This window comes from Anser cygnoides, chromosome 10 (assembly GCF_040182565.1).
Source record: "Anser cygnoides isolate HZ-2024a breed goose chromosome 10, Taihu_goose_T2T_genome, whole genome shotgun sequence".
Taxonomy (NCBI): domain Eukaryota; kingdom Metazoa; phylum Chordata; class Aves; order Anseriformes; family Anatidae; genus Anser; species Anser cygnoides.
The window spans coordinates 5,271,372-5,413,211 of record NC_089882.1 but is presented as its reverse complement, the minus strand read 5'-3'; the positions used below and the strand labels follow the sequence as shown (position 1 = coordinate 5,413,211).

At 39.0% G+C, this 141,840-nt stretch overlaps 1 long non-coding RNA gene across 2 annotated transcripts; it reads right to left on the bottom strand.

The window, feature by feature from the left end:
* Window positions 1-43,436: 43,436 nt before the first annotated feature.
* LOC106036675 (uncharacterized) lies at window positions 43,437-138,154 on the bottom strand. Of its 2 annotated transcripts, XR_010833963.1 has the most exons (8): window positions 137,116-138,154; window positions 71,600-71,696; window positions 65,368-65,559; window positions 59,340-59,452; window positions 57,600-57,822; window positions 50,141-50,196; window positions 49,215-49,273; window positions 43,437-48,284 (listed from the first exon to the last, which is right to left on the bottom strand). It is a non-coding gene; the product is annotated as an uncharacterized lncRNA (long non-coding RNA). The 2 variants fall into 2 exon arrangements; XR_001207554.3 differs by lacking the exons at window positions 43,437-48,284; window positions 49,215-49,273; window positions 50,141-50,196 and adding an exon at window positions 55,872-56,948.
* Between the last annotated feature and the right edge of the window lie 3,686 nt (window positions 138,155-141,840).

Here is a 141,840-nt window from a genome sequence, read left to right as displayed (position 1 = left end):
TGGCCACGGCCCCCCCATCCCTCTGTCATACACAGCTGAAAACCTGGTTTTGTTTCTTTCCTTCCACCCGTTCAAAGGCAACCCCTGCTTCTTTGAAGAGATGGTGGTTAAAACCAGAATAATATTTTTTTTTCCAGTTTGCTTGTGTTTTGGAGAGTGGTGCCATTACAGTGCTGTCTCAGCAGGCTTCAGTGATGGTGATGATGGTCTCTGCTGAGGCACTGCAGCCTCTGGTTTCACCTGTGAATGGCTTTAGAAGAGAGGCACTTCCCAGTGCCTCCTCTGGAAGGAGAGGACCTCCACTTCAAGCAGCCTCAGCTAGGGCAGTGAGAGTAGCTGTGTGTGAAGGCCAGAAAATGAGAAAATAGCTCTTTAAAAAAAAAAAAAAAGAAGAAAAAAAAAAGGTCACAGTAAGGGACTGAGGGAGCACTTAAAATGAAGATATCAGCAATGAAGTGGAGATATATCAATTCTAGTGGCCTGTATAAACAGACAAGAGGAATTGTAGCTGGTCACTTACAACCGTGTAAATTTAATTAAATTGGTATAGCTTGCAGGAAATACAGAGTATTGAATATTACCATTAGTGGCTCTTTCTGCTCTTTTGGAAGAAGGAAGCGGGCAGAAGGCACAGGGAAATGGCACTTAGACCAGAGTGCATTACCCTTCTCAGTCACACACAATTAATACAAATGAGCCACCAGAGTTTGAGCTCAGTTTTCTAATAGCTAAAATACGACATAAGGCACTTGGCCATGTCTGCTAGGAAAACAAATCGCCCAGAGTCCTGTTAACTCTGTTTTGCAGTGCGTGCTCGCAGGGTGGGAGGGAGGTGGGCTTATGGAGGAGCAGATCTCTGGCATCGCGGGGTCCTCCCCTCCGAGACACGGAGGTGCGAGGGCTCCAGTGTTGGGATGAGGTTGCTCTGGGTGTTTCTTAAAAACTATGGTTCACATTTCCTTAGCTGTAGGTGCATTGCAACCAAAAGAAGGCAACTCTATGTCAGATCTCGTCTCCATGGCAAGAGGGTAATTGATCACTGAAGGAAAAGGTAGTGGTTGCTTGGTGGAGGCATGATTTGGTTATATCAAGCATGTGCTAATGGGGAAAACAAGTCTCAGTAATTTATTAGTTGTTCTCCAGAAGATCCAATTTCACAGAGATGAAAACAACAAACCTCCCCAAATTTCTCCTTCTGCCCGTGGCAAAATAATCTATACCAAAGGGTGAGTTAGGAACGTACAGCAGAGAATACAAATAGGGAGTTGGACATGGTGAGATTGATCAGCGAAAGGGCATGAGAAAACATACGGCCAGAAAGCTTAAACCTGTTTTATAATGTCCTTTAGGTATGACAGGAGCGAAAAAAAGTTTAACAAATGCACCAGTCATTTGATGTCAGAGCTCCTGTCCTCCCTGGTGCGGGGGAAGCATTGCAGGAGGGAATAATTTACATCCCAGCAGTGATTAGCAGGCAGTAAAACGGCAGCTCCTGCAGTCGGGCTCTGTTAAATTGGTAAGTCTGCGTAACTGGCACCTAAAATTTTTAAGAGCCAGCTGAGCTACTCTTTGGATCATTAATGTTTATTTTTAATAAGTCTTGGATCACTAGGGAAGCTTCAATAGGCTGGAGGAAAGCTCGTGCTCTGCCATTATTTAAAAAGGGTAAATGGGATGACCTGAGTAATTACAGGCCTGTCAGATGAGCATTCAATCAATATGTGTTTCATACCACCAAATGTAAGGTCATATATCCAAGAATAATGAAGGTAGCTGATACTTGCAGGATAGGAGATTTTATCCTGAGCAGCATACAATAGGAGAATGCTGAGTAAGTTTGTGGAGAAACTTGCTTTCTCGCTGCTGCTGGGGAAGGCACGGCAGCAATGCGGCTGTCCTGGTCCGGTGTCCACAATTCGTGAAGCTGCCTGAAAGTTTGGAGGGAGCTCAGGGAAAAATTAGCAGAATACTATTTTTTTTTTTTTTTTTTTACAGGCTAGCCATTAAAAATGGTATTGTTGATGCTGCAGAGGAAAGGCAAAGGACTTCCCCAGTCAGTCTCTGACAATACGTTCTGGGATAACAGTGGCAGAAAATGTAGTGGTTGCAGCTTGGACTTGGGAAGCTCATCTGCATCAGGGTCATTAATTACTGACCAGATAAATTGAGATTGTGGCAAATTTCCACCAGTGGATTTCTCTGCAACAATCTGTTTGTTTCATAAAAATATCTTCCATCGCAGGAACTGGGAGGGACCTTGGGTGGTCCTTGCCTGGCGTGCTGGGGTCCAGCTGGTGGCCACCGCAGGTCAGCAGAGCTTTGCTGTTGGCTTTGGTGGGCCTGGGCATGGGGGTGTCCCCTTGGTGCATCTCACAGTGAGGCCTCTGGAGTCAGAGGAATAAGAAACGTTTGCCATAAAACATTAAACTGAAAATTGACCCTTCGGGTTTCCAAAATGTGTTTGACCACCACGCTCGGAGGTGTTTCCTACATAAGCTCTTCTATTATTTATAGTTGTCTAAACAGCCATGCAAGCTACAAGGCTATTTTTGAAGGCGCAGTGTAAATCTACCTTGAAGCCTATTTTTAGCACCTCCATTGGAAGTCAGAATGCACAGGTGTCTACAGACTCTGCGAAATCTAAAAATATTTTCCAGATATAGCATTCTTTAAATTATTGCTCACAACCTTCCTGAATTTTAAACAATGACTGAAATCCTGCACAGTCCAGATTCTTTTCTAACTTCCTTTCTTCTCTGAATTAATTGATTTCATTAGCAGCATTACCAATGCAATTTGTGCATTTATGCTGCATTGATAAAGTATTTATGTGAAAAAATAATCACAAATGTCTTTAGAAAAAAAAAAAAAAAAGGAAGAAGTCACAAATCTCCTAGAGTTCTGGAGGAACTTGGTTTGGAAGGACTTCTGGAGGCTGCAGAGCAGTCTTGGTTACTACTATCCTGATTTCCACCTGGATTTAAGGAGATGTGGAAATAATGTGGTGGGAACAAAGATATTTTTGACAAATTTCCCAATTAATATAAGCATTTCAGGTATTTATTTATTTATTTATTTATTTTTTTTAAGTGAAGGTTTCATTTGGAGTATTTAAATTATAAACATTTCGATTTGCAATTTAAATCGATATCCTCTATTTTTGAAAGATCAAAACTAAATGAAATCCTTCAAATCCTACACTAGGATAAAACTATAGTTCTCATTTTGTAGAATAATTCCTTTCTCTCTTTTTTTTTTTTTTTTTTTACCATTCTACACTAGGTTAATTCCTGGGCGGGTAAAGTTTAATATTGATATTTCGCACAAAATAGGCCAATATTTGTCTCCTAGACATAGCTACTCATAAAAAAACACTTCAGGAAGTTGAAGTCTGAAGTCCCTCAGTAAAACAGAAAATCATCCTAGTACACGGCTCTTCTGAAGGTATGAATGGCTCCTAACGGCTTTGACAACCCATTCGTCTCACCCCTGCTGTGCTGAGGTTACATCTTGCTGCAGTCTCTAGAATATGCTTGTTTCCAGAAATTCACAGACTTTCCTTTGACTTTCTTTATCCCTTTTTACTAAATTGTTTTTTTCTCCTCTTTCTTCAGGATGGTAGGACTTGTAAACTTTGCTTGTATTTGTAAGATTATTAAAATATTTACTGGATATCTTCATGCACAAAATGTCTGTGAGGATGTCTACTAAAATTAGCATATATTTGGGAGTCTGATTTGGTTCTTCCTCATGACTGGTAAATCAATTTCTGCTCATTTGAAGTTAATGAGCCTGGTTATCAATGTTTCTCTAGCAAATTGATGGAGTTCTGTTGATTTGCGTGGAACCATGTCAGATTTATAGGTTAACTTCTAATCAACAGAATTCAACTCAATGGAATATAACTAGTAGAATAGCACCACTTTCAAGCCCAAACAATTAAAAAATACATTTTTTTTTCCTGAGTATGCATCATTTATACAGATCTTAATTGAATGCCTTTTAAATATGCTGTATATCTCTTTAGTCTTAACCATAAGAAAATCAACATTTTTTTTTTTTATGAGCACTTCTTTGCTTTTGCCACTAAAGAAACTACTGACAAAAGTGGGTGTCTATGCAACTGCAATGTTTTTTTAATGAGATCAACGATGTTCAGAATATTATTAATTGATATCGTTTTCTCAAATGATAGCCAGTTACAGTGGATAAAAATTTTTTTTCTGGTCAGCTGACAGATTGTCCTCAGCTTCCATGTCCTACAAAAATATAAAATATAGTGTTTAATCATTTTAATGCTTAAAAATGTCCTTTCCATAGTTGAGCAAAACCACAATCAATGGGCAGATAACATCCAATTTTTGTGAAACATATGGAAGTTGCTTTTTACAAGACTTCTAATGAAGTCTTCATTATTGTAATATGTACATATCTTGAGTGTTGTCAAGCTGTCTTTCATTGGTGTTAGTGCTAACATATTCTTTGCAAATGGCTATGAATTACATGGAGCTGTAATTTCATTTAGGGGTTCTGGTTCCTGTATGAGTCCCTTGGGAGTGAAGTATCAGAAACTTAATATGAAATTTTGATCACATAAGCAGATTTGTTCCTTTTTTAACATCATGCATACCTATCAGGAACTACAGCCAGGGGAAACAAACAAAACAGAGGTTTCTTAGCAGAATATGATTTTCAGTACATGATTTTCAAAGTAGTGTAAGTCACAGAAGAGTACAGAAAACCACCTGAAGCATCTCTCTGTCATGACCTTTGTATCCCTGATATTTTGGGGCTATAAATGACAGATCAGGGGAACAGGAGTGGAAGAGTGGGGGTGTTTGTGCAGCAAAATAGGATTTTATTTTATTTTTTCCATGACACAAAGGTGTCATTACAAGGCTTAGAAGTCATCTTAATAAGGTTTTAGTATCCACAAATATGCGACAAGGAGCAAATACCAGTTACATGTTTCCAGCCAATTGTTTCCAATATTTAAGCTCAGGTATGCTAACAGAAATGTTATTGATTAGCTTTCAGGGTAAAAAATTAGGTATGTTTGCACAGATATGTTCAGCATCATTGTCTATTGACTAAATGTAGTGATGATAGATAAGATACACGTGTGATAGGCATATCTTCTTGTCTGAAGCAATGGCCTTCATTAACTTTAATAATAAAGTGAGCATACTAACACTCAAGTCCTAGAGCCCTTCTGAATATCATGATTTGAATCTTACAGTCTTATCTAATACAAGTTTTCCAACAATATCATCTTCAGCATAACATGTTTCATGCAGGTCTGAGAGACAGCTCATTCAGGGAAAGCAGAGAGGGAAGGAAACTACCTTCTGGAGCAATTTTGTCTGAGCACAGGAAAAACATTTCCCTTTCATATTAATAATATATTATTAATTTTATTTTCACAATTAGTTGGAAAATGTGAAAGTCACTTCATTTTCCAGATAACCCAGTTTATCTGCTATTTGCTGCATATTGCCTGAAATCCAGGTGAACCCCTTGGCATCAGACCCAGAGGCTCAGCAGCTGGACACGCACCTGGCTGTTTTCTGGTCCTACTTCATAGGAACTGTACATGCTCAGCCCAAACCCTTTAATTTACAGAAAACAGCCCTGCCTTTTCAGTTTGCAACTTTTTTTGCTTATTTTCCTCAGAAATCCCTGTCTCCCTTTTTCTAGGTAGCTCCCCTTTCTGAGATGGCTGTTCTGTGCTTTGGTTGTTATGTGATACCCTCCCACGAGTCTTTCAAATCACTGTTTTCCCGTGCGAGCACGAGTAGCAATCGAGTGTGTGTGTTTGTGGTGGGGTGATTGTTGGCTTCAGTGCATGACATAGCAATAAACATACTCAAATGTATTTGGGCACTTTATTGTAGATTTGAGTCCTATTTCCAAGTCTTATGACAAGCCTTTGTTGAAAGAGGATTCTAACTTATTAGCTACAGGTTTGGGGGTCATTACTTTGAGATTGCTGTTCACACCAACTCTTTACACTTTAAAAATACGTATTTAGGCAGAGGAGGTGTTGTCATTGGAAGAAAAAGGGAATGTGCTCATCTTGTGGTTGTATTTGCTACATTGTATTGAGGTTGCCTAAGCCAGCTCCATTTATTCTAGAATTTGCATGCAGTGGAATTTGGCTAGTTATTGTGATGAATTAATGGGCCAAAAAGATGAAGTGCTTTAATCATAATTGCATGTTCATGAACCAAATTTCAAGTCCGGGATTTAATATCTTTAAGTGCAAGAGATAATAATAATGGCAAAAGTCATATTGCAAGGAGTAATTTCAGTTTCTAAAATCATTCCGAAGAAGCAACCCCACTCAACCAAGTAATTTGTGTAGCTACATAAATATTCCCTGTGTTCCTTAAAGCATTTCTTTTTCTCCTGAAGTCTGCAAATTACACTTTTATGAGATGCTGTACAAACTAACTACTATATCTATTCAAAGTATGATAATATCTTCTTGCCTTTGAATGAAATATTTGGCCCTTGAGAATCTGGCAGTATCTTTCCTCATAAAATACCTGAAAATTGAATAAGATCTTAAGCTTTATTATGTACATATAATACTGGTACCTGTGGGATTATGTGTAGTAACCTTATTTACAGAACCTTAAGATGTATTTGCTGAATATACTTTAGGCTGGGACAACTCTGTAACATGTGTTTATAATCTCTTCTTCTTGTGAGACTTGATCTGCAAAAAATCCCAATGGTCTTATCTCAGAAAAAGTATGCAGGTCTACAGCACAATCTGAGCATAACTTCAAATTGTAGCATTTCGGAGTAGCAGGCATAAAATGTGTACCTGATGCAATATAATAAGTCAGTCTCTTGGGCTATATTGTTTGTAAGTCCTTTTTGTTCAAAATGCAAAGAAATTGTAAGGCAATGTAGCTTTTCTTGTAAAACATACATCATGGATGTTGTATCCACAGTAATTCTGTTGAAACTGGAATAGGGCCATGAATTTTCAGGTACCAGAGAAATACATTTGAGAACTAATACTTATGAAAAGTCTGAACTTTCTTCCAAAAGTGCATTCCTTCTGATCTGAGGGAGAACTTCCTCCAGTAAAGCATTAAAGAAGCTGCTGTCCCCCCTGTGCAGACAAAGCCCCAGGGAGCAGGGATTCCTCGTTGGGGCAGAGTCACATGTGAGATAAGAAGAAATGCCAGAGTTCCCAAGATGAAATCCAGTCTCTTTGGAAGAAAGCTGGGGGAAAAAATCAAACGACATATAAATGATAAGAGGGCCTACATTTAACCCCCAAATTGGGATGCATTTCAAATCCTTACTTTGTGGGAGGCAGCTGGGTAAATTCAAGCATTCACTTATCAGAAGCATGCACCTCTCCTGCTCATTGTGGCTGAGATCCTTCTTGTACAAAATACTGATCCCTGTTAGGGCTTTGCAAAGCAGTATTGTGGCGTTTTCCATAGGGATACTGGTATAGAAAGTTTTGAAGAGTAAAAGCACAAGACAAAGCAGCTTTTATCTTAGCTCAGGAGAGACAGAGGTTTACACATTTTTTATTTATTTATTTATTTATTTATTTATTTATTTTTCACCTGACCCTCTTAGGAGTTCCTTTCTCAGATAAATAATTCTGTTTCATAGTGAAACATTCAAAGATGATCACTTTGGTGGTTTTAGTTATTTTTCTTCATTAGCTGTTCTTTACAGGTCTTTTAAGGAGCTGGAACTGAATCCATGTCCAATCAAACTGATCAGCATTTTGGGGCATGACTTTTCAATCACAGCATGATGTACAGTCATTTAATGTAACTTTATACAACAGAGCTGTTTGGATTATTCCCTGAAGATTATCTGCAGGATCTTAAAGAGCACTTTGGATAGCTCAGAAATCTCAGCACTATATATATTTTTCATTACATTCCTGCTGCTTTTGTAACGTTTTCAAAGTGTCAGTGCTGGATACGGTAATAGAATAGAACTTGCAATTTACTTCACTGAGATAGCAATGCTGTCTAAGGTGAAATTAAAATACACTTCACTTATTTGTGGAATTAATTATTTAAATGCGCTCAACAATCACTTATGTCAAGCTTCCATGTTTACAATTTATTTATTTTTTTTCCCCTGTGAAAATGCCACAAAGACAGTGTTTGGTGGTAGAAAGTAGCTTTGCATTAATGATAGTAGTCCCCTCTTGTGTGTGCTCTATTATTTAAAATGTGGTTTAGTTATTAGTTATTCAATGCAGTGCACTTGTTGGGGACAAAGTAAATGGGGGTGGGTGGGCTGGAAAAGGGAGGTACATGTGTGCACAGGGAAGCTCTTGGTTTGTCCAGCACTTGGTAATTTAGGAAGATCTCCACTGCTTCAGTGGGTAGCACCTCCATAAAGATGGCAAGGGAAATCTTACTGGAGTTTTCAGAGAGGAAGCCTCATTTAAGGATTGCTGAAATGAATAATGTTGCAATGATCCTCAGAAATTGCACTTACATCACTCAGCAGCTTCATTTTAAAGTGTGTATCTGGTTGAGAGGACATTTTAAAACTGAAGAATTTGGGTGTGGATATGAAGCAGGACATTTAGAAGGCTCTCTCTTGTGAAGAAGCAAGTTTAAAGGTCTGAAGTTGTTTTTTTTGTCTTTGTTTTTATATATATTTTTTTTCAACAGAGATGATCTTTGAAATCTTTTCCATCAGTTCTCTCCATATTCCAATTTCAGTTTTATAACACCCCTCACTGTGCAAGTCTTGGCAGGAAACTTGCCCATCTTGCAGAGCCTTGCATGAATAATTCATTTAAGTGTCATGCTGATTCACAAAAGGTTGGAATATTTCTTTGGAGAAAGTGTTTAATAAGGTTCTTCCAAACAACAAAAAATATAGCTTTGTGTGAGTTTTATGGGGTAGTATCTCTTAAAAGGTTTTGCACAATCAAGGATTTAATGAACTGAAAACCGAAACATATGGGAGTCCCTTCTACCGATTTGTTTCCTAGGTTGAAGTATGGAGATGAAACTGCTTAACTGGGGTCAGAAACCTGAATCTGTCAGATCTGAAAGCATAGGCAGAAGTTCAAGAAAATGGATACAGCTCCTATTTGGCTCCTTATATTCATATCTTCATTTGGGTGAATCTATGTGACAAAGATAAAGACAGAGAATGAAGCACTTTACTTTTTTCCAAGTCAACAGAAAATATGACACAGCTTCTGCAAAATACTGTCTCTCTGAAAGACTCCCAGCTGCATGATGTCCCAGACATTTTGTTCCACAAGGCGTAGTTTAGCCCATCAGATAGAGGCACATAGGTGTGTTCACAGCCCTCTGAAGAAAGACTTAGTTCTGTGACAAATTTTGCATGTTTAGAAGTTAATGAAGCTTATTGAGTGGAGGATTTTTTTCTTTTTTTTTCTTTTGAAGACAACTTTTAAACTGGCTTTGGCGATCACCAACTCCCCCTTTCTCACAAAAAGAACTCCATTTAAGAGGACGGTTTGAAGTAGGAAGTCCCTTGGAATTTTTCAGAAGATCCCTTCCAATTTTATGTATTTATAATATTGTGTTATTGCAGTTTTTAATGTGAAATATTTTGCCAGAAAAAAAAAAAAAAAAAGCTAAACCTATGTCCAGAAACAGCCAGTGTAGTTAGAACACAACATCCCATCAATCTTGCCAGTGTTGGCAGGAGCACATTCTAGCGTGTGTTTGGCAGCTGTACAAGTGGGATAAAATACTCTGTGATACTCTGAGGATGAGAGGCCAACGTGTTTCCAATCGGACTATTTGATGAGAAGAAAAATAGCTCGCAAGGTGAGTGTTCTTGGTATATGATTGGTTTCCATTATTAAGTAAATTGACTAGACAATCATTATATTGGCGTCATCTCAAACCATTTCATCAGAAGAATTTGGTCTCAAATCTGAATTAGGGCAAAGGCTCTCACTGGTGTTGAAGTGGTCACACAGTGCCGTGGAGCTGAGTGTAGAGGTTACTGGCCTGACCTTGCTGGCAGTGAGTAAAGATGAGGAGACAGCCAGAGCCCTTTGGGACTTTTGACTGTCTTGCTGTGACTTTGCCTCTATCCTCTTTCAAAGCTGGAATAAGTTACAAGATTTCTTTCAGGTCTCCAGCCTGAGAAGGGATGGGGAGCCCTTTGTCCTAAATTTTCCTCTAGCAGCAGTGGAGCCAGCTGCTCAGGAAGCTACACAATTGCCATCCTTGGAGATTTTAAAAACTTATTTAGAAAAATTCATGTCTGACTTTGAGTGGGGAAATTATGATCCCTTGTGGTTCACTCCGGTGAAAATTCCTATGCACCCATGAAACCTTCAAGGCAAGAGTCACTTAGGGCTTCACCGAGGCTTTGAACAACGCCCAGTTGCATGGGACAGCCCATAGAGCTGGGTCATAAACTATAGCTCCTTGAATTCCAGTGCAAAGATACCAATAAAGCTAACTAAGTAAATGGGCTGCCTGTGTGTCTGGTTCACCCACCTCGGGGATCTAACCTATTTTACGGTCAAACTTGCAGCTTGACAGACTTGAAAGCTTGCACATTCATTATTGCTGAAATGTCTTCCTACAAGGATATTGCTCTTCATAGTGCCTTCCAGGGATCTCATTTAAAGATTATATGGGTGATTGGTGTTTTTTGGTGTTTGTGAAGTAGTTCTCATAACCAGGATCTAAAAGAACCAAACTCCTTAAACTTGCTGATTTTTTTTTCTTTTTCCTAGTTGTCATTTAGTTGAAATTAATATTGTAATTTCTTTCTCTGGAGACTCTATAACTTGATGCACTCTCATTTACAGATAGGAATATGGATGATGGGTGACTAATGCTGCTTAGTTAGGCATTTTTTAAAAATAAATACAGAATCTGTCAATCCATTCTCTGTCAAGAGAGAAAAGCAGCTCCGGTTTTCACACAGTCTCTTCCTTCAGGGGATTCTGTCTTAGGAAGTACTGTAATAGACAGAAGTATGGGTTTTGACTTCTTTGGCAGTTTTCACCCTTTCCTTTGCAAAATACCCTTCCAGTTTTCTGATAACATTTATGGGGGCTGAGAAGTGCATTGCCTACCAAGGAACAAAACTTCTTGGAGTGACATTGACCACTGTATGTCGAGACCATATTCTCTAATTTTGAAACTAAGGACAATAAAAGTTGAACAAGCAATATCTGTAGCCTGAGGACCTCAGCTGTATTGATTAGGATGGTGCTTTATGGATTTGAATTAGCTGGCAGTCTGTCCTTAATTGTTTAAAAATGGCCTGGTATGTTAGGCTGTCCATCTATACCCATTGCAAGCAGCTTGCCAACCAGCCATTTCTTTCCCTATCAGTAGTTTGGTGATTGATTCATTCAGAACAGATTGCTCTGACTGCAAGGTTCAAGAGGACACTTCTTCATTCTACTTTTATGAATGTACAAGGTTTTCTTTCCTTCAGATTAATGCTTCACTCTTCAAACATTACCTACATTTGCTCTTCATGAGAACTGTCTTGTTTCCCACCACTTAAAAAAGAAAAGGAAACAGCCTATTTAGCAAGTCTTCTTAATAGTCAGCCTTCTCTGTTTTAACTTATTTGTGGGCTAGAAGATGCAGAGAAGCAGAGGGTGGAAGATGTCACCACAAGCAATCAGCCTGGATCCAAACAGAAAAATTCATGACCTAAATGAAGTGTCTCCCTCCAGATGTCAGAACAGTGAATAAATGTTTCATAAATTTGCTTTCCAGGTCAGCTCTAAATCACTATTTTTATGTTTGTGGTTTGACCCCTGCTGTTTAACAAAAGCAGCACAGTTATATTGGACGAGGAGCAGCGACGTGCTCCCGGGTGTCCCTGTTGGGAGCAGTCACATCACTAACACTTCTACGACAAAAACGTGCAAGCCTGGTAACCCAGCTTTGAGGATGAGGAATAGTATCACCCGGGTTTCCTTGTACAAAAACCTGCAGGAGCAAAGAGCGTCTCCGAATGCTATGAGAGCACATCCTAACAGGTTGAGCACCTGGGGCGAGGGCGGCCAGCAGTGACTGCTGATGACTGCTGTCCCTAAGGGAGCCACCCCCCACCACGAGGCCCTGCCTGCCCCACGAGGGAGCTGGGATTTTTACAGTGCCATGGAGGAAAATAGATGTTAGATGGCTGCATTCAGGGAGTGAGGGCACAAGGCCAAAGTTATACTCATGGGGTGAAAACCTTTTCAAAGGCTTGACCCTTACAGCTTGTTTGAGCTTTATCTACAGGCAAGGGGAAAAGCCTGTTACTACCACTGCAGCCTGAAAACCAAAAAAGCTTTGATTGTATGTGTTAATCCTCCACTGTTGAGTGAAGATGCCTGGCACCGAGGCTTCACTCTATGCAAGATTCAGCCTCGTACTCCAGATTGGCCCCCGTGATTCTCGTGGTGTGCTATAGCATAGTAGCCTGTGTCTGAAAGCCCAGCCTCAGCTCGCTGTGCCTATTATTAGGAAGCCAAACGGGACTGCACACCACGCATTTTTAAGTGGAGCATGGAGATTGTCAGCAAATTCTGCTAACAAGTGGCAGAATTTATGTGCTCACAGACTAGTCCCTACGTTGGAGATTTATGGTATTCTCCTTTCATGCTGTGCTGTTGCTGCTGCTCTACAATTAGAGGGAAGCTGGCATTAAAAACATCTGCTACCCATGTCGGCCCGTAGTTGCCAAACTTTTCGCTCTTATCCTGCCAAGTAGTACCTTGCCAGCACTACCGTTGTGCTTAAACGTTAGCTCCCAAAAGCAATGCTTGCAGACATTAGTGCCACTGAATCAGCACTAATACTGACATTGCACTTAAGAATGGTGTTCAGGTATCAGGCTGGCTTCGGGCCGTGGCCATACATGCTGATCCCTATGTGATGCTGACAAACCAGGGTACTCAGAGCCCTGGCATGAGGGTCTCACTCATGTCCACAACCACAAAATCTCCTGTTCCCAGCCCTGACCTGGCCATTAAGCTGCCTTTTTTTTTTTTTTTTTTGTGAGCTGTCCCTACTCTGCTCGGGGGGGACTGTGCTGAGTGGAGCACAGTCACACATAAAGACGGGGTCCCTGCCTGCTGCAGGAATTTGATACCTATTTAAAATGATTACCAATAGATAAAGAAGTCATCAGCTCTTCATTTCCACTCCTCAGTCTAACGGTTAGTGATTTTTTTCTGATTGCTTCCTAGCATAAACACCCCATTGTAATATGTGCAACAACACGTTTTCACAGCCCAGAGAGGACAACCACGAGAGAGCCAAGTGTTACAAACCCTGCACAGGAGCAGTGAGTGGGAGCATGGCAAGGCTTGTGAGTTACATGAACGCTGGCCCTCTGTCTTCTAGCTGCATTTTCAGATAAGGTACCTCTGGGGACAGCTAAAGATATTCAGCAGCCCATATGTAACAGACTTTGCTTTGGCCATTGCAATATGTTACAGATACCTGGGGGGAATGCTTCATGCTGCAGGGCTGTGTGACGCTGCAGAAGGCAGGGATGTGGCACGGGGAGATCTGCCAATCCAAAGCACAAAGCCAGAGCCCAAATGTACCAGCTGTTGGAGGAGATCACGCACACGCACGTATAACGAGTACATGGCTGCACAACCACTACTGAAATATTCTTCTATTGTCATTTCTGAGAATAGAAAAATATAGGAATAGTGAACAGTGAGCTGGGTTTATATACCGGTAAAGCAGCTTACAATGCTTCTCTGGGAAATGGGCTCCCAGATGAAAAAGGTTCTGGTGCTTTTTTTCAAAGTTGGCTGAATCTTATTGATTCATATAAGCTGAAAGTTCAAGCTAACAAGAAGTAGGAATTAAATGTAAATAGTATCAATGGACCCCAAGAAGTCTTTTAAAAACTGCTACGTGCATTTCTTTTTATTCTTCATGGAACAATCTCTTCCTTCCTTCAGGCAGCATTTAAACTTGGGCTGCTGTCAAATTTCCCAGCTATTGGATTTTTTCTCTTTTCATAACTGTTCTGTTTTCTTGTAGTTACCTTTCTTTTGCCATTTAAAAAACAAACAAACAAACAAACAAAAAAAAAAAACAAAGAGTCTTCATATTTTTCTGTAGCTTTATGCATTTGCAGCATTCACTTGGTCATGGAGTATGACCCTGGCTGCGTGGGCATCCCCCAGCATTGTGTTATTTTTAGCTGAGGAAAAAATTCCCTTCCACCTGTATCTGCTGGATGAAATGATAGCTGGTAACTATCTCACGTTTATCCCATGCTAACATTTTACTTATTAGCCAAAAAAGGATATCAAGCTGTTAGTATGTGTATAGCAAGTTATAGATATGAAAGATAAAGTTTGGCATTTTATATTGTACTTCATTCAGCATAAGAGCTGCAAGTAAGTTTTTGATACTTTATTTACTTTACTTTTTACTTTTGATACTTTATTATTTACATCCATGGTCTTGGCTGTGCCAGTTTTACTCACCTTATGTATTTCCTTACTCTTTGAGTACCAAGTACCATGGCATGGGCTATTTGCAAAGTGAGGTGGTTTACCTCAATATAGAGCTGCAGTATGAAACTCACAATCACATCTTTTCAAAATGCATTAAAAAAATATCATTTTCTAAGAAAGGAGGAAAAAAAATCTAAAAACAAGACAGCAGGCAGAGGAGTTTTTGTTTCTTTCTGGGCTGAGCTACAGAATTTAAGATGCTTTTATTTTTAGGTGATTTTGTCAGTAGAGGTTGTTGTTGCTACATTCCTCGGTTGTCTGTAGCCTCACTCAGAAATATGGTGTTGAGGGTTAAATACATACATGGTTTCTTCCTTTAAATGTGAAGCTATATATTTTGACTGCAGTGTGGGAGCAGATAGCGTGGAGATTAATTCAAGCAGTGATCAGCAGAGGGCACTGATCCAACAGGAGTCAGAGTAAACTCAATTGTCATTTTACTTCAGTGCGACCTAAAAGGGACCAAGATTAATCTGTTAATATTCTCTCCTTCCTTTTCCCTCCTATATCAGTGTTAATTGCCAAACAAGTGACAACATTTTCCAGTATATTATAATGGTACATTATGCACTGCTGCTGTAGAAATTGTTATTTGCAAATTTGCTACACACTCCTCTACAAACTCAAGAGGTTTTTATGTTGCTTCTGTATGTATCAATACAAATAAATAGAGGCTGCAAATTCTTCTATATCAAATTTAACCTACATGCTTTTTAAAGCAGTCTAAATATTAAAAACAGATTATTGGAATATTCCACAGGAGTAATTTTATTTATATTATTTTACTTTCAGGTAAACCTGTCTACTTCCTTTGGCTTTATTTTCCTCCAAAAGATGCATTTTTCTCAGGATTAGAGATGGTGTTTTGTTTATTTATTTATTTTTAACTATGCATTCACAGCCATATTTAAGAACTGTTTTACACCTCTTGTCAGCTAGACTGATAAATGAAACCAGACCGAGACTTGGCAGAAACAGCAATCATAAACCTGGCTGCATAAAACGCTCCTGTAAACTAAATGAAACGGAAAGCACAAGGCCAGCATGCCTGGGCTGGGGTGCAGGAGGAGCAAAGAGGGGCATATGCTGCTGTGGTGGGGTCAGTGGGAGCGATGAAGGCTGGCATGTTTGGGAATTGCCCTGTCAGCCAGGGCCCTATAAAATTTTAATTTGAGAAATGAATCTGTTCTAAACTTGGGAGTCAAGCCCTGCAGCTTTTACTTGGGGAAGATTTTTTGCTAAGATAAATGAAAACAGACTTAAGGACTCTGACAATAGCCAGTAGGCAAGCCTCTGTCATGTGTCTGGCAAATAACCCTTTGTAGCCCTGACCTGTGTCACAAAATTGGGGTCAATAAATAAATATTGGCTTGGTGGTAGCATGTCTGAGTGTCACAGCATTATTAAAAGCCTTTCAGGGTGAGCAAAGGACAGTTTTGTGCTGGATTCCCACAAACCATTTCTATTGCCTTTTATGTATTAGTATTACTAAGAGCCTTATAAAAAATGTAACTATATCCAACAGCATTTTCTGAGATTTGGTAGTTTTTTTTTTTTAGAGGCATTCTGAATGAAAGAAGCTTATTGTTGATGGCACGTTTTAGATGTTTACTGAACATCGTGCCCCAAACAGGAAAGGAATCTGAGTCTTAGCTATTTGGGATTGCTGACTCCAATGAACGTACTTAAGCAGGACCACTGAGGATAGCCCTTCTTTCTCTTTCCTAATCACTGCATATAACAATTAAACTGGGCAAATGTCTTGAATGGCTGGAAAGGGGTTACCCCAAGCCCTCTCCCAAATATACGCTGTATGCAGCATGCTTAGTCTTTGTTTTGTGAAATTCTTGTCTAAATACAGATTGTATTGTTAGCACACAGCACATAGTTGTCAGTTCTGGACTCATCTCTCTCTCTATTCCTAGTAAGCCTCAGCAGAACAATTCCAAATTAATGCTATCTCACCTGAAGGAAGGCGCACACACAGTCTGAAGATTCAGACTGATCTAAGAGACATTATTTTCAACTACGGACATAGCATTTCCCCATCAACAAGTAATGCATCTTTGTGAGTGCTGAGCACTTTTCTGAACACAGTATTCATGGTGCATGATCACAGATGTTCCAAACATCTATGTAATGCAAAGAGGTCAAAACTAATTATTGAGCCCAATTCTGCTGGCCTTTTCCTCACTGCTTTGTGAGTGTTGCTTTATCCCATTGAGATGAAGAAGGCTGGATTTTGCTCTTAATTATATTTTGCACGTGGCATAGCAGCACTTTCAGATACGTGGCACATATCTGAAAGGAAACCTAAAACAGGAAAAAAGAAAAAAAAAAAGTGTTATATTGCACTAATGACACTCAGCTAGGAAATCAGGGAGCAGTTGTTCAAAGAAGTCTTTGCTCTGAGGTTAGATTGCCATGAGCTCCAGGGGAGGAGTATGGGATCAATCATCCCCAGTGGTGGGTGCAGAAAATCAGCCAAGGTCTTCATACTTACTTCTTAAAAAATAAAAGTTAGCTTTCCTCACAAGTCCTGCTTCCTTATCACAGAAACCAAAGATACAGCTAGGAATAATTGCTTTAGCCTTTAGTTTTGAGTGGAGTTTTTTCTTTTCCTCTGCCAAGCAAATAGAAACAGCACTTGTACTAGTTTAACATACACTACTATCTAAGAAGAAGAAAAATTCAATAGAGTTGAAGATAACTTTATTTCTGTCACCAAAGAAAAATATATATTTGATCTAATCTATGCTAAACTTTTCCTTGCAGTTCTTGAGAAATACAAAAAAATCTATATATCACAGTCTTGGCCAGCAGTTGATGACATTAGCCTTCAGTTTTTCTCTCTGTTGTCTTACTAACAACAACAAAAAAGGTACAGTGTAAGCTTATGTATCAGTAAAGGTAGAGCAGCAGAGTTCCCATGCACCTTATTTTACAATTTGCTTTGACATAAAGTGAGAAATGACTGAGCACAGCCTTTACTGCAATAATTGGATTTTTGCCATCAGGAAAAGCTTGTTACAATTGTGTCCTCTGAGAAATAATACACTTTTTAGGTTCAGTTTTATGGAATCCATTCTCTGTAACCTTAGAGGGCTCAAACTCCAGCGAGACAGATGTGATATGCACAGCCCAGATCCTTCCCCATGTGAGTCAATAGTCTGTCATTGTTCTATCAATAGCATTGGTTGGTTTACACCAACATGGTCTGAAAATCATTTTGTGAGACATATCCTAAAAATACAGACTAATTTAAGACCAGTCTCCTTTGTCTTCCTCTTTTTGTTTTGTTTTTGTTGTTATTGTTGTTGTTGCTTCAGCTGTTTTGCTAGTGATTTTACTGCCTGTATGGAACTTCCTTCGAAGATTGCTTAATTATAAAATCTGCATGGATATAGCACCTGAAAACATCTTATCCTATATGGGTCGAAGCCTAATGATGAGCAGGCTTTGGGAGCTGTCGATAGGAAATTCCTTTAGTGCTCTGAAACCTGCTATGGTGCATCTCTCCACCATACCTGGGCTCCTTCAATCCAAGAATCTGTGGTGTTATACACATCTCATTAAACATGTGTCTTCCTAGATTTCTCTAGTACTATTAAATGGATCTTCAGTATAAATATTGATTATAATCTAAGTGGTTTTTTTTAAAGGACTATTTTTGCCATTCTCAAATCTACAAATGAAGCTGAAATGAAACTAATATATATATATATATATAAAGAATATAAAATTCTGTTGCTTCAGATTTTGTTATTCTATAAATCTATATTCATACTATATTCACCAGAACTTTGAGTACATGGACTGTTGAAATACAAATATATTTAAAATGCTCTGTTAAATATTTTGTTATTACTTATTTTTATATTATGACATTGAGGATATCATTATGGCAAAGTTTGAATTATTATTTTTTAAAAATAAAAAGTAAACTGTTTTACTTGTGTAAGGAGTTACCAGAGCTCCTTAGTGTATGTGAGCTGAGGGATTAAAGTCTAAGTACAAGGTACATATTGTAACAGTGGGTTTATGGAAGCATGAAAAATGAGTGGAAAATGTAAGTGCCTTTTGCTATTACAATGAACTGTCATTACAGTCACTCTGTCCTTGTGGTGCCGTTTCATCCACTGAAGCAATGGCAGAGAATCAGCAGAGACAACTCCAGAACAGCCCTTTCTCAAAGGAGAGTGGTCCCAGCAAAATATATTGGATGTAAAATATTGGGATGACTTGCATAGTCGTACCACCTCCGCCTGCGGGGACACAGCTATAGTGCTTGGGGATTCATCTGCTGGGAAACAATACACTCGAGGCTGTTGTTGGAGTACCAGAGGAAAAGACCTGAGATGGATCCCCAAGAACAGCAGCAACATTGCATGTGACCATCACTGCTGATGAACTTGGTGAGGCCACCTATTCATGGCTCAGTATGTACAAGAGAGTGTCTCTTCCATGTCACCAGGACTAAATACTGCATGAGGAATAGTTACATTTGAGAAAAATATAGCCAGATAATTATAACTGTAAAGATATATTCTCTGGGTTTCCCAAAAGTAAGGTCTCTGCAGACTATCAGCTCTCTGATAGATGGATCAGCCACCTATCGGAGTGAAGCTGAAACATTCACACCACCACATTCACACCTCTTCCCTTTGGAGCCACTAGTGAGTAGTTCCCATTGGTATTAGCAGCAACAGGATTAGGCCGTGAATTATTAATGACACAGGATAACAGGAACCTGTTTTATTTAAATACTACCACAGTGAGTTTGGAAGTGTGAGGTGGTAGTAATGAGCCATTTTGAGTAGAGGGAGATGCATATTAAGTCAAATTGCCTTGTACTCAAAATCAATTTGAATTTACTTCAGACTTTGCATAACCTTCTCTTCAGCGCTATACAAATGTCTTGATAGACTCATTAAAATCTGGAAAATGGGAAAGAAAATCGTAAGATCAGAGACTCATGAAGGAGCTGAAATAAAAATCCATAACTGAAGTGTGAAGTTACAGAGCGGATCAGTGAGAGTTTTAAGTTTCAATTTCTTTCACTTTGTGGGTTTAACATGTACTAACTGTTACTTTACCATTTTTATGTAGTGAAACATACACGTTACAACCCATTTCTTCAGATTTCTTTTTGCAGGGTCTTCCCTCTGCTGTTCTTCTTGTGTGGCTCATGGTGGAGACCCCTATAAAGTCTTTGACAGACCAGAAGAGCAAATATCAGTATATCTGTGAGAAATAACAATTCTTGCACTCTACTCTCAATTTGTTATCTTAGAGACCAAAATAGGAGAATATCCTGAACAGGAGGAATCTTTTATAAGGTAAATATCCCTCTCCCCCTTCTAGAAATAAACTGAAAATATGATTTTCCTCATCAAGGGATGTGCACTAGTTTGCTTTTCAGAGCTCCTCCGATTTGCTGCTAAGCACAATGTCTTGTGAGTGCCTATTTCACTGCCTGTCCTTGTTCACCTCCAACGGACAGTACAAGTGGAAGCATTTTATTGACTGCTACATGACCAAGCCCAAACTGTTTTCTCATCTCTGCACTACCACTGAGGTTAAAACTGGGCTCTTATCATTAAGTTTACCTTGAAATGTGACTTTTATTCTGATGGAAGATTTTCAGCTGAAACTCCTATTTACACCCCAATTTGATAGAAAAGAAAAAAAAAGATGAGCTTTTCCTTATCGTGATTGTACAGTACGAAACAAATTGCTTCAGATTATGATTCCCTCCACTTTAAATTGTCCCATTGTTTAGACTGGAGCTGGCTGACAGTTTCTTCATTCATCTTTCGTGGTCTAACACTGAAGTGGATATATTCAAGGCATTAGGCCGGTGCTGATTTGTCAACCTTGACCTTCTGCCACATTAGCTCATTGCAAACCTGACACTCTTCATTTCTCAGCTGCAGATTCTTTTCTGAGCTCTCTGAATCAAGATTAGCCACCACTGTTTATATGAAAGATACATGGGCACGTATCAAAAGCCTACATAGTGTTTCCTTTTTCACACCGGATCCGTTATTCACCAGATTATATTTTACATCAGCAATACATCTCATCATTCATAGCTCATACAAAAATTTAATTGCTATTTGTTTAATCTCTGATTTATTTTATGAACTTTGTCTGGCTTAATAACAGCTTTTACAGAGCAGACCAGCCTGTACTTGAAATACAGCCCATTGAAATTATAATACTAGGGTGTAAACACTTCTGTGAGTGCTGAAAGTCGATCCCATGTTCAATTTGGCAAAACTAACCATTGCTTCAAAGCCACCTGGAGGGGCAGCCAGCATGGTCTCATCAGCTCCATCTCACCTGGAAGTTGGCCTCACTTCTTTACAGTAATTCCTTGCAACATTCAGTTGTTGGACCTCAACTTTAGAACTAACCAGAATTGATGCCACCAGGAAATTCTCCCTGGAATCGCCCCTTTTAAAGAAGTAAGGTATGACTCCCACTACAAGCTGCTTCTTCAGTTTCCTTGCAGTGAAAACTGATGGAGAAAAAGAGCTATTGCAAAAATAAACAAAAATCCCCAAATAACATTACTCATTGTCAAGTACAGTATTGCAGACACGGTGGTCTACCAGACTAACAGTACAATTAAATACTCATTAAATGAGTTGGGTTGGAAGGAACCATAAAGACCATTTAATTCCACCCCCGCCTGCCATGGGCAGGGGCAACCTCCCACTAGACCAGGTTGCTTAAAGCCCCATCCGGCCTGGCTCTAAACACTTCCATGTTGAAATAACCCCCCAAAACTTTAATACTTTAATACTATTCCTTGAAAAAACATCTTAGGTAGTTTGGGTAAAACAAAAGCAAGTAATGCTCAGTACAAAAATAGGTGAAGTAACGCAGTCTTTAAATAAATAATACTCTAATTGAAGTCAAAGCATATTTAATAGTTAAAAATACCTTTCTTTTTTTTTTTTTTAATTCTTTTAACATCACTTTTGACATGTACATTCTTGCAAATTCCTAGATTTCTGCAAGGAAGTAAGACTATAAGATTTTTTTTTTTAATATTATTTTTTTCTACTTTTAGGGCAGCCTTTTCTAATTGAGGTTTCTATATGTGAACAGGGAGTTTACATGGTTTTGTTTGCTCATGCTATTGCTATTCTTAAGCATTACTAGTTGCCATATAGAAACCCACCAGCATCTTGACATCTTCTTTAAAAAAAGAAGAAAGAGTATCTGTCCATGTAGAAGTGCAAGTAACAAAGAAAGGGTAGGATAATGATCAGGAAAGATAGGAATGAGAATTGGGAAACAGTTGGCAGCCTAAAACCAGCTTGACTTTCAGACAGCGAAAGGACTGAGATGAGTTTCTCATGGCTCTGCACTTACTGTGATGATAACACGTTGATCCTTATCCAGTCCTAGCTATCTAAATAATCTTTCCTGACTGCGAAGCTCTCAGAGCAAATACTAGAGCTGAGGGACAAAAGTAATGTTTTCAGACTTGTTTTGAGAAGGCTCTACCTATCCATCACCGCAGGCTGTGGAGGAGGTCAGATTCACCAACATCGGATCTTCAGTGGAGCCCAGACTTCATCCTGCTGTTGGAGCACAAGAAAATTCTCTTTATATGACAGCCATTTGTTTACATGTAGTGGGAAGTGAGAATGATAATTCCCCTCAAGAACATTTCACATCTTTTCTTTTTTTTTCTAACTCCAAACTACATAACATATTAATTTCTATTGCTATTTTAATCTGTGTAAGACAGAGAGGTGATGAAACATTTTACTCATCTCTCATTCTCCTGTAACTGTAATTTACTTCAAGTTGTAAATTGACAGACAATTGGAAATAGCACAAGGTAAATGCTTCTTAAAATGCCTTAATATGAGAACTAATAGCTATAATGCATGTTTCTTGTAACTTGGTTCAGTCTAAACTGATAGTTAATTGGATTGTAATTCTTATGTGTGTAAGTACTCAAACATGTCTAAACTTCATAAAACCTCCTGTATAGAGAGAAAGACAGTATTAGTGGAAAATCAAAACCAAACTTTTAAGCATGTTTGCGCAGCAAGCTCAATGAGCACTTTTGCTGATCATAAAACCTGTATAATTTAGATGCCATTATTCTTTTTGCCAATGTGTGGGCAATTTCTGGTACTACTGGAAAACCTAAAAATATTAAGTTTACTTAATAAAACCTATTAAAATGGGTGGCATGAAACTGAATTATTTCAACTGGAATATATACACTGGGGAAAAGCAAGATCTTGAATATTCACATTACAGCTCATTGAAAAGGCAATGGGCTATGCAACAAGATTGACAACAAAGGGAAAAATGATGAGGAAAATTGCCTTACTTATCTGCTAGAGTGCTCTTGACTGCCAACTGTAATTTTATGGTTCATTATATAAAAAAATACCATTAATGTTAGTACTTGTGTATCATAATCATACAAAGAAGGGAAAAAGTTCATTGAAATGTGCTCCATTTTTAATCAAGACACTGTAATTGTGTGTTTTTCAGGCATCATCAATTTCCATCAATTTTACTGCTGCAAAAATAATGTGCTGCTATAGTTCTTCCAAAGGTCAATTTCTGCATGAGGTACATTGACTGCCGGGATGTAAACTGTAAATAAACAGCCACATAATTTATCTTCTCTGATATTACTTGATTCATCATCAGCTTTAAGTTGATCAGTGTAGAAAATGGAATCACTGGTTTGAAATTTCGTGGTGCATCAGGTAACTTAGAAATTACAGGAACTTTAGTTATATAAATGTTGTTATATAAAATGTCAGGCAACAGCCAATATTAGCATTGCAGAGCCAGTATTATGCAGCAAATGTATCTGTCAACCTATCTGTGTGCTTTTACTAGTCTTGAAAATCACAGAATGGATAAAGTTGTCTGAAGCAATGGCAGGCTCTGCACTGCAATGTGTTGCATGCTTTATGAGTCAACCATCTGGTATTAGCTCAAAACAACTTTGACCATCAGAGAATTTGGGTTCATTGCACCGAAAGGGGAACAGTGGTGCTATTACCGTAAACATTCAATTGTTTGTTCATTTGTTTGTTTGTTTTATTTTTTAAGTTTTATTTATTTATTTATTTATTCCACGTGACACAGAAACATTTAGTGACACATTGGAGGATGCAGGAAGTTTTACACAGGGCAAGTTTTCTGAATTAATGTTTATATTATTTCACTATGAAGTCAAGGACCAAGCCTATTCGGAGGAGATTCTGTGTCCCAAGGACTCTCTTCTCAAGAAAACAGATGATTTCCAAATGATATTTTCCCTGCTAAGGGATGTTCAGATTTTCTTTATCCATGACTCTGTGATAGAGATTGACCTTGAGAAATATCTGCCTTTTTCCCTTGGGAATGTGCTCTGAGTTTTCAAGCCTGGGCACGTCAATTTTTATTTAGACATTACCACTGGCCAGTGAAGTACAAAGAGTCCATGGCAGATATGGTATTGGAGACTCTAAAGGCTGTTGCTTGTCTACTGGGGCAGAATACTGAAAAGTCACCAGTGTGCTTAATGGGCAAGCTCTGTTGCTGTTGATCCTTTATCTGTTGAACATGACCCCCTCTTGCAGAACTGCTACCAGAATTTTCTTTCATGCCCAGTCTCGTAATCTCAATCTAAAAATTTTGCAGCACAATCTGTGTATAGATGCCTGAGATGGAAGGCTTCTCTCTGCAGAGGCTGCTTGCTGCCTTTCCACCCTTGCACACAGCATCCCAATGCACCCTGGCAAGCTTCCTCAGGACCCTGCAGAGTAGGCTACTGCACTATATCCCTTAATCAAAGCAGGAAGGCAGATTTAATTTTTATTAGCTTCATAATATTTTCCCTCAGACTACTGCAGTCACAGCTTTTGCTGCATCACCTGAAAGGGGCAATGGTAAACACCACAGGCACGAAGAAACACATTTTCTCTCTATTATCCATCGTTAAAAAGGTTTGTAAACCCCTACTCTCACCTCTCTTTAAATAAAGCAGGAAAAGCTCAGTACCTGGGAAAAGGCTTCTGCTGGGTAGCTTATATTAGGTCAAAAGGATCATAAAAACAGCATTACTCGGTTGATACATTTGTGTAATATTTCATCTGTACTAGTGTAATACACTATCAGAATTGTGTTGCTTTGATGATATATTACTTGATAAAATAAGGTCAGCTGTCAAAAACCCATTCCAGTGTCTGAGGCACTCAAAGTTTTGTTGGGGAAAAAGAAAAAAGTTCATTTTATTCCTGAAAAGCACATTTGATACGGTGAAGGATGGTCAGGCTGAAGCTGAGAGGCTGTACTGATGCAGACAAGTCCCCCCTAACACTCCATTGCTTAGCCAAGGTGGTAGGGCCCAGGGCCCTGAGAAAAAACTGCAGCATCTGCTGCCATCTGAAATCCCTCCTGAAGTTCAACATTAGGCCTGAAATGGCTGGAATAATACACCGTCTTATGCTTATTTTTGGACAAATGTCCAAAACGCCTAACACCTTCAGAGCAGGATCATCCAGCAGTGGATGCTGAGCACAGGCAAGGTACAGCGTGGAGCAACAACTCCCTCTTCCTGCCCTGGCAGAAGGGAACATCTGGGATAATGCTCAGCAAATCTCACCATAAAAACATGTCATTATTCATAATGTATGATTAGTCTTTCCTGCTTTCCTTGTTACAAATATGTAACACATGCTATAGTGCAGAATGTGATAATGTATTTTAACATGATCTTTAATGCTGATATTTAAAAACCTGTTCCTGAATACACACAGTTTAAATTTCACATGAATGCACATCTACCATTTTCCTGCTTCAAGCATAAAGTCTTTTAGGCAAAAGGTAGATATTATGTCAATCTGTTTTTACTCCTTTCTTCATATCAGTTATGTACAGTTACATATTTTCTTCATCTTCCACAGGAAAAATGAATTATTCTAAAACAACGTGTGCTGCAGTGTGTGTGTGTTGGTAAGTCAAAATACAAACACTGACAGAAGATATTCTCATTTGTTTTCCATTCCAGTTTTAAGTGATATTTTAGGAAGCAATCATAATAAAGAGGAGCTGAAGGAGCTGAAGAAATTATTTCTCAGTTAGACAGCAGCCTGCTGTTATCTCTAATCTAAGAGGCACTGGATAGAGGTCATCGTTTGATCAATGAGGTGAATTTCATTTTATGATGCTGAAAACAGACAGAGAATGGTACAATCAAGTGCTTTCAGAAAGAAAACAGAAGCAGTCAGAGAGTGATGGAAGAACCATAACAAAAATAAACAGATTTATTGCTATGTATAGTCCATTTCACAAGGACTCTGTAATGCAGAAAGTGGATGTTACCCAACCTTAGCTCCCCAGATATGCAATGTATTGCCAGAATTTATAATCATTTTACCTGCCCAGGACAGTCTTGTGGACAAATGGGGTTAACACAGTGCACCACTACATTCAAAGATTATCTCTCATAAAGGAAAAGAAAGTACTTGGGATGCAATTTGAATTGGTCACTTTTTACTTGCAGTACTGTCTGATATGACTTAGGGTCACTAAATGACGTGGGTTGCAAGGCCTGATTTAAATATTTGTTACTGATGTTTTATAGTTAGTTTGGTATATTGAGCACAGGCATGTTGTCATGGTAATTGAGCAATTATTTGACTTATAACTCCAGATTATATCATAGCCTTAAATCAGCATCTGCTCTTCCATTCAAGAACAATGAAAGAGATAGAGCATTCTTTGTGCTTTTGAGATTTTGGTTACAAATGGCAGTCCAGGAAGAAGTTAAAAATTCTTTTCCACAAAAATACTGAATTTCACAATAAACACAGTTGACTGAGTCTATTTGAAATGATCCATCATGGAGCAGTCCAGATAACTTTCAGCAGAGGAAGCAAGGCAACCAGTATTGATAAAAGCAAGTAGATGAGCAAGAGGAAAAGATTGCTCATATAGAGAAAAGGATAAAGGGATTTGATAAATGTATGTACCAGAAAAATGGACAACCGTGTATCTGTCACAGTGCATCAGCAAATCATAGGTTTCTGAATGTCTGCCTTACTGTTTGTTTGTGGTATGTCAGTCATAAAAGGAAGTAAAACTGGAAGTATTCCTTGGTTAATGTGTTAAGAGGGACATTAAACCTGCATTTGTATCCTTCCCAACTGAGGATGGAAAGCTATAACGCAGCCAAAGCTATGTATGTTCATAAAGCAGGTACAAAAGTAATAAATCTACAGGAAGTGAGACTTGAAAAGATAGCGTTTGGCCCAACAGCTTATTTTTCATCAAAATATAGAGCATGTGTACATATATGTGTATATATATATATATATTCTTTTTTACATTGGAAAACTTTGCAAGCTATCTGCACAATCAATGGAAAGCTAAAGAAAGCCCTTGCCGTCAGCACAGATTAATCTGGAATTCCTTGGCATCTTCAGATCCTTGTGCATCAAAACATTAGTTTGCATCAAAAGTTTGAACAATGACTCAAAGTATTCAGGAGTTCAGAAAACTATAAGAGTGAATAAACTGAAACGCCTCTAATTCCTATGGCTTGCAAACTTCAAAAACTGTAATTGTGCTGGAAGTCTTTGATCTCAACATTAGTCTTCTACTGACTTTGAAGTCAAAAGCATAGGGTTATTGCAGTGGGATCCTAACATGTCAAGTGTTAATTCCCCATAGCCACATTTAAGGTACATTGTATTAGCTATTGACCACTAAGTGCTAAAGGATGTAACCACATGTAGAGTTTTCTTGCTGCAGAGGGTTTCACACATCAGTAATTTCGGTGCAGATTGTTTCTTACTAGCAAAGAGGTCACCGAAGACCTCTGAAGCACAGAACCTCTGAAAGATGTTTTCCAGAACAAATGAGCAATTACACATTTTTAATAATCAACCGTTGCAGCTGAGCAGGAGTTAAAATGATGTCCGAAGTTACACACTAACCTGAATAGCAGCATGTGTTATTTTTGGAACTTAGGAGGGAGCCCGATGAAGGGGGAGGATGGTGAGAGGGCTCGGCTGGAGTGCCGGGAGTGTCTGCCTGACCCCTCAGATGGGAGCTTAACTCCACAAATTGGCACCAGCATCTCCCTTCGTGCAGCAGACGTGAAAAAGAAAAATGGAAAGGGATTCATTTATATAGCTTGTAAAATATTCATTTATGTGCTGTGTTTGAGGAGAATCGATCTCTAGAGAGTGTGAGGTTTCTACATCTCAGTCAAATTAGATTAGAGGTAAGGGCTGAGTGGGATGAAATGTTGTGGGGATGGCAACGAGGTGAAACGGTGCTCAGCGCTGATCCCCTCTGATCATCAGGGAGGGCTGAGACCACAACAGGACTGAGCCACAAGTCCCTGAGCCAGCGACTGTGGGTTTTGACTCCACTAGGTGGCAAATGTTTAAATCTTTTGTAGATTCGGTCTTCGGAGACTTGCTTTAACAATCACATTAAAGCAAGGTTAAATAAAGTCAGCGCAGAGGGTTTATTCTTTTTATTTCCAGCATTATTTTCAGTGCATGCTGAAGGGGAAGGCAGCAATGGGTGCAGCAATAGGCACAAGGAGGTTTTTGTTTTGTTCCTCCACAAATGCCTGCGGTGTTGCTCCTTAATGTTTGTCATGTTGTGACAAAGAAACACAACTCCAGAGTTCTGCAAGGGGCCCTGTGTGGCTGGAGTGATTTTCTTATTTCAGCCTCTTGGGCATTGGTTGTTGAGTGCTTCCTTCTATATTAAAAGCTCATGAAGGACAATGTCTGAAAATACAGATATGTCGTGATAAATCGGAATCAGTACATGTTGTGGCACTAAGCAGTGCTACATGAACACCAGAAAGTCTTCCATGGTGTAACGGGGGTGGTTTGCAGGCAATAGGACTGCTCTGAGTCTGTACGACCCCTGCCCAGGTCTGTGCACAGCACACCAGAAGCAGCGTGAGCACACACAGCTGCTTGCCCATGGCTGTAGTGACCGGTGACACTGACCTGGTTTAATTTTCAGTTAAAAAACTCTTTGAAGGCTTGAAGTGAGACTTTAAGTAAATTCACAAGTTGTTGTTGTTAAGGAAGCTTGAAAAGTCTCTAAAATAGACTTTTACTTTCTAAACTGAGAAATATCTTATATAATGTTTTCAGCTACTTCTGACAAGAATGTCTTTACCTAGGGAGCAAAGTATTTGTGAGGATGTCAATAAAGCGCAGCTCTGACAGCAGTTTTCAGTATCAGCATAGACGCAGAATGCTGAATATTACCTGTTTTATCAATTGGCTAACACTTTCCAAGAGCGAGATATCTCTTTAGAAAGCTGCCACTTTTATGAGCATCATCATTTTCTGTCAGGCTTGACATGGTTAGGTTTGAATGAGTTTGAAGTTTTTACCCTTGTTTAAATTTGTGATAAAAGAAGCAAGCATTTTCTTAGAGATGGGTGTTGAAAAATTTGTTGTGTTCAAACAGAAACAGCTTCATTCTGCTGTTTCTGCTGAAAACTCTGAGATCAGTGGAGGACAAGACTTAAGTAACAGAGTGATTTGCCAAGCTTTTGGTATTAAAGCAGCGCAGCTACAGCTCATGAAGAGGCAGAGACTTATTGCAGTGCTAAATATCTTTCCCTCTAAAAATTCTGGGGTTTAAAAGCTTTTTGCAGAATCTCCACTGGCCTTCGGATGTCTCAAGGGCACAGGCAGAAGAGGAATGAGGGCAGTGAGTGCATGCAGGCAGCTGTGAGCACACTGCATTTATAGGTGTGCAACGCCACACTGGTAGGAAACAGTTTGCAACTATGAGGAATATTTAATTTTCCACATTTTGAACAAAAATTATCTACACTTCTAGGTCCTCCCCATTGTATCTGCACCCCCAAGTGAAACGCAGATGGAGAGGAGCCAGGAGCTGCTTTCATTATGGGAGGCCTCTTTTTGAATATTTACGTCTGACCTATAAATCACATTTAACACATCACTCAGTGTAATAGGTTTCTGTAATTAAATGGGAGCGTTATTGAATAAATTACCGTGGTGGTAATTATGTGTGTAATACTCTTGCTATATCTCCAGCAATCCCTTTGACTTTATTACAGGTAAAACAATGACTTGGTCTATTTTCATAATGGTTGATAATTTAAGAAGTCTGAATAAATGTTAATGGTGAGTTGTCCAAGCAGTCTTTAAAAATGTTGCCGTTGTTAGTTTTAGCTCAATATTGACACAGCATTGCTCCTAATGTTTTCTGCATACCCACAGTACCACTGGCATCCTCTGTTAGCTGTGGAAACTTGTCTGTATGAGGAATGGAGCTTTGTTTGTGAAAGAAACATCTGTAATAACGTGGAGAAATGTTAGTTTATAAGGTCCCCAGACTGAATTTTCTTGATGGAGTGGAAAGTCCAAAATTTTGTGCATCCAATCAGAAAGGGCCTTTATGTAAAACTGTTGCAGAATTAGCATAGCTGAGGATAACTTGATAACATTGGCCTTACATTTTGTACAGTAAGCAATACTTAACTAAGTTCACAATTTTCCCTTTCCTTTCTCTAAGTTATTTATATACGCACCTAAGTACAAACTCACCCACTGGATGCTTAAACTAAATTCCAGTGAGACCTTATTTTTATTTAGCTCTTTCTCCAATACCTATACACCTTCCAAATCTCTACAGAGCTACATCGATTCCTGTAGTATCATCTTCTCCTGGTTTATTGAGCGCATGTGGTGACTGATTGTCCCTTGATACTTCAGGAAGACCTAAAAGATACAAGAATGTAGCTTTAAATAGGCTATAACTTCATTAAGCTACCACCACATCTGGGAAATTATTTGAGACGGCTGGAAATTCTTGACAATTTTTTTTCCCACTGGAAAAAAAAAAAGCTGATTTGCCAAAATAAAAACTGCTTGCTAAACAGAATTTGGTTCAACATACCCAATTAAGAAGAAAAAGAAGCCAGTGTAATAGCAACTTGATACTATTAACTGAAGATTGTGTTTTTTCTTGTAACGACAGTTTTTCAAAATTTTAATGAATTTATATTAAAAAACAGTTGAAACCAATTAATTTGACTGACCTGACAAGAAATGGGGGTGGGGAGGTTTTGGTTGAAAATGTGAGATTTACACCCTGTGTCTAAAATGCAATTTTTCTTCCAACTGTTGAAAACTTATCAGGCAAGGAAACATAATTCATGCTCTGCAGGGAACTTCCTCACTGTGCTGACATGCTGTGGAGACCCTCTCCACCTCTGCTCATAGAAAAATTGGGAAATGGAGAAAAAATGACCTCTTAATTTAGAAGTCATTAACAGTCAGTTTTCCTCCTTCTTTGTGTCTTCTGGTTGATGTTTAGTTGAGCTCCCAGGGCTTAAACAAGCCTAAGTAACCGAAGGGTAACTTCTCCATTCTTCACTTCTGGACTTCTGGTTTGATTCCAGTCACAGGTCTAGATGCCATGACATAATTTAGGAATTCAATTAAATATGCAGTTTCATAATGAAAAATTCTCCTCTATCTCATTCCACTATTATCTGTTTTACACATTTCTTGACTTACCAGCCTCCTTTCCAGAAGCCTGGGGACTCTTTGAATCTAGGTATGAGCTTACACCAGTCTTTCTTAGCCTTGCTGAACATCTCCTCTTTGTCTTAGTCCTACTGAACTTCATATTTTCATGGCAAACTGATATTAATGCATGTCTAGTAAGGGCTTTCCTTGAGATTTACATTGCTGTAATATCAAGTTCCTGTCAAGTTAGTTTGAAAATACAGAGAAAACACTTGAATTTATTTTAAGTAAAACCTGAAACTATCTTCAATTAATAACATAAAAAAAAAATTGTATTTACACTCAATAAGGTGCAGGAAGGATAGCAGAGTTTTTTATTATGCCTTGGAAATCCATAGCAAATAACTTCTTCAGCAAAAGAAAAAAATACACCAATAGCAGCTTTCTATGGAAATTCACAGTATTTTTCTGTTCAATGGTGCATGAAAATACATGTGCTTTGTATGAATATAGAAATGAAGAAATAACTTATCAAGCAAATGTATAGGTACTTCTTCAAGAATTTCTATTGCTTTGGAAACTATTCTTTTTTTAACACTGCTTTACTGATCTGTTGTCTGTCGGGTAGATCTAAGATGGGAGAGGAAATACTTTCCTTCATTTTATGATAAAGAAAAGGGAAGAAAGAAAAACTAAGCATTAAGATGCCAACATGTGTTTTATCTACTTCAGTTCTGCCTGAGAGAACCAGATTCAGCAGAACAGTTTCACCTTTACAGAAGTTATTGCCTCACCTTCTCCGCCTCTTCTTACGTTTTCCTTAGCTCCTTTGTATTTTACCTTTCGCAGGAGAGTAAAGCATCTGCTCTCTAACACGACTATGCATTATACAGAAATCAATGCCATCAAGCACCAGAGAGCCCTAGGTCTACCAGAACAAGGGGAATATTTTAAGGGTGATATTCTGCAAGCGCATTGAGATATTCATGTGCCTTTAAAACTTATGTAGTGCCTAGTGGTATCAAAACACCTTCTGAAAATCTGCAGCCAGATGGTTGTTGATAGACAACCTCAACAGATCTTGTCATAGAAGACTTTGCCCCAGCGAATGTCTCTGTCCTGGTGCCTTCCCACAGGGACTGATCATGGCAAAAACAAATGTAAAATATTCCACGTAGGTGATACAGGTTGTTTTCTTTATTGTCTCGTCTCTTTTTCTTCAGCCTTAATAAGATGTGCATCCAAATTAGACACATTTAGGTAACGGCAAAGTTGCTGCAACAAGAGTATCCTCGCTTTGTGTAGCAGAGATTGCTCAAACATTTCCAGGAGTTACATTTGGCGTGTGCACCTGCTATGACAATGTTATTGTGACATGTGTGTCAGCATCTCATTGTGATACTGCCATTAACTTTCTCAGTAAAGCCACAACGTTAATAATAGATTGAGTAATCTGAGCTATTGTTTTTCCTTTTACATTACTGCTGTACTCCGCAGGAAAATTGCCTGAGACTTTTGTGACTATAATTGTTCTAAAGATTGTGTTTTTAGTAAGGTGATTGCATTTAGGTTAGACTGAGCAACACATAGTATTTGCTGTAGGAAAGAGATGGATGGATAGAAAGAGACTAAACAATATATCCTTGCAGTTTGGGGAAAAGATGTGATTATCCATTTTTCTTTAGCAAAATACAAGAATCATAATAATTCTTCAAGATATTGACTAGGAGCCAGAGGCTAGAGCTGTCATTTGGAGGAAATAAAATGCAGAGTCTGTCAGGAATTATTTTACTTCCAACTCCATGGCCAGCCGATATCCTTGACCCAATAAATGGAAAGGTCATAGTTAAAATACAAAGTGGCTACTACTTTAAACAGCAAATATAAAAGGCATTTAGCTCAGCAGAATATTATTTCTAAGCCATGTACGTTGACAAGAAATACAAGAGTTTCCTGTAACCTCTTTGTAGTCTGATGTAAACTTTTTTCTTCTGATGCAAATAGGGCTATTCTTGCTACCGACGACATGGGATGGTATTTCTGATGCTTACTTTTCTTTTGTAAATATACTTTCTTCAGAAGAAAGTATACTGTCAGAAGGTGTTTGGAATGCTCCAGGCCATAGTCAGCATCATGGCCTCTTGGCTTTCTGGGTCTGGACACAGGACATATTCTGGGATGTGCAATTGCTTCTGCAGCCTGCAGGGCACCTCCCTGATGTCCTGCAGCCCACTGCAGTGTCCTGCCATGCAGCAGGGAGCCCCGCAGCCGGCTGTGTAGTTGGAGGCAATGGGGTAGCTGCTTGGCTCCCCTGTTCAGCTCCAAAACCCAGGTAGCAAGGCCCACGCCAAGCACACGCCTTGTACGCTCACTCAGATGCTGTGCTTGTGGAACAGCTTGTTTCAAAGACTGCTCCTCATGCTTCTGGAGTGGTTGTTAGACTGACAATGTACCAAAACCACCTGACACGAGGCAATAAGGCAACGTGACTGAATGTGACAAGGCTGTGTTGTGGCTGCCTCTAATGAAAACGAGTGCAGTGGCTGTTATTTCAGGTATCGCCTCTCTTGAATGGGTGTGCAAAGAGGGGACACACAGAGCTACACACACTTCTGTGATCCCTGCCCACCGTCTGTCTTCCCTGCATTTAAAGCACAACGGAGCAGATCTTCAGGACTGGAAGGTCATTAATGAAACGAGGAGCCTTATTGTGACCCTAACCATTGGGAACATCTCCCACAAGATTGGAGCTACAGCTCCTAAGAGTAAAGTGGAAAGATGCTTAAAGATGAACTTTGTGCTTTGCAAGTCCCTGGCCTGCCTGGACAGGCAATGAGTTGCTGGGGCCTCTAAGTCCTGCTGGGTTTGGCCCTCCCAGGGGTTTGTGTCTGCGTCAGGGCTCCAGCGGGGTGCACAGAAACGTCCCACCTGGCAGGCTGCTGAGGACAAAGCATATGCTTCGTTGTTGAGATCTAATCTTCAGGCTTTTTAATTTAATTAGTGCACTTAACCGGTCTACTTTGAAGGGAACATTGATCAGTTCTCTGTCCCCAATATTATTCTTATTTCTGTGAGAGATGATATCTGAGAAGGCAGTGGTTTTGTATAAATAGGTTTTATTTATTTGACACCCCTCACCCTCAAAAAAAAAAAAATCACTTAAGTTTGTAGGAAGCTATCAGATGGAGACATATATCAGAGCAGCAAGGGTATTGCTATTTGATTTCCTTGATGTAGTTTCTGCTTGTACATTTCCCAAAGCAAATAAAAACAGATTGGGATTGAATTAGGGGGTTTCACACTGAGTTCTGTATTGGTTAATTTAATAGGTATAAAATTCCCCTAATTAATTAACCCCATACAATTGTATAGCAGTTTGAAACTTCTTTCGCATGTATACAAGCATTGTACCTATGATATGTCAGCAGTGGTTTTCTGAATGTTGTCAAACATGGAGTAAATTTGATTTATTTATTTATTTTTTTTAATCTTTATCCGTAGTTTTTGGGGGGGCTAAGGGAAGAAAACCTTTTGGGTGACTTGATAGGCATGCACCAACTGAGACATCTAAAATGACTTTTAAAGTATTTATTTGTTTTTGTCTAATTTTACAGTTGGGTGTTTTGGAAGAATCTGCAGAAATTATGTTACCGGGTTACTGAACTTCAGTGCAAGGAGGCTCTATAAATCGTACAGGTGTTCATGATTTCCAGTAGTATTAGGAGCATAATTAAATGACATGAATTTGGGGATTATGAAGTAAGCATTGGAAACAATCATTTAATTACTGGATCCTGATATTCTCTCTGTGATCAAGAATACTTTTCTTTATTTTCCATATTTTCTTTTCAGTCTGGGGAAGGGTGGCAGTTACTAAATGTATGCATTCAAAGAAAATCCACAAAACTTGAATACATAGAGAAAACTAAAATGGGATTTTGGCCCAGTGGAGCCTTATAGTTTTCTGTGTGCAGACTGAAAATGATCTCTCTTTCTGTTCCCATTTTTAATCAGGGATTCAACGTAGTAGCTGTGTGGAGTTCCCCTGTCATACATGAACACAGCAGGACTGTACCAGGACTCTCAGAGTCCCCAGCTTCAGAAGAATTTCCCTCCACTGTACTAGAAAGATCCTGTATCTGAGTTACTCCAGATGTCAGTAAAAATGCAAAAACCATTTTGCATTTAAATATTTAAGTTAAGCAATTTGATAACACAGGCAACAAGGACTGTTAAATCTCATCTACTATTATGAATATAACAGTGACAAATACTGGTAATACTTCAAAGGAAGGTCAGAACTCCAAACAAATTACTTCGGAGCCTTCAGCTCAGGCATTTGCTCTCCAAAGCACGAATATATGGTGGGTACAAAATTTAAGGATATTAAGTTATTTAGCCTCGGAGTCTGACTTCATGATAGACAGTGGCACTGAATTCTGCAGTATGAAGCTTGATTGCATACCATAAATAGTGCATGTATGCCATATTGAATACATGACCTAATTTCATTTATATTGCGAATACACCTGGAATAAGAACTAGAAGAAAGTGGGAAGTTCATTTGTCCTTCCTCCCTCCCTCCCTCCCTCCCTCCCTCCCTTCCTTCCAAAAGAAAATACTTTTCTTCACTCAACTTTTCAGATTTCTGCAAGTGAAATTGCATCTCTCATCTCTTCAAAAGTCTTTTGCAAGTCTCCACTTGCCATTGTGGGTAGAATGGTTTTTGCTATTCCCATTTTTTTGATAAAAACTTTTTTGGACCATCATGGAAGTTGGACACTCAGATAATGTGATTCACTGCATTTTTAATTTCCCCACAAAGTTTTTCTCTGTATTTTTCAATATATCAGCAGAACAAATGCCAGCACTGAACCAGCAAGAAAACTGATAGCATTTGGAGATCACCTAATGGAGTATTGGATATTCAGGGCTGTATATTGCCCAGCAATGAAAAGCTGACACAATATCCTATGTTATGAAAATAAAAGCACTAACCCTATAAATTGTCCCACAGAGAACACTCAGTGTATTTTGTTGGGTATTATAGAAATAAGGGCTTGATTTGGCTCCTGCTGCCAGGAACACTTCTTTGCTGGAAGACAGAGCAGTGCCCTCATGCTCACATTATAGTTGACAACCCAAATATATCAGAGCAGCACAGCCAGGATCTGTGGCCCCAGAAAATTCAGTATATGAAATCATGGAAAAGCATACTTTTATTTTATTTTATTTTATTTTATTTTATTTATTTTATTTTATTTTATTTTATTTTATTTTATTTTATTTTATTTTACTTTATTTTGGAAGGCATGGATTAGGAGCAATGTTTAATTAACTTTAGCTTTGGCTGCTCGATTGCGGCTGTTGGGACATGAATACTAGCCTTGATTGAAAGTTTGTGGCTTTGTTATTTGCTCATATTTTTACCTCCCTGATTCAACTTTATTTCTCTGTTGTGCTCCTGAGAACACTTGGGGGCAGTGGATATTCTGTTCCACAATGAAGACTGCATATTTTGGGAAAGAGGGAAATAACAGTGAAGCAACAAAAAATAAATCTGGAGCCAGTTCACTTTAGATAGTTTTAATGTTCTGCTCCTCAAAAATTAAAAAACTTCCAACTGTGTGCTGAGTGAATCAGCTTACCAGCTCCACCCTCTCCCCTGCTACACTGCCAGGGGACTTCTTCTCCCATCATACCTGGTAGAGGAACTTTCTCTGGAGAAAGAGCTGCAGCTGTCCAGTTAAGATAGGTTTGAGATAGGTCTCATTATAAACAGCAGGTGTGATGGGGTCAAAAATTTTGAAATTCTAGCTCTGCCTCTGTGCAAGGAAGAGCAAAATCTGCAGCTGTGTTTGTAAAGTAATGAACATTGCACTGAATATGGAAATCACATCACCTTCTGTTTCTTTCTTTAACATTTTTCTATATATACTGAGAATAGAACATGAATTGCTGGGAAAAGGCCATAAGAGCCTTCTGAGTGTACAGATATTATGGCAGGCTTCAGAAGTCTGACAATTCCCAATGCACTCTTTAATAAAACCTGGCATGGAACCGTAGAGTAATCTACCTGTCTTTGCTCAAGAGCCTAATACCGTGGGTTACATCAATAAGGCCTGAGTCATTCTTGTCACTGTGAAGATTGTCTTTTTGATGCCTGTATGGCTCTGAACACTCATTGGAAATTCATATTGAGTGGCACTGAGTTGTATTGAGTATTTGAATACTCAATAGATTTTCATGATGATCTTAAATAAGTTATGCATTTAAGTATATCATATATCATAAGATATATGTATAGCTTAAGTATATCATAACATATCTACATATCTGGACAATTTCAGCTATTGAATGCCCTGCCGGAGCCCAGCCCTGCCTCACCTCTCAGCTGCTCGGCCTCCAGGGAGCAGGAACCTGCATATCCCAACTCCGTCAGCGAATGCACTCTGCAAATGTGGCCATCCTCCTCCCTTCTGCTTATTAAACATTCATCATGGCACAGCTAATGCAACACAGCTGCATGTGGTAAAGTTGGTATTTGTGCAAGCATACAAAGATATACGCCTCAACTGTTTTTCCAATGACATTATTTTCGGCATTTATCCATTGCTAAAACTTAATATACGAGCAGACATTGTTATTTTTAGAGCCTTTTTAACATGCATTCTGGACACACTGGAAACGATATTTTAAAAATATTTACATATATTACAAGAAATATGCAACAGCGTTTCCTGAACTCAGTAACAGCCACAATCTGGCTTTACCTTTAGGACTGCTTCTTTATTATCTTAATGATGCAGTTTCCATGCAGACAAAAGACAGAATGACTTTGATGTGAGCTTTGTGCATATGAATATTATTGGCAGAAGCCCTTTGTTTCACCCTTAGTAGGAAAGGGAATAAAATACGAAGGAAGTTTCATGGCATTTACAGGTTAGCAGGATTAGGATTTTGCTTTTGTAATTTTTTGTTTGTTCGTTTTTCCCTTCTGCTTGAATCAGAGGCATCTGGGGCTCATGCTATGCTGATTTAGCCTTGCAAAAGTCTATGGAGTGCTTCTGTGTAACTACACAGCCTGCGTTGATGCTGGGAGGTGTACAGAGAGATAGGCAGGGTAGTTCCAATAGGAATTATGTCAGATTTTGTATTCAGACAACCCGTAGTTGCAGTTCTGACATCATTGTTCATAGACACACTCTGGGAGCCAGCTGAAATGTGGTTTCCTGCTCTGCTCTCCTGATGCACTGGGGTCAGCATGGGGCTGGAGAGCAGCATTTTGCAGATCTTCCTTCTGCCTTGGAACCACCCCACAGGACTTGCACTAGGATGCCATTTGCCTTCATGTTATCCACACATTAAACACATTTGAAAGATCCCATGCCAAATGAATATGTTTCTAGACTATTCCAAGCACATTCAATTGCTTAAAAGAGAAAGCATTTTGTCTTGGCATGCTGGCGTTATAGGTTGAAAATAACTGAGCAGGTAGCAGGGACTGTCCTCACGTTGACTCCATCTGCTGTGCTATCATGGCAATTCTGCATTCTTGGGTTATGTGTGTTCGATGGCATTTTACTTGAGAAGCCACCCAAACCATATAAACTGATGTGGTAGATCTGTAAGTGTGCAGCACAGGATGACGGACAGTTTGAGAAGCTGGGCTCTCCCTCTCCGAGCCACAGTATCTTCAGGTCTAAAGGATCAATATTTAATAGAATCTGATGGACTCCAGCTCTGGATGAAGTGCTTATGAAACTACAGAGTAGGACCTAATTTACTAATCAGACACCATGAAGAATATAGTCTCTGGAGAGAGAAGAGGAAATTTAACAATGGAAAAGGATGAAGAACAGAAGAAAAAATGGGAAAAGGTACAGGAGATGTAATTTCATTTCAAATAAATTATACATGTTTATCTTATTGCTGGTACTTCTCTTATATCACATGCTTTGCTGATCTCATGTACTCCTCACCATAAAAAGTTGCTCACAGGTACAGTGATGTTTCTAGAAGGTGAGTATATGTATGTCAGGAGAAAAAATAACACTCGCATTGAAGGATGATTTAAGATTATTCTTCTACACTTCTGTGTAAGACTGGATCTATTGTAACCTTCCTAAACCTTTGTTACCTTTGTAATTTAAACTGACAGGTTAAATGCTAATGCAATTGATAGGGGTGAACAACTGGTCAAGGAACAACCTGATCTGACTGTATAATGCATCAGAGAATTGCAAAAATATGCAGGTCAGATGTAATTTTGACAGAAAATGGCTCGCTGCAAGGGTTTATGTTTCCCTGGATAGTCTTAAAAAGAGTTGGACTATAGTAAGTACCACATTGCTTGAAAAAAATATCAAGTTAAATTTAATGGAAAAAATCCAAGTTCTCAATATCCTCAGATTTCATTATCAGTTTTTATTGGAACTAGGATAATAAGATTATAGAATTAAAAGAAAAGTTATACCCATTTTCTTCAGCCCAGCGGTCCTAATGTGAAAAAAGAAAGCGACACTCATTTCTCACCATAAATACACACTGAAAACTACCTGGAAAAAGAAGTGGCTTTCTGACCACGTGCAGCCTGACTTGGTCCTTATTGAAGTAGAAATTCTGTTACTTCAACAGGCACTGGGTCATGGCAGTTCCTGGTAACAGTAGGCAAAAAGACATTATCTTGTAAATTAATCCTGGAGTTAATGGTTTTCCACTTGGCATAGCATATATGACTGGTGTTCCTGTTTTAATTGAGTGCCCCAGCAGCTGCCCACAGAAGCAGCCTTTCTTTTTCAGGTGTAACATATTTAAACGAGACAGTAACACCTGGGAAGACTGAGGGCAGTTCAGACTAGACTACCTTATTTGTGGTTTAGGGAGCTTACCTGACAACTAAGAGAGAGACATTTCAGTTGCTCTGCTGACTGGTTGAAATGAATTTGTAGCAGAAAGAAAAGGCTATATACCCTGGAATGGAAAGTAGGCATCTTGTCCAACATCTTCTTTATTTCCTTACTTTATCATATGTGCTTAAAAAACAGCAGTGTTTTGGAATACAGATTTGTTTCTGTTTTGAGGGACTGTTTACTCCAGCATTAACCAGAAAGACACTGCTTCTACCAACACACCGGGGAAGTAGCTGTTCTTTGAAAGTCTTCCCATCGAGAAGGGAGTGGGTCTCCCTCCTGATTTGTCTTCAGTGACATTATGCTGATGCATTTTTGGTAATATAATGCCCAGAAGAGGGTCAGTTTGTTTGTTTTTAAACTCTGAAATGCCAGGAATTGCTCAGACTGTGCTACCACCAAGCCCTTGCCAGCTGATGGAGGTGGAGGGAACACACTCCAACAACAAGAAGCAAGCAGGCAGCACAAAGAGAGAGAAAGAATAAACATATAACCTCTTCCTTGAAAAAATAAAAAATAATGTACTTTTAATATTTTACTTTTTTTTTTTTTTTGCTATTTCACTTTTTTTTTTTTTCCTCAGAAAACTTGAGGGATGAATTTCTTCCATTGCCTGTGCAAGTGTTCCCCATATTCTTCATCCATATAAATGTTTAAAAAAGGAAATAGAAATGTAAATTGCCTCAGTGCTTTTAAAAACCTTAAAAATAATAATTCATAGACTACCCTGTGAAATGGAGCTGTCCTCACTGCTTTAACCTGCAGAGTAGGTTAGCATAACATGAAATCAATTATTGCTCTAGACACATAAAAGCCATCAGGTTTAATGCTTTACTGCGTTATCTCCCGTGAATGTTTGATTTCCAATCACTTGTGTGAAGCTCTAGAAATACAGAGATATCAGACAGATTCTGGGCTAAGAAACGTATTTGACTAGCCTGAGTTACAATGTGAAATCTGGAATGAGTAATGCACCCCGTGAACATGACTCCCTTTTTAATCAAACAGTTTCTAGTCCCCTAAAGGAACACAGAACACAAACTACAGAGCAAATATTGAATTTCTATTCTGCATTGTCATAATTGTGACACCATTTCATTTCTTTCTCAGCTTGTCTGGAACCAGCTCTGCTTTAGATGGAACATTATTGTTATCTTTTTCCTTTTTTTTTTTTATTTATTTATTTTTATTTCTGTTCAGAGAGAGAGAATCAGAAACACAAAAGAAATGCCTTGACTTTCACAGCTCTTCTGTCTACTACTAAGCTTTAGTATGTACTTAGATATTATACACAATGAAAACAATAATTATTGCAATCTTTCCTCTGTTCTGTGCTTTATTATGTGACCTTCTTATGGCTAAGATTGCAATCTGACAGTTTGCATTGCATTGGTAGCAGTAATTCACTGACAGCGAGTCCTTGACTTGGGACTCTAAAACTGATGGATTAAACAAGTGTTAAGGATGGTGAAGTACTAACACTGTGGTAATGGGCACTTTAATATCCCCAAATATCTCAAAAGTAAAACCAAAACAATCCATTGGGGCTCTCAAATCATGCGGGGGCAGGTTTGAAGCTCTCGGTCACTTGACAGCTTTGCTGTATTGCTTGTAATGCCAGAAACATCAGCTGCCTGTTGTCCATAATAATTTGGTACAAAGAGTGATAAAAGCATGGAGCAGGAGAGGTATTCGTCTTGGCATATTTCAAGGTAGAAATGACAATCCTGAATTGATTCATCCTCTGAAATAAAAACTCCATGCTTAGCTCCTCTTAAAAATAAATAATAAAAAAATAAATGAAACAAACCAGGATTTATCCTCAAGATCAACACTCCTTTTCTTTTAGAAATTACATTCTAGACAATAAGTAATCACTATGTGCCAACAGATCTGTGAATCTGATTTTAACTTTCAGGTAACATATTAGGGCTATAACCAAATCTGAGGACTATTATCATAGCAAAATGACTGTAATGCTTCAAGGCTATAATAGTCATCACCTTTTTATCATTCATATTACCATCAGGCCAAGAAACAATGAATTTCTTTAATGTTATTCTACCATAACCTTTAACTATATGCATTATTTCAAACATCTGAAATAATACTTTACATGGCACAGCAGAACAATACATCTGCCACTCACTGCGCACTGTAGTTTGCTAAACCCAGATGAGTGCAAATGCTTAAATCTGTTCTGCATATCATGGAAATATATCCATTCTTTCTATCATAGTGTGGAATGATCTTTATGGGATTCATAAGTTGAAGGAACATCAATAGAAAATATAAGGTTTGTACTTAAAGTCAATGAAAGCTCTTTCAGTTATATCACCATTATAAAATTGTCCTTCTTACCTGGTTTTGGGAGGGCTTTACATGGCTAGCTCTCACACACTTTATGTCAAATGTAAAACATAAATATTCCAGGGGTTCACTATATAAATTTGTTTGCGATATACCTTTCCAGTGTCCTTTGTGTTCTTTCATGAAATGTTTATTCCTGTTATATCAAGTAGGTGCTAATGCATAATACCAGCACTACACGTAGACCATCTTGATAAATAATCATGTGTATGCTCCAGTGGTTTTGTGCATAAATGCTCCTATATATAAGTTGCTACAGCCCTGGGCCCTGAATGGATCAAATTTGTAAATACAGCGCTATATTTCTTACCTCAGTTGAAGTGTATTATGATAGCAGTACTGGCATTTATCTAGACTGTTGATATAAAGGTTGCTAGCCACACAAGCAATGTATATTGCATTATGAAATTCTGTAATAAACTGCTTGAATTATTACCAGAGATGGAGGATGTTTCTTGCAAAATATTGCATGAGGGCCAAGCTGAAACGTTTGCTACTGACTACACAGTGCTTTGGATCAGGCCTTTGAGAATACTGCCTATAAAACAACAAGCTTGAACAACTTAATTGTGATTTCTTCGATGTCATTATGTCACCCTGAAAACTAGATGCTTTAGTTCAATGAAAGGTCTCAGCAGTATAGAATAGGTTTTTGGTGAAGTTTAACTACTTCCAAGAATTTGGAAATTTCATTTATGTGGCATGAGGTATAGTTTTCCATTGTACTAAAATGCTTAATGTAATTGTGAGCGTGCAAATAGGATGCAAAGGCTTGGGTTCTTCAGTTTGGTGGGACTGGCTTTATGCTTCTTCTGTTAGGAAACTTGCCCAAGACATCTTTGTTTCCAGGATCTGCTTGGAGTTTCAGCATCCACCACAAGGGAAGGCTCCAGCTTGGAACCTGGGGAGGAGAGCTGTGAGGTTCAGCCTGAATGAAAACTAATAGCGCTCCAAAGCTATCAGTTGTTCCATGTCTCCTCTGCTACAGCACACAGCTGGTGGTGACACGGAAATGTGATCTTAGAAATCTAAATTTATTGGAATATTTCTCAATTGCATTAAGGAAAAGGGATTCAGATATAAAGGGCACAGGCACAGCATAAGGGGCAGCTATTCTTCTCTTACTGGATGAGCAAAAAATTATTGAACTTCAGTCTAATTTTTCTGTGATTTCTTTTGTGACCTTTTACAAGCTACACAGAGTCTGCCCAAGGAAATCACAAAATGATTTCTATTGGCTTCAATGGATGAGAGATTAAGGTTCTAATTTCTCTTTGAATCAGTGTTCTCATTAGTAAATTACCAACCACAAAGCTTAATGTTTTTAATGCTCTTCAATATCCTTGAAGGGAAAGTGATACTGGAATGTTAACTGTCCTTGTTGCCAACAGCTATACAGCATACAAATCTAGATTAATATGAACATTTCACTGGCAGTGACAGCACTGTGAAATCTGTACCTGCATTCCCTCTACCTCAGAAGAAGAACTAAGCAAGAGTCAAAAAGATTAAACATTATAGCTAAAGAGAAAGCTGATTTCTCAGCAGGTACCTCGTATTTCCTGCAGGTTTTACTATATTTTAAGACAGATTTTCCTTTGGTGTCATCAGAACCTCTGCTGAACTACTAATTTCATTCACAGAGTTAATCAGCAAGTTCACTTCACCCGGATTTGAAATTTCTGGATCTGAACGTTCACTTTGTTACAATACTCACGGGCTTACAATGTTCAAACACAATTACAAACTAAAAGCTCAAGGAGAAGTAAAAGTTCTTCGTGCTGGCAGTGGTCATCTTATATACAAACCTTTTAAAGGAAAATGTGAAAATTTCAGAGTAACCTTCAGTGGAGAAGAAATGAACAACTGATGGTGAATTTTGCTGGTGACATAAATATTTCAAAGAAGGACATTTCTGAACATTTCCAAGCAGAAAATTATTAAATCTGAGTGATAAAATGGGTTTACTTTAATTTGCTAGCTTGGATGTTTATTAACAATTAGTGGATTGTGGAAAATATCAGTCCACTGCTTGCAGCATGACTTAGACAATAACTGTATTAACCCACTTAGACTGTCTATCAGCGGTTGCTGTTATATTGGTTTTTATCATATGGTATTTGCATCACAGGAAAGGCAACTTTTATATTGTTTAGTGCTATGGGCTAGACCCACTAGAGTATTTCAATCTCTGTAACAGTGATTTTGGATGTGAATGCTTAAATGAATGCTCTCAAAACCTCTGCCCAGATGTGACCAAGCCCTGGAGTTACTGGCTGTTGCGCTGGCCGAGCAGATGAGCCCAGGTCACAGCTGGCAGAGCTGGCCTTCCCTGAGTTGCCATGCCCAAAGGACCCAAGCCGATAGATGGTGAGGTCTGGACTTCATGCAAAACACAGCCCCTTGTGTCCTTCTCACCTAGAAGGCCATTAATTGGGATGCTGGCCCGCAAAGAGGCAGGCTGAGGTTGAGCTCTGTCACCTGGCTGGCCCCTTGAATGAGGCCACCAGTTATGCAGCAGGGGGGGACTTCTCAGTGTTTCTTTGAAGTTGTTCAGCTTGCATAAATTCAACTGCCATAAAGTCTTTACAAACTCATTGGGGTAGAGCTTGGAAAGCAGCTGGTTTCCTCTTCCATTGTGGGTGCTTTAATCTGTAGTCACCACAGCCACACTCACCACGGAGTGCTAAATCTTGCCTTGCACCTGTACTCATGTAGAAAATTCTAGGTAAATCTAGCTTTGGTATAATCCATTATTTGGAATAAATACCTATCTCCCATCTCCTCACTGCTACATAACAGCTTGATTTTGCCATCACCAATTAAAAAACAATTCTTGCTCCGTCTCACATACGCTCATTCATACCAAGCCTTTCAAAATATCCACACGACTCCAATATACTCTTCTTAGCCCTCTATGCATATGATTAACCCAGCCTCTGACTCAGTAGTTATCCAAAATCCCCCAATGGCATATTCAATTGTATACTGGGTGAATGGGTGTCTGGTGCTATGCATAAATCTTGTATCAAATGACTCCATCCCTTTATTGGTGATAACTAGAATGGTAATTCTTAGACTGTGACAGATGGTACAGTTATTTTAGAAGACTTAGATGTCTAAGAGTCTAGGCAGCAGATGAACAATAGCTTAAAAATATTAGTGATATCTACATAGAAAACTAAATTGTGTGGAAGTCAGAAGAGGCTTCAAAACTTGACCAAGGGCAAAATTAGGGCAGGTGTGGTAGAAACAGATGTACAAGTCTAAAAAGATTGAAAGCCTGTCTGGTATACCATTATATTGTCATTGATGGGTTTATAGGTACCCACCTGTCTATATGACTATTTTATTTTCCCTTGGTCAAAACACACCTTGGGGCACAATCCTGAGCTGAATGGAGCACAGTGCTGTTCTCACAAAGAGGCTTCAGTAGATCTTTCCCCTTTCCACTGGCATCATGACACATGGTATAAATCACAACCCTTCTTTCTTCCTACTATTACTCGGTATCGTCAGTGATTGAATATTATTGTTTTCAAAAATCATTCAGGTACTGCCTGCACAGTCTGAACGTCCCAGCTGGAACTGCATAGGTTAAGGCCCAAATCAATCCTGCCTTTTACCAGCCTGGGGAGCAGGCAAACAGGTTTCTTACAGAAAGAGAACTCTGACCAGCTTAAATGAGAAAAAGGGTACAGACCTGAATTTTCAGACTCATTTATTGCATTGCTTACATTTCTGATTTTATCTATTTTGCATATTAGGCAATCATTTAGCACTAAAGACAATTGTGCACATGTATGTACACTCATATCTTGCACAAAAGTATCGTCATAAATATCTCTGCTATGCAAACACATCAATAGTCCCCTGGGTGAGGGGGTGGAGGTGTGTATCCAGTAGCATTTCTTGGCAATGAGTCCTTATAGCTTCATCCCGGTGAGAATAGAATGTACCTTTTCAGTAAATTAAAAAAGAAACCTCCATCTTCGCTGCAGAGTATCACCTGACATGCTTGTTGATTTACTCAACTTATTTTTCATTCCATAATTCTTCCAGACTGCGTTCAAATGATCTCATCCTGCATTTGTTTGATGAAGGTTACCAATCTGGAAAAGCCATCTACTTCCACCTTCATTATTATGACTGATATTTCTGCTGCTCTGTTTACTTGCCTTTAATCTACTCCAAGGCTAACATTTGTTTTTGGCCTCATCCACAAGGAATTCAGCAATACCCTTCCCCCCATCCCCACCTAAACAGTGGGAACCTCTGCATGACAATGAATCCTTTGCCTTGAAGTACTTTAACATTTTAACTTCTGATCCAGTGGGGCATCAAGAACTGTGGAAATACCATGTGATGTAGTCAGGACAACTCTAACCGCCCCTCAGTGGTCACTGATTGCAGCCACAACCTGAGTAATTGATCGTGAGAATCATTTCAAATGGGTGCAAAGTGAATATGAGCAACTGCTCTGCTTTAGTGTTCATTATCCCAAAAATAGTTATGGATTAGATCCTAGTCCCGGGTGCCAGCAGGCAACATGGGCAGAACAGAATCATTCCTAAGGTATTTGAAAAGCCATCAATTTTCAAAAGTGCGCTATGTTGAATTAAAGCTTGTCCAAACTATTCAACCTGGTCATATTTCTTCACCATCAGTGTTGTATATGTCATCTGTTGTTTCTCCACCTGTTAATCTGTCTGTGCTGTAGCCGTAGATTTGATTTATAAAGATGCCTATATCTTGTTTGCTACATGCGACCAAAGCAGCTTTATTTTTTTTTTCTATCATTGTTTATCTTTTCATGCTACATCCACCTATTAGTCTAAATTTTGAAAGACAGGAAATATAAAAAACTAATTCCCACAACTGTCACTCACGCATTTCTACCTTTTCATCACGACACAACAGGACATTGTTCATGTACATATTTTGATTTACAATTTTTCACCACCCCTATTCATTGCTATCAAAAATGAATTTTTAACCATGAGTGATATATATAAACCTGATGATTTGTATTAATAATCAGCTAAGGTTGTAAGAAATCTCCTGCTGTGGTTAGTCAAGGTAATGCAGACATGAGTAAAATTACTTTACTCATAACCTGCAATAATTTTAATAATGTTATTTCTAGTGCTTTCAAAGTTCTGAAAAATATTAGTCAGATAAATGGTCCCTTCTTCAAATATCAGCTTTGCACTGCATTTATCAACTCCAGTAGGGTTTGTTTTTGTTTTGGTTCTGGTTTTCATATCTTTGTGCCTGGATATGTCTGCTCTTCAGTTGTCTTAGTATGTTCCAATACAGTAGCAATATTTTCCCTTTACTGCCTCATTTAACCTATGCAATAAAGACGCTTGTTGTGTCTTAAGGTAAGTATTTTCCCTAGAAATTTCTATAGAAGTTCTTGTCAAACTGGATGTTTCTATTGATTTTTGAATTGATATTAGCAGGTCTTTTTCTGCCTTATTTTTAACAATTGACTTTTAGACCTTCACATTTCTAGAAAGAAATATTGCTGTAAGTTGCGATGACCCAACATAATCTTGACCTGCTCTTTTTCTTCTTTTATCTCTCAGTGCTCCAGTATCCTAATAGCTTTTCTTATACTCCTTACAATTAGTTCACAGAAAATTAGAAGAGATAATGGTTAATGGACAACTGCCACTCACCATCAGTGAAGTGCTACAAATGATAAGGCTATTTCAGAAGCCAGAGAAATAATATTACAGGGATAATAAGCCATCTAAAGTTGGGGAAAAAATGGGAGGAAACTGAAATTTTCCTCAGTCAAGACTGTTTTCAGAACTTGAGAATAATCATCTCTGTGTTGCACTCACTCAGGTCAAATCTTGAAGAACTTTTCTAAACCTCAATACGTGCAGCGAAATGACACCATGTCAACTTAGGCCCGTGATACTGTTAGAAACTATCTCGTGGTTTTTCACGGGCTTGTCTCGAACTCTTAAAAAGACAGAGAAAAAAAACTGTTAAACCTGTGCAATATTAAAGTATATGACCAATATTTATACCCTAATTAACCAGTGCTTTCATTGATGGCCAGCATGCTGAGAAGCCCAGATTACTCTTACTTTTACCAGCACAGAAATCTAAAGTGTTTACCATGTTAGGAAAGTTTTCCATGTATGACTCTCGCCTTTATTCCTCCAAGATGAAAGGAGATGAAATAAGAAACAATTTTTCAATTATTTCATGAATTACTCAACCACATATATCTTCATCAAGTGATTGCCAGTGATATTTTATAACTGTATTTCTGCAACTGTAATTTAACTGGCTTTCATATGCATCACAGAAAGCTCATCATGGTACTACTACCTGAGCATCTTTGAGAAGTGCATGGTTGCCTAACTAACATGTTTTAGCTGTGATCCTTTTGCTTTTGAGCTTACTTAGATATAATTTATGTTCGAATTACACAAAATTCAGCACTTTGAGCTTTTCATGTGAGTATGGAGATGCATTTTGCCACTGTTAAGCTGAATGCTTTTGGATACTGAGGGCCTCATTTTTAAGGCTCAGTACTGTGCATGAGCTACAGGCATTTGCCTATATAGACACTATCACACGGAGGATTTTTTTCACTTGTAGTTTGGAAAAGCCAAAGCTGAAGGTTTCGTTATAAAAATATGATTGACAGAACATGAAGATCAGTGTAGGACATAGCATTCCAGGAATACTGGAGAATAATCCCAGTTTGGTAGGTGGCTTATACCCTCGTGGTGTACATTGACAATGCAGAACCTTTTATTCTACTTTCGCTTTTGTTCTAGAAGTAGTCATGTCAAATTTAAAGTGGTTACAAGATTTCACATGAGGTAAAACTCTGGTAAAACTCAGGGCAAAAGAAGGCCACGTCTATTATTTACTTACCTAACCAAGCTTAGTCAGAAACGCCTCTGAATGTTGCTCAGAATGCTGTTTGTCTTCATCTGGGAAAAAAAAAAAAAAAAAGATCAATTCTGTTGTGGAAACACAGTGCACAGCATGGGATCACACTAATCAATTCAAGCAGGCCTTGGTAAAACTATCTACTATTCTGCAATCCAGCAGCATCAAAGCTAATTAATACTCTTCTCAGCTTTAATTAATGTATTAGTGGTTAATATTTCTGTATAAGCTACTCATAACTCAATAATCCTATCACATTTGCATTATTAATAGGACAGGTATGTGCCTTTGAGTTGATTGATCATAAAACCTATTAGCCTAGATTGTAATGTGCCTCCAGTTACCTCCAAGAAAGAGCAGTAATCACTAGGAGTACGATAGCAGATAACAGATTCAATTATATGAAGGCCTTTTCAGCTTCCCAATAACTGTGACTGGAGAATTACTATGACATATATATTTTAAACCACATGTGGGTTAGTCTAGAAGATTATAAAGTGTCTAAAACCAAGGACTAAATGCCCTGGATTATGAGAATCCCAAACTCTTTCAGCCCAAACTCAATCTACAAGGGAAAGTTTTATTCTCAGATTAAAACTGAAAAAAAAAAAAAAAAAAAAGTCTAAGCACAGACTAATCCACTCTGCAGAAGAGAGAATTTCCATTACTCTCTTTACCCTACTCCGTGTACATATAAGCCTACTGTGCAGTGCAAGCTTATTTATTTAAATGATTCTGTGGGTTGTTTCAGGTGGGATATGAGTAAATACACCAAGCACTTCTCTAAAGCATGTTAGAGAAGAACAATATTTTGCAATTTCCCTCCTACAGGCTTTGTGTTCTACAAAGAGAAATAAAAAAGTACTTCATCCTTTTCAGCAGCCTTGAAAGCTTTTGCTTATTCATACCTCTTTACAATAGAGGACAGATAATCATCCAGAAAGGGGAAAGCAACATTCAAACTCTATGGAGAGAATACACAGTCAGATGGGTTCCACGTGGACAATAAAAAAAAAAAAAAAAAAAAAGATATAAGGAAAAAGCAGTTTGCTCCTTTGGAGACTCATCTTTTTAATGCACTACTTCCACAGGATCTTCTAATTGCTTCTTGAGGGACTGAAGTGTTTTCTCTTGCAATCTCAGTTTAGAAATTTGTTATATCAGTTGGTAGGCTGTTCTGCTTTTTTATTTTTAGGTTTGAAGAATTGTTTTCCTATTTTTTATTTTTATTTTTTTTACCCTGAGATATTTTCCCCACATCTCACATTTTCTTGTTCATGTTGTTACTATCAATGAAACTTCAGCTTATACGATGCTGTGAAGCTGAATCCTCTTTTATAGCAAGACTTTCTTATATGGTGGGACAGCAGTGAAAGCTGCCAGCTAATCAGTTCTGAAGTCTCACATGCGGGCAGGAAGCTGCGCTATTAATTATACAGTGAGGTGTACCTGCATGCCTCACGTGAATTCATTTTCCACTCTGCACTGTATTTCTTCTCTAGTTGCAATATCTTTGTTACAACTACATATAAAGAAAATTAAAGCGGGAAGAAGAAGGATGTATAAGAAGCCATGCTGTGTGAAACCTGAAGCAAAAGACACAGACATCACAGCTGAAAGAGGAGAGACGTTCAGGTAGCAATGCCACTATTCCTGGCTGTACAGGATCTACCAGTCCCGTATTTTTCACTTTACGTGAGGTGGGCTGCGATCAGTACAGGCAGAGGTATAGCTTTATGCACCCAAACTGCCTATGTGTGTACAGGAGACCTCTTGTCCGCCAGGCTAGCAGACATGGTGCAACCAGGAGCGCAGCCCTGAAAGGAATGTGGACCACAAGCAATGCTTCCCTGTAGGGCTGGAAAGCTCACACAGGTCAGCCTGGTCCAAGGACTCTGAACCTGCGAAGGCATTTCGCAGTGCAGAGCTGAGCCAGTGCCCAAATGCACTTCAGAAGACAAACCTCAGTTTTACAGCTCCTGAAAACTAGAGTATTGCACGTGGTTTTATCATCCACCCACTCAGACACAGCTCCTTATTGACAGCTGCCATGTGAAATTAAGGCCTACGAAGTAATTTAGGCATTCTTCCATAAAGCCAAGAAAATGAGGAAAATAATACACTTTCACCACTTTTCTCAGGGCTTTGATTTAATGGGTTAAAAATGCTCCTTTATTTTGCATAGGGCTGAAAAAGTCACTTATCATAAATAATATAGTAACTTAATTTCAACACTTTTCCTCTGTGAAATGTTTCTGACTAGGTTTAAAAGTATTTCTTTTGAAAAAGTACTGGTGCTTGAGAGCAAATTACCAGATATTGTATCTGCAGATGACAGTTATACACAAACAAGTAATACTGTAAATTGAGAAAGGCTAATATTACCTCTGCATATAGCAATTGGAAAGCATTTAAGAAGTAACTTCAAGGAAAATATTTATAGTTAAAATTAGTGTGTTAGGAATATTTTTTGCAACTGAAGCTCACTTACCAAGTGCTTGAGGAAAGTCATTTTGAAGGACAGAAACTCAAATAAAAATTAATTATTTCTTAACATGCCAGTAAAATTATTACTATTACTTGATTGGCTTTAATTAACAAATTCATCGCTTTTTAGGATAGATGATACCATCTCATGTACACAAAGGCCATACACTTTCATCCTGATATCGAACTGCTCTAAGACAAATTGCCTGTGTTTAACTAAAACATGTCTCAGGATTACATCAAATCTTTTATTTCCCTTGATGCAGTTCTGTTATTTCCCTTGAAGCACTCCATGTAGAAGGTTCAAACTGCGGGAAAAACAACAACTACTGAGGTAAAGTGGGAAGATGCAAAATGAAAACGTGTCCAGATCTCCACTGGAAAAGCAATCACATTTCTGGTAAGCAGCAGAGATCAAATGAGGCAGAAAGAGCCTGACTGCCCACCAGTCTATTAAGGGCAACGAGAGTCAATGGAAGATCAATATGTTTTGGGTACAGCCTTGAAACAGACCTCTAAATGTGCATAATTAGCCATTCTTGGAAGTGTCAAAATAGTTCACGCTAAAACACTCTTGCGTATGTGAGAACATTTCAGAGCACAGCCTGTGCTTACACCCCCGTGAAACGCAGCCTGTCCGGCATGTGTGAGAGGAACGAGAAAAGCCAGAAGAGTGACAACAGCTACAACCTAGAAAGTGCTATACGAGTCATTCATGCCTCGGTTTGGGGAGAGGATGAATTAAAACTTCCACATGCATGCCTGAAGACCAGCTGGTCTGGCCTTCGGTACTGCGAGGGGTTTCGTGGGCGCAGAGCGGCAGCAGAGATCTGTTCCGCTTGCAACAACGCGCACAAGAAGCACATTCATCCTCTGCTACCTCTGGACAACAGAAGCTCAGAGATCGTACACTTAATTAGAGTTTTAGGATAACGTTATACTGTACATAAGGACTAATGTTATGCTGTAAATAAGGACTTGCTACCATCTGGGAGGAAAGCGCAGTTTGTAACCAAGGAAGTGATTGTTACTGTTTTCTTTCCAAAGCCATATCTCAAAAAACTTTTTCTGCTAGGTCGTTTCTGAACTTTTGAGGTGCCCAAGTTTGTACTATGGTGAGTTTGGACCCCTGTTTCAGCACATTGTAACTTCTAGCCTTTGGTGGCGTTCCCTAACAGGATCTCATGTTCTTCTGTTACTGCAGTGCAGAAGAAAAATCCCTATTGCTTTAAGAAGAATTACTAAAACTCCCTGCATGCCAAGCAAAAACCCACTTTAAAAAAAATCGGCGGTCTATTTATTATCGTCTTGGCATCAGTGCATAACTCTCAGGAACTCAAAATGAAGCTGTATGCATGGATTGTTTACAAATGTTTGTATCTCTGGCTGCAGACACTCAAAACACACCAATATAAAAAGCAGCTATTGTTCATACACTGCAAATAGGCTTTTACTTTGCAGTTAATAATCCACAAACAGATTTATTCTCTGAATAGTTAGCAATCCTCAGAGCAGCAATATTTTTTTTTTCAACCAGGCTAGGATTTCTGCTTTAATGACTGAAGAAACTAAAATATATGGTTAGGTTTCTTTTTTCTTTTTTCCTCTTGTGACATTAGATTGGCATTTCAGAATGATCATTAGAAGTCTCTGGTGGTTTTAGAGCAATAAACAGAAAATGCAGCAAACTGAAAGATATAAAATCTATCTTCACCATCCTTAGGATGGGAGCATGCATATATTCTGTTATAATGTATATAACATTTAGTGCATATGGTTTCTACTACAGGCCTATTTATTAAAGATCAATTTTTTTCTTATCATTGATCCACTGCGTGCTGGGACTGCTGTCCCTGCTCAGGAGTAGCTGCACTAGCAGCTGAAGTACAATCCTTTCTTCTCCATTTCTTTGTGGATTAAGCCCTCAGCATACACATAATAAACTCTCTCTGTGAAGACTATATGCCACTGGTAGCAAACAGGGGAAAAAAATGAAAAAAAACCACCACTATAAAAAGGTAATATGTTATTAAAATGTTGAGGAATTACAGAGCAATCATACTCCACTCTGTGCCCAGAAAGATACCAGAATTAATAGTCAGACAATCTATTTAAGCACTCAGAAGATAAAAGATGGTAAGTAAGAAACAGCATGGATGGTTTGAGAAGGAACCATACCAAGCTAACCTCATGCCTTTCAGTGATAAGGTAACAGATTGTGGATAGGGAAGCAGCAGTAGATGCCTGTAGGAGACGAGTTACGGTGGGAGATGCTAGGAACATCATTAACATAGAAAAGCAGACATCAAATAAGGATAAATAAATAGGGATAGTATATTTAAAATTGAAAGTAATTCTTCAAGCCTAGTCATTGGTCAGACCACAGCTGGATTACTCTGGCCTGTCTTAGGCCCAATACTTCTAAAGATACATGGATTAATTAAAGGGAATTCTGAAGACAACGTGCAAAATAGAACTGCAGGAAACCTGAACCATGAGGAAAGACTGAAATTACTGAGCTTGTCTGGAAAAGGATGATGAGGAAGGTGAAATGCCTTCACATGACTGAAAGATTGTTGTAACCTACATGGGGCTAGGTCTAGCTCTTTCCTTTGTGAGGAGGAAGGCTGTGAAGAGTACTCCTTGTCATCATGGAGAAGACAGGATAATTTCCATGATTAAGTTGCAAGGGAAATTTAGATTGAAAATGTCCAGCCTAACACCAGACTTTAAGGAGAAATTTAATAGACATCATAGTTTTTTCTTAGTTGTAAAAATCAAAGCCCCAGAAAAAAAAAAAAAGTTAATAAAAATTAATAATAATTTCAGTTAAAGACATTTATCTTAATTTTCTAATACCACTTCTTATTTTGAGAGCAATGAAGGCACAGGTCTGCTCTTGTACTGTTGATTCTGAGGTCCTATCTCCAAATGTAAACATCTGTAGAAAAAGAGCCAAAGGTTTCTTTAAATTGGATGCTTAGCAGCCAACAGATATTTGTTATCATTGTTCGTGAAGTCCTGTTCTCATGAGATAAATACACAGAGGCAACTCTTATATTTCACTTTGTTGAATTCATTTTATGAGATCCTCAGGTTTAGTGTGCTTCATTGCTTTATCTGGATTTTTTTTTTATTATTATTATTATGTTTTCATCCAATTGTTCTTCTATAGATTTATAGTCAAAACAACTAAGGACACTTTGTACCTAACCCTTTCATAAAAATGATTGAAAAGTTCAGCTGAATATTCTCAGTGCATTTATTTTCTTGCCATCCTTCACAGATTTATTTCTCTCCATTCCATTCTAAAAATATTGTTTTGCTTAAGAAGAAAAAAAACCATCCTTGTGACAATTTGCATAATATGTTAATGCTGATATGCATCTAGACATCTGGATGGCATTTTAATATCTCATTCTCATTCAAACAACTAGAAACCACACAGATGGTAGAGACAATTTTAAGAGCATTGTTGTAAACAAATAAGGCAGCCAGAAAATCAAACACACTCTAAGATAGGCTTTAGAGCCTCTACTGCTTTCTGTGTGAGAATATGCATATGACATGTTTTGACTGCACGAGCGAGCAGCCCTCTTCAGTTGCAGATAAACTAAGAGGCAAGTGCAAAATTTTTAATTGACATTGGTAATCATTTTATGGGAAACTTCTTACCCTGCCCAGCATAACTGGCACCACAGATCATACTCACCACTAGAGAGATATTTGAGGCTCATGATGCTGCTGGGCAGACTATGTGTTTTATTTCTTCTTATTTTCAATTAGCAATAAAAATATGAATAAATCTGATTGCTTCAGGAAGAAGACAGGCCAATTTTGTTTTCGTACTTTACATAATTATGTACCTTCTAATAGTTAGTTGTCCCTGTTGTTAAAAAATCACCTATAAGAAGTTGCATAGGACTCAGTAATTCCTTGCAGGCCTCTTTAGTCTGCTGCTTGTTTGCATCTCCTTATAGGCAGGTAATCTTTCTGAACTAGAGGGACTACTGCAGGTGCCAAAGCTTGGGATCTGTTCAACATGCTTACGTAAGAGCTATAGAGCAGCCTTTTCTGTAGGTGGAGCTGATGTCTCGCCAGCTGCTGTAGGCTGGTGTATCTTTCTGGATTGCATTAAAATTACTCCTATTTTTATGAAGTGACTCCATAAATTGGTTATTTTTTCCTCTTAACTACAGTTGTTCTTGGATCTCTTAGCAGTTACGGTTACAGATCCCACATAATTAATTTCACTGACATATAGAAGTTTTCAGGGATTCAGCTGTACTCAGTGGAGTACATAATACAAGATTCCAGGACCTGCTTCTTTTGCTTCATTCTCCCGTAGTCACAGGCAAAAAGCAACAGTTCATACTCAATTACTTCTCTATGTAATTGTAAGTACATCAGAATATTCCAAAAACTGTTGAATTTTACAATATAAAACCAGGTATCTAAGCCTTTCATGGTAACCCAAGAAACACCTCAAGTAGTGAATGCCACTGAGATATTTGGCAAACGAGTTAAAAATTAGTGCCCAATAGAGCCTAGTTAACTGAAGACCATAGGACTCTCTTGAATTAAAGAGAATAGAATTAGAAACTCATGGAAAGCTGGTGGTAACCTCTTCAGAAAGCAGTTTATCGGGAGACATGGAAAGCAGCAGTTCTTCAAACATTTCTGCTTTTCCTCTCGTATTAAAAATCCCAATTGGCATATGGTGCATGCTAAGAAGGGAATAGAAGACAGCTCACAGATATGAAAGACAATGGCAATGGAAGTTCAAAAAAAAAAGGCCTTAAGTCATCTTTTAAACCTAGGAATAAAAACAACATTTCAGCAGAAATTATCCCAACAGAAGCCTTTCTGACTGAACACTGAATAAACCCATTTCCCTTTATGACTGCAGCCTGCTCCCATGCTGAGGACCATCCCCACTAACTGGCGGGTGGTGCCCACTACTGGCTGATATCCTTCTTTCCCATAGAAGTTTGCTCAGTCTCCCTCTCCCACTTTTCCATCTTGTGAGAACTTCTTTGCACATGAGTTTGGTGGTCCAGACTGAGCCATGAGCCAGGTAGCCACAGTGGATTGAAGCTTGTCACTGAGACTGGGGCTGGGAGCTCTGAGCAGAAGAACCAGAGGTAGCAGGAGTGGGAATCTGAGTCAGGAAGACTTCTGCACTCTAATGCAGCTATGAAAACTTTATGTGCCATATTTGAAGTTTGCCTTAAAAAAAAAAAAAAAAATCAATAAAACTTTAATCCTAAGCGTGCTTACTTTGACAAATTTAGTTAGTGTCTAGCAGAAAAGGGAGGATAAAAATAGTCATTTAATTTTTAGTCTGCAAATTGTAAGATTGCAAACAACATTTGCTCTCAAAGATGATTCTTTGTTCACACAGCTGGATTTTTGTGATTCTTGTGCATGCTTAAAGAAAATCATGATCTAATTGTTCATACTTCAAGCCTGTTGGTGATGGAGCTATTGTGGCAACTAGAATGGATGGAAAAGACATTAATAACAAATGGTGCAAGCACCTCCCTCTGATCACAGAGCACTAGAAGCAGGAAAATGATTAAATTATGATAGGAGTTGTCAGAACACAAGAGATGGGCACTTTTACAGCACAGATTGATCCTTTGTGCTTATGCTGAGGGGGCTGGTGCATTCCCTCACCAGGTGTGGTGGGTTGGTAGAGGAGGAGGCAGCTCCAGGGACTATTCTCAGTGCCTGCAAAGTGAGGCTGTTCACAAAACCAAGGGGGGCTGTGGGCAGGAGGTGCTGCTGGCGGCCTCAGCATGGCAAGGGGATGTTGGCCATGGGCTTTTTCCCCTGCTTTTTGTGGTGCAATAGCAGCAAGTGTCTGCCTTCACCCACCTGTCGCTCTTCTCTTTGGGTCCCTGTTTGGACGTGGGGAGGGCTCCTCCAGTGAATTTTGGAAGCACATCTAACAGCTGGACTTCAAACGTCTCCAAGACATTCATCTGACACACTTCTCACCCACCCTGGTTTTACTGCAGCGTGCATTAGTGAAGCAGGTCAGAGAATCCAAAGTTATTTTTGAAGTCCATCATCTTGCCAAGTATCAATCTTCCCGTGTCTCAGAAAACACAACAAACAGGCATTTTTATAGGATTGCAAGAGCTTTTGGTGAAAGGTTTTCATAAAATATGTATGAATTCATTGTATATATGCAGTAAAAAAAAGAACAGATATATCACAGAGCATCATATTTTTATGTCAACTTTGGTGAGAAAATATAGATCAATCGATTCTAAACTCTTGTTTTGCTGGTTCTGAAACACTACAAAAAGCACTGATGTAACCAATGTAGACACCACAGGAAGAGTTATTATCTAATGAGTTTTCTCTATTTGGATCTGTAATTTAAACAATTCCATATCGAAAGAAATACATTTTGCTGTCTACAATTCTTTATCAACTTCTGAAGAGCAGAAAAGGCATTACAAGTCACTTATTAAAGTCAAAGAAACATTAAAGCATTTCAGCTGAAAATTTATAAGAACTTTTATGTAAAGAATATCATAACTTGTTCCTCAATCTCATTTCCAAAATGAATGCCTTTTTAAAAAATTGAAATTTCTCCAAAACAATGTAGCAGATCCTTCAGGCTGCGTGATTAAATTTGAGGATTTGAAAGCAACTGAAAATAGGGTATTAAATCAGGTAGTATTGATCGATCTGCATTATGAGTACAATCCCTGCTGTTTGAATAGGTGGAGAAGAGAAATTACATTGCCTGGAGATGACTGAAATCTGTTACCATTAATTTGTGTAGGCCTAGTTAGGAAGCAGAACATCAGTTGGTAAATTGAGGGATCATGATAGACAATCTTTTAAAGAATTTTTTAATGTATAATGAGGAACTGGGATTCTGTAATTTCTGTAAAGCCATGATTGCGGGTATGTATACAATAACATTAGATGGAGATATTCAAATTTCTATCAGTGCTATGTCTGTGATCTCAAAAGCTACATTATTAAAAAGAGAGGTGCAATTAAAAGGGAAGGGGAGTAATTCAAATACTAAAGTATAGTGGCTCCTTTAGAGCTGTTCCAGGCTTTAGTTATTTACCTTAATTAAAAAAGAAGGTGGGATTGTCTCCTCCATTTGCATGCTTAGAATAGCTCTTTTGGTCTCTCTCCAATACTCTGTGTAATTTTAGACTTAGGACAGCTGCTCACTCTAGTCAAGCTAATAAAATTTCACAAAGAAATGCATCACTCTGTGCACAGAACTAGACAGAGGCAAAGAAATATCAAAACGCATGATTTTTTCTCACTACCTTGCAGCAAAGCCACCCCAGCTCTCAGAAATACTGGGGTGTTTGGTACCACAGAATGTCTTTTGAGTGTAGCAAAGTGCCAAGAGATAAAATGGAAATGAGAGGGAGAGATGCACTCTCCTTGATGCCATTTAGTTGTTGATTCTCTCTCTATGGGATTACATCTCCCAGCTGTCCTGAAGCAAATGACTTACAAAATGGTCTACAGGGCCACACTACAGCTGCATGTGTATGTCTACCATTTGGCTGTGGAGTCCTGAGGATGGGGTTGTTTAAAGTTGAATCCGTTTTTTTGGGGGTAGCAACTTACTCCTGGTATTGTGTCTGTAACATTTGTAGGAAAGTTGTCTTTATGATCCCACCAGCTGGTCTTCTGTTGGTCTTCAGACATGCGTGTATCTATGTCTACCCTGGAGAAGCCACCTGCAATACATTCACAGATCAATTTACTGTCAAGTGTTTTGGAGTGGTTCTGTGCTCAGTTAGAAATGTAGTTGCCATAAGCAGCTGAATTTCAATGAGTGTTTCCTAGAATTATACTTACAGTAAATTAAGCCATTTCAAAGGTTTTTCATTTAGATACAGGCAAGTGTTTCTGTACTTAATCAATGTTGTTTTGATTAGAATCTACTCTATAGGGCTTCTGTGTCCTCCCTGCAAGCAGATGGGGAAGCAAAGGTTTCTATAGCTTGTCTTGGTTGTGTAAAAAGCCAATTGCAGCCTTTGTGAAAGAGCCAGGGTGATTTTCAAGCCACCCCTTCTATTGGGATCCATCCTGGTACAACCAGACTCATATCACACATGATGCAGTGGAAGCCTTCTCTCTAGTGCTGAACCTGTTCATGTGTTTCTCAAGATTATTTTTTTATTATTATTATTTTGTCCCCAAACACTTCTCTACCAATGTACTTTGGATGTATTATCAGATTTCATTGCTGTATATACTTCCTTTCTACAGACAGACTGACTAATCCTCACACCTTAGAGCACAAACTAGATAGGTGTAAGCAAAGCTCTTGAAGGCCAGCAGAAGGGAATCTCATTCTGCTAATGCTTGGTTATTCCTCTTTCGTTTATATTGTGGACCATGTGGCAAGAGATCCTCCACTTTCTCTTCTAATGCTTTGTCTTGTCCTAACCACCATGCAAAATATGCAGGGTCCTAAAATGGAATCAACAAAACACACTCATCCAGAAAGAACGGGTAACATTGCTCAGCAACATGTATGAAATGCATGCATCTGTGTGGATGAAACTCCCTCTGAATGGGATGAGCAAATGCTTTGTGTGTATGTACGCATTATGTACATATATACAGCACTTGTACCATAACTGGTACTTTTTAATTATCTTAGTTGTTTTGCATCTAGGAAAATCAGTTTTGCCCTCTTTGTTCAGGAGAAGGATATCTTAATTGCATTTATAGCGTTTATAAAAACCTTTCATACCTGTTTATATTTTATAACACCTGAGGTATGTAGTAAATTTCTAGAAATAAACTTCTTTTTCTTTCCAACCAAACAGGAGATCGGACTGCATTAGATTATATGAAATTTAAATGCATTAGTTGTTAGCCAAACTGAATTTTCATATAAATTAATATTGTTATTGTATTTTAATAAAGCAATAGCATTTATGGAATTATGTAGACATCAATCACTTGGGGGTGTCTTGGAACAATTATTGACTTCATGCATCATCTGCTTCTTCACTTCAAAATTTGTTGCACTTTTCATAAATATCATATAGCAGCGAGCCATAAAACACATTTTAAATGCCTCCTAGCCCATCATAGAGACTGTTGTTAGAAAAAGCCCCCTGAGCTGATGACATCCTAATATGTGACTATGTAATTAAAATTTTGACATATGCAAAGAGTTGTAAAATAGATAAAAGAGTATGTATTGTAAATAGAAGTTTAAAGGCGCTGAGCAGATGGTTCGTTTGTGAAAGAGGTATGGGAACCGCCAAGAAATGACAAACAGATGGCTTAGGTGTGAAGGACAGACAGGGAAATTTGGAAGAGTTGAGGACATAATGGACAACTATCTGGCGTTTTGTACACACCAAGTGAATCATGGGCCTTGAATAGAAGGTTAAACATTTTACATTTTTGTATTTGAATTTATATAAATGTGTCAGTGGAAAATGTCCAGCAATAAAGCCTGATAATAATAATAAAGACAAGTCATGCTTCACAGACTTTGGGGAGGATGAAAATTCTGTTCAAATTGCAGATATAACTTGAGTGATAACACAGGTACTTTTATCCCAAGTCATGTGTGTGCACTGCGTGGTCTCAATTCAAATAGAAAATTTTCAGAATTGTAGCAAAACCATATTGCCAATATTTATTCAGGTGCCTGAAAACAATTTTAGTAATGTCCTAATAAATTAACAAATGTTTGCCAGCTGCTGCTCCTTGCTTTTCTACTATCTGTTGTGATAGCAGGCTGTTCGATGAATTCAGTTCAAGTTTCGGTGATTATATATCAAAATCATGACTGAAATGCAATATTTTGAGGCAGAAAGATCAGATAGAATAATGTTTATTTTCTGAAGTAATGGGAAGCTTTAACTATGACCAGATTACAATTATAACATTACTAAATCTATCCTTGAATCTAATTTTCTGTTGTTTTGACTTTCCCATATTTGTCAGACTCCAGGCAGGCTTGAAAAATACATCACCAGCTAGAAAGTAATGAAATTTGTGCATACAAATGGACAAAAAAGTCACTTTTAGTGATCAGAATCGAACTTCCTGAGACTTGTAAAAATGTAGGGATTTTGAGAGTGTTCTTTGATCAGATTCTGCATGAAAACCTGATCAATGTAGTAAAGGGGGGATATTTATGAACCTTTTTGCAGAAGTCAGTTAGTTTTGTCAGTTGCTTTTACAGGTCTGACAGGAAAAACGTGTAAGTCTATCCAGTCCAAACTACTAAAAAACCTTCCAAAACAGCATTTAATAGAATTATTTTTGCTTAATTTTATAAGTTATTTATTCAATATTTATTCTTCTGTCCTTAAACAAAAGACTATTTACCTTTGAAATAGCATTTTTAATTAGGAAAACTGAATTTCTGAAAAAGAATTGTTACCTGGGAAATTGTGGAATATTTTTCCTTGCAGTTTTTAACTTGAAAAACAACAACAACAACGAAACCCAAACGTTACAACAACAACAAAACAGGCACTTTTGTGATGTGTGGTGTCTTTCATAACAGTATTAGTAGCTACATGCAGTGTAGATACTATGGTAATAGAGAGGAACACTGGAGTACTAGTAAAAAATGGTCTTTGCTACCTACTGCTGCATTATATAAACACTTTGGATTATTTATTGCTACTATTTGAAAGACTAGCAGCATACAGTTCCTCTAAGAATCAAACCAGAGCGAGGCTGCAGTGTTCTGTAGTAAACATTATTGAAAACAACAAGTGCTTACATTTGTCTTTGAAGAGTTCCCATAAATCGGTTAAAGTCAATTCTAGTTTTTCTGCCTTACGAAGGCCCAGGAGTTGCCCTGAGTCTTATCCACACAGCAATCTACCTTGCAAGGTACTTGCACCTTTTGGATTCTATTTTTTTGAACTTTATCTGCATTTGTTTTGCTTACTGGATGATCGCTAATCCATGACATACTTCTTTTCCTCAGCAATCTTGTTCTTTTGTGCATATTTCTCTACTTAGTTAATTTTGTCTCTGCACTCCTCAGGCATGCCAAACAGCAGCTAGCATCCTCCCAGCTGTCACCCCTTGTCATGGTGACAATCCCTTCTCCTGCCAGCTTCCCCCTGATTTTCCTACTCAAAACATCTCTATTGCTCAGCTCTCCATTTCTACGGTACTAGAGCTTGCTATCATGCAGCATAATTCTCATCATCGATCCATCCTTTTTTTCTTAGGATGTTGGTAAATTTATCTTCCATTTGTCTGGAGAGGAGCTGTGTATTTGGACTATATGTTATTCACTGAAGGATGAACTTATTTGACCTCCTCTTTTTTTTATTTTTTTTGGCTAAGAGAGACTGTTACCTGTGATGTGTTATATCTCACTCCTCTATTCTAGGCTATCCTGCATCTCCTCCTTGATTTCTTTTATCTGCTAGGTATCACACCATACCAGCTGTCCAAAGGAGATGAATTTTAGTAGGACTGTTTGCACTATGACAGTTAAGATTTTGTCAGGATAGTATTAAAAATGACATCCTTCAAAAGTTTCTAGCAGCCATAAATATTTGCTCTACAAATCTGTGGATTTTGTTAAGGTATTATGTTTACCTTTATAAATCTATATGATTTATATAAACACTTATCAATTATGTAGTTATAAAATATAGTGATATATTAAAAATGCATGGTAGAAACAAACTACAAAATAAATAGGCATGTAACTATAGATTATTATTATTTCAGTAGGGGAATTTATCTTATGCAAAAATGTTACTTGCATGATAGAATCCTTTTTTTTTTTTTGGTGTATCTAAATATAAAAACTGTCATAAAATAAATATAAAAATTATGATATATTTAGATATAATGTGTCTTCAAAATTAAAACAAAAGCTCACCTCTGCCTAATTCTTTAATCTAGAGGAAAGTTCTAGGTGGTGTCTAAAGGTGTTTCTGAACTTCCAAGAATACCTTAAAACAATTCATATAGCCAAGCAGACTTTCTGTATTAGGAACAGAGAAGTCAAAGGCATTCCTCAACAGAAATATAAGATTGCTGATGCCACATCTTAAGACTAAGAATTAAAGCAAATAATTAAAGCAAACCCAATCAAAGGGCAATCCAGTAACCGAAAAGCCGTTGAAAAGTAATTGAGCTTCTGTTTCCCTTCCAGCCTGTGCACTTGTGAGGGTATCAATGCTTTAACCGTTCATTCAGTGTCTTTTCTTGGACCAAAAGGACTAAATGTTGAGGGTTGTTATAGGGAAGTAAGTGTCACAGAGCTCCTTCTTATTACCTTGTAAGTTGTCCAAATGATGCACTGCAGGAGAGCAGCTGCAGGACACCCGAGCTACGGGGAACGGCTGACAGCCGGCGGCATGCTCTGCCACACCAGGGCACGTCCCTGCCAGGTACAACGAGGGCTACCAGAGCAAGACACATCCGAGGACAGAAAAAATGAACCTTCTTAAGGATGTCTGACAGTCATAATCTTTCCTCTTCCTTTCTACCAGGGCTGTGACAAAATCATAGTAAATTTTGTTCTGTTCTCCTCTAGGAGGATAAAAATCTTAAGCTCATTCCATTGAGGAAGGCTGCAACCTCATTTACACTGAAGTCAATGATTTCTTCAGATGACTTCAGATTTATAGTGCCCTGAGTGAGAGAAAAATTTGACCCATAATTTTTTAAAAATAGTTATGGTTTTTTCCACAGTCTTCCTTCTGAAGACTCACTTTATTCAGCCATCAATATTCACACTTTAAAGGCTTATTTCCATCAAGTTCCATCAATGACCTTTAGAAATTGGTCCCTTCAAATAAGAAAAAAGACCTCAATTACAACAACATCTGCCTCCATCTAGCACTTTATTTGCCTTAGAGAAGGGGTGGAATGATGATTAAGTTAATGGATAGGTCATTTTCATTTTTCACATTTACCATGTAAGTGGCTCCATGAATCACCGTTTATCTGTGGCCCAGTCATGGAAGGCAGTGGAAAACATCCACTGGCTTCCACAGACTCATTTCCTGTACACTTCGGAGAGGGGAAGTGGAGTACTGGTATTAATCAAACTTTACAACCCATAGGATAATAAATTTGTCTTTTCTTCAGGCTAGAAAACAAACACTACTGCCCTCAGGCTCCCATTTCTCTAAAATCTCCCTTGGCTACCTCAGCTTTTCTACTGGTACTCCGTTAGGCAACATCACAACTTTACGTGACCACTTGCAAGCTGTAAGGTGATGATTTTGCTCTTTTAGATAGGATAACACAGAGTGAAATTACAACAAAGAGAAGAATTTCTCTACCAACTTTTTCTTTTTTACTAGGTTGATGCAAATATATAACCATAAAGACACAGTCAGTGATGGCATGAGACATGAGTGTCCCAGTGTACAAAACATTTTGCAGTCCTTCTTGAAGGGTTACATAGTCATCTTGTGCATGTGGACTGCTGACCACAGAAGTAAAATCCTAAGCAGGGAGCACGTGTAAAATATAGGATGTGTATAACATAAGAGAGGATACCTGTAAGACATAGAAAAAGCTAAAAAAAATAACTACTTGGGATTTGGGGAGGAGCTTAGCTTCAGTAGGAGAGAAAGCCAGAAGGCTGGAGTGTGAGCCCCAGCTAGTTAACACTGCAGTGACTTACCCCTTCCTGGGTCTTCTTAAATGAGAGCGTGCAGACCAACTGACTCGCTTATCGGTCCAGTTTCATCCGTGTCTCTGCAGAGTTGCAAGGACTTTTCTTACAGGGTTTGATTCCCTGACCTTGCTCAGCTTTGCTCTCCTCTTCTTGGACAGATGATGAAGTGCATTCACTGACACGATGGTGTGAAATTCCCTGGGTGCACACACAGTTACATATGAATATATGTTTATATATATGTATATATTTATATATATATATATATATACATAAAATGAAATTGAAAATATAGATTAAAACAAACCCAGTAAATTACAAGAGTGAACAGAAGCTTTTAGCAAATTAAGGTTAAAGATGTTTTCAGTGAAAAAGAAAATAGGCCCCTATGAGCGTGTCAAAAGGAAAATTAAAGAGCAGTGTGTAAGTTACCATTGTTACTCTTTTTTGATACACCACGTATTAAAAAAAAGGGAGGAAGCAGAACAAATCGTTGTAGTGTTGGAGCTGACACTGAAGCTTTCAAAGACTGAGAATGCACTGCAACAAATTGAACCAAGTGGGAAGTAAATATGCACAAAGCACAGCTTTCTTCAGAGGCAAAATATATTACAGTGAGAGCCTGTTTAACCATCCCATTTGTTGACAAAGTTATAAAGATCAAGATAATTAGACTGAGCAAGTAGTCAAGATTTACAAGAAAAGAAACAATAATGTGAAAAAAATATAGAAATGCAAGTTTTTTTCATTTGAACTGACAAATTACATTTATTATTCAAACACTATAACCATCAACTGGTTCAACACCAGAAGGAGCCTTGAAAGATGAGACATAAAATGGACTTAAATACAAGGCTGGAGAGAACAATATGATCAGCATAAGGGCAATAAAAGCCAGCCCAGAAAGTTGTATTCTGTAAAAGTTAGGGGCCTAGAGAGAAGAGACAAACAGGGCTGAATGTCACGACTGCGGTGTAAGCAGTGCCTGGACTACAAAGAATGCAACAGGAGCATTTTACTAATAGAAAGTGTCAAAAGGAAGAGGCTGCACATAGTACGTGCATTCGGTTAGCAGCACAAAATCACTTGTGTCACAAAGCAAAGGGAGACAGACATAAAATGAAGTGCCTCCCTGATGAGCATGCTGCTGGCACCATGAGACTGACAGTGGTAACATCCGCAAACAAAGAAATACAGAAGCTGCATAATTTAGCTGCATATAAATGCATGCTCAGAAAAACGTCCTTTCAGTTGGACTCAGAATTAGAATTCAGAGTGCAGACACATGCGTACACGCACATATATGTATACATATGCATTTTTTTCTAATGGCAGAAGTCTGCTCTCCGTCCTCTGATCAAATGGAATGCCAAAATAATTAAGCACTATGTAGGAATATATCAGCTGGAAAAAGCAACACATCTGGAGATGTGAAAACATAAACAATCCTAAGCAAAATTTCATTTCCACAGAGAATCTTTCTGTTTAAGCCGCTTTCCCTATCCTTCAAGGATATGGCATCTATTCGCCTGAAGATAATGTATATCAATTTTAAGCCACATTTATGAACTTCATTCAAAAGCTAGGATGCCTCTGAGTTATTAAGCCATTAAAGGCTTCCATCACTTTTCATGTCAAGGTTAATAATCAAATGATTAAACAGATTAAAGTTAGAAGTCCAGCAGTAAAAATGTAATATTTTCACCCATTTTATTAAATTCAAGAACAGTCCTAAATGGGTTTTGATGTGACAAACTGTGTTGAATTGTTGAATTGTTTGTAATTAAAAGACAGCTGCTGGAAAAAGAACTTAAAATATTTTTCATAATGCTCTCAAAAAGAAGTTGTTTGATTCTTCTTTCCAGTAGGGAAATATATCCCGCATTTCATTTCAATACATTAACAAACCTCCATCACTTTAATTTACCTGAGTTTCTTCAGATTAGGAGTCTGAATGTGCTTCCAACATCAGAAGTGACTAATCAAGAACAATGATGCATTTGCACTGGAAGATTAACAGCTGCTTTGGTCCTGACGAACTCTGAAGTGGGCTACTACAAAGTTTTTCAACAAAACACACTATACACGCAATTACTTTTTGACTTACCGGTGTGTCAGCCCACAGGGAGAGAGCTGAATAATCTTTGTAAAGGACCATGGCTTGGGGCAGTACTTACTTCAGTGTTGGACACCGCCTGCAGTGAAGTGCTGGGTGGGGTGGGCTGCTTCATGCGCTAGGCAAGAAGTGTCCAGGATGGAGCACCCCAGCAGTGTGGGAAGGTGAGGGCAGTGCCATTTGACTTCATTTGACTTCTGTCAAGCTGGAACTTCAGCAAGAAGTTTTGTTTTTTTTTCTCAGATACTCATTGCCTCAAGTACACCTAAAAGCTATGGCTTACTAAATCTTTTATTTATTTATTTTTAATAGACAGTGGAAAGTTGAAATTTACTGTAGAAATATTTGCTATAGAAACACTTTCCTGGAGGAGAAATGTGTGGAAATTCCTTCAAGAAACCTTGCTGACAACTTCACTGAATCCTATTGCTGTTTCTATTTTGGGGCAGATCGTGAAGGATTTATCTGGTTTGTGAAAAGCTGTAAGATGGTTCTATACGTTGTATGATGATACAATGAATTTAGCATTTGTGTTACCTTTCAGACTCCTGCACTACAGCAATCTTTCAGTTTTATGACCACATGCTATGTATGAAACACCACAGGACCATACTGCATGCTTCTCACACCGTTAGATGCCTTAAGTACACTCTGTGTTGGTCCTGTTCGAAGTTAAGCATTGCTGTGGCATCCAGATGTTGAGTTCTACTGTGATACAAAATCCACAAACATATAGAAAGCACTAGGATGTGGAGCCAAGTGGCTGAAAGAATACCACTGTTTGAGACAGTGGTTTTCTTGTTTAGGTCATAGGAGTAAATCATAAGAAAACTATTTATCTGAAACTTATGTAGCTGAACAACAAAAAAAAAAGCACAATTATTCAAGCAGTTTTGTATCCAATCATCTGAGTTGCGTTTAAAGAAATCCAAATGGAAAATAACTTGTCCTGAGATGAAATCTAGGCTTTGGTACACACCAGAATAAAATGGTAATTACTGTAACTGGTATCTCTAATTTGCCATAGCAAAAAATGCTCATTTGTTAATAAACTGCACCCCTTGCAGTGCTCTTCTGTATAAGAAAAGTAATCTCCATTAATTAAGGTTCAGAATACAAGAAACAGGAAAGATAAAGCCCTTTCTCAAAACCTAACTTTTAACTTCAATTTGAAGTGGAAAATGTGCATGTAGACATGGCAGCATTTGCGTGAAAATTTGCTAGAAATATCCTACTCAAATTAACTTCTCGTTCTATTAGCTCGCTATTGTTGAAGATAGCAATATAATGTTGTAAAAGTCACTCCCTCAACGTATACTGTTTCCTTATAGTAAAATGCCATGATTTATTATTTTTATTTCCAGTCGCCTGGCTTTCTCTCTGGAGGAATAGCTGATTAGTCTCACTTCAGGCAGTTTCAACCGGAAAGAGAGAAACAGCTAAAACAAGCTAGGAAAAAAAACACTACAGGAGCTATTTTGCTCTCTCTATAATTTGAAAGAGCTCTTCAGCCACTGTGCTGTTAAATTCCACCGGGTTCTGCTGGAAGAAAATGAATGCTGCAGGCAAGGTGCTGAGGAATTAACTTGTTTTTTTTTTCAGCTGCGTCTCTCTCCTTTTTGGAAAATATTTTTAGATTAAATCCTTGCTATAGCCTAAAATAAATCTCATACTTGGGATATATAAGAGCAAATCTTATTTACTCTGTGTGGTAATAAGTCTGTTTCTCAGGCTTCATAAGAAAACAGGAGCTCATTTATATGGTAAGATGAGAATTGAAGGTGATGCTATTGGAGCAAGTGGACACGGTGTCTTGTCATCATCTGACATGAAGATTACTACCTATCGTAGTAGTAGTAGCACAGCTTGGTAGGAGGAGATCTCAGAGCAAACTGGTGCTGAGGACCTGCTGACCATGCTACAGAGGTTTCCATCACTCTGAATGCACTGCATTGCCGTCACCCATGCACTCCAGGTGTGGTTGGAGCACTGAGGTGTGCTCCTGGTGAACATCTTCCTGAAGACACACAGTTCAGGTACTTTGAGTTGGCAACCAAAATGCAGCAAGGGGAGACACGCAGGAGGTGTGTGTCAAAAGTGTACTCCTGCCTGGGCTGAACAAATCCACTAATGCATATGAAGTCCTTTTGTTTAAGAGAACAGGATAACACTGTGGTGAATAATTGAATCGTTGCTCTGGTGTGATGGGGGTACTGCAGCAATGGAAACAAAACCGGGTCTGCTGAACAGTTCTTCACTTTCAAGTGAAATAGGTTTTATCTTTCGTACGACCTGAAAATAACTGAAACCTGCACAGAAAACTTTTCATTAGCTTTGCAAGGTCCCCTAATGAGATGGATGGAGAATCAGCCACCTCTTCATGTGACAGGCCTGGAGCAGGTGGCACAGGCTGCAGGCCCCCCAGGAATGGCTGGGGGTGGAGGTAACACCTCCCCAACTTGCGTCTGCAGGAGCCTTCAACTGGCAGCCACAGAGAGGAGTTAGAGATCCACAACCTGTAGTAGTGTCCCAGCACCTACAACATGCACTGGCAAAACCTTGCTCTTGTGTGAGGCTATGGAAGAGGAAATGACCTAAGTTACTTCAATTTCTTCAACAAAGAACACTCAAAGAAACAAATGATAGCTAGCTGGAACAAAACAAATTCTTCCCAAAAACCTCAAAATAAGGCAATTTTAAGGACAAAATCTCCACATTATCTATTATGATTCACCATAATTATATTTATTATTGGCTTATTTTAGTCATCTCTAGACGTATTAGAATAATGTTTTTTCTTTCAAATTCAACAGGACACAGAGGTTTGGATCACATATATTTATGAAAGGAATTATATGATGTGATGTGCTAGTGGGAGACAGGATATGCCAACCCAGGAGATCTTTTCCCACTTCTGCTTCTCTTTCAGTGTTCCTTTGTTTCTAATTAGGAGGCTGGTATAATACAAGCAGTACTCATAATATGCAATATATTTTTTCCAGATTACTTTAATAGTACCAAAAAGATAACCAGTGAATAATCATAATAAAATATATGCAAAGGGGATCACAAATCTCACTGATGCAGAACAGGAAGAATTTGTTTTCAAAGTGTTGCTAATGACTTTCTGCCTGCCCCTTTGAAAATTGCTTTGAGCTTAGTACTATCCCTTTGAAATCCAATTCATAAATTCACAAGCAGCATGAAATTCCGGTAGGAAATAAAACACTTTTATTCAAATGTATTATAGCATGTTGATGTTGTTTCTTAGAGCATAAACTGCAGTAAACACTGCGCTGAAATACAAACAAGGAGTGACCTTACTATATGATTTTGAAAAGTTTCTGGGTTAAAAACCATAAGTTCAGCAGACTCACATCCAGATTAATGCAAATGGATCCAGATGATATTCTGTGGCTAATGCAATCACACACAAAGTGTTGCTCCTGTGAGGAGCATATACCCTCCTCACGCCAAGGAATCAATACTGAGCTGCTGCTTTGGGGAGCTGCAGGGACAAGTGCGATGCTTCCCAATTCACTGCCAAAAAAAGCAATATGCAGAGAGCAGGTGCTGCAGACTGGTGCTTTGGCAGCAGTGCCGTGTCATTCAGCAGCTGCTGATAAGTGATAATTTTTCATGGGAGCTATCTCAGAAGCATTTCTCCAAGTGGCTGGTTCTCATGACTGCCTCTGCTCTCATTTTACTCTGAGTGCTCTTGTTAAGCACTCTCTACAGATCTGCTCTACCTGGAGTGTGATAGAAAGTTGCTGAAATTCTAAATATTGCCACTAAATACACATTGGTTTCTACCTAGGCTCTGGAAATAACTGGTAGTCTCCTTGTATCATAGTCTCTATAGCTCTGCTAAATATTTTGTTCCTCTGCACAGATGGAAGGCGTAGCTTTTGATGCTACCCAGTGTTGTCTGTGTGTATTTGGCTGCCTCATGTCAAGAGCTGCTCAATTGCCTCTTCCTTTTCTTTTGAAGGGAAACCAACAAATATTCCTAAAGAATCACAGGAGCAAGTGAAAGAGATATCCAAGACACAGGAGAAAAAAACAAAACAAAACAAAACAAAAAAACAAAACAAAAAAGGGAGATCAGAATTTCCTTAGTACCTGGTGGATGTGGCAGGTCCTGAGGGTGTCCAGGGTCTGGGAGCTTCTGTCCTGCATCACAAGAGGTGTGTGATCTCCTGGGGACTCTGCCAAGCACCTGTGTGAAACCAATGGCCATGGAGTGAAATGGTGTCTCTTCACAAAAAAAATAAAATAAAATATAAAAAAAAAATCTTGATTGTCTTGGTTGCAAATCAGAGCAAATACCTTTGGGGAAAAAAAAAAAAAAAAAAAAGAAGCAAGAAAGAAAAAAGGAAAAAAAAAGAAAATATTAAAATATTAATGAACTGCAACTCCTATAGGTCTTGGGGAACAGAAAGTTGTCAAGCTCAGTCCCATTCGTGAGAGAAGTTAAAGATCAGTCACCTGGAACAGCACTGCCAGGGAATCTCCGGAGCAGCAGACGTGGCTTTCATGGGAAACCTGTCTCTTACCTTCTGTAATTCTAACAAAATATTAGACAGCAAATGAAAGTGACCTCCACTGAATGCCAGACAAACTTTCTCATTAATCGAGGAATTTACCACTACCTTTCTCTCTTTTAATTATTATTTTACATTTTTGAATAACGCCTACAAAAGAAGAAAGGGCAATTTCATAGACTAAGACTAAAATATGGAAAAGATAGAAAGGTGGAAATATCAAGAATTGGCTGATTTTGGATCAATGTTCAAAAATCTATGTTTTTCCATAAATGCTCTCTTGAAATCTCTCTAGCTTTATGATGTACCTCTATTACCTGTGTGCTGATTTATAAGAAAGGTTGTTAATGCTTCCAGTGTTTCTAAACAAGCATTTTCATAGGAGAAAAAAAGTCATGCCTCTCACCATTTAAGGATCTACTTTTTATAGACTAAACGTGCGATTTCCACTTGTGTCAGGCAGGGAATCCATCTCCTGGGTCAGGCCTTGAGCTCTGCAGTGACTCGGATGGACTTTCCTTTCAGTCCCTGCTCTGCTACCTGAGGCCAGCAGGCCTTGGCCATCCCCTGCGCCTCTCTTCCCTCTGGGATAACATGCAGCCAAGCAGCCTCTTTAAAACGTTATTTATTTTAACACAACATTGTAGAGAAAATCTGAAAATTGCAGAGCTGTCTCCCTTCAGACACCACTCTCAGGATGTGGGAAAGGCCAGCTTCTCCGGGCTCTCCCAGCCCCAGCCCTGGAAATTTTAACCCTTTCTTTTTTTTGAGCTCCAAGACCCCAGACATGATTGTTACTTCTGAAGAGACAAAAGAAGCACAATCTTCTACAACAAGCTACAAGAGCCCTTGCCTTGTCTAGGACAAACCTAGACATTCCTATTCCAGCTTGATGGCAGGAGATCAATTTTTGTATTTTTCACATTACTTTTTATTGAATCTCTAGAAATTCAGTGATCGTGATGAACAACACTGCTGCATTTGACTAATGGCCTCTCTTAATAACTATGCTGTACTTCAGTATTCTTGCACTGTAGCCCCTGAAGAGTTCAGTGCATTATTAAATATCAATTCCAGTTCTGTCATTTCAGGCTCCTTAATGCCGCTGAAGCTATCTTCATATTTGAAAACCATGTACAAGCACATGAATATCTTTTTGCTTAAAATCAGGCATCTAAATTCACCTTAAACACCCAAATAAAGCCAGACATATTCTCAGAAGTGCTGAAAATCTGCATCATTCACAGCCATCAGTGAGACTGGATGATGCTCAGAACCTTTGGAAATATAGAAATCTGTTTTATAGCAAAATATACAGTTTTACTAGCTAAATGTCAGGTACCCACACTTGAATATCTTCTTCAGAGAACTCTGCATTTTGCATCCAGAAATGTTTTCATTTCCTGGAATAGCTGTGTTTATTACTTTAATAAACTGAATTAGGAAATATGGTTATTGGTTTCCTAACTAGGCTAAATTAAGTTTCATTAAAAAATAAAATCTAGGATTCCAGTTTATTCTTGACATAAAGGCACTTAAAATGTAAAAACAACCATATTCCTTTTCCTTTTTTATTTTAAAATATGTAGATAAAGAAATCCTTCCTGCATTAAAGGTAGAGCTATTCTCAATGTTTCAAACGGAAGACAATACCATAAATACAACTTTTAATTAAAATATCAAGTATGTAATGTTTCTATACTTATTATGTGTATGATTCTTCTGCTTGCTGTAGATCACAGAATAAAAACTCTTAAGAAGTCTATATTAAGCTATCAGGGTGATGCTCCAAAGCTGTTACCTCTCCTCTAGGAATGGAAGTATTTTGTGGAGCTGCTGTGGGCTGCAGAAGGTCCTTTCTGGAAGCAGGGGATGAACGTGGACATGGGCTGTAGCATCCCAGCAAAGTAAAACCAACCAAGAAATTATGTATTGTTCCCGGGTGAAATTAACTTGTCTCACACGCAACCTATTTAACGGCCATGCCAGAGGTATGTCTCAGTTATGAAAGGAAACACCAGGTAGTAACGTTTTTTGTGCTTATTACTTTCAGATCTGACACTGAGACAGCTAGGTCATGACTTTTCCAAAGCAGTTATCAAGGTGGTTGTGCATCCAGAGCTAATGCTTCTGTGGCTCCTGCTGAGGCATTGTGGCACCCCGCTCTCCCGCGGGTCTCTAATGGGCATCGGCTGACACCTTCCTGAAAGCTCCGCTGCAGCGTGATTTACTGTGCAGGGAGTAAATGCAAACAGGTACTACATTAACGCTGCCTGCTTCAAACCAGTTTGCCTGGGCGTGAAAGGGGGCCAAAAGACAGCGGTGAGAAAAATCTGCCTGCCCCAGCTGGTTTTGTTCCGAGCACTCGACATTACTGTAAGGCTCCCCATGCCCACGGCCTCCTGGAGTAACGTTAAGGGGATCCCATATCCCTGGAGACATTTGGAAATCCCACCCGGGAGCATGCTGATGTCCAGCTAGACCCGAGCCTGTGGTGTGGGTGACCCACTCATCTCTGCTCCTGCACATATCAGGCCTGGCAAAAGCTGGAGGAATGGGTGAGGAACCACATCCTCAGAGGGAACAAATGGCCTGGCACCAGTCCCCCGGCACATCACACCTCACCAGGATGGTCTGGCCTTCCTAGCAGGACTTCAGCAGAGCAGTAAGGCTGTTTCTGTCACGTCCCTGGCAGACCAATTCCATTTATTAATGGAGAATCGCTGAAGCATGAGCTAATTCTTTTATCTACACTTTTGTCCCACAAATTGGTGTTTAATTGTCTGAATAAAGAAAATGGTGGGTGGACACTGTAGCAAAGATAAACGCATTGATTCTTATCACTGAAACAGTTAAAAGCCCTGTTTATTTCCTCAGAGGAGCCTGTTCTGTATATTTATAAAAGCCACAGAGCTGCTTTGGACTGTGGGTGGGCTATTGTGGACTAATTTCCACTTGCAAGATTTACAAATGATAGATTATCTCCAACAAAAATGATCGTGGAGCTAAGCTGAAAAGGTTCGCTAAAATAAAAAAGGTTCAGCTACCTCTAAATATAACGGCAGATTCAGCACATGTACGTCATGTGCCGTGAAAATTACTGCATGTGTGTCAGAAGGAAGTTCTGCAAACTTTTTTTCCAGGTTCATAATTGAATCACTGCACTTTCCACTCACTGAATTTAGATGTTGTAGAGCTGTAGTATGGAGAGAACGCATTAAATTCAGTTTCTGTGACAGTAATTAATAACAGAAGAAATACTAAACAAAAAAAAAAAACAAAACAAAACAAAACAGCTTTATGAGAGGCTTAATAAGTAGCTAAGTGACCAAAACCACTCCAAGTAGTCACCACTGGGAAGACAAACTGTACCAAATCCCTGTCTGCAAATGTTGAAGGCTTAATGAGATAATTGTTTATTTCCTTGTCTTCTCTATGACTTTTTTATTCTAAACTCTATTAAACTGTACAGGCAGCACAGTTTAAGACAAAACTCCTTGCAAGCCAGGCAAGTCATTCCACTGAAATCAGTGAGAAGGTTTCTGGCATAATGAATTTTCAGGCATTAGGATATACAAATTGTCTTTTATTTTATAACAAATCTTATGACCTTTCCCCATCCAGCCCAAAGCACACTCTTTCCTTTGATAGTGTATCAATAGTTAAAAAGGTAATTAATACATCTGAAGCTATTAATCTGTCAGAAGAGCGTAGGTTCAGAAATCACAGTGTCTTAACGAGCAAGAGTATGTGCCAATTCTCCTGAGTCTTTGAGCCTCTGATGGAGAAGTAGCACTTCCACAGGCACCAGCTCCATCCACATTCACAGGTAACGTATGGCATAAACAGAACAGTTAATCCCAAGGAAATAAGAACTTACTGAAGAACAAAAGGCCTTTTTCTGTTTGCTCCACGTCGAACCATTATACGTTCATCCTGCACCTGGGTGAGGGTCGTGTTGCCTCTTCCTGCGTGGAGGGGAGGACCAACCTGAGCACTGTTTCTTGCCCAGCATTAGAGGAAGGCATTTTTGCCTGTTGGCTGTTGCTACCACCGCTGCTGTGCCTTTTCAGGCTTCATTCTTGAAAGGATAATAACTGAAGTGATGAATATTGCTGAGAGAAGCTGCAGTGAATGACTGAAAAATTACAGTCTCAGGTTCTGGTTCCATATCTGCTCTCCACAGAAGTAACACAAGAAGAGAACAGGATGTTTGACACCACCAGGCAAGAAGAGAAGAGTGAAGTATGCATAAAACTAAAATAAACCAAAATTGCATGATTGTCTGGAGCCTCAAGTCATTATTCATCTTGATGAAGAAAATAATCCAACAGAACACACAATATTGTCCATGTTGCTCTCTTCTTAATCTGTTAGGAACAATTCAAACTATAGTCTCCTCATATAAACTCTGGCCAACTCTGGATTATCACATACGAATGTAAGTTGTATCCTCACCTCATTTCTTCCAGAATCCTGCTGAAATCCATGGGAATTTGGCATAAGAAAATAATACAACATATCACACTGTAATCATCATGTTGCACTGTGCCAGGCTAACATTGCAATAAATGGCTGAGTGGAAGGAGACAGAAGTTTAAGCTGGTACCACTACACAATGCTTAGCACTACCAAGCAGTTTTACTAACTCTGCAATGGTAATTGATTAAGGAGAGCATGTTAAAAAACATGTAAATAGATGCATTAGCTAATTACGAAAATCACTTTCTTCTCTAGTTGCATGAAGAGCACAGGAATGATTTCCCAGCTCATTAAGTTAGTAAATGAAAGAATAAAAAATCAAGCTGCGTGTGGCAGAAACCAGTTAGTAGAGACAGACCTGTGCTGCAGAGGTACAGATTTCCCTGCCAGCATAAAGGTATGGCCAAAGCTCAAAGGGACACAAAACTGGAGGGTTTTTTGTATGCAAAACGTAAGCAGACACGTAGACGAACAGAATAATATATATTTTTTCTAATATGTATCTCCAGCCTTTCAGACATTAGGTCTTCATCGAGCTTGATGCTTCATGCCTTAAGTTTCAAAAGGACAGAGACAGTCAGACAGAAAGGGGGGCCCACCCTGCCCACCCCGTGCCAGGCTGTTGGGCTCTGCAGGGGCGATGGCAAAGCCCAGCTGGAGCTGGGAGGGGAACGTGGAAGGGGCCGTGCAGGTGGGGGAGCTCTTCCCCCAGCAGAGATGGAGATGCGTGCAGCAGCCTGGAAGTGTAATAGATGAGCAAATGCATCCTGGTGTTATTGGGCCATGAAGCCAACATCCCAGTAACGAATTGAGAGATAACCGAGTGAGGAGAGGTCATGAAAATGAGAACAAGTAGCTTATGTTTGCCGTGACACAAAGAGGAGCTAATGGGAGAGCACTGGCAGGGGGATGAAGCGCTCAGATTAGAGAACTAAATATTCATTACTGAAATATTCTGAATGTATACGAGTGGAACAAGATGGGATTTGTCAAGGCCAGAAAAGAGCACAGTGTTTCCTTTCTCTCCTCCATCCCAGGCTGAAGTCCTTCTGAAAATCTGAAGCAGTTCCTTGGTTTTGTCCCACTGAACCAGAACTTACTGCATTGATCAGGGGTTTTTGGGTTTACACAGGAACCCTGCGGTAGAGCACATACAGAGCTAGGGTAAATGGCCACTGTTACACTAAATGCTTTGATTACAGCTAATTTGTGAGATACAGCATACAAACAGAAGACTAATTAAGTGGGCCAAGATAAGCAAAGTCAAGATACCAGGTGTTAGAAAGCAAACTGAGAAAGGATTGCCAGGTTTTGTATTTTCCACAACTTAGAGAAGAAAACTGCTGCTGATTTGATGTGTTTCACAGAACTTGCTGTGAACAGCATGGCACAGAGCTTCAGGTAAACATGCTGTAATGAGAATATGTAGAAAGTAAAAATAATTAGTCAAGGTTTATGGACCCTACCAGCTAAAGACAGGACACTGTGAAATTATCAAAGACTCTGTACAGGTGTATAATAATATGAAAGCGTTGTATGGCAGATTCAGAGAGCAGATCTGCAGGCTTTCATAGCACAATTAATATAACTTTGTTCCCTGTTGGTGTTGAAATTAGTCATTGTAAGTACAGCAAAACACTAATAAAATACACGCTGAATAATACACTGTATCGTTGCACCTCCTTATTTGTCTTATAAGCTGCTTTCTCTATTTCTGGTCTTAACACATTTAAAAGAAAGACTTCTTGAAAGTCTTCTGTGAGAGTCAGATGTTGATTTCCCTTCAAACAAGTGGGCTCTGAATACTGAAAGCACAAAAGTAGCTTGAAAGTGTCCACTTTCATCTTTCTCTTCTCTCATCGTTAAAAATATTCTTTACATCACCAGTAATTTTCATCAGCCAACATCAAAGAATTCTGCACTCCGGGGGGGAAACTTGGACAGTGACCTGAAGAGCAACAAACACCACAAGCTGCTGGCAAGGCAGCTGTATTAAAATATGGGTAACATGGTGAATCAAGGAGTGCAAAATACACACCTGCAGAAAGCTTTAGAGCAAACAGTGATCCCGGGGGAAGGTGTAGACTAATTGCAATTAGTGCTACAAAAAGATATTACTGTTCTAATGTGTTAGCATGAGGTTGTGCACAAGAGAGTAATAACAGAAATGTCAAAGGAAGTGAGCAACCACGGAAGAGCTTGGGCAAAGGGATCCAAAGATGGGTGTCTGGGGAGGCAGGTCAGAAACTGCCTGTAGCAAGTTGAGTTCTCTAAGAATTAAAGGATAGGGGAAACGACGTGCAGATGGGGCAAGACACGAGCAGTGTTCTCAGAGGCAGATGCTCATACCTAAACATGGGACATTTCAAAATGAGACCATTTGATTTGCATATAATCAATGTCCAGGACATGGACTCAACCGTGTACCCACGGCCCAGGATACCACTGCTCTGAGATGGTTGGAGACTGTGTTGGAATAGAAGAGACTGTTAGATTTCCTGCCTTAACCAGGGTTCTACCTGCAGTCCACAAATCACTTCCTAGTGCTGTTCATCAGCTGCACTGCCCACACCGTGACCTCCTTTTTACAGATGTGTAGGGCTTAGAAAGCCCTACGGGCTCCCCTCCATGAGCCTGCAAGGCAGGGCTCATCTTGTTGCTTCTGCCCCTTCTGGCTCCAAGTTCATCACAGCAACGGGCAGACACCAGCCTGGAAGACAAATTCCCTAGCAAATTTACCTCAGTACCTGAAGGACTGAATTCATTTCTAGCTCACATCCATTACGATACAGAAACATAGCTGTCTCTTTTATGAGAGGCAGTTTTAGGTGGCAAAGTCAGCTGGGTTGCAACCGGTGTGCTGCAAACTGAAGCCAAATGAGCACCTAACACATCCCCGAAAAGAACAAAGAACTGGGAGTTCACCTTCCCTGTCTTCCTCCTCCTGGAAAAAAATAAAAATAAATCCCACATGCCTGAACTGGGCAACCTCCAGTGCCTGGGCCTCTGAAAGCAGGATGATCAATCTTTTCCCATCTGGTTGGTCTTGGACTAATTAACTGACATGGTTGAAAATGAGCATCGGCTAATTGGAGCACTCTGTTCTCCCTCTCCCTGGCAGGAATTTAATGGATTCCAGATGATCAGTGGTTCAAAACCCATCAACATTTTCCAAGTAATCCCACACCAACGCCACCAGTCCTGAGCCAGCTTCCCAGCAGCAGGCACACGTCCTCACCTGGGGCTATAAAGCCAAGCAGCATCATTGGAAAGGAAACTTGCCAAGCATCCTGAAACAGCAGGCAGATGTGTGTAGTCCCCGGTTTATATGATACCCTGAAAAACATGCCACCTGCAAAAAATAATTGGGCCAGCTGAGCTACAGGCCTTCTGTGAAGCCAGAGGAAATCCTTCAAACTAGCCCACGCAACCTAAAGAAGCAAAGGCCACCTGCAGAGCTCCTCGCGAGAGACCTGGCCTCATGCAGAGCTAACAGACAGTTGTGTGAACGCCCTGAGCGTGCTGGATCTCTGAATCCAGGGTCAGCAGAGACAGGATTCCCCAGGATTTCCCCGAATTTAGGCATGAATATTGCAATGCCCACGTGAAAGTAACATACACAAAGATGTCCTTTAAAATACGACCATGTAGAGTGATGAATGCTAAAACCAGTTGTTTTCTTTTATGCAACTCTGTCTACAACACTCGGTGGGGTTTATTTTGTTCTCAATCATACTATAAAGCGGGGTTAAGCCTGCTGAGGTCAGGAGATTGCCTGTGATGAAACCAAGGTATGTGAGAACAGACTCCCACCTGAGGGAAGCTTTCTTCATCTCTCTGCAGCACAAATTTTTTAAGATTCTCTTGGCATGTCTTGTTTTCTGCTCTTTAGTGGATATTAAAAAAGTGCATATTTTGATTCCCAAACTATGATTAATTCCAAGGATTTTTTTCCCCTCTATTTTCTTCTTAAATAATTAAATTATAGCAAAATTATATTAAAAGCTAGATTCACTAAGAGGAGTTTTTACACGTTTGAACATTTTATTTCTGTGTTTATCAAGTTTGGAAATAAGAAAGCATAAATAAAATATCTTCATGGAATGGTAATTCATTTCTTTTTCTCTAATACATGAAATACAGTTGTGGAATACAGATCATCATCTAGCTAGAAAGATCATTTAATATTTATTACTATGCCATTTGGTTCTTCAGATGTAAGGGGAATATCTCGCCATGATCTGTGAGACCAGGAATAGTTTCACAGATCCTTCTTGATCTGTGAACTTTTAAGGTCCTGACCTCAAGACATACCTCCACTAAACAACAGTGGACCGATGTTCATTTTACCCCAGCAAATTTTAGTTTAAATTACAGGATTTTAGGAGAATTCCCAGTCTCAGCCTTTTAGAGGCACCAACATAAAGTTCATCTTTCTTCACCGCAATACAAGCAAACAGCTTCAGGAAACAAGACTAAGGAATGTATTTACTGTGGAAATGGGAGCCTTGTGAAATTGGAGAAAATTCTGTGACTCTGTAAGGCCAGAGTCAAGATGAAATTGCCTCTGCAGCAGGACGCACAGTGGCTTCTGTTTCCCAACATCTGCTTTAATCAGGCTACAAAGAACTTTCCAACAGCTTCCGTAAGAAATAAATAAATAAATCATGTTGTGACAAAAAAAGTAAGCTATACTTGAACATGTAAATGTGCTCCATTCTTAACAAGTACTGACATTTTCTGTGTTTTATGCATGTTGAGTGATTCGGATAGGTGGGTAATGTCCTGGATTCTCCATGGATGTTTACCTGTCCTGGCTTAATGGGTTCAGCTCTGCTGTGTGCATGTGCTTAAATACCCACATAGATATATGAGTCATACCACATTAATACAACAATGTACTAAACAATACGACTGACAATAGGCAGCAATTTTAAGTACTGACCACCTGTCTCCTTACCTCACACGCTTCAGAAAATGACGGCTTGGAAGAGGTAAAAGCTAATCTGCTGGCGGCACTCACTCGGTGTGTGCTCTGAATCTCTAATGCATTCTGAGTTGTGGTAATAAATTTAATACCATTAAGGGCCTGTTCCATCTCCCAGATGGATATGACACAAAATCCAAGCATCGAATGGAAAAAATACTGTTGATTTCAACAGCTTTTCTAAAGAGTGGCTTAGGAAACAGTGGGAGCTCTTGTGCACTGAGAACTTTTGAAGATCCAGCCCCTTTGAACAGGAGGCAGAACTCTCTTAAATACCTGCGCCTTTATGCTCCCTTTCGGGTGGCAGCATGTCTTCCTTCCAGCATGACAAACAGCTGCTAATAGGATATTTTTTAAAAAGCCGTCACCCCAAAGCTTGACTGCCTCTCCGTGGTTCAATTGCCACTTTGGTTTGTGGTTCAATAACCACTTTGCCTCCCTCCCTGTTTGTAAAACTGAATAAAATGCACCGAGAATTGCAACGAGATTGCAGGTAAGGGGCAGCACTATGAAACATCTTCCCCTGCTCACTCCTGCGAACACAGGGTAGGAGCCTGTATCACGCATTCACTCCTGCAAACACACATTTTGAGACCTCACTATGGTCTTGTGGCATTTAACCCTCACATTTCTTTTCACCTCTAGAACCGAGCGTACGCCACCAGCTGGCAGATCCAGCCCCAAGGCGTTCGTCCTCCTTGAGTACTTCAGGGCTGCCTTTTTGCCCCAGCCCCACGCAAGGTGGCACATCCTGCAGCCGCCCCTCAACCTCTGCATCTGCCAACACATTGAGCTCCCTCAGTGAGCACAGCTGAGAACCTTTCTCAAATCTCCAGCATGAGACTGGCTCAGGTCTTTTCAACACGTTAGCACCTTACCTTTGAGATATAAATGACAGTGAGGCTGGATCCCAAGGTAAGCAAGAGGCAGCAGCTGTGTGCTGCTGGCAGGGCACAGCTTGGGGCAGTGGTTGTGGTGGTAGCACTGGTCTTATCACGGGTGGCTGCACGACCCGTAACCCGGGCGTCAGTGCTGCTAGTTCAGCCTCTAATTGCACTGTTGTTAAGCATAATGGCACACAAAAAGTGTATATTTTTGTTACAAAAGGGTTAAAATCCTCTTATTGTAAATTTCCATCCCTACACCCCAAAATGTTTCATTTCTTAAAATCAAAAGCTAATTTACATGCCTGATTGCTCATTTAGAGACCAGGGGAATTGAAGCAATCCTTTCCCATACGAAAAAATACAATTTAACTTTTTCCTCATTATTAGGTATTGGCAAGGCAGACACCGACCAATTATCCTATGAAAAATATATCAGTGTGTCCCCCCCAGAGCGAGGGGGGCCGACGTTGCCTGGTGACAGACACACCGAGCCACCAGCTGCGCTCTGCCTTCGCTACCGCCGACAAACCACAGGCTATTTCTGTCCGAGGCAGGAGCCGAGCATTCACGATCCCACCACATTCCTTTCACTTCGTTTTTAAATTCCCGTCAAGCTCCACGCGCTATTGTCAGAAGCGGCGAGGACGGCGGGCGTGCAATCTGCAGGCAGATGGGATAGCCAGGACAGAAACAAAACGTCCTAAAGCTGCTGAAAGCGAGGTTTCTTCAGCTCCAATCTCCAACCAACACTACACCTGAGCCTACAAAGGATCCAGTTGGCACCCAAGCAGGTTCAGTTGCTAAAATAGATAGACTTTCCAGAAGGCCATATATACTTAAAATACAGTCAGTTCCAAGGCAGGCTTCCTAACTGCAAAACACTAAGGAGCTGAATGCTGAAGGTTAGGACACTGCAGCAAACTTGATTTCTATGAAGAAGCACCACAGGAAGGTCAGAGTCAACACTGGGAACAGATTTTTTTTTTTTTTTTTGTAACTCAATTTAATTGTCTCATATCACTTCAAAGTGCTCTCTATTTTCAGGGGTTTTACACATCATTCAGTTACTTGGACCTAAAACCAGTTCCCTGTTTCTGTTCATCTTAGCCCTGCTTACCCAAGCTACATGCATGCAAAACCTTTCTTTGCACTTTTAACACTGTGAAGTCATTTCATAAGTGCTTTTAAAGTTATTTCATATCAGAAATCCTTTGGAGTGCTGACGGTACTACCGTGGCGCACACCCTGAACAAGAAATGCAGAAAGCTAAGCAGAAAACAAGGGGCAGCAGATGGATTCAGACAAGGAGAGAGAATATGTGATGCAAACCCTCTGCTGCCCTAACGACTTTGGTAATTAAGGCGTGATCTCCCCCCAGGTCTGCCAGTGCTGCTGACCACTCAGCACCCACAGCTGCCTTCATGGCTCCAGTGGCAGTGGGACATTCCACCTATAGCAAGGGTTTTTCTCTCTACAGTGAGGTTCCTATAGCAGCAGAAATCTACAGCTGTCTTTTTTTGTAAGCAAGATTTCATTTCAAGCCACTTTTGTGTTGCAGCCTGGTATAACTCCATAACCATCTTGTATTATTTCTTCTCTCTTTGGATGTGTGTTTATTTTCCAGTAGACATATAGGTTTGTGCCTTTCTCTGCAGTATCACTCTGTCCTCGTACAGCTGTTGACTCGAGCTCTTCTCTCTCCCTTTTTATGTTTAAATTCGGCATAAAAGGAATTCTGGGACAGGACCATGTGCTGAGCACCTCCAAACTTCCATTCGCATGGGAAATATTTCTTCACAGGTGCTACTTGTTCCCAATCAGATTAGGATCAGTGGAAAATGCTCATCATCCTTTAGGATATCTAGCATTCACACTGTTATATAATTAACTCTCCTTACCACCTGCATTTGTCGAATTCCAGCAAAAACAACTTTCTTGCCAATGACCTCACTTTTGGACGAGCACAGAGCACAGTGACTCAGCCTAGGGGTAGGTGAGAGCAGTCACTCCAGCACAAAATTGCTGTGCTTTGTGTTGAGGATATTTATTAGTAATTGGATTGCCTCTGAAATTACAACAACAGTGGATAATCTACCCCCTAGAAAAAACCTGGATATTGTTGGCCTGCTTCTTTATAGCAAATGGAAAAAAAGGTAATTATTATACATGCCAAATGCATCAGTCCTAACGCGTGCATGTTCAAAGCACTCTGTGTGCCATTTATTTCTTCTTACAGTGGTTTGGAGAAGGAGCACCCTTCAGAGAGAAAGTCTGCGGAGAAGATATGAAACAAGCCCTTCTTATCTCACTTGCCATAAAAGATCTCAACTGATTTTAATTAAACTAATCAGAAGGTGGCAATTTGGGCAAGATTTAGAGTACAGGGGAAAGAAACATTGTTCAAAAGGTACAGCTTCCCTGCTTTTTATCAGCACAGCCCAAACACAAGCTGAGGACCATGAGTCGAAATATTCTCTCCTGTTGAGTGGTGGATGGGATAAGCTGCAAGGATTGGATTTGGCCCTGAATGAAGATGCAATATTATTCCCCGTGCTTCATAATGTACTGAAAGCCACTTTGTGCTCATATATTTTCTTTTTATGCTTATCTTTTGGCAGAGGTGCTGCAAAATATGTGGTAGAGCTGAGAAGATTTTCTTCAAGGACGTTTTAAGCTCCCAGGTATGAAAGTTGCTCAAAGTCTACTATTATTATTGCCCTTTAGGAAAAACATCTGTGAAAACTCTGATTGCATTCACTTTAAGGCTTGCTGTTATATTTATAAACAGAAGTGATGGTGGTTTGGCTTTTTAGAAGCCCATTTTGCTGTTTATCTGTAGAGGGAAAAAAGATATAGAACAAGAAGTACGTTTCAGAGGGATGTCTTAAACAGCACAACTAGAAAAAGTTTCCCATCTGCTACAATTCCATTAAATGCTGAAATGAAGAATTTTCAAGCTTGTGATTTTGGTGCTAAAGGTGTAAGCAGTTCTAGTCACATTTACAGTTTGTATCCATCCAGACATATGTGGAGAGTTTACAGATGCCTGAGAAAAGCCTGAAAAAGGCCTAAATTTGTACTCACAGACAACTACACTTTGATTAATGAATCACATTGACACATAAACCTCTGCTTGTATATCAAAGACTTCTGAGTACGTAAATCTCTCTGGATAGGAAAATATTCCATTAGCAGTAAACAGAAATGCATTTGAAAAACAAGCAAACAAAAAACCTAAATCAACCAACCAATAAACAACAACAAAAACCCTTTCTAAATATCTGTCACTGGTATAAGCACAGTATTTTTCAGCCTATGGCTGTCTTTATACTCATTTCAAATGAACAAAATTCTTCAAGAATTAGCTCCGTATGACAAACTGAAGAATCCTCAGGAAATATGCTCTTTTGTTTCCAGTTAGCTGTGGAATAGTCTGGAACGTTTAACTGGCCTTCATGAATGGCTACACCATGTTTTAATCTTATTCTTGTGTACCAAAGCTTGACCCACCTTGCCTGTAACACAAACAGCACATGACCCACAAAGAGGATAATTGTGTTCAAGTTTCATAGTACTGCCAATAATTACTTTCGGTGAAAGGATGAGCTATTCCACAGCCCTCACTGTGAATGGAGGGCACAGGAAATTCTCAGAATACAGCGTGTGCACTCAGAGTCCCAATATCTGTACTGTTTGAAGAAATGAATTACATCTGCACGTAGAAACTCCATGTCCACATGGGTATGCAAACTTGATGATGACAGTAATAGGGATTTATGCCTTTGAATAGAAAACTTGCAAATGTGTGTCTGGTTAAGTTAGCCTGTGTTTTGCAGATGAACCTATCACTTGGCCAGCTCAAAAATTAGAGCTGGCAGTTAAAGAGATTAACTAAGGTAGGTATGCATGTAGTAGATACATACATGGCATTGAATTTCAAGTGCAGCTCGTGACTGTCGTTCTTAGGGTAGTGCAGCTTTTTGTTTATTTTGTTCTGTTTGTTTTTTTGGTTGTGGACAATGTCAGCTTTATTTCTGACTATTATGAAATGATAAATAAAATACCATATTCCACGTAACAGGGGGAAAATTCCCAATCCCAAAACAATCCTCTCTGAAGTTACAAAGAACAGTCATAATTCAGCAGTGATAAGGATCTAAATAATTGAATGAACTTCTAATGGTCAGCCAGCAAGCTGGGTTTTATGTCAGGATATAATCCTTGTAGGACTCCCTAGTTATTAAAGACAAAATGAATTTGCCCTATTGATTCCTTTTTATTGTTTTTATTTTTATACGCCTATGTTTCAGTAGTTTCTGTTACTTATTTTTGGTAGTTTGACAGTTCTTCAGCTCTCTTTTAAACAAAAATCATTCAGAAATATGACTATATGTTATGAGATTCAGTGGGATATTCCAAACCATATAGTTTAAGACTAAAGAAAAATCTGGCAAGTCTAGATTTTGTTTCTACCCAGACTGCAAGTTACTGGAACAGAAATGAAGTGCGTGTAAAATTGCAGAAATACATTTCTTTTCTTGCCTTCGTGCTTCTGAATAGCTGAGACAGACCCCAAAGCTCCTAAATTGTCAAAATTAAGGCAGGAAGGGAAATGCAGTCCTCTCGGGAGCTTTTGCGGCGAGAAGGCTGCTATGGCAAAAGCTGTCAGAGACGCAAGGTGAGCGCACACCTGCTGGCAACAATTCCCCATGGAGATGCTAATTGCAAAGCAGAGATGGGAGGTAAGTGAAAGGAGTGTATGCTTCAAGACAAAGAAATTATTAAAGAATGATATGATTAGTGGAGTTTTCCTTCCTGAAAAACTACCTAAAGACTCTATGTGTGAAAAGGCTTAAGGTAAGCAGAGCTCTGCTCTCCCAGAGCAGTGCAGCAGGGCTGGGAGTCAGAGATGAAAGTGATTGATCTTGATGCAATGGTGGCTCTAAAGGACAAAATTGTGCTCCTGTGTTGGTAAGGAGGAGAACTGGGTTCATAACTTTTCAGATACCAGTATATTATGCCCTTTGTCTACAGCAATTTCGGTGCACTTTATTAAAAGCAAAATAGAGCAACACTTGACAGTCTATTTTCCTTCTCCTCCTTCTCATGCTACTTCATGCATCATTTGTACAGTTTTCTGCTGGAGGCAAAAATGGAAAGTCTATTGCTTACAGCTTCTTCCCAGCCTTCTGTTTAAAACAAAATATTGAGTTTGGTTATTTCTCACATAACCTCATCTGCAATTTCTTCACTTTTAACTTTCAAATTCTATTCTTGCCTTGACCAGAAAACATCTTATGAAAAATCTTCATTATGTTAAATTCCTTGATATTTATTCCATAAGATGCTTATCAGATATATTGGAGCACATGCTGGAAAACTGTGATACCTGCTTATAGATTCACTAAGCCTTAAGAGGAAGAATGTCTTACTGTTATCCAGTTATCTTAAATCACAATCCAGTTCCAATTAATGAAATGTATAGATAGGTGTATTTATAATATAAAAAGTAGATCACACAGTAACAAATTACATGGGTGAATAAACAAAAGAAAAACTTCTTTGATCTATCCTGAGGCCACATCAGAAAATCATCTCCTGCATTTAACTTGCTAGTAAACAACTCTCTTTCAGAGAAGCGTAAATCTCCTCCTCCTCCTTCTGGTGACTATGTTTTGTTTTTCTGTGAACTCTACCTAATACCAAAATAACAATGATACCAAAATTCATCTACTACTGATTTCTGAAAGCATTGCAGGTTTGATAGGTTTGGGGCAATGGATATTTCATCTTTTATAGTGCACACTGGAGCACATCCAAATAGCCTTTTAAAATTATAATTGAAGTTTTATACATGTAATAACCTGACTACTGAAATTACTGAAATGCAAATTAAAAATAATTACTATTGCTGTCATATATTTATCTTCTATAGGCAAGAGTTGTCCTACAGCACAACTGACATCTAATGGGGACTTTTCAGGGACCATTTCAGCTTCTATGCCTTATTTCTGCAGAAGAGGGGAGCAGAGGGAAAGCAGATCAGAGGAACATTTAGCCCCCTATTTCCATGTAGCCATTCAAGCTTAAAATCCTACTCCTGGCCTTTCTGGAGTTAGCTCATGTAGCCCTTAAACACAACTTCAGGTTATCCCAGGACTAGAAGCAGTAGTGTTCTTGTTTCCTCCAAAAATTCCATGCAATCAACTGTATTTTAGTTTTTATGTTCCCCCATCCATTTTATTGTTCTTCAGATACAATGTGCTCAAGGAGGGATTTCCAAATTGTGTTACATCCCTCACCACTGGTGATACAAAATTACTTCAAAGCATTACGAAAAGGCTAATTGAATAGCTAAATTTCTCTTCAGACATGTGCGTTCCCCATGTATGGAGTCTGGCACTGCAGCAAGAGAGGAGCAAATTAAATCTGGTAATCCACAAGTGCCAGTGATGCAGGCTGAAGATGACAAGTTTGTGTGTTGTTGTGGCAGATTATTTGAAAGAGGAGGCAAAGATCAGACTGGAGCAGCAGGTGAGAAGCGTGTTTAGCTAACTTGTTGGCACCCACTTATCCAGGAGATTTCACAGTACTTTGTACCGTTTTTTGGTTGATAATTTAAAGCACTTCCCCGTTCTGAACAACAATGCTTCCATCCTCCCTGAATTCAGCCTTTACTTGCTGCTGCTCCTTGTCCATGAGCTTGCTTCTGCCAGGCTCCATAAGCCTGACAAGAGTGTGAGAAGTTTGCAGAGTTGATGCGTAAACTTTATCTTTCCAAGAAAATGCTATCTATATTAAATGCTAAAATTAACCAAGGCTAATTGGTTGCCACACACAGAGCACGATATGCTCTACTGGATAAAGGAACAAATGTATTAGTAGATTTAAACTGTTCCATTATTCTCTATTACAGAAAGTGTGCTCACCCTATTAAACTTGTGGCATTAGAGCCACACTACTGACTGCTCTTACATGCCGAATACGGTCTCCTGGGCTGGCCCCAAGAGCCATGGCTCAGAATTAACCAAAAGGAAACAAACCTATTTAAAATACAAATGCGTGTTCTGACCTTTCACATATCCTGGAAATTATTTGCAATTAGAGCTTCATTCCTCTAAGTCTCCGAGAAAGCCACGGATATTGAATAGTACAACTTTTGTATTGATTTGTGCTTCCTAGGACAACACTGTTATTTTATTTCAGATCCTTTATACAGAATGACCCTGGTCACTATCAGAGATTCACAGCTAGAGAATTAGGACACTCTCATCAGTTATCTCCCTTTTTCTGGATAAGACAAGTAGTGAACCAGAGACAATGGAAAGAGCAGTTGAAAGCAGGGAGCATTTAGCGTGATTACCCCTTCTGCACCGGTACAGAAAGCTGCTAACATGGCAAACGGAACCTCTACATGGCAAATTTAACTTTAAAATTGCTCCCCAGAGTCCTTGGAAACAATTAACAAAGGTCACGGGTGATTTCCCTGGTAGCTCTTGTCCCATAACTGGCTTTGTGCCTCAAGACCTTACTAGGGCTCTAGGCTTACCAAGCTGTGTGAAGGTATTACGGTTATAGCTGCCTGGTGTAGCTAACACATGAAAGGAAAGGACCACATGAAAACATTCTACGATATAAAGGAAAGACTGTAATGAATTTTAAAGACTAGATTTCCAGCTGGGTAGAAGTCATGAGTTGTTTAAGATCTCTGGTAAAAGATAACTCATTAAAAATGTGTTTGAGTCATAACTCATGCCTATGCCTAGATTCATCTTTCCTGAGATATTTACTTATCTTGGGACCAAAATCATGCTGACATCCCTAGCAGTTATCAGAAGGAGCAGAGTGGCACCTCCACAGGTGGAATCCAGGAGAACTGCCCTCAGAACACAAACATCTCAGTTTCTTCCCTTATTTATGACACAACTTTGAAGCTGAAGAAAACTGCAGGGAATACTCAAAAATTTCTAATTTCTATAAATGTCTTCTAGAAAAGAATTGGACGGAATAATCCTGGACACAGGAAACATAGTTCCTTATTTCCTTCAATGTACATGGAGGTACTTCTGAGCTAGGACTACTGATTCTCCTAAATAACTGAAGCCCATACTTGGGTAGCTAAAATTCAAGCCTGATGAAGGCCAACACAGTATCTTCTTACTCCCTTTCTTCAGTTCCTCTGATTATTTGACAGCACCGTGTTATCCAAATGTTTGTTTAACTTAGAATGTTTGCTTAATTAAAAGCAAGCTTTGCAATGAAAATATACTGCCTGGTGTCTGCATATTTTATTGCAGATTGAGCTGAGGGGACACTAGGAAGACGAGCTATAGTATTACCAAAATACTATACACTAAGCAAACAAAAAGATAGAGTTTTCTTTTTTTTTTTTTGTTCAATCATTGTAAATGGATGCAAACTTTTTTCTTTGTCATTTAATTTTAAATTAGTCTATTCAGACATCTGCTAGGATCTGCCTGAATTTAAAAAAAAATGAACACAGATCTGATACGAGCACTCAAGTTCTGCTTTCCTCAAATCTCATTAACTTGCAGGGACACACTGTGGAACTAATTGAACATCCCTAGCACAATATTCTAGACTTTCTGATTTAACTTTATTATAGTCAGAAGGAATAAGATTGTAGAAAGAAAAATGTTGCTGAAGACTCAATAGCATACAGTCTTGAAGTGGATCAATAAAAGCAGACTGCTTATCCTAATGCATTATTTTAATTATTGCTCCTTTAAGATGGAAAGAGAATTTTCCCAAAAGTCAGAAAAGCAGTATTCAACACAAAGGTCTTTGCTTTCTTTCAAGAGCCAAGTGTATAGTTTACTTCCCAAAATTTCTTGAGAATCTTTATTCTTACCACTGCAGGGAGAATTTCTGATATTGTTGCAATCTCCTCCTCTTCCTGTGACACGTTATGGTTGCATTTTTCAACATTTGCTAAAGGTTCTGAAATTGCTCTACAACACCAACGAATATTCTGCTGACTGTGAACATATTCTGAACTAAACATTTGTTGCAGAACTCCAGAAATCATAGAGGAATTGCATTTGGTAACACAGATGGTCTTTTCAGGTCTATGTTCCTACCATATCCAATAGTTAGGACTTTCAAAAACAGATTAACAAAATTGAAGGGCTTTTATTTGTTTTATGTTTGTGGGATTTATATCTGTACCAACATAACAATCATCTGGAAATCCCAGTAATTTCGGCAGTCAGACTGCCGGTTTAATTCTACTTGAAGAGATACTTTAGTATTGATTTTTATTATTATTTTTTGAGAAATCTGAATAAGAATAAATTTCCTTACTAACTGGCAGAATCTGAAAAGTATCTGATTTCAAGTTGCAAATCCTACAAGTAGAATAACCTCAATTCTATGATATATGGTAACAGAAGGATTTATAATATGAGGTGTAAACTCTTGTAATCCTTGTCTACTACTGCATGTTCATGAAGTTTAGAGGATAGCTACTATAAGAGAAACTTTCTTTCTTAGGGCATCCCCATTCAAGGTTGCTGTCAAAGCTGTATAAGAAACAGCCATGTAGTTTTCATGGACTTTCCAGATACCCATCCCATCTCTATAATCTCTTTAAATAAATAAATAAAACAAATGTCCCTTTTTCTATGAATAATGGGAAATGAGGAAGAATCAATCATTGGCAAAGTAAAAGATGCTTAATATTGATTGTTTTTCTGAAGGATGAGGAAGCTTTTCTAATGGTCTTTTGGGACCAGGTGGAGGGGATAGCTTATAGATTTGTTTTCCTTTCTGTATTCTCAAAGGAGTAAGGAAAACATGAGGCTATGATAGATTATAATTCTGCAAGGAATGACTAATGAGTTACCGAACTACCATTGTAGCAGTAGTGGAGGAAGTAATAACCAGAGTAATTGGGTTTATTGGGTTTCTGCTTAGCACACATCCAGTCCTCCCCTAACATCCTGTCCCTTCAAATCACTTTTATGCTCTATGTCTTTCCTCTTATTTTTATTATACCTGACTTGAGTTATTTCATAAGATTTGACCTTGTGTTCTTAATCTCATGTACTTTTTCTGAATAGTTTATCTTCTTTACTCACCTTCAATAACTTCTGTCAAATAGTCTGTATAAATATAACATCTTAGTCTGTAATGCCAGGCTATATGTGACTCAGAGAGAGGATATACATTAATATAGCCCCAAGAGCTAAATCTCTCATTCTCACAGAAACAGGTTTAAAAATAATACTTTAGGATACATTTCACTGAAGTGCATGGCTCTCTTGCACAAGTTACACCGTTACATGTGTTTAAATTAATTACAGCTTCAGTTTATTTATTTTTTTATTTTAACAGGTAGGAAACAGCAAGAATTACATGAAAGTTCAAAAAATAGCTATTTTTTTCTATGATGTTGTGGTTGTATTTTTTTTTCCTTCCTGAGAGGCTTTTACACTCCTGCTGTGAAAATGTCTCTGTTGAAATGTATTCTTGCAGGGGAAAAAAAATCCCACATTTCATATTTCCTGACGGTGACATTCCACTTCCAATTCCCCAAGAGCAAACTAGACATTTCATTCAAGCCTAATGACACAGTAGCTGGTTGTTCCCTTAAGCTGAGTGGTTTGCATAGTGATTTTATTCCTCTTGCAATATTATGTCATGCTGTTTCAACAGGATCTCCCTTTGGGGAAGTGTTTTCAGCCCCCACTCATGCTTTCAGCATATCTGGAACTTGTATTCACAGATTTCCCAATGGCTGTTCATTTCACAGCCAGTGCAAAGGCATGGCTCATGGTTTCTCATTTCCACTACATATGCTCTAATCCCAGTTGGTTTCATTCGCTCTCAAGAGAAAACTGATAATCCAGAAGTTGTTTGGTCTAACTGTTATTGTGTCCCTATCTAACAATAATTTTCATAGCTTGTATATCAGATAAATTCTTTTAGGGAAAAAGAGACATTTTTGTAGCCAGTCTGCATCTTCCACCTATAAAAGAGTAACTGCAATGCTTACTTCCTTTTTGAAAGACTGAGATGAGTTGATGAGAAATAATGCTGTAAGAGCTAAATGCCCTTTTGATTCCTGAGTTTATTCTCCCTGTATCTTTGTACAAAGGAAAATAAATTATTATGAAGCTACCTAGGAGATGACAATTGCTGCTTGACCTTCTAGTTACAGACTGTGCAATGTAACTTAAATAAGGCAACACACGAGTCACTGCAGGAAGAGAAAAGTGCAAAGGTTTCAGAGAGTTTGAAGTGGTCAATTTTGCTTTTCAGCCTTTAAAGTGCAGTCTCTTGGGATGAGCTCAGTTTCCATGCAACAAAATCAACAAGGAAAACAGTTCTACAGTCCTTCCATGCAATGGTTGTGGGAATCTTTTTTGACAAGTTAGGCATCTTCTCCATTTCATTTATAAAGCCTCCAGTCAGGCACAAGACCATGCATTCATGTTTTCTATGTAAAAGTAGAAGATTTCATCCTCACTGAAAATATACAGTGTATCACTGAGACAGTTAACTCTGACAGTTCAGAGGTTTTTGAGGATTAGCATGCACTGGTTGTGTCTTCAGCTGTGATCATGATCATACTAAGATCATGCGCCAGGTCTGATACATGACAATTTGGATCTGTGTAATTTCCTACAGCTTAGAAACAATAATAATAAACGGATAATATATTAAAAAGCTTCAGACATACAGGTATTATTAGGAGGCCCAATTGACTCTAAAACGTCATTCTGAAGTCAGTAGGTGCAAGGCAAGGCCACGAATACAGGCTGGGGCAAAGTCCTGCTTCCCTGGGGAGTCCCATCAGGGTCTCAGCACCATCAATTTCCCCTTTACAGAATCTATGGATGGGGCATGAATTAACACCAGTTCTGGAGGCTTTCAGACATTTTGTGGTATCCTTCTGTGGTTACCTGCACTTCATTAGACAGAAGAAAAAAGTATTTCTAATGGAGAAAAATTATATACAATAAGGGATTAATCAAGTCTCATATAATGCAGAGATTATTAGAGTCTTTATATTTCTTAGATTCACTCTAGCTATTCAATGAGTATGGTTTTAGTGGCTTTCTTTCTTTATCCATTAAACCTTGAATTGAATCCCCCTTGTTTTATACACTAGCCTCCTCCAACTCTGCTAATAGAAAGATCTTGGCACTTTTCAAATCCGCAGAATGTGGCTGCAGCAGAAATAACACGTACAAGCGTGGGTACCTTCATTTAGGTAGAAGGCAGGAAAAAGGACTGATGATAAGTGTAATAGTAAATGCATTAGGCCAACAGGGTCAACAGCTAATCTTGATGCAGTCTGAAAAAGGTTATTTTAATTCCAGTGATTGTCCCCAACCACCAGCAGCAACTGATGTGCTGCCACTTTTATCAGCTTGCTGCTTGCCATGTTCATATGCAGCCACACTGCAAGATGAACACAAATTACCTGCTCAAGTCAATGAAAGTGATTGCTTCTGCTTACATTATTGATCAGCTGCGTTGCCTATACAAAGCTCGGTCATTGTACCACCAGTAGCTTATTGAGGATGAGTTGTCTGTAGTTACCGCAGTATTTAGACGAGCAAGGAACAGACTAATTTTTATTATACTGATGATCATTATTATTTTTCTTAATGACTAGCATTTATATGATGCTGATCATGCAGTTACCCTACGGCAGTCAGCAAGCTTCACAAAAGGTTTTACAAGCTATATTTCCAAGCCTGAAAGCATTATTATTACTATTGCAACTACTTGTGATGTGGCCTAGGGCCGAAAGAAAGATCATGGTTATCTTTTATAGGTGTTGTGCAACTTCTTAATCACAGAAACCATCGTGTATTCCTACCTTTAAACAGACCATACAACAGAGCCTACAACTATGACACATATGTGAAGGGACACAGGTGGTGAGGGACATGCCATAGGTGTCCAGTTCACCAGCTCTGTAAGAGAAAAATCACAGAAGCCACCAAGAAGGGCCTGCCACTGTTCACAGACGTTCATCAGCATTGTCACAGCCAACCAAGGAGCCAACATGATCACCATCTCAGGAGGCTCTTTTTCACTTTCAGCTTTTCAGGGGGTATAAAGTTCCTACGGAACACAGTCTGTTTTATTTTGCTAATTTTTCATATAAAGTTTGAAGTATTTTGTCAAGTATTCAGTAAATGCCCTAAAAAATATACAAGTATACACATACTGCATATATACAATATTGTACATTTATACATTATGTTGTTATAGTAAATACTAGACCAACAGCCTGGAACCAGGGTATCTTGAAATCTGTGAAGCTCTATTGGGCAGGTTTCTCTGCCTTCACAGAGATGTCCACATGCTGTTACGTGCTGTCATTTAATAGTTTGAGTTCTGTCTGACTGTCCTATGCACCACAAATAAGGGCACAGGGAGTTTGCAGCAGCCTATTTGAGAATCCTGCCTTTTTCACAAAAATCAGGGCACCTCTAGATGCCTTTTCTTCCCAGTGCTTTAACTCCACATTTGTGTGTTAAGGGGGAGGCAATTAATTACAGAGGTTTCAGCAGAGCTGAGAGCTCTTCACTGGAAGACACCTTAACATTGGATAGAAATAAAGCAATCCAAGAACTTTGGACTGACTCCAAGACTAATGTTCATCTCCTTTCTTTATGAATACTAAGAGAGAGTTGCCTCCACTCCCCCAAACATACTTGAGGAAATTATTTTTTCCACCTGATTATTTGGCCAATTCCCCATAGCAGAGATAAGAACCGAAGCATATGCATTTTGCAGATTACTGATCTTTGTTATTCTTGTATTTAACTATTTCAGCCTAAACAGCTGGAGTACTTTTTTTTTTTGACCCCATAAAAGAAATTAAATTAGAAAGTTCTGCTCAGCATGGAGAAGTTTAGCCACCTATATTCAAGCCTCACATGAGATGAAACAACTTTTTAATTGTACTTATTAAATGCATCTTTGGTGGATTAGTTGGGGAAAAATATATTTTAAACTAAAAAAAGGTAGCAGCTGGCTAGGAACACTGTTATGAACCATTACAACTTCATGGGCTTTGTAAGTAATATAAGAAGATTGAAAAAAGTATGTTTGTGTTGCTTCTTTGTTACCATTTACTAAGCTATTTTGTCTAAAATGTTGGAGTAAAAGATGGGATTTCCACCAACATTAAATCATTGATTTCTATACTTAAAAGATGAGAGAGAAAACCTGACTAATTCATTCATTGATTCTGAATAAGACCCAAGACATGGGAACTACTCCAGCATATCAAAGAGAACAGAAGTTACTTCCAAGTTCTGGTAGTTATCCAGTCCCTGGTGTTTCAGGGATTGATGTCTAATTATTGAGTTTGAAGCTGGTACCACCCAGAATCCACTGCCTGGCAGAAGGCACACTTATATTACTCTACAGCTATCAGAAAACGTGCAAGGAGCACACCAGGCATGTGTTGTACCCAAATCCTGCAGCAGAGACATCCCCAAGCAGCTCCTGTTGGGGTAACACAACTGACCTCCACTAACTGAGCTCAAGTTACCCTAACTTCTGTGCTGCTACCTGCTAAGTGCAGCTGATTTTGACTGGCTTCAGTGGTCCTGAAGGGGAGGCGAGGGGGGTGTCCCTGGGCACAGGGGGGACCCACACCAGGCAGCATTGTGGACATGGCTGGGTGTACTGCACACCTTCTCCCACACGTCCTGGCAGCATTTGCTAGTATTTTTCTTTTAGCTGGAGAAGAACTTACAGCAGCTATGCATACTTCAGAATAACTTTCAGAACAATTTGGCTACATCTGGAATGAACAAATATAGAAATGCACATCTTTTTAGGTATTAATATCCACAGAAAATAGAAAAAGAAAAATCATATTTACTGAAGCTCCTCTCAGACCTGCTTCTAACTAGTTATCAATATAAAATTCTAAACAGGCAACTGACAGCTGGCAAAACGTGAACGAGTTGTGCTAAGGACTAGACTTGCTGTGGGTTTTGCCCCAAGTCCCTTTATGGAATTGGAGCCTCATGAAAAAACAGAGATAAAACAGTATTTGTCATTCAAAAGGGTAAGCTGTCTATAGATCATGAAGATGACAGGCAGTTATCTTGTTGGAAAAATCTGATGTCTGACAAAGTGATAGACATTGTGATTAATGACACATGGGGATTATGGCAGGTTAATGAGGTAAGCCTATCTCACTATATGAACAAAATATCACTGACTTTTTAGGCAGACAAATTGCAATTCTTCTCACACACTACATTTACAGTATTTTTGCAAGTGAAAACACCCCTAAAAATGATTGAACGTTTTCTCTGGCTATTCGAGTTACACTTACAAATCATCCACGATCTTTCCCCTCGGTCTTCAATTGACTTTTTAAAGCCAGATGTAGTTTCCAAGTTCAGTCATGTAACGTCACTGTTTAGATGCTGTCCTCAAAACAGTCCCCCCAGCCCAATGAACGTCCACGTCCACCTGGTTGGCACTACACAAAAGCAGAGCTCGAGCAGCGGTCTGCAAGCTGTGTGAAGGCAGCCACACGCTGACCCCACCAGCTGCTGCTCTCCTACAGCAAATCACGACAGGATGACTTTGTTTAATCCTTTCCCAAGAGCCTTTTACCAGTTTTTGGAATCTCCCTCTGGCTGGACTGTGATTAAATGAGGATTTAATCACCAGCCATGACTCCTACAAGCCGCAAAGCCAGACCACAGTGCACGAGGCAGGAGAGGAACAGGGACGTTTCCATGCCATGCCCTTCTGGGTGCAGGCTTGGCACGGGCTCAGCGTAGCCCCGCTGCAGTCACACGTCTTTTCCTCTGCTCACACAATAAACTAAAAAGCACGTACAATCTGTAAAACTCAGAACAAACATACCATCAAATAGGTGGGGGAAACAACTCAGGCGGATGATAGAAGACAAACAGACAAACCTTCAGCTAGGGGAGCAGGGGGGGCCCTCCCTGTTTATGTCAGCAGGTATAAAAATTAAGTCACATTTAAAGCAAAGCACATTTAACTTCACTGAAAGTGATCAATCTAGATACCTGCATTTGTTGTTCAGGATGCTTGTTTAACACCAGCTCAAAAAAAAAAATTCTGTATAAGATGTATATATTTTTCTGCTGAAGCAGTATTAAGATAACGCAGGTTGTCCATGTGCATAAAAGCAATGTAAGATGAAGTTTGTACTGCTTCAGGTCAGGTTGTACTGTGGTAAATATCTCAACTTAATAAATTCTGGGAGTTATGTTCTGCTAAATAAGGATGAAGCATATTACACTTCAAAACAAGAATCTCAGAAAGCACTTAAATAAAATGAGGTAGTTATTAGTAATATAAAACAGTTAGCGATTGAAGATTTAACACGTCTTGGACTCACAATACAGCCATTCTGAAAATCAGTAACATGCTTGTAGGATTTATAATTCCTTTTGGAAAACACTAATTTACTTTGAAGAAATTAAGCCCATTTGATCTTGATATCATTTCAAAGAATTTATAGAAGCTTATTAAGAGCAGAAGATATATTTTCTTTTTTTCTTTTTTGCCATGAAAGCAGCAGTCTTATGAAAAACAATAAGAAGTGGTTTTTTTTTTGTGAAAACATACAACCTAACAACTATGAATTTAAGGGGAATTTAATAAAAATCCTTAGAATGTCACATTAATGTGCATTTAAAACAGCCATGTTTCTAAGAGAAACAATAAATAACCTTTTAATTTACAGTACAGAAACTTGTCTGTAAATACTAATGTCTTCCCATTTAATACTCAGTAGATCTATAATTTTCACCTGAATAGAATTTAGAAATTTGGAAAAGGAGCTGAACTATAATTTTAACATAAAGCACATATACAAATATGCATTTGAATGCACGAGACATTGAAGTTAAATTTCTTCTACATATTACAAGCTTGATTCTATCACCTTTGTGCAAAGTAAGTAATCACGTAAACCTAATCTTCCAAGATATTGTGGTACTAAGAAACAGGAAGGTACTCAGCAGGACTTTCAAAAGTAGCTCCCTGATTAACCCATTATAGAATCAGTGCTTTTATTTGAGTAATAAAAACTAAGTAATTAAAGATAAAAGCAACCACATACGCAGATAAACATGTCATTGCAGTGGTTTACAGAGGTGTTATGCAGCTAAGCTCCTTTGAAATTTCCATTTGACAGATCTGTATATTTAGGAATATGACTACTATGAAAATTCAGCTTTTAGGTTTCTGTGTTTTATTGGACCCACCTACAAAGGTCCTTTGTCCTCCAAATACAAATAAAATTATTTTCAATGGTTGTGTTCTTCATCCACTACACTGCTGATAAAGCCGTGGCTGATGTATCAGCTTTGTCTTATGTGTCTTTGGAAAAAGGACAAGTCAGTGCATTACCTTGAATCCCCACAGATCTGCTGTAGGCCTTGTTTTGAGAGAAAATGAGAGATTAGGGATAACAGAAATTATGGTCATGAAGGATTAATCCCTCTGGACGTTTCCCTTCCTCAAGCTTAAATCTCCCCCTCCATCCTCAAATCACCAAGGACTTGTTCGGCATCAGTTTCTCTAAATAAATGTTGTAGGGTGGAACGAGCAAATCCTTCATTACCTCATTACTTTTTATGAGCAGGTCATTTGGCAACCTTGAGGCAGCTACACAGCCTTGTTTCACAATCGCGCTGAGCCAGAAACATGGGTGAAATGAGGACCACGCTCAAAGCCAGCTGCTCCAATTCATCTTGTCTTTCTGTGGTAGACTGATTGCAATGCATGTTGCAAATAGATTAGTTTGCCTGAGAGCAATCTATTTTTGGTTACCAACTTGTATTCTGAAATTACAAAAATATTATTGTTTAAAGGAAATGTGAAATGACCAACGTAGGCTGTTGAAGTGTAATATTAATTCCGTTTTGGTCCAAGTCAATATTATAAAATGAAATATCTCTCAGGCTTTTGAGAAATGATCCATAAGAAGCTGTGAAGGTCAAATTCAAGTGCTTTGGAAGCTGACTCCATGTTAGCTAGAGTAGGAGTTTTTGACAAACTTTGCCAAAACTCTCTAGAGCTTATGTATCTGGCAGAGGTTTGAAACTCATGAGAATGACCTTGCTTGGGATTACTCACCCTTCCTGCCTCTAGCTCAGCTGTAATTGCTGCCAGGATCAGTTGAAAGTACTCTGAAACTTGAGCTTCTCATTGTAACCAGAGAGCAGAGTGTGAGATCATGATCACTGCCAAAAATAAAGAATATTTTGCATAAAGGAGATTCAATCCAATCACATGTAGTGACTATCACCCGAAATTTCATTCACTCTGATGTTCTCAAGTGATAACAATAGGCAGATCCAAATGCTCATATCCAGCTTCCTGCCATTAATTTTTTTTTATTTTTTTTATTTTTTGCAAATGGACAAATGCAGCCAAAGCATCAGCTACAGGAAGAAAAACTTGTGATGCCAATACTTTGAAACACTTTAAGTATCTTACTCATCCTGTTGGTTCTAACTTCTTCACATCAAGTAGTCTCATGGAAGGCCTTCAAAGTAATAATTTCCCAAAGTACCATACTTAATCCAATCCTTAGTGAAATTATCCTGTTGCACAAACTAAATTGTCAAGGTCTTCTATAAAGACTTGATAATTTTGCAAAGCATACTTGAATGCTCGTAAGTCAATGGTACCCTTGACTTGCCAAGGCTGGTTTTTCATTGACCATGCTACGTGTTTTAATTTAAGGAGAGTCATAAGGGTGCAAAGAGGTCCCATTCCAGTCTCAACATCACTAAGACAGATGAGTTTCTCTGCCACTATGCTGGTAATACTTAAGACGCAAAAAGAATGAGCTGACAAGCAGTTGAAGCTTTTGTTTCTCTGATTTGCTTGACCTTCTGGTAGTTAGCCAAACATTAAGAGAAAACTACTGTATCAGGCAAAAGATTACAACCGATGAGAGATGCCTCCTGAAGCAGTGGTACTCCTGCTTTTCCACACTAAGTGAGTTTTTCCTCTATCAATACGCCTCACTCTACTTTTGCATGCATTCAATACCACCATTTCTCTGAAATCACAAAATTTTAAATACTGTGTTTTCACTTAAAAACCCAGAATAAATCTCAATTTATTTGTGAATACAGAGCTTTTTGTCTCCAATCTTTGCCGTAATTGAGTAACTTGATTTGTTTAACTTGTAGTGTCTTCCTCTTGCTGTTCAAAACTGCAAGAATAGTTAAACATCCCTTGCAGAAGAGGATTCACCTCATTGGGTAGTTTATAGACTTTGGTGCCAACTGGATCACTACTTTACTCTGTCAAATCAAATTAATCTTGTCTCAAAATTCACTCCATTATGTTATATGGATCAGAGATGAACTGCAAGTAATTCAATGGAACCTATGTTCAGACTGAACAATGTATTACAGAAAAACAGTTGAAGAATTAATAGAATTAGTTCAGCTACAGGGAAAGACTTCCATTCAGAATTCCTTTCTAGAGAAGGGCCTGGATTTTTTTCTGCTTGATGTTACAAGTGCCCCATATATACAAATCTTCAGTCATATAGTTTATTTTTAATTATAAAATTGAACCGATGTCAGCATATACATGTCCAGAAGGAGCCCTGTCTTAGTTGTACAGAAATCAATATACTCTTCTGAAATTACAGAGTTAAATAAGCCAAATCTAAATCCCTTCTACAAATCTTCTTCTATAAACACATATATGCCACTTTGGATGCAACACAGCTATTTCTATTCCAAACAACTTACTGTTCTCAGATATGTTTTACTAATCTAAAGAGAAAACAAATAAAATAAGTGGGGAAGGTAAAGGAGACCAGCTGAAATGGATGCTGAATTGTCCATGCACACAAACAAGTGCTTTGCATTATTTTTAACACACAGTCCTTACCACCAAGGTTAACACTCAAAAATTCAAGCAAGAACTAAAAGGAGACACTGTTTCCTAAAGCTCAGGCTTATCAAACAGCTGGTCTAATTCAAAAGTATTTATTCAATTTTGATGGATGAGACATGATACAAATATGCACAATTAAAACCTCAGCTACTATAGTAAACCTATGCTAATATTATAAGAGGGCTTGCAGGACACAGATAAATGTTAAAGCCATGTTGGGCAGCACAGCCATCAAGTTCCTTTTTTATTAGTAACATTTAATGGCCTTTTCACTTTTGCAATGAATTAGTTGCACTCATGTCTGACACTTAAAAAATTAACAGGACAAATTATCTGTAAAAAGACTTTTACTACAGTGACAACTGATTTCAGCTGCTTTCACTTGAAAAGAAGAAAATTAGCCTTCTGTGAGCAGCCCTGAAAGCACTGAGCAAGAACCATCCTTTTACATGAGAGCTGGGAATTTAGCGAGAGTGCTCAACCCTTTGCAGAATCAGACCTTTAATTTTTATTCTGCAGGAAGAACTTGGAAGAATTTGCTTTAGCAGAATTTATAGAGATGTACTTTATATGCACAGTCCATAATACAGATGAATAGTGCTAGATGTTTACGGTATATTTAAGTACACTCATGGGAACCATCCTAACTCAATTCTGTAATATCAATTTTGTTATATATTTGCTGTGGGGAAGATGTTAATAGGCTGTTAAAACGGTCGCTAGAAAAAAATGGTATCAACTTCATAAATCCTAAAGCATCTGATTTCAGTTTTATGTTTATTCCTTTCACTAAGATATCCAAAAGAAGAGTTAGACTCCCAGTAAGTGTTTTATAGGTTACACTGTTTTATAGTCTTAAAATGATGGCACTTGGTAGTTAATTTTGTTTCAAAAAAAAAAAAGCAGCATTATGCCTACATCACATCCTCAGCTTAACAGCACATTCTGTAGCCATTGCTCTTTAAGGAATCATAACTTAAAGCTAGGATTTTTATGCACCTCCCTCTTTGGAGGTTCCTTGAGCAAAGCACTTCATTACGAACCAAACACCTGTACAACAGACACTGGATCACAGGATGGATTATCCCACTCAGGTCACTCACTGCCCTTCACCACTGTAGCAGGGACTTGGGACAACCCAGATACAGAAAGCAAGAACCTACGGAAACAAAGCAACAAGAACCTGTTCGATAATTTCACCCTTAAAGAATTTGTGAGCACATTTCTATCTACGGAGGGGGAATGCAATGTAACCAGAGCTTTAGGCACGCAGCAGGGAGGCCCAAGCAGCACCCCTCTGTGACAGGCCAGGGGTGACAGGAGAACAGGTCTGCCTAATCCATGACTTCAGCCGTCGCCTCAGGAAAACCGAGTTTATCTCCTTGTCCATTTACACCAGCTGAGGACATGGCTTTTAGTTTACAGGCTTGGCTCAGGATGAGCAAGCAGTGAGTGAGATACATACAAACCTACGTTGCAGGCATACATCGCGCTTACAGTACCGTAGGTCAAGTTACACAGCAGGCTTTGGGCCAAACTGGTATGTTGGTTTTCAGAATTTTTAGGCCTTTTTTCCCCGCCTTCTTTCTTTTGCAGAAGTGCCCACAGATAACAGAGCACGACTTTACACACATTGCCCATGGTAAGACTTAAGTCATGGGTTTAGTCAGCGTAACGAAGGGATCCCTTGAGACCAGATCATCCACCCGACTCACGTAGCAGTCCCCCGAGTCTAATACTTGTCTCTGTGGTGTTCTTCCCCTTTCTCTGCAGTCTCATTTAGGATGTCTGATGAGCTTAATTTCTCTGTTGTGAAGATTTAGAGTACATCACGCAATACAAACCCAGGTGAGCTTTGCAAAGTCTTCAAAACCAGAGACTGCCAAAAACCCCAGCACCCCTTTCCTCCCTAAGGGAGACATACATACTACAATAAAGAAAGTGATTCCACAGCCAAGTGCCAATAAAACTCACTGAATCAGAGCTCACTACATCTGGAAACAGTAATGAATAAGAAGAGATGAGTACTGCTAAAGGAGAAGAAAGCTCGCAGTAAAGCACGCTCCTTATAGCTATGTGGTCCAGTCTTTCCCAGCTATCAGCTCTGTTTGTGGAGAGGAGCTGCTATTTCCAGATGAAACACCTTCTAAGCCTAAAGCTCTTCAAGACTTTCCTTTGCTGTTTCAAAAACTTCTCAAAACATGTTCAATTAGACTGTTTGCTTTGAGTTAATAGAAGGAATTCATCTACAAGAAGGGAAATCTGGCTGAAGAGGGTAACTGTCGTGCCTTTTCCTCCTGCTAAACTGCTCCGCCAAGCTTCACGCTCTCCATCTCCACTGCACAGGCTCTTCCCCTTCTGCCTCATCACAGAAGCAGCAGCAGCTCTTTGGCCAAAATGATGCTAGGGGCACTACCGCATATTTTAGTTCAATACACTTTGCATTGAGCTTTGGCCGTAGCTCACAAGGGGTAGCAAACCTAAATTATGATTCAGGCTCACTCCCATTTTGAAATGCAATTTAGGTTTTTTTTTTTGTTCACTTTTTTGTGTTTTTGTTTGTTTGTTAGTTTGGTAGGTTTGTTTTCTTTGGTGCCCTTTCAGTAGCCTCGTTTCCTTTTCCAGTTGCACAGAAAGTGCTCCCCTTGGTGCCACAGGCAGTCCCTATACATAAGACTAACCTTTCCCAAACACCAAAATGCTTCACTACCACTCTGGAGAGATTTAAATAGCTAAATATTTTGGACAAGTTAATTCCTTAAACAGATATATTCTATTCCTACTTCTCTCAGTTTAGGAGTAATCCTGAGTTACTTCCAACACAAACATGGAAAGCCTCTTTGAACCGTGGCTGTGCCCTGTCTGCCTATCACAGGAAAACATGGTTGAAATCCATGTTTATAACTAAGGAAAGCAACAACTACTCCACAACCATCAAGGATTTCATGAGGTATTCGTTATTCAGAAGTATTCTGGTCAGCAATGATAGAAGAACATACAACCTTCTCTGAAGCTACAAACTTCAGGCCCCCAAGCCAATATAAAATCTCATTTAGCAGTGTTTGGCTGTGTGACGAATTGGGGAAACTTGTCTAAATATGATTTATGAATTCCATTGTGCTTTTATGAACTACCTGTACTCTTATATCTTGTGATTCTATACTGTCTTATGATTATCTTTTATTGTATTCTGCCTTACGGTTCTTATGCTAAGGACACAAGAGAATAGTTTTGGTACATCTGCTCTTAAATAATTGATTGTTAAAGACTACAAGCTGCTGAATAGACCTAATCTAGGGAGAACAAATGACTTATGGCACTCTAGATAAGCCAGTTTTCTCCAATTTCCTTGCAGAGACCTGGGATTTGAAAGGTTGTGCTTTACCCAGAAGCAAAACAAACAGATGAGATATTAGCAACAGTCTTGAAAACCACTGTCTGACTCACTCAATGAAGGGGCTTGGAAAGCAAGCCCGCTCAGCAGAGATCATTTCTCACTTCTAGCCTGAGGTTGCTAACTTTTTGCAACGTTGGACTTCGCACATACAGGGGCTAACTGTGGCTGGACGTTCTAGTACAGCCCATTCCTGTGCCCGTGTGTGCCAGCAGCTTCCCCAGGACAGCAGATCCCCTAACCCTAGCACAATGCTGCCCTGTCCCAGAATACAGCCAAGAAGAGACCATCAGTCATACCACACAGCTTCTCTGGTGCTCCACATCTGCTGGCAAGTTCTGATGTTCATCTGACCACTCCCTCACTGCTGCTGTTCCTCATTTTTTTTTTTGGCAACTTAGCCCAGGACAGAGGTGGGAGCAGAAGGAATTCAACAAAGTCCACTTCATGCCACATGCTTATTCTTTTAATTATTTTTTTTCCTACAAAAATTCAGGATTCATATCTGCAACTTGTTTCATTAGCAAAATCATTTTTTTGTTGTTACCTTTTTTTTAAATAAAAAAATCAAAGCAACAAAAACCTAATAATCAGAAACTAATTTCAAACATCTGCAACCAAGGACATGAGTTTGCTTATTTTTCATTTCCTACCTTGTCAAAGACAGTCAAAGAAAGGCAAGAAATATCCAGCAATTGTAACTGATAGAGGGTAATGCTCTTTAAAAATTGCTCAAGTGTGTTACTGTCGGGCTAGCTGTATTGTAAGGCTTTTATGGTTAAATAAACAAATATTTTATTGCTGACAATTTATACAAGATTTTATGTTCCTATCAAGATCTTTGAGCCTTGTAGTCAGCTCGTGAAAGAGGATGAGCTGACAGTACAAAAGAAGATCAGCAGCAGAAAACAGAGCATAAATGATGAAATAGAGTTTGAAAGCAAACAGTGGCGGATGGTTTTGGCACAAGCGTCTCTTTAATGATGGAAAGTCCCTCTTTGTAAACTTAGCCAGAAGCCTTTTAATTTCAGCAAAATGGAGCCAACTCTAACATCTTTATTCCTTTCCCTGTAATACGACCATTTTGTCTTTCTCAAAAAAAAGTTGCCTCTGTTTACATTCTGCAAAAATAATTTTGATTTGAAAACAGGTGCAATTCTATTTTACAAAACAACAAGAATTCCTGGGTTTTAGAAGATGTCGACATCAGTTTCTTTATGCAGACACTAGAAAGCCCCAAAGATTTAATCCAAAGACCATTATGATCAGTGGAAGAACTCCCACTTACTTCAATCCCATAAGGTGAAGGTACATCAGAAGTCTCTCACACCCACGCACCTCTGACATTTTTCTTCTAATTTACTTGATCTGAGAAGCAAACAGCTCTTTGAATGGATGCACCTGTCCACCAGGGAAGACGGTTTTATCATTGCCATGTTGGAGGATGCTGTAATATTTCAGGGTGTTTCCCCTAGCTCCCCCTCCATGATATGAGGCTCAGAAGTTACCTTGAGCTAACACACAACATATAAAGCTAATTCATACAAAGCTATTTTGCAGGCAGAAGCTTCAGTTCCTGCAGTTTCCATGTCATCATTTTATGACTCCAGTAGCACTTTAGACCTAGCTTGTTGAAGCACTGAAATTTTTGAAAAAAGTTAAATGAATAAGACATACATGCATAAAAGGGTGGCAAATAACATTCATTTCAGCCAGTTTTACTCTGAATAGGTTTTTATGAATCAATATAGAAAAAATACAAGAGCTTTTATAATGTCATGAAACAAAAATTAAAGGGCTTTTTTTTTTCAGCTAGTGGAAACAGTAGCAACCATTAGAAAGCAGATCTTTTTACCCAATAAATGTGTCTGCCTTAGCAGAAAGGAATGAGCAAACATTGCCTAGTAAACAGGGGACAAACACAAGCATTTTTCACATTCAAATTGTTGAAGTGGGAACACAATTTTTTCTTCCACTACAAGCGATATTTTTGTATACTTTAATAGACTTCCTGCCCTGTTTTGCCCAAACAGAGGAAATATTCCAAGAAAAAGCTGGTACAGGTTAAGTAAACAGGGTGGGGATGCCATAAGCCAAGCTGATAACCTGAGCTAAATAAAACACTTTAAATACATAATTCTGCTAAGTTTTCTTTAATGTGTTGCATCCCCTCCATGGGATGGCTGTACTATAGGATAGTTATATTTGTACTTGTAAATGAATTTTGTATAAGTAAATAAGAAAGGTCCAAAACCAACTAAAATATTAACACTTTTTTTTCTTATAACAGTAAGTTAATAACTAAACCAGCTAACAACTCAAGGAGTCTACGCTTCAGTGAGAAAGCTAGCTAATAGCTCTTGGAGGTTTTACCATTAGAATCATCGAATCATTAAGGTTGGAAAAGACCTTCAGGATCATCTGGTCCAACTATTATAACTGCATACCTGAAGTTATTAAAATAACACCGCAAAGTTTCTACTTTTGAAATTTAAAATATTAGCAGTTTTAATAAGTTCTATCAAGACAAGAACCTGAATATTACTGTACACATTTATGAGAATTTTAAAAGTTCCACAGAAAGAATTAATTTAGGATGCTTATTTTTAAAAGTTTTTTTGCATAGCAAAATTCAGAAAATGAGGTGGTAGAAAACCAAATACAAATAGTAAAGAGCAAAGATTAGAAAAAGAACAGAAAGACTGCTTTAATAGTCAGGGAATGCTAAAATAACAATACAGACATCTTCTGTGCAAAGAATAGCTCTGCAGGGTGACATCAGCTCCCACTACAAAGGGTGAGATTCTGAAGCTATTTATATTCTGTGAAATGATTGCAATTTTGAGATAATTTTAGGAGATAGATCTGACAATGTTATTTTACAATGACTTTGTTTTGGTTGTGTCAAATAATTACTGCAGATATAATAACATGTCTGCTGTATGCTGGAACATTTCAGTTTCCATGTCATTACTGAATACCTGAGTTTTGATTTAGAGAGCAAATGGGATTTGTCAGAACTAAAAAAAACAAGTTTTCCCATTAGAAACTGGAATATATAAAAGCAATTTAAATCAATGAACTACTTAACAGTTTGATAATTCTGTTTTAATAAGTCAGCATCCTTGGGATATGATTGACTAACATCATTTACATGGACATGTAATTATTGTTCCTTCAGTATTTAAGATACAGCATTCACCATAAATACTAATTTGAGTTGCAGGTGAATGTGGCATGTTATCTATCATTAAGGGATGATTCTATTAATTCCAACACTATTTAGCCTAGAATGAGTTTTTCCTTTAAAAAAATTAGTAAGTGACCCATTCTTTCACAGCAGAATGTGAACAGAGAGACCATGGTCATTGGCAAAGATCTCCCCCGTTCTTTCAAATCTGAGAAATAATTAGAGTAAGCATAGGAAGAAGAATTTGGGCCTCCATAAAGTCAGTGGAGTTTTGATACTGACTTCAGTAGCACGATGGATGATTTTTGCTCCTTGAGCTTTGGGGTACACTGAGCCTTCTGCCTCTCAGCACCAAGAGGAAGCAAACAGTGACTCTCTTGTATGTGCTGTGCTGCACGAATAGAAACCCAAGCTCCCAGCTGGGCTTTTTTCTTTCAGCCTCAGAATTCACACTATCCTTTAGACTACCCTGATGAAAGCAGGTGTGTCCAGGCTTTGCAAATGCACAAAGCATCTCCTGTTTATCATGTCCCATCCAGGCTCCTGCTGTGATTTTTGTGGTTGTAATTCATGGCCAGCAATTTGATTCCATTCTGAAACCACCGAGCTGGTAATCAATTTCCCACTGTTATTTGGGTTGAAAGCTAAATCTAAAAATGAAACTATTAATATATTACAAGTACTAAATGTGTTAACTAGGGGCTGACAGATGACATTAAAACATGCACCCTTAAGCTCTAGGTGGCATAGCAACTGACTTGTGATACACGATACCATTATTGACCTTTGAATTGTACAATTTACAAGAAAGCAAAAAACAGGTTTGTTTGCCTTGCACATAAACTAAATCATGAGTAGAAGAGCTTCATGATAACATCATAAGAAAAGTTGCCTGTAATGCATGCTAATATTGCGCATGAATTCCCTAACACTAACTTAAAAGCAAATCCTATCATTCCTTTGGCATTTTAAATTTTCATCTCTATGTATTCCACACAGATGAGTCAATCTGCAGACAACAAGATTCTGGTGCTGTAAGGCATTTCACATGAAAACATACTTCAGGTCTCCGCTGAGGCTCCAAGATCTGCAGAACACTCTGCTGCAGGATTGTTCTCATGGAATGGTTAATACCAGCTTGAAGGTAATCACCCAAACAAATCCTATCAGTGACATATCAGTTTAGTTTATAATAAAGAATATTTACTGCTAACGTGAAAGAAAAGAGTCAAGAAGGAACTCTTGGAAAGTTATGCTGCAGACAAAGTCAAGTCCCTTACAACTAGTTTTGGCACAGGGAAACTTGCACAGAAAAAGCAAATACAGTATTTAACACAATAAGCAATTTTTATAGATCTTCTCATTCTTCCCATTTATAACGCACTAAGGACTGTACTTTAATTCACATTTCTCCACTAGCTGAGGCAAACCATCTGCTTTCCACAACAGACGAGCCATTCAGAGAATGTTCTTGGCACTGTTAGGATAGCATACATCTGTATGCCATGGTGGGGAACCCAGTGTCCTAACCACCTTCTCCATAGGCTCAATTGACCATCACCAGGCCTGCTCATTATTTGCTTCTTCCTGGAGGAAGAGCATCAAAGAGAGAAGCCAAGCCACACAGGCTATGCAGATGGCAAATACATCGTGGCCCAGATCCAGAAGTCAAATGCACAGTAGTACCAATAGCAGGGGATGCGACATGGGGCAGTGTCATCAACGTTACCAGTGGCATCAGTAGGACCAGCAGCATTAGTTAACAACTGTCTTTTGGATCAATCATTTTGCAGAATATAATTGGGATTTTGTTATGGCTCCAAGCAAACAGACAGGCATTTACTGAAAAATGCATTATAACAAAGAGTTCAGTTTTGGCCTATTTTTTACATCAGAACATCACAGAGTGGGCATTATCCCTGATCATATTTCAGATCTACGTCCAACAACAGACTCCAAATGATCACAGTTTTTGTGATTCTGGACTTGATCCTGTTTCAGCTCACATCAATGTAAACTGGGAACAGCACCATTGAGTTTCACCAGTGAAAGGCAAATTAAAGCATTATCAGAATTAAGTGTATGATTTGGAGTCTTCTCTGAAGGCCGTACAGCTTATCCTGCAGGGTCACATTTTCAGCACCAGTAAGCTGGTACATATTCACTGAAATCAGGCAAGCCATGATAATTTTGACCAGCTGAGCCAACAGCCTGTATTCTCAGAAAACATGGACATGAGATCAGAATCTGAGAAGTTAATCACACTTCATTCTAGGGGAAAGCTCTGCTTCTGTCAGATTCCCTGTCCGCAGTGGTTTTACAGACCACGTTCAATTTTCTTGCTAGGTTTCCTGTTTTTCAAAATGTAGTTGTGAGGCATTTGCAGAATCTTTCTCACTATGAAGCCAGCAGAAGAAAAGAATTGCAGAGGGAATTGTCTCAGATCGGTCTTCACTGGATTTAAAAGCCTTCAGGAAACATTTGAGGTAATCCAGAAAGATTGAAGAGTACAGATGTACCTCCCAGGATGTGAGGACTAATGCATGTAATAACTGTATTTCTTTAAAATGACTTTCTCAGGCAGAGTTAAAGGCATAGATGTAACTAAGGGATTGGACTCAGGCCAAGCTGTAATAGCTCTGCTGTTTATCTTTTTTTTTTTTCCCCTCCTCCAGCAGAAAGAGCAGAACAAGCATTTTACTATGAGATTTAAGGTTTGCTTTCATTCCCTTTCTTACTTAGACCTCCTGCCCCAAACATTCTTGGATCACACAAATCAAAAACTAAATTGACTAAACCACAGCAAAAACAGAAAGCCCACTGCTCAAGCTATTTTTACTTTCTTTGTCTGCTAGGAAGAAAAGGAAGATAGATTAGACAAAGTGTTCAATATTTTAGTATTAATATATCAAAGGGGGAAGAGTGAAAAATTGTAGGTTATATGGAGTGCAATTTAGCAGTGGCCACTGTCACCAAGGTGACTGAGACTTTTCTTGTACAGAAGTCATTTTCTTAACATTGTTATCAAAAGATCATGGAATGGATCCTGTAAAGACTTTTTTCTTGCATCTCTTCATAAAAACACAGATCTTCCAGTTTATACCTGAATCTTTGCTGAGGAGATAATCAAGGATACTGACTGCTAGATCCTGCCCATGAAGGATAGTTCTCTGTTGGGCCCAACTACACTTGCAGTGAGGTGGTTAAAGGCTCAACCGTGCTGTCCTACAACCTCTCTTCAGTTCATACGAATATTCAGTTATTAAACACATAATGAACAAGCTCTCTCCTTAGATGGTTAATATGAACAATTAACTTCTTACATGGAACTTAGAATAAAGCTTTGGGGCCCTATTCTGGATATTTTAATTGATCTAGTGGTAATAGACTCCCTCTGCCTTTCTCCCAGTAAGTGCTGTCTGGAAACTACCCCTGTGCAAAGGGCATCTCATCCCCTAGAAGGGTAAATGGGCCGCAGACAGTACACAGGACATGGCGGAATGAGAAGTACGTGGCTTTCATGTCTCAGTATTTTATATATTTCTAGCTGCTAGGTCTTCTCTGGCCAACAACTTCTTATATCAGCCTTTAAGACACTAATTTACAGATACGTTCCTAAGAAGTCTCAACATACCTAATGCAGAAGTAGCTCAAGACTTTTGCTGCTGTTCTTAGTCTGCCTATACTGAGACAGTAGAGCAATAGGCTTTGAACTCTAGATAAGAGGACAGAACGTTTTTTCCTTCTGTTCTTTTTAGCCATGCCATTTCAGCTTATTTTCCAGTGCCTCTCCTTGGGCTAAGTTCTGCCTTTTGAAACCCACCCTGCAGAAAGCAAAATTTGGCCTCTTTCCATGCACTTACAAAGTCATTTTCAAGGTTAACCACAAGAAAGACAGACAAATTTATGTGGAAACAAACTTCTTCAGGTGCTCTTCCCTATCTTTTCCACTTGCACTGTGGAATTGTATGGGCACAATGTTATTAAACAGAAAATCCGTCAAAGAATTTAATTTTATGTAGCACAATAATAACCAGCTTCACAACAACGCTTACATGGAGAAAATAGAAGAAAACTCAACTACATCTGTGCCAAAAAAATCAAAAAAAACAAAAACAACCCTGTAATGCAATCCTCTTTGTAAAAGTGCTTCAGGGTGTCTATGTTCCAGAGCTGGGAGCATAATAAATTAACTTAAGTAGTGGATGCCTAGGACAAAACCCTGTGGGATACCTGAGCCAACCCAACAGGTGGAGAAACTGAAAACAAATGGATAGCCTTGGGACAGAAAATATTAAAACCAAGCAATTATAATGCCAGACTGTCTAGTATGAAAGGAAAGGAAAGCCAGCAATGATTTGCATTGATATAGCACCATGAGTAGTGGATGTCAGATGATGTCCCAGAGCTTTTCACAGCAATGGAACATCATGAACATCAGAGTACGCAACAGCTGAAGGTAGAGAGGAAAATAAGGCACCCCCACCAAAACAACAGAAACAGGAGAATTTCCGAAACCACAATTTCTGTCATGTGGGAGGAAAGCATCAGGTACAATTTGTATATGTACCGTTGTGGTAGATATACCGTCTGTGTTCTGACGAGGTCAGGTAAAGCAAGTGTCACTTCACAGGTTCCCACATTACGCCTGGAAACTGGAGCTTCTGTAATGGTTTTGTTCCCCAGTACCAGTAGATAAAGGGAAAGTAGGAGATCCCTTGTTACACTTGCTGCTACTTTTCCACATTTTCATTTTTCTACTTCTACACTCTTCCAGTTCATATGTTAAGTGCTACCCTTTTCACTCAGTGCAGCAGAAGGTGATGGCAGACCTTTCATTTTAATTTTAGCTCTGTATTATCCAGTACAAACAGGCACTTTGGTCACTCTGCCTCTCATACATACATCCTGCAGAAACAACTCATGACAGCTTAAAATTGAGACCTTTGAGTGAACACACCTTGCCTAGGAACTGCTGCAGATCTATAGTTAACTGCAGCTCTAACATCACCACCAGCTCTGTGCTGTTCTCTCTGTTTATACTCACACTTAGCATTAAGTTACAGAAGACTGGCACACTTCATAACATGGTTGTATTATAGGAAAACTCGCCACGTGCTCACTCTACTTTGCTATGTAGACTAGAGCAATCACAGGGCCTGTGCTTGAAATAACATGGGTACCACCTTACCTCCAAGCATCCTGCCCCGAAGGGAAGAGGTAACCCAACACTAGCTGTGCAAGGAAACGGGATTAGGATGCACCATGACAAGAAACGATACATGCTGCTCTTTCACACGGGCAGCCAGGAGCTTGGCACAGGAATTGTGCAACCAAAGTTTTCCCGTGAAAACCTTCACAGAGGTATTGGGAAGGCTTAATGTTTTAAAAGCAGCTATCCAATGAAAATTGCCAGAAAAGCGCACTCTATAATTACAATTTTACCACTTGAAGAGCTTGGCTGTATCATAGCAGTAGCTCAATTAGGTTGAAATGCTGGCCTGTTCCTGATGGTGTGACAGTTGTGAATAATATCATAAAACATTTGCTAGTCTCCTGGAAACATGCTGATTATGGGCACAAAGTACACTATTTTCTTTCTGAGCACTGAGGCTCAACACATTTACTTACATTTGGAAGCAGGACAGCTACTGTCTTTTTTAATACAGCTTTATGTCATTTATGCTTCACATCAAAATAGCTCTGCTACAGGCAGCACAGGAGTGGGTGCTTTGGGGAGCCTGTTTACTTCCCAGAACAAAGTCCCAGGTAAAACTGGCATAGTTCTCTAACTGCTGCAAAATTAAAGGCACTTGTCTTTGTGGGACAATGGAGAAATGAATCAAAGAGAGCCGGGAAGCTCTCCGAGTACTGCTGATTAGACTGCTCTAATTAAAAAGGCCTGGGATTCAAATGATCCTATAGCAAAAAAATTGACTACAGACAACAACCAATTTAATGCATTAGTCTTGCAAGCCTTTTGAGACATTCTACTAGGAAATTTAAAAGCATTCCCCATGATACAGCCACCCTTCAACAGTAGGCTTCACCAAGGAGAATTTCCTTACGCAGTCCTTCTTCCCCAGTTTGAAAGTACAGGAGAAACTATTGAAAGATTAGATTCACTCTTCCCTAATCTCAAAGCAGACACCAAAGACAATAAGGAATGAAGTATTCAGGTAGCTGCTTGTCCATGTAGGCAGCTGGCTATTTCCCTTTCTTCTGAGGATCAGAAAACAATATCAGTTGTCAACACTTAAAATTTACCATTGCCTTCTCCCCACCCCCTGGATTTTTAGTCCTACTGGGCCTTGTTCCAGGACTGAGTGGCTACACACCCAGGAAGAAGCTAGCAGGTTTCTTTGATCAGAGGTGTTTCCGTCATGAATAAGGACTAACCTCTCCTCACAGGAAGTGTAAAAATAAGCAAATACTGCGGGCTTTCAGAGAAAGCCTTCAAGAAAACATCAGCTCCAACTGGTTTCTTTCAGTACGCTCATTTGAACTGCATTATTTGCCACGCTATGTAGCTGTGATGCTAGTCTATTACCTCGGTAGGGCTGTCTGTACTTGTACTCAAGAATATAGTAAAATTATATTTACCATAAAATAAGAACAGTTATGTGAACTGTACATTCAACACCTATATTGTTCTTCAGATCAAATGCTCAGAGGTCATTCCTGGAGCTCCAAATGTGCATTTCACACAAGGATACCTGAAGGTCACACACACCATGCTAAACGTGTCCTAACTTGAAATGAAGAATAAAAATTGCTAATAGAGAGCGTGCTGTTCAATGTTCCATCTAAACCAAAGTTTTAGACAAATTCATTTTGTATCCAAATGGTAGCATGGTGTCACACAATCCTCTACGCAGTGAAATCATCAGCTCTGTCGGCTCAGGACAGTCTCCAAAAACAGTTTCTTGCAGGCAGGGTCCTGCACGAGAACTGCCGTTATGGCTTAGCTTGACCTTAGCATTATCCTTGACAAGATATATCAGATAAACACATGCAAGTAGCCAGTGGGTCTACAGTTTGCTCTAAGAGAGCACTGAACATGTTCATTTTGGCCATTCAGCTGGACAATGGACCCTGGGGGATCATAAGTACACATTAAGCTGCTGTAAGGAGATATAAATCCCCTTTGACTGGATAGCCACTAGCCATTAAGTGGCTACATAATAAATGCTAATCATTTTGGAACTGATTCAGGATTAAGAGAGTCATACTTACTTTTCTATTGCAAGTTGCAAAGGGCTAAGGATGCCCTGAGATTGATTAGTGCTGTGCAGGAGCCAAATGGATGCTTTAGCTTAAAGTAGGATGTGCAAAGCCCAGAGCAGTGGTTACACCACTGCAGAAACTGAATTTCAGTGTAGATCTTTCCTAAAACATATGCCTCAGTTTTTTACATTTCTGTGTCACAGGTGATATTAGCTGCCTTTACAGTTTTTGTTTTGGAGTGAGCTTAACACTAAAGCTTTAAGGCAAGTTATGAACTTTTCAAGGGCAATAGTCAAGGAGAAACAAAAGATGGTGACAGAATGAACATAGTGGGGCAAGCTCCTTCTCCCTCCACCTCTCCATTCCCATTCAGGGTTGCTTCTTCAGCTGTTTCTCTCAGCTACAGCTCTCGTCCTCTAAAGAAGAGAGGGACCTATTGAAACAGGGACCTGGGGAGAGCAGCAGGATGTCCATCCAACCACTTCGTAACTCATTTCCTGGAACAGGGCCCAGTGCCGCAGACAATGCCCACATTTCACACCCTGTGCTTGGCCAAGGTTAGCTGTTGCTGGTACAGAATAGACGCCCTGCACTGCTCGTAGAAGCCAGGCTTTTCCCCCACCTGATTTACATTTTTGATCCCTCTAATGGATCTTTTAGGACATGGGCTATATGTTCTAAAGTCCTTCAGTGATGTCAAGCTCAAAGATGTCAATCTTGCTTTCTCCCCAAACAAAAAGGCAAAGGCCATGCTGGCTAAACCTCCAAGTTGATTGCTGAGTGGGAAACACAAGACTGAGTACAAACAAGTCACCACCAGCGAGTCCCACAGAAGTGGGATTTACCGACTTTGCCAGCATTGTCACTGTACCAGCCCTTCTCTCCAAGTGATAAATTCCTTTCACATGGCTTCCTCTTTTTGATTTTTGCCATAATTATTCCAAATTTTTATGAAGCTCTAAGTGGCTCAGTACAAGAAAAATTTCTCCTCCTGGGCTCTTATGCTTATGAAAATACAGAATTAAGATGACATTTTCATAAGCAACATGAATGATGAAATGATGAATGATGACCTATTAGATCACTCTTTGGGTAGAACCTCATTCATCTCTCTACAGTGACAGTCAGCTAAACATGGTTAGTACACAACCACTACCTTTCTACGACCAGTAACTCTACTCTTCTCGGTAACTTTGTTTCCTCATTACAATTATTTCAAGTCCTCCGTGCACTGTCTATCGAAAAGAAAGTGTGATGTTAATGTGAACAATGTATTTATAACCACTTTGCTTTAGCCTGGAAGTGACAAATACTCATGGTTTCTAACATTCCCTCAAGCCTTCTGTTGCATGTGATTTCCTATTTTAGGTTTTAAAGCCTTAATCTCTGTTCTCTTACAGCTAACAATGAATCTCTATATGTTACACAAAGACACGCACAAATAAAATTGCCAGCCCAAGGCTGGAGGCAAAAAATTTTAATTTTTATTGATAAATGATGCTAACTAGATTTGACATCTCGAGCTTGTTAAAACAATCAGAATATTTGACACCATTAAACCTAATAAAGATGAAACACCCAGTATTACAAATTATACTATGCAGCCCCAAACTTATCTCCTGCATAATGATACTAAAACAGACTGCCTTTATGAACTTTTAGCATGGGCTTGTGTCTAGACTAACTTGCAAGCACATTTAAGGGCTAAACATTAATTCAAGGTGCATAAACACATTTTACACTAACTGGACTCTTGCAGCATTGAAAAAAATCATAAAATGGAATCATTCAAGAATCAGTCTTTGATACCATACACTATCAAAAAATAAAAACACTGAAAGATAGGAATGTGCAAACAGACATTTGTTACACAGATCATAGATAATGAAGAGGTCAAAGGACTTTGCTAAACTAGGAATTTCCTGCAAAGGGTAGCAGGAACATTAAGCATTGTTGAGTTCCAGACAATGAATGCTTGTTTAAAAAAAAAAACCTAAGTGCACACTGCAGTTTAATCTAGGAGGAATAAAGTGGAGTCGAGAGACTGGTGCCTACAGGCATAGAGTTGGTCAACAAATCAGATGTTTACTTATACAGAGAGAGAAAATAAAAACAGTGAAGATGTAGGATTACTTTAAAATGAATCCTGGATAAAACGCTAAATTTTATTACCTCCTTCTCCGAAGAGAGACAGTGACCAGGACAAGATGGAGTAACAGAATGTGAACAGCTTCAGTATGCTTGGCATAGCTTTAGTTTCCAAAATAAGATTCCCAACTGCAAACACAAGTGAAGACGAGATAATGAAATTTCTTGAAGAAGTCCACCCTGGCATTTCTTTTCCATTTCTTCTTTGCTGCAGTGTGTTCTGAGGATGTCAGGATGTTAGCATCTATGCCAAGTTTCCATTTCCAGAGGTTGTGCATGTGTATTACAAGCAACAAAACATTCTTCCCAGCTGAACTGGGTAATATCTAGAGATAATAACTAGAACCAGAAGAGCAGAGGAGGAATCCCCTTGATTCTGGCGCATTACTCAAGGTAACCAGGGAGACAGCTGGAGGAGTAGTAAAAGGTGTTGCTTGTAAACCCCTGGAGATAGATAGCAGGCAAAATCTCTCCTGAAGTCTTAATTTGCAGACTAACTTCCCTGTGTCGCTAGTAGAAAATACTGTACACCAGTTCCTCTGAGCTGGAGATGCTGGGCAGAGCAAATTAACACCTAATAGCAATGGGAATTTTAAAACCTGACCAGACACGGGTCAGCACCAGAAGGGCTGAGGAAAAGAGCCTGACCAGATGTCCAAACAGTATGTTGCTGATATAGCTCCCACCGTTAAAGACAAACTTCCCAATGCAGGATAATGCTGGAACCAGGAAGGCTGCAGAAGCTCAGGGTGTGGTGAGGAGATGTGGAGGGCGCCCTTGGTGCAGCGAAGGACGTACCAAGCAGCAAGGCAGGCTTTTTACAGGCAAAGCTTAACTCTGTTTGCTTCTGTATAAGTGTTTCCTTTGCCTCATTCCCTTTTTTAAATTTCATATTGCACAACAAATTTGCACAGAAGCAGGGTCCTTGTTCAATCAGAAGCCATCAGTTGCAGGTGCTTATCCCTTGCACAAGTCATAACCCTTTGTTTGTCATCATCACCATTTTGCCACAACCAACGCAACGTCACAAACAAGATTATGACTTCACATAGAAAAACATCTGGATCCAGTGAATCGCTATGGAACAAAGATCTTATTTTCATGCAAATCAGTTCAGTAATAAAAATTAAGGAAAAACATAAATCCTCCAGAAATATCTTGTGGTACACAAACAGAATTCCTTCTAGATAGGAACATCAGACTGCAGTTCCTCTTATGAGGCATCAACCAGTAGACTTCAAAGAGAACAAATCTATTTTCATGGAAGTGTCCTGGTAGCTATGCACATTAAAAAGGTAGCCATTTAAAATAAACGCAAACCTTTTATTTAGTTACTGCTGCCAAAAGCTTTTTGCCTTATTACAGCCATTGCCTCTGAATTTGAGTGATTCCTACATAAAACTAATTGAAAGTAACTGCTTAAATCGTTACCATGAAAAAGAAGCATTCCAATGAAAATTAGAAATGTGACTTAGGAATTCTCTTCCAGTTTTTACTGTACAGACATGTCCAAAATAAAACTCAATCTTTATTTTTAAAACATTAAAATATATTTCCTTTCTATTTAAGGGTGTTGTTATTATGAGAAGCAATGGAAAGAGTCCAACAGAAGTTCTCCTCAAACTAACCGTGTGTTTAGATGTTTTTCTGAAAGAAACTTAAATACTAACCACTGCACCTGTGTACGCTCTTGACTGAAAAGAATTTTTAAAACCATTGATTATTATCCTGAAATTGGAGTAAAGTGAGGGATGCAGAACTCTCCTCACAAGATCCCTCATCTCAAAGCTTAAGGAATTTCAGCCATACTTGCCAGCAGAAAAAGATTTCAAAAAGCAATCAGTGCACAATACCAACATTCATTGCCTTAATTCACCCAATGGATAATACTAGCGCACAACCACAATGGAAGTTAACGAAGGCACGTCTACTTAGGTGCACCAGATTTACAGTCTGGGCACACTTTCAGCTTCCACCAGCTCTGAGACGCACCAATAGTACAGGCAGTGAAAACCTGAGGCTGGTCTATTTTTTGTGGAACTGAAATACTCAGCAAATGAACTTTAATTTTCCATTTATTTTCAGCGTTACATTTACTGGAATATTTTTGACATTTGTTGTGCTGCAGCCCTCGCCAAGGTGCATTCCTATGAGCAGCAGTGACGTAGTCTCGAGCAGAGATTAGTCCAAGAGCTCTCAAGGTGCTCCTGACCTACCCCAAGCGTAAGAGGCTAACATCTTCTCCTCTGATTAAGGGTCTGTTATGTCTAAACACCTGCAAAGGCAAACATGGTGGCTGAAGTGCCTATTTGTAATTTATCTACAGTAAAAAGGCCGACTGTAAAACAATGACCTGTGCAGCAGGTTTACAAGTCTGTATTCACCAGTTACCTGCCTGCAAGTACACACAGAGGAGCGGAGCACTTTATAATCACGGTGTGCCCCAGGAACTCGCTCACAACGTTTTCTCACCTTGACAATTCTCATTAGCGGCAGCCTTCCCTACACGCTGCTCTGCGGAGAGGCCGATGTGACCCGCATGCTTACACACACAACGATAGCTCATTTTAGTCTGCAAAATTTAAATTCAGTACGGATGTTTATGGAAAGAGGAGGGAGCATGTCAAGAAGTGTTAAAAGAACTAGGCAAACAGGTGTAATACACAAACCAGCCTCTGCAAGAGTATTAGGGTGTATTAAGATGGTCTGCCCATGGGAAGTGTCCTTCAGTTTCTACTTTTTTTTTTAAACTCTTAAACCTTGCCTTTTCCAAGCAAAATTTTGAAAAAGGAAATGTTGAAGTGCTTTCTCTTATTATTTATTTTTACTAATGCTTAACATATGAATGTTGATTAACATTCTGTCAGCTACTCTCAAAATATTCCATGAGGTACAAAGGGTCCACCTCTGACCTCAGAGTCTAAGCCAGGAAAAGTGGGCACACAGCACCATGGCACCATTCAGCTGATACTGAAGACTGAGAACTTAGCCTAAGCTAAAGGTTTTAAACACATGAGTTTTGGTAATTTATTTATCACATCACTTACACAACAGAACACTGATGATCTGCACCATAAATCAGGGACAGCTGCTCTTAAAGATAAGGAGACAGTTCAAACAAACGGGGTTGGGACTTTGTTGATTTGACTGACTTCCTTTTCTTTTTTCTTAAATGAGAAAGTACCGAAGCACCTTTCTCTCTCTCTCTTTTTTCTTTTCCCCTCCAAATAGTTTCATACTAGGCTTATCATGAATTTATTTTCTTGTCATACCCTTCAATTCTGTGAATTACCTTTTACTCAGAGGTAGTACGTGCTTGTAAAAACCTTCCTGTGACCCAACGTACCATGTGTACAGCTGAAAGCACTTGATGCTTCTCTACTATGTTACTGCTGGCTCAGTACCAGATTTCCCTCAAAAGAATTTATCTCAAAAAGTTGATCTCCCCAGTGTTTAATGACTTTTCACTAATACTTGCTTTTAGTCCAAAACGAAGCTCCGCTGCACAGTTAATGCTATTTCAATCATACTCAAAAGTATATTAATTACTCTTCAGCATGCCTGCTCAGAGCGCATCTTCCCCAGACTCATTATGGCCAACTTTTTATTTTTCTTTTCCCCTTACTGACCATTACAGACACCTGCATTCGTTTTACAGTAATGCTAAAGCTTGTATGCACAATTACTTTTGATTTTAAATATTGATAGTTCTTTGGATTAAAACCGATCATTACTGCCCAAATGCAGAAAAAAATTGCTGAATGAGCATGTTTGCAGATGTGGCTCTGGAAAGTCTGATCAGTAGAAACATGAAATTTAAAGTAGACACAAGAACGTAAGGACAGGTGCCTGCCAGACCTGATCTCGAGACCATTGAAACACTTCTAAGCCAGGAGACTTGTGCTATGGTGAGTAATCATTTAGAGAGCCCTCTCAACACGTACTGGGCTCAATTTAGAAAACAACTTAAGCGGTCAACCAAAATAGCATGCTGCTACCAAATACATAATAAGCAGTAAAGCATGAATTTTCATCTAAAAAGAGTAGGCAATACATAATCAAAACATATGACAAATCCAGGAATTTTTCTTAGCTCCTAGAGCATGTACATTTCAGATAAGTCTGCTTAGACTCAAGATTACTGCAAAGGAATGGAAACTAAAGTGCTGTCTCTGAATGTACCCATTTACTACCAATAAATAGTACTGTCCTAGAACAATCATCTAATATATATATATATTTAAGTGCTTATGCTGTATTTGTCACTAGCGACAACTAACTCCAACTCAGGCAGAACTTGCTAGTCAGGTATTTACACTCTCCATCCATTAAACACTTTTTTACTGAATGAGTGCTACTTTAACCTGCACCTCCCCTCTTTTTTTTTTTCCTAACGGCTAACATGTTTTATGAACTTTTTTCCCCCCCTCCCTAAATGAACAGGAAATCTACATTTTCCACTTTAATGGTATGGAAGCACATAGATCTGACAAGTCTTGATTTGACAGACAAATACTGTGTTTCCCAAGACTAACATACCAACAAACATAGATTATGAGAAAACCCTAGTCAAAACTGTTATGAGTAACAACAAATCTGTTCTTATTTACAGACATAAGAAGATGCAAACAACAGCTCCCAGTCAAAAAGCAGTATCATTAAATTTGATTTAATTTAAAGTCCATCCCCTCCCCATACGCAAAGGCTCTCCCCCCACACATACTTTCTTCAGGAAACCTTTCATTGCATTTGTAGAGGTATTTAGAGGTATACGGTTTGTCACTTGCAAAAAATCCTGTTGCTAAAGTTTTCAGCTCAATGACTTCAGTTATTGTTTACGCCTTTGAATTCAGGCTCCTTTACATTTTAAAGTGTTTTCATGTATGCTAGTAATTCAGAGGGGTTCAAAAGCAGAGGGTTAAAGGCTTCTCCAATTTTGTTACAGCTTTATACAGCTTGAAAGCATGCACAAAGCTGTATTTATTTTTAAGTGAGCGAAAGTTGAGAGTCACAGTTAAAAAAAAGAATGTTTTCCAATTAGTCATCAGGCAAAACTGCACAAATTGAAAACAATCTAGTATTAGTTTTGTGATTGTTTTCTTTTGATTAAAAAATAAAAACACACACGATACAGTGAAGTACATGATAGTGCTTAGTTCTCTGCTGTTAACTTTAACATCACAGGCTTGTGACGATGATGAGCTCAACACAATGCTGAGCTCTCTTCACAGCTAGCGAAGTCCTAGGTGATGTGCAGCTGCTGTTATGATGGATAATACCAGCTCACAACAGTAGCTTCAAATGACCAGACTCCATTGCATCTGCAGAGGCTTGTTCTCTAGCCTTGATTCTAAATGCCATGCTTTGGGAAGCCATCTCTGGGTCCAGAAGCATGTGAACGCTTTGACTTTTGAATCTGCTGGGAGAATTTATTTAGTGCTTGCAAGAGAGCATACTCCTGGCTCAAAATCTGGTCAGGCCACTGGAAGTAGCACTTCTGAAAAAGCTTTCTAGGATTTTTAATGACCAACAGTGCTTCTTATTCAAGGTGCAGCTCCTCCAGCCGCACCCAAATAACCCTGAGCAATCCACTCCTGCCCAGTCCCCAGCTCATTCAGTGACGTGCAGAAGTGACGCTAGGTTTGAAAACACTTGAGTTTCTTGTCTTCCCCACCCCTGCAGCATGGTTAACCCAAGGCCTCATCTCACTGAAAGTAAGGTAGCTAAAGATGTCATGGAGATGTGTACATCAAAGAATCAAAGCACAGAGCACTTATCTACTCTATAACCATTAGTAAATTGCAACACGTATGCCAACATACTTATTAGAAATCTTTGGTGAATGGCATTCACCTCTGCTCCATCATTTGGGCATGGGTTCAATTTTGAATTATCTGCAGAGCATTAGCTTTAGCCCACAAAATCCTGTATGGCTCTAACTCAAGTGGAAGCAAAGACCTTTGTGATCCTAGCAGAAAGAAAAGCTGTGAGCTTTCACAGCCCGGAGCCTGCAAAGAAGCCGAGCAGTTCTGTTTAGACTCGTTCGACAAACGTGGTCTCCCGAGAGACAGCCTAGCACAGTAATACATTAGGTCACAGCTCCACATGAGATTGACAAGTGAATCACTCAAATTCATTTCAAAGCATGTAAATATTTGTGAGATTGGCAGGTATAGGAAAATTGTTTACCATAAGTAGGAGAGGGAATTTATCAGCAAGCATGAAACGGTACCACGTCTTGCTGATCTGGAGCAGACATACTAAGCACTAGGTGTAGTAGGTAAAAATTCACAAAATACCTTATTTTGCTCATTTCTTTAAGATCTGAGGGTCTAACCATCATGCTAGTCCCTCATTCTATGGGCGAACAACCCAGCCCAAGGTCAGGGCATTCCCTGCAGACTCCTTGCTCTGTTTCTCCAAGTGGGAAACTTATGGCTAGAAACACTTCAAGGCTCCCTGACAGCATACAGCTTTCTACCTCCTCTCAGAGGAGCACCCCTTCAGAACAAGAAATGTAACGTAGCTCGCAGTGTCACCAGGACTGTTGTAATATGCACTTGGGCATTGTAAAGATTCATGCTTAACACCTTCATATAATTTGTGGTAATATGCTCAAATCTCCCCCGCATACTAATGACGCATCGTGCAGAAGAGCAGGATGTAGTGAAGTACAATGTTTTTTGATGACAAATAGGAAGAATAAGGAGCAGCAGAAATGTGAATAAAGATTCTTTTGTCAGCCTGTGAGCACAAAAACATTAGGTTTTGATGCTCATTTCTGTTCCAAAGTGGGCTCTATATTCCTTTGCAGGGACAGTCCTTGCCATTTCAAAGATTAGTTAATTCTCAGGAGAGTGATGGGCAGTCAGCGTACTCTAGCAGACAGGACAGGGAACTAGGACTCAAAGGCCAAGTTTACCCGATTTCTGTGACCTCACCTATTTTGCCGCCATTTTTACCTAGATTTCTTGGTTTAAAAAGACAAACTTCACTACATTAGAAAAAAATTACCATGTTTTGTACTTTTCTTCTGAGATAGCAGTCTCTGAGTACTGCTGCTGACCTTTAAGAAAATGCTAGAAGATGGTAACCACCACTCACCCCACTGACGGAGGCATGCTTAATTATCTGTCTCTGCCTGTCCTCTGGAATCAAGAGCGACTTAACTCATCTGGCATATGCTTATGAAGATGAGCATCCAAAGATTTTGTCTTGCTAGGTAGCTGAAATGCTGTAGGGCTGTAAGCTTTTAGAAAGAAATTGTAGGAAAACAGCTCTTACAATAATAATAATAAATATCATTTGCAATCAGACAGCACTAAATAGCGTCCACCAGCATATGAAAACAGAGTACTGGCTGAGAGAGCTTTTAATGTAAGAGACAAGTTTTATTTATTTTTTCAAAACCTTTTGGTTCTTTTAAACAGCAAAATATGATCTCATAATTATTACCTTATGCTATCTTGACATTTACATTACCATGCAGTACTCAAAGCCAGAAAATACCAACTGTTCTGCAGAGAATTTTGTTCTCTGCAGGGTAAGAATCTATTAAGTTACTTTCTGACCCATTAAAAAAATACAAGACACACTCCTGGATTGCAAGGTTGGAAGAGTTTTGAGCCCTAGACTTTATATGGAATAGTGTGTTATGTATCAATAAATGATGACAATTAAGAATGATTAAATCGGTCTTATGAAGTCTCCTATTCCAAGGATAGATTGCATGTACTTACAAACTAGATGGAAAAGAGAATGTAAAAAAAATAATTTAAGATATAGATACAGAAGAACAGGGATGTGTCAAGATCTGAGCACCTCCTGGAAACATATTTATGCCTATGTATAGTGACCAAAACCACCGCATTGTCCTATATTTGCTTCATTACTGAAATGTATAGAATGTGGCTATGAAACTGGAAGGTAAGGTGAGAGCCAGAGACTGGGGCTTAATCCAAACCCCTTTATATCCCACGGAAGGCCTCAACTTTGAGGGTCACCAGAACACAATTTCTACAGCTATTCAACCCCTCCTCTCCCACCCCACCTCCACACCTTTACAACATCCATTGCTCACAACAGTGACATTCAGTAGGGATGTGAAGGGCTCGGACCAGAACCATATCATCTGACAACACAGCCAGTTAACGTGCAACAGTTATCTGTCAATTGGAGAATAACTTAAAACTGCAGTCTCCACGTTCAGCCACGCTATGGGGAGTACAGCACAGCCTAATTATAGATAAATGTGAATTAAGCTGTCTCCTCTCCTTTGACTGAAGAGGAAGCAAGAAGTTTCTGTTCTAAATAATCGTAGAAGGAAACTCATTTGTGCGCTCTGAATTACTTCTGAAGGAGTCCTGTCTCCCTTGCCACTGCTTCTCTGCTTTGGCAATAGGAAGGAATTACCCGTGCAGCTCATAGCCTCTACTTGCATGTCCATATCATCCATACTGTGCATCAGTATGGTATTAGACTTGCTTGGCCTTCTTGCCTACTGAGGAATTATTAGTTGGACCATCAGAGCAATGACTTCTGATGTTCCACTGTTTCCACAGGATCTCACTCCAGGTTAAAACCCTAAGAGAAATGTATTTTGTAGTCTGAAAGCAATGTAGAACTTTGTGAAAATAGGATAAATGAAGTTTTCCTGAAAATTAAATCCCTAAGTTAACAGTGAGAATGCCAGTTAGCAGGTAAAGATGATTTATGTAATTAAAATACTCATGTACTATTAATAACCCTAATTTGCATTACTATTAGGTCATTTTTATGTAATTAGCTGAAGCTGAAGCAGTTTGTCAATTAAACTAATTGTTTTTTTGCACTAGGTGTAGATTGAATATTGATCTTTTTATTCAGCTCACTTACATAAGCAAATTAGATCTAATTGCATCCTTACCACATAATTACTCGGTTATTGTAAATTACAGAAAATATATTCTCTTGTAGAATAATGCTTTGTGGTATTGATGTTGAAAAGAAGCTACTTAATTGAAGAGCTTTAAACTATTTTTCCATCTGTCAACACAGCAGATATTTGCATCATGCAGAACATCTGTACTAGTATTAGTTAACTAATAACGAGACCTACATGGTGCAGGGAATGCCCAGAAGAGTGGCTGCTTCTTCTGAAAGAGTTAAGAGCTCATGTGATGACAGCTCATGCATGCACATGACTAATGACTTTTTAAATTTAATAACATCACTGCCCAATTTGCCAGAATGAATTTGTTCTTTTGGCTTACAAAGTTTCAAAAAAGACATGGAATTTCAGAGTATTTTTCCCCACATTTGTGTCCACCCGCCCCCCCTTTTTTTTTTGGAGAAGATGGAACACAAGTTGAGGCAGAGGAGAGAAAGTTATTTGACATATTTTACTTCAAGTAAATTCTAATTTCTCCGTCATTCTACTGGATGTTTCACCTCAAGCTTTCTTGCTATGTTTATTAAAGTGTCACAGGATAATTTCTAGATTTTACCTATACATTACTCTTCTGCGTGATCTATACAATCTACGTTTACAAAAGAACTCTTCCCTAATAACCAGGCGCTCAGGAAATGAAGGCCTCTCTACATTACCTCCAAAATTTGCTTCCAAGTACTTTCTTAGAGAGGACAGATGCATCTATTGCCTACATAGACATGCCTTATTTTTCCTCAGACTATCTGCAGTTTGTCTCATCTGTGAAGTGTTCAGCTATAAACAGCTTTAGAATAGTGGGTTTTGACCTGAAAGAGCTTCCAAGGCCAATGCCATAACCAGAAAATAATAAAAAAACACTACAGGAAAAGGAAGACTGAAACTGAGAAAGCTCTTTTTTTGCATCACTCCTTCAACCAGGGCCTGGGAAAAAGGGGTCCATTAGGTCTTCTGTGGCTGATTACTCCACTCTTGGGATGTCGAGGAAGAAGTATTTGTTGAGCTCAAGCAGGGAAGACTTTCCTCCACCTGACTGGGAAACCCCCACTGAAACAGAGATGAGGTTACAACACATCACCCCACCTTCCTTGCCCCCAGTTCCACTTTCCACACCCAGAATAATACGTATAAAACCACCAGGTTGCTCACACATTCTTCATACTTGGTAATAAACACTTTTTTGTATGTTAGCACTGATTCAGTGCAGTTGAAATCTGCAGAGGAGTGCAGCAAGGTTCATTAATGACAGTATTTGTCACTGTAAGCACTTCCAATAAGAAAGAACATCCACACTAAGGATGACTACCCTGCAATATCTTGTGTCTGGTTCAGAGAGGTATGAAAAAAAAGCTATCTTGGGCAGCACTAGCAGCAAGCTTCTCAGCATGATGCTTGGCCTCTGCTATTATCTCAGTTGCTGTGTTGAAGCTACAGGAACCCTGGTCAGCCTCCAGTGCTCATTCAACTGCGGCGTTAATTTGTGTACTCTATTGTAAAAATAGAGAAGCCTTCAAGGTATATTCAAACATGTTATTCCAGCAAAACTTGGAGTGTTTTTCAAGGAAATCATACCTGCATTTCTTCTCTATTTCAGGCTAGAATAAATGCTCCTGAAGAGAAGTAACTGCAAACAACATGTCTTAATATAGTACAAATTGCTTTCCTTAAAAATAAGAAGTGAACAGTACTCAGGCTTGATGGATTGTTTGTCCTTTTCACTTGTTAAAATTCTCTGGTGTTAAAACTGAGCCATATGGAACATAGTTGTTGGGTGTCTGAGCCCAGATGCCAGCTGCCTACATTCTTAGAGCTGCTGCATCTGGATTTCTCATCACTCCAATTTGAGTTAAAAAGCAAATGCTAACTTCCAAAGACAAAACACCTCCTCCCCGAACTCAAGCAACTACAGTATATCAAAGGTGGGGCAAAGGTACAAGATTCAACACAATTCTCCTCTGCCTGCTGAGCTTCCTTCACTAATCATACAGCCATTAATCACATTGCCTGTTGTAACTGTGAGGTAAAATGCATTCACTTCGGCATTGCCACAGATGGCTTAGGTGAATGCATTGTATTGCTCAGTGAGATAGAGTTAACAGCACTTACAGAATCACCGATAGCAGCTCAGCTGACAAGTGGTAACTTGTTAAGCCGCTATAGATCAGATCAGTTGTGTTCAATCTCACACCAAGAGCCTACACAACAAGGGGTTGGGTGGGAGGAAAAAGAAAGGAACAAAACAGTCTACCCGCAGCTGAATATAACCACCTCAGCAACCTCGTTAGCTGGAAAACAGACTTTGTATGAGAGCAGTATACCTGGTCAAGTTATTGAAAAATACATTTTTTTTTTTAACATGTTCCCTAAGAAATGCAACTATCTGAATTAAGGCTCTTGATATAGATCTGCAGATTCTTCTTAAATGCGCAAAGAAAATATTCTGCATCTCCAATTAAAGTATCTAGTAAAGTATCTGAATATCATTCAGATATTTAAACCAATCAAGTTAATTGTGTAGAAATACAACCCTTCTCTTGAACAGCACAAGAACCATCCTCAAAACCAGCTTGGGTATGTCTGATGAAGCATGCTGTCAATGAGCTGCAAATGTTTACATTTTTATAAAACATCTTAAACTCTGTATTTATGACACAAGATGTACAATCCTTTTTCCTTCCGTTTAATCAGACTTAGAAATTAGGGCACTTCAAGGCTTGCAGTGATAATTTAGACCCTTATATGTAGCCTGTTTTTCAAAGTTGGGAAATGCCTTCTTAAGGCATACGTACAGAGATAGTGTACAGCACAGAAGAGAAAGCCGCTCATTATTTTAAAGAAAGCCTACCTATCTAACAGCCTCAGGTTCACAGCAAATTCATTCAATTTTGTTCACTAACACAGGCTGGGTTAGGTACAAATCACCTGCAACATAATACCTTTTATATTCAACATCAGAATGAAAGCAAGTCCCTTGTTAGCCACGTAAAAAAGTATCTTGAGTCACGACGCCCCACCAGCCAAGTTTAGGAAACTCTTCCTAAATACACCAACAAGATATACTTCTAGCCTTAGTGTCTTAAATGTCTTTTTGAGAGCCCTACGGATACTAAAGTAATAGAATTAATTAGAATCTCATAGACCATAAGCAAGAATTACTTCTTGACCTACCCTTAGCACTTTCAACTTTTAACACATGGTTAATTTTCACTCTGGACTAGATCCTGCTGGCTGTTTGCCTGTTCTTCCAAAGCCCAAAATTGGATGTCCTACAAGTATAGGAAACGGAAACAATAGCAACCATTTCATTGTAGCCAGCTTAGACAGCTAAGAAGGTTTTATAGTACGTCCAGTAAATGGATTTCTGCTTCCTCATCATTATTTTGCTTCTTAATGTAGTTATTTTGCATATTATAGAGCCAACAATGAAAACATGTCTTCAATCCACATTCTGACACTCAGGAAAGATTGCACGTAGAGCGAGACCACACTACTCATTGTCTTGAACTACACCTTCAAACACCTTTCTACAAGTCTTCCAACTTGCATCATGTCTGAGAAGAAAAATGTGTGAAATACATGGCCCTTTGACTTTTTATTACAGAAAAAGCACACTTTCAGTATCATTTGCTGCCAGCGAGCTTTGTTTCAGACACTAGAATACTGAGCAAGAGGAACTCTGGATATGGAGGGCAATATTCCCAGAACAGGTATGTGGACATTTGAGACCACCCTTGAACATGTAATATTAGTTATGGAGAATCAATGCACAAGAGTACTCTGAGAAAATTCTATGGGATCTCTCTGTACCACTATAAATAAAATGTAACATCCATGACATGCTATGTAGTTGTTTTTATTCAAATATTGGTGTAAACTGGAATTTAACTGTCTTTTTATTTCTTATGATTTTTAAAGCTGAACATCTTCTGAAAGCTCATATAGCAAGGGGAAGCCCCAATCTATACCCTCTCAAGTGTCTTTGTATTTACCTCCGCTAAAGTTAACATGCTAAAACAGTGCCAACAGGTATTCATTTAAAATATTTCTTGATGAAGTATTTCTACCAACTATTGACACAGGAAAGTATATCAACACAGCATATAGTCAAATAGTCAAAGAATAACTTTCTTCCCTCCTGAATCGTTTCCTTTGTACACACAAAGCCTTCCCTGGTACTAAGGGGAGTCCCACTGCAGTCAATTAAAACAAGGCTGCTTGTGGACAGGAAAGCCAGCCCGTGATGAATCAACTTGCAATTTTCTTTTTGTTCACAGAACAAAAACAGAAACGTGAAGGAGTGGAGATTGTTAGAAGCTGGAAAAACAGCATGACCATTCTTGCTGATGGAACAGGTTGAAGACTTCAACAGAATCATCTTTCCTGAAATGTCATATTTTGATGAAGGTAAAGACATTAAAGGAATTCTCACTTAGTCCTTGCTCTTATTAAGATAAAAACAGCAGCCTGTTTCTCAGAAAGTTTTAACATCTGAGGATTCCTGCAGTGTTTTATTAGATGAATATTCACATTTGTGATGCTCCAATGCAGAAACAGTATAAGTGATAGAATCAGTCTTTTTTTTTTTTGACAAAAACACATCTGAAAGCTTATTTGAGCTGACCTGAAGCCCTGATAAATTTTAGAAGGCTTTGGCTAGTTGAATTCTCCTCTACAAGACTTGTCCATTTTACAAATGACCATTTTGAAAAGAAGTAACTCCTGTCTGACTCTGAAGATACTCACTGAACATAATTTCATTGCAAAACCTACATCATGCACTTCTAACAGTCTGAGTGTATATTTATATATATATGAAATGTATATATATAAAAACAGAAGAACCATAATCACAAACAATCTATTTCTCACACAGAAAAAGCAACAAGCGTTAACTTTGGGCCTGACTACAGTTTTCAAACATGCACATACCACCAAGCATCACGTGTCAAAATGTGCTCTGCTCTATATAAGACCTATTCAAAGTAAAGACTCTTGGCATCTTACCTAATGCTGTCAGTCTAATCCAGACTCTATTAAAAGCACGCTGCCCACCTTGAATGGTGCTTAGTCTTTTTGGAAAGCCTCACCAAGTCCCTTCAGCTCCCAAGGGAACACCTGGGCTCTAAGAATCAGACTGCCCCCACCCCTACTACTTTAGGTAGTTTCTTAATTTAGGTTTGTTCTTTGCTTCTCAAAGAAGAAAAGCTCTTCTGTTCTTTTTACGTTCTATGCTCTTGCTCTAATGTAGATGTCTTTACAACACCTTCTCAGTATCAGTATTTTTCCTGGCAAGAATTATGGTATCAGCACCTTCAGCCTGTGGACAGATTATCATTCTAGATCAGGAAAGGAAAAAAAAAAGAGTAAAAAAGAGAGTGGCATTTTGTCAGAAAATGCATCTTTTATTACCTTCCCATTTTTCCCCTTTGCTATTACAGTTAGGATTGAATATACATTAAGAATTAAAAATGAAATGAACCCAGTAAAACATTCAGCAATGAACAGAGAGCAAGCTCAGACAAAAAGAAAGCTTCACTAGTTCTTTCTGTCTTGCTTCCTTTTTCAATTTTTTAATAAGTGAAATCTCCTGGAATAGTTTTTATGACTCTTGTAAGGCTTCTTTAATGGTCCTTTTGCATGATAAAAATGTACAGTTAAAAACTCTAGCTAAGTTAATGCATATTTTCTTCTCTGGCACTATCAGCTTTATAATCCAGATGATACCTCTTCCGTGGACCATAATTAGCTGCTTAAAATTTTCCTAAGCTGTTAATTTCATTTCTTTTTATCAAAGATTATTTGCAGAAGACATGCCTTGTCTCTTCCAGGTAGGAATACTGAAAGAGACTACCCACTGTTTCAGTTATTAAATTCACAGAAAAAGTGCTTATATTTGAACACTCGGTTATGAGACAACTCGTACAGCCATTCTCCTCATCTGGAGGTAGCTGCCTCCCCAGCATCACATCTCACACGGGTTTTGCCACACACCATTTCACAGCTGTTTTTTGTAGTCATCCAAATGGTAATGGTCCCACAGGTGACAAAGCTGTTTTAAGCCTCTGTTTTAAGGAGAAAGGGGAAAAAAACAAATCCCTACAGCACAGCAGCGTAGGCCTACATTGGAAACCGAAAGGGAAGGTATTTAGACAAAGGCTGGCTGCTCCCCTACTGTTGAGAGGCTCTCTCTGTTACAGGGAGTTGCACACAAGACAAAAAGATGCAGAACTACACAAATTTAAGTTAGGGAATAACAAGGTCAAGGGAACTCCAAGATTACTTAAGTCAGTGACCATGCTTCCATAACAAAGCTCTGACCAGGCCAGGGCAATGGTCACATTTAGCTGTACCTGGCCTCCTATCAGATCAGGCAAGTCAACATTTGCACTTTATGTTTTTGCTCAAACCTCAGAAAATTGTTTGCTTACTTAGTTGGAAGTTGAGGGGTTTTGTTTTAAAAACAGAATTGAAATGCTTTGGGTAGGCCTTGGAGAGCTCCACAGATTGCTACTAGATGCAGAATGAGTTTCTTAGAATAACAAATAGTGTTATTTCAGCATGTTACATGGACTTTTATCTTTTTCTTGCATTGCACTCACTGTACCTTCACCGTCTTTCTCATTAGAGCCCATTTCTTCTTTTCATTCTTGTCTTTCCTTACACTGTTTGCACTTCTTTATTCTTGTTCCCTATCCATGTATCAAAACTATTCTGTTGAAGAGCAAACGTCAGAGTGAAGTTTTTTGGGCATCGAATGTGCTTTTTGATGCTCAAAGTGCAGCACAAAGAATTAAGATTAAAAGCACTGAGTGATACAGTAGAGATTAGAGAGACCAGAGAATGCTAAAGACACACAAAGAGTGCAGGAAAGCTAAAATCACTTCAAACATTAATAGGCTTTTGTGCCATATTCTACAAAAAAGTGTTCTGTATCTTAAGCTTGAATCTTTTATTCTTTTTTTTATTCTATTTCAAGCAGTTCTCTGATAAGATGAACATCCAAACTTGTTAAAATTTAATGTTGTTATAGAGATTATGGATAATACATATACATATATATATATTTTTTTTTTTCAGGAATATAATACCCTGTGAAGACTTCTGTTAAACCAATAGTTAGTGCCTGAAAAACACAATCATGAAAGTCTTAGAGCACACGACTATTACAGGGGGCAGGAAGGCAGAGATCATCTTGGAAACATGATGGGACTACGAGGATACTTTTCCCTCACATTTCTTTTTCAAATAGAAGTTCAGAAGTTTTACACACTATAACCACTAGTAGATGATATAACACAGAGGGATACACAGTAAGATGTCTCCATAAGGAAGGTAAGGCTAAGGAAGGTAAGGCTGAAGTTTTCTTTTTCCCACCCCTTTGGGTGGGGATTTCTTCATAAGCTTTGTTTAGAAACAGCTGGAGAAGCTAGATTGTGAGCTACCTCCATCAAGTATACTGTAACTAGGAAGAACCTTATGGGCAGTGCTTAGAACTCAAAATCTAAGTAAAGGAAGAGGAAAGAAAACTTATCTTACATTATACTCTTTTTTTTTTTTGTAAATAGCTTGAAGTCTTTAGTTTTCTAGGTAAGCTGATGCTCTACCCTCACAGCTCAATTATCACTCGCTGGAATTTTAAAACAATTTATCTTTTTGTTGCAGATGCCATAGGATCTAAAAAATAACCAGGACAGTACCATAATACTTCATTGGTATGGCTTATAAATCATAGCACTATTTAAGAAAAAAAAAAAAGGAAAGATATACTTTACAGGTGAACACTGATCTATGCTCTCCATGAGTTTAAAAAGAATAACTAGAAATAGTTATATAACTAGATAGTTAAATAGTTAAATAGTTAATAGTTAAATAACTAGATACAGAGGTTGCTTGGATCACCAGGCTACCTAGCAAAATGTACCCCTCCACCCCAACCCACGGCAGCAGGCTAACTCCCTTTGAGCAAGCACCACCATTAATCCCACGCAGATCTCATAATATATGCAACCTTGCCATCACTAAGAGTTGCTCCCAGATTTCCTTTGCTTAGATACAAAGAGAGACAGCTGTTCTCACCAGGCGAATATCAAGGTGGCAGTTCCCCTAGCAACAATAGCTTAAGAACCAGCACCCCCCCCCCTTAATCATGCAAATTCTCAGCAATTCAGAAGTGCAGGAGAATAGATTCAGTCTGAGCTGCATCACTAGAAGAACATAGCTCATATAGTTACATGAATTCAGTACCCTTACTGTGGGGAGGGGATAGGTGTTAACTGAGAGCCCAGTCCTCCAGCTTGACTGATGCCTTTTGTTTTCTTTTTAAATAGCCTACAAGAAACCCCACTTAGTAATGATCAGCATTCAGGAGAATAATTCATTAGACTATCTGTCAAATGTTTGACCTTTGGTCAATGAAAAAAAAATTTAATACATTGAAGAATTTGCAAGATTCAGATGAAAACAAGTTTTCATAAAGCACTAAGCATGTATGAATTGAAACTGATTCATGAGGTTAAATACACCTACTGAGACTGTTTCACATGTGGCTGTACTCTGTTGATTTATTTGCAAGAGTTATTTGATAGTTCTTTCAAAAATGAAAGATGTAGCAATGAGAATCTTGATGTTATGATGAAATCAAATATAGAACACACTGAAGTTCAACCACCATCAGGTTTCTTTGCCAACTGAAACTTGATTTAGTGTCATAGGAAGGACACAGTTTCCATAGACTTGTGAGCAAATCTAAATTGAGTTTGGAGACAACACAGCAGCTTGCCCCGTGTCAGGACAACTTTTGATGACCTAAGAGATGACAGAACTTAGCCGAATGCTCCTGGAGGAACTGCTACAGGCTCAGTTCTTCTGGCAGCCTTTTGGCTCACCAGAGACTTCATACTAAGACCACCAATTCAAGACAAGAGTGACCTTTTCTCTAACCAATTCATAGCCATTTTGTGGTAAGATCATAAAAACCTTTGACCTTTCCTGGAAGCAAGGGTAAAATCCCTTCTAATCACTTCTGCTTCACAATGCCACTCAAACCCAGACACCATGGGGGGGGGGGGGGGGGGTGGGGAATGTATGAAATCAGAAAACAAGTTGAAAGTTCTCATGGCAAAAATAATAAAGTACCACAGTTCTCTTCCTTAAACCAAGCACAGCAAGACAGAAAGCAAACGGTTGCCAAATACAAACAAGTCCTCATAGCACCAAAATTCGCAGCACCCCTCCTAATCAACAGAAATTTACATCCACAAGAATCACACACGCAAAGGTGTTTTCAGGCCTCGGTAAGCCAAAGCAAACACCTTAGCAAGGATCTCATTTTTGAGTAGAGGCTTCCCATGGTCTTCTATACTTGCGTCAGCTGGTTTGGGCAGTATCTGGTAGTCACAGAAGCCAGAGATAACGAGCAACTTACTCCAGTTTGCTTAAACATGCAGAGAGTACGAGGCAGTGAAGAATTTACTTAATTGTGTCATTTTGTGTTTGTGAATATGTTACAAACAAAATTTGGATTATATAACAAAAACATTAGGGATGACATCTAAGAAAATAATGACAGAGAAGGCATGTAAATGCAACCCAAGGTTTCATTGCTTACGCAATTCTAACTGCCGCCTGCCTTGTTTTTCCAGTTATTTTCATCAGGACCATTAATCCAAACATAAAATAACACAGGATGCTGCTTCCTGTGGCTACATTTTCTCTCATTACCTTAAGAAGGAGAACTGTATAGTTTTTAACCTCAGGGGAATCAGAATTGTTATTCAATCATTTTGAGAAACAGCACATGAAAAATGGGCTGAAATAGAAAACATCATACAGTTTCCCATTTAGCAACAAGCAGGCCTACTAGTCCAAAGCCAAAAGTCTTACTGCAGTTCCCTAGCGGTTTTAAAACGAACAAAAAAGAGACAGCCTACTCACCCACCAGAACACCTCTCCTCAGCATGATGGCCAAAGCCACTTTTTCCTCTCTACATCCCTTTTTTGTCTTTTTTTTTTTTCTCCTCACGCTCAACAGAGACTGCAAGTGAGATCAAACACTTAAGAAACCGATCCCTGCCTCTTTTCCAACTTTTAAATGAGTTGAACTTCCTCTTTGCCATTAGTGCCAGCTGCACTAATGCTATGGGATGAAGCTGGGTTTTCTTCCCAGGGAGATGGTTAATCCTCCTTGTCCCCACAGAGATCTCAACCTGCTGTTGTAAATGGCTATAAAACACACCTTTGAGCAATTACACCGTTAGGTGCCTTCCTACTACCATCATTGTTTTCTAAGGCTAGAGGAAAGTTCAAGAACCCTGCCTGTTTCAAGTTTTCACATCCCTTAAGGAAGTCTTATCTTCAAGAGAGCAAGCTGTGGAAGATACAATTTTTCCCCCTTCTTGAAACTAAAATAAAAATAGATCAGTTTTATTTATTTTTTTTTAATGAAGTCTAGGGCCACTGCTCAGGCATGTTCCTTGAGCTGCAGGTGAGAGCTGGGAAGGCAGAAGATAATACGGAGGGTTGAGCCACAGGGTACTGAAAGAAATTATGCGGACAACTACTTCATATGCAACACTCCTCAGGCAGAGCTGGGTTAGTGGGATGGCTGGCTACAGTAGAAACGTTGTGCTTTTTTTGTTTTTCTTCTGAAGCACGCACAACCCCTCCAGTCTGTGAGTTCACCCACACACCTGGGAGCTTACTGGGGAACTTTCTGCTTTGCTCTGAAGAGGAAGGCAAGTGAGGGCTGCCTGGGCTCCAGCTCTCACACTGTAGTCGAGGCTTTGTACCCCTCCAACCCCAGCAGCATCTACATGATGAACATCTCCTCCAGCAATCAGTGATCTCCCTCCAAAACCCCATGGAGTAACCTAAAATGTGTATGTGTGCAAACGCAAGTCAGCAGCAAGTTGTCCTCTGAGCCTCCACAAAAACACATGGCAAATTGCACGGCTTTGGATGAAGAAAAATAGCAAGGGCTCCCTTGGCAGCAAATATATGTATATATATACATATATACATAATATATATATAATTGTTTTGTGTTTTTATTCTAACGCCTGGGTTATTAATTAGTATTTCACTGCAGCCAGAGACATGAGGTGTCTGGTGAGGGGGTGTTGCTGGTGTGGTGCTGTGGGCTGCAGACTGGCAGCAGCTCTCCTGGGGGAGCCTGAAATGGGGACATAGGGGGGGGGGGTCCTGCCACAGGGCTGCCCTGCCACAGCCACTGCTGTCCAAAACCACACTCGGTGGCATGGCCTGCTCGGTGGAAAACGCCTGCAGGCCTCAGCAACTGCTCCACAGCATGCAGGCCCTGCCCACAAGGGCTTGCCCAGGTGACTGGGCTGGGCCTGATGGCTGCCACCATCCCCTCAGCCACAGCACACACCCGAAATGGCCTCAATTTTCTGAAACTTGCCCTGTGACACCATTCAGCGGAAGTCCTAGTTGAGGGAGCACACATTTTGTGAGAACCTCCTTTATGAACATAGGAGCAGGAAGGTTTTGTTGCATGTGTGCAGAGAGTGGGAGCCCTGGCCCACCCCTGTGCTCACTGCAGTCTCAGGGTTCCTGTCATGAACCAGGGATTTTGGAGCATGCCAATATGAAAGAAGGTGGCTGCTTCCATTTAAATAGGAGACAATGTTTATGTCTTCCATTTACAGAACTCCTAAGTATTTACAAAACTTTATTTGCCTTGTAAAGATTCAAATACTTCCTTTCCAGATCACATCCTAATGAAGAATTTAACAGGTGTACAAAGGTGCTGTTGATAGTAACCTTACTCCTCCACTGCTTTTCTGCATAAAAGAACAGAAATTCTGGAAGGCTGGGCAGGAAAATGCCCATCGCCTCCAGTCAGGACACTTAACCTCTCTGCGGATTATTTCTAAACTTGTGTCTAGTGGTCTGCTCTGAAAATGAGCATTACTTAACGCAGTTTTGCAGGTAATTGGAGGAGACAAACCTTTCCCGTTCTCTGCTTTTCCTTCTCCGAGAGCTGAGCATGTGTCTGCTTTTATCAGCCACCTCACCCCAACAAGCAGCCCGCAGAGACGTGGCTGGGCCGAAGGTGAGGCCTCTGGGGAAACTCATACCTGCTCTTTCCCTTCCTCTAACAACTCGCATTTCTTTTTCTATTGAGCTCTTTACTTTCAGCGTCCCCTTCTTCACCAGATCTACCTTCTTAGGCTTTTATAACCTATCAGGACGGAAGGAAGGAAAAAAAAAATACAACAAAATCAGCTTTTCAGGCTCATCTAAGCCTATGTTCAAGTGTGTGTCTTGTCTGCTAAGTGCTACATGCTGTATTATTGAATATCTGACTGGATTTTGGCCTGCAGCTGGGTTAAGCTTCTAGGGAGAGAGTGCAATTGAGCAAGAACACTTTTCTGGAAAGGAAAAATGAAGAAAAATCCCAATAGGAAGACAAGTTGGCAGGCTGCTAAGGCAGGGCTGTCCCTGGCATGGACATTTGCAGCAGGGCCCTCCCAAGGACAGATCCAGAAATCACCCTCGGTCACTAATGTATAATGTGTCAAGACAGACATGACATGACTAGTGTAACTCAGGCCACTAACAGGACAAAAAACATATATTCACTATTTTTTTTTTTCCTAAGTCTTTGCAAAATATATCAAGAAACCATAAAAATACTATCTGCACATAACATAGTTATGTTGGAGCTAGAGGTTGTATCTAATTTTAATTAGTAAATTTCCTAAATAGTTAAAAGCAGAGCACAGAAATGAGATTACCTGAAACATGGATGGCATTCTGTAGAGTATCTGTTTTTTTTCAAGAGCTCAGGCTATTTGCCTGGTGGGTAGTTAGTTATCTAATTCTTATCTCAAAACACTTAACAAGCCAATGTGTAACACATCTCTAATCACTGAATGTTTCAAGGGTGAAATCCAGGCAGAGATAATAGTTGCCAGCTACCACATCATACCATAATTCAAGGTGAAAATAGCTTCCCCATAGAAATTGCCTGGCAAATTAGAAAGATAGCAAACAAGGACCGAAAGAGAGAATGGGGCAGATGACCAGCGTCAGTAAGTCACAACTACAATGTCTTGGACCATTCAGGAATGCAACTAAATATTTAATTTCTACAAATGTTTAGAAGTCAGTCTTCATTCTTGACTCTCATTAAAAGATTTCTTGTCTATACAGCACTGAGGGAACATTGTCTGAGGTTTCCTAGCGTACTTTGACCCAAAGTGTTTGCTGGAGACACACTCCAGGGCAACACAGGAAATGCCAGCAATGACTGATCAATACCAAACGCAAGCATCACGTAAAATCTTAGGAGGCTGCTACTGTGAGATTTTTCAAACTAAAAAATATCAGAGAAACTTTTTTTCTCAAAGTTTCTCAAACTATATGTCTCTATGTTTCAAAGTATGCAACTATTGTGGAACTGAATGTGGTTATAAATCGTTGGCAGCTTCAAAATACACCTTGATAACCAGAGGAATGAGAATTTCTTCTGCAAATGTTCTTTAGATTTGGGTTAGGCAGAAAAAGAGTAGAAGCCTACATCAGCAAAGCCTGTCGTTTTTTCTCTCTTTCTTTCTCTCTCGGCCTAGACGCCCAAAGGATCTGTTTTATTTGTGTAAAACATATAAATTCTGAAAACCTGATTTTTTCTTAAGTGATATGTGGAATACTCAAGGTCCAATCTCTTCTACTGTAACAGAGCCTGTATTTGAATCTGGTTCTTCAGCAAGCTTTTGTTCCTGAATATTTTGGGAGGATTCACCCTTTCTGACCAGAGGTTCCACTCCATACTGATGAATGCCCAGAAAAATAGCTGCCGGAAAGGAGTGTTCTTCCTTCAGAAAGGGTGTTCACACCAAGCTGTCTTTCTCTTTACTTTTCATTGCCTCTAACGAGGTGAATAAGGGATAACAAAAGTTTAAATATCTGGAGATCAGCCTCTGATGTTCTCATTTTATTTTCACAATATTCTTGGATTTAAAAAAAAAATAAATTAGGTGAAAAAAAGAGTGGAAAAAACTTCACCTATCTCAGCTCTTCAAATTTCATGCATCAATAGAAGCTTCACAGAAGACCTTTCATTTTCAGAAAAATACAAATTAATGTTCAAATCTTTCATTTCCTTTGTTGGGACAGATGAAATGACATTTTGTCAGTTACATATGCAAATAGGTGCAATGAATTGTTTGAATTCGTGATCATCTTGAGAGTAAGTGCTACTGACATTGAACTTGCAATACAGTATTAAAAAATAAAAAAAAAAAAAACACTTTGGTGCAGCAAAAAATTTTTTTTTCCTTCACATACAAGCTGTGCCTTTGATCCCAGCAGACAACCTAATAGTGTATGGAAAAAGGAAAAAAAAAGCTTTTAATTTTTTTACTCAGACCGATGGTGTTAAGACAGAAAGAAAAGGGCTCACTTAGAAACTTGTTGTGTATTAAATTCACAGGTCTAAAGGCAAACATGCCTTTAGTTTCGTACTGAGCAGAACGTGCTCTTGGTTCTTTGGCATTTATCACACATTTGACAGTGAAGGAACTACTGAATCACAATTAGGGAGAAGATTTCCCAAGGTCCAGACATTTTAAGCATTTTTTTTCTCAACTCAATGCTTATTCAAACTTTATTAAGAATTTTAGATAGGGCTTTTCC